Consider the following 143,249-nt stretch of genomic DNA (forward strand, 5'->3'; position numbering starts at 1 on the left):
ACTGTGAATCAATTATACCTTTTTGCTTCATAAATTACCCAGTCTCAGGTAGTTCTTTACAGCAGTGTGAAAATGGACTAATATAGGAGTAAACCACAAAAGGGATAAACACAGGATCCATGAAATAGTCAGTCCAATTCAGGACTACAGTGAAGAAAAATCTCTGGATGGGAACTATTGCCGAGGGCAGTGGTTTGCAGCCAGTTGTGATTTTGCCTCCCCACTGGCCTGGCAGAAACAATTGGTAATGTCTGGAGACATTTTTGGTTGTCACAAGTTGGAGTGTGTGTGCGTGTGTGTGTGTGTGCACAAATGTGTGCTACTATATTTAGTGGGTATATGAGGCCAAGTATACTGAATTCTACAATGCACAACACAGCCTTCCACAACAAATAATTCTCTGGTCCAAAACATCAGTAGGGCTGCGATTGAGAAATCCTGGTCTAGAGAGTAACAAATCCAGATCAGAATAGGAGAACAGACAGATCATGGAGATGAAAGTAGGAGAATTGTCAGGCGCGGTGGCTCACGCCTGTAATCCCAACACTTTGGGAGGCCGAGGTTGGCGGATCACTGTTCGAGACCAGCCTGGCCGATATGGTGAAACCCTGTCTCTACTAAAAAAATACAAAAATTAGCCGTGTGTGGTGGCACGCACCTGTAGTCCCAGCTACTTGGGAGGCTGAGGCAGAAGAATTGCTTGAACCCAGGAAGGAGAGGTTGCAGTGAGCTGAGATCGTGCCACTGAACTCCAACCTGGGCAACACAGTGAGACTTTGAAAAAAAAAAAAAAGTAGAATATCCACGGAAAGCTTAATTTTTTACAGAGTTTGAAGGAAATTAAGGGGTGCAATAATGGCAAATAAAAGAAATAGAGAATGGTAAATAAAAATTCCAGAAGAAAAGATACAGTTGTTGGACTCTCCCTGGCTTTGCAGGGAACTTTATTTATTTATTTATTTATTTACTTATTTTTGAGATAGGGTCTCACTCTGCCAGCCAGGCTGGAGTGCAGTGGAACAACTTCAGTTCACGGTGACCTCCGTCTCCTGGGCTCAGGAGGAATCACTATCCTACTACCTCAGCCTGCTGAGTAGCTGGGACCACTGGCACATACCACCATGCCCAGTAATTTTTGTATTTTTGGTAAAGACAGGGCTTCGCCATGTTGCCCAGGCTGGTCCTGAACTCCTGACCTCAAGTGATCTGCCTACCTCAGTCTCCCAAAATGCTGGGATTAGAAGCATGAGCCACTGCACCTGGCCAGGGAACAATATTTATATAGTCACAGTAATAAAATACTCTTTACTAATTGTAAACTTCTGGAATTAACTGAAAGACAGAGCACAGACAACTTTATCATCAACTTTGACAATGTAAAAACACAAATGTAGATGAAAAAAGCCAGAAAGTAGAAGGGGGAGGAGGAAAGATGAAGAAAAGGCAAAAGGACATTAACATCTTCATCTTACAAAGTGGGGAGTACTATATGGTGGAACAAAACAAAAATGGAGTTATATTTGTATATATTAAAGTTTTAGGAGGACCTGTAGTAAACTGTATAACTCATCACTAATATTCAGGGTCTCTTCCTACAGATCCTTCTCCACTCCCTCAGAATCAGTTTTGACAACATGTTTTGAGAATGGAAATGTGAGCAAAAGTGACGGATATCATTTCTGGGTGGAAACTTGAGGAGCCAGGACATGATTTGTCACTCTGTTATTCCCTCTGTCACCATCCTTCCAGATAGTGATTATACTATTAGCCTGGGCCCCAAAAGGTGGACAATCATGGCATGGAGCAGACCCCTGCACCATGTAATCAGCAATGGGAATGTAGTGGGAGGAACAGAGCTTAGTAATTTTAAGCACTAAAATTTTTTGATTGTTTATTACTGCAGCATAACCTAAGTTATGCTATGTAACAATAAAGAAAGTACAGACGCTCATTGACTTATGATGGGGTTACATCCTGATAGGCTCATTGTAAATTGAATATATTGTTAAGTTGAAAATGCATTTAATGCATCTAACCTCTCAAATATAGCATAGCATAACCTACCTTAAACGTGCTCAGAACACTTTACATTAGCCTACACTTGGGCAAAATCACCTAACCCAAAGCCTATTTTATAACAAAGTGTTAAGTATCTCAAGCAATTTGTTGAATACTATACTGAAAGTGAAAAACGAAATAGTTGTATGGGTACCTGAAGTATGGTTTCTACTGAATGCATATCACTTTCATACCATTGTAAAGTCAAAACATTGTAAGCCAAGCCATTGTAACTCAGGAACCGTCTGTAAAGTGTTGTGAACTACATTGAGAGGATGGAGAGTAGAGAAGTGCAAATGGGGGTGTAAGTGAGCTAAATCCTCATCTCTGAAAGCAGGAAGTCAGTAGATAGCACTTAAAAAGAAAGTAAGCAGTCATGTTATTTGGAGATATGGAGGAAACTACCAAGAAACAAACAAACCAAAAACTAATAAAAAATAATTAAGCGTTATCGTCCAGGGAATAGGCGTAGGATAGGAAGAGGTGGGGCAGGAGGATTTTTGTTTTTATTACAAATTCTTCCAGATTTTTCTATGTTTTCAAATAACAGTGTTTGTGTTTCTCTTGATAATTTTTTAAAATTTCCACTTATTTAACTGTGTTTTATGCAAGCTCTAAAAAAAATTATAATTTCGGGATGCAGGAACATGGCCATAGAATCCAATGGAAATCTTCTTAAAAGGGAAGTTGTGCTTTGGTTGACTCTGATCTTACATACCTAATTTGTTCCCGAAAAACACTTCACTTTAGACCACCTAACAGTCAAACTGGTAATCTGAAAAGCACCTTCAAAATTCAGACAAAAGCAAATGGATTTTTTTTTTGTTTCTGCCATTTAATAAATTTTCAGAGAAAAAAATACATCAACAATAAGGTAATTTAAACTTGAAATTGGCTATTTGCAGACTTGAGATTGGTCTATAACACACTTTTCAAGGGGTTAGAGTTAAAACTTTTTCTCTATGGATTGTTTTAGATCTGACTCTGTCTTCCAAAGCCTCCTCTACCAGAATGAAAGTCTTCACGAAACTCATCCCTTACCTGACCACCAGATTTACCGCGACCATACTGTTGACCTTCTCTAAAACCTATATCCCAATCAGTGCGGATAATCCATTCATCTAGGCAGGTCCCATTTAGAAACCGCATGGCATTTTCAGCATCAGCTCTGTTATGGCATTCTACAAAGCAGAAGCCACATGCTGTTTTCTTTATTTTATCCAGGCCCATAAAGATATTCCTGATATCAGATCTACTAAAGAGCTCATGTATTTTCTCTTCGGTTGTATAAAATGAAAGATTCCTCATATTCATTGTGGAGCTTTCCTTCAGTAATTTTTCCTGCTGAAATTTACTGCCACTGAACTGATGGTCCCGGCAGCAGCTCAGCTCCAAAACAGGGTCTTTACATAGAATTTTCAGGCCTTTGGACATGGTGCTGGTTGGGCAGCATGCAGATGGCCATTTTCGGTTTAGCTTGGCAGCAGTGACACCACCACTGAAAACCTAAGTTGAGTTGAAAAAAAGAGGGATGTCAAAAGGAGGGAAATAGAAGTATAAATCTGTGAATATTTAACATATTTGTGTTCAGATACAAGAACACTTCAGCTCCTGACCATAAGGATCATGTCAAGGCACACTAAAAATAGACAGCTCCAGTCTCCAAAACATGGTCATAAAATTCAACTTGTCAAGTCTTCCTGAAAGGGAAGTTGTGCTGTCCTTGGTTGACTTAGATCTTATATACCTAATCTATTACCAAAGAGCACTTTTAATAACAGCATGCTCTTAGAAAATATGGCATAAAACAGTTAAATGGATCAAATTTGCACAGAGAATGAGCACTGACAATTCTGATTAAGAACTAAACATCAGATAAATCACATATAATCAATGTTAAAGCACAAGTATAGTTTGGACATACTCTTTCTTAATTTGCAATTCAAGTCTATAACATGGAATCAATATATTGTATTGTTGGGTTACACAAAGGGTCCCTATATACCATCAAATATACAAGTAACGCTATAAAAATGAAAACTCTCTGGTATCATAAATTTCACCTAAATTAAGATTAGATTTTATTAGCAATAATTCCACTTGTTCAACAGGTAAAAATTCTTTTTTCTCTTTTACTAAAATTTGCTATAGCATTCAGAGGCATTAAACATGATTTAGTTGGTTTTAGCTACACTTTTCAATAATAGGCATTAGGTCTCCCTATTTCTTTTCTGTTTTGCAGTGGTTCCCAAATTTTAGCATGAAAGAAATACCGCAAAACGAGATTAAAATACAGATTCTTACAGCCCACTCTTAAGATATTCTGATTCAGTAGACTTGGAGAGGGACCCAAGAATTAACATTTTAACCTACACCCCTCAGTGATCCAGATGCAAATAGTCCAAGGATCACACTTTGAGAAACTCTGCTGAGGAAGTGCATTCCTTTAACAAACATTTACTAAGCACTCTACTTGCCAGACACTGTGACAGGTGCTATAAATACAACAGTGAAAAGACACAGTGAAAATACAATTTTCAGAAATCACTGTGTCCCCAGCACCTACATGAACAATGCCTTGTACACCATAGACACACAATAAATATGTGTTAATGAGTGGATGAACGAATGAGCTCGTAATTGAGTGATGAAGGCAGACAAGTAAACAAGAAAGTACCATATGGTGTAATGAATACTATTTTAGAGATATTCATGGAGGAAGGGGAGAAGGGAGTTAACATTTACGGGGGATCTACTTTGTGACAGGCACTGTGCTCGCTTGCCACTACAACACCCAGGAGAAGAAGCAGTTACCTCAGTCTGGGGACAACAGAGAAGGCTTCTGGAGAAGGGACTGCATGCACTGATTCTCAAAGGACAAGTAAGGTATGTGTATGTGTGTGTTGTGGGGCCAGGGTTGTAGGAGTTTAGGGAATGAACCAGGCAGAGGGAACATATGCAAGGGCAGAACACAAAGAAAAAATAAAAGCCCAGAAAACTGAAATAGAAGATTAAATAAAACTAGATGTAAACAACAGTGCTGTGCAATTCAAAGCAATGAAAATGGAAGTCCCTATTTGATGTCATTTGAAGAAAAGTAGAAAGCCCACTGGCCAAAAATCATCATCTTCCTGACAGCCTGTCAAGGATGTCTGAAAGTATACCACTGGAAACTCATTACTTTAAGTCATTGACAAATTGCCCCGTTAAAAAACAAATATCCCTCCTAGACTTCATTTCCTTTTTTTTTTTTTTTTTGATCTGGTTACTAGATAAGCTATCAGAGAATGTGATAGCTATAGTGGATTTCATTTCATCCAGGCATTGGACAAAGTTTCCCATAATTCCCTTGTAGATGAGATGGCAAAATATAAGCTGGATGCTTCAGGCATTTGTTGAGATGAGCCTATAACTAGTTGAACAACTATAGCCAAAGAAGCGAACAAATGGTTTGGTGTCAGACTGGAAGGAAAGTTCTAGTAGAGAGCCAAAAGACCCTATTATTGGCCATGTCTTATGTCTTATTTGGCTCATTTATAACCTGGCTCACTACAAACAAGAGCTTTTAAAATGGTCAGAGCAGTCCGAAGACAGTGGGCTGCCTTGAGCTAGGCACCCAGTAGTCAAGCAGTGGAGATGCCCCTTTGAATCAATGTAGTGTTATGAATCAAGCATGAATTTTGAAGTCAAAAGACCTTGGTTCAAATCTCAACTTCACCATTTACTAGCAATATCACCCAATCACTCAGCTACTTGGAAGGCTGAGGTGGGAGGATCTAGAGCCCAGGAGATCGAGGCTGAAATGAGCCATAATTGTGCCAGTGTACTCCAACCTGGGTGACAGAGTGAGACTCTGTCTCAGAAAATTTTTAAAAAAGTATAAATGTAAAATATTATTTTTAACCTCAACACATGGCAAAAGGACAGATTGATGGATATTGGGAAAGAAAACTGACTTGGGAGCTTTGTTTTATAATTTGAGGCATCCCCTACTTTATTCCTCTCTTCACTTGTTTCTCCATTCATTCAACAAACATTTATAGAGCACTATGTTAAATTCTGGGGAAACAATAAAAACTAAGATGCAGCCCCTTCCCTCAGGTAGCTCACAATCTGAGGAGATGGACAACTTCCATATAAATTGCAATGCAATGTAATTATTCTAATCACAGGAGCACACAGTAGGCCCGGAGGTAGCACAAAGAAGGTAGTACAAAACTACAGAAGAGAATGAGGAGGGGAAAACAACTTTCTAAAGGACCTGATTCCTGAGCTTTTTAAACAAAAAATTTACATAGTATTTACTTTTTTGAATAGTGAATTCAGATTTGTGTTACAAAATACAGAATGTACAAATAGGTGGAAAAAGTAAGTCTTATTCCCACTCCTGTGCCCCAGCCACCCAATCATTGTCACTAGTTTCTTGTGTATCTACCAAGACATACTGAGTCCAATTTTGAAAGCTGAATGAAGATTTGACTGGAAGACCAAGGGGTCATTCTAGGCAGAGAGAACAGTGTGTATGAAGGCATGAAGGCATAGTGGGGGGTATTCAGTCTGACATTATTTGGGCAAAGAAAATAAGGAAAAGATGATAGGAGATAAGATTGGAAGGGTAGACAAGGCCAGATTGTGAGGGGCCTTGTAAGCTTTGTGGAGCAGCATGGACTGTACCAGTAAGCAGTGAGAATCATGATAGGGCTGCAAGCAGAGGAGTGATGTGATCTGGTTTGCATTAGAGAAAATGCATTCTTTCACAATGTGAAGGATAGGCTAAGGGGGAGCAGGCCAAGAGGCAGGAAGACCAGTTAAGGAGCTATTTGAATAGCTAAAAAATGAAAAGATGATGGAAAGCCTGGTCTAATAATATGTTGTAGTAACATAAAGGAAAGACATATCAGATAGATACTTAGAAGATAGACTGAACAGGTCTTGGTGACTGGTTGAATGAGAAATTTAGGATGACTACCAAGTTTCGGCACTGTGTAGATAGAGGTCAACTGTGTAGATGGAGGTCTGAGTCACCATGGTGTCAGTGGGCAGATAGAGGAGGAAGGGCAGATTAGAGTAAAAAAGAGGCATTTGGAACATACTGAGTTTGGTCTTGAGGTACCTGTAGGATGTGCCATATTATACCTGTAAAGTATCAACTAGTATACAGGTTTGGAGCTCTCAACAGAGGTCTGGGACTACAGACACATATTTGGGGCTCAATAGTATGGTAGATAAAACAATGGGTATTGATGAGATGATCTAGGGGAAAGGTGAGGAATGAAAAAACCTGGGAAAGACTGGTATTTAAGGGGTGGCAGACGAAGAGTCCACAAAAGAGCATAAGGAGTAATCAGAGAGGAATGAGGACAGCCAGAAGATGTGCAACATCACCAAAGCCAAGGAGTAGACACTTTCAAGAGATTCATGAGGACAGAAGTAGGGTGAGAGCAATCAATTATGTTAAATACATCAGAGAGAGGTCCAGTAAAATAAAGACTTAACATTGTTCATTAGATTTGGCAATTAGGATGCCATTGGTTTACTTAACAAGAGAAATAACAGTGGTGTTCTGGGAACAGAAAAGCCATAGTGGGGGCTGAGTTTTTAACAGGAGGTGAGGAAATGGAGAGTGTCTATACTTTAGAAAAGATTCCATAACAATAAAAGAAGAGAAATAGGGCAAATGCCAGTTGGGGATAGAGGTGAAGGAAAATTTGTTTGTTTCCTTTTTTAGGAGTCAAAGTTGATCATGTCTGAAGGTTGATGGGAAGCAGTCAGTAAGCAGAGAAGGAGTTGTTGAAGATACAGATGAGAGGAGGGATAACTGATGAAGTAAGTCCTCAAGGAGGTGAGAAAGAATGGGCTCCAAAGCACACGTAGAGAAATTAGCTGTGAACTGGAGAAGCTATGTCTATTTCTGCAAGATCAAAAAAAAAAAAAAAAAAAGAGAGAGAGAGGTTAGGACATGTAACGACACAACTATGTGGCAGGGTGGGGTGAGGGCAGGAAAATGGGTGTTAGCATCCAATGACCTAGATTTTCATAATGAAATGAGAGGTGAGATCATCTGCTGAGAATAAAGTGGATCATTGAAAATGGTTGGTGAAGCAGAGTGGAGGTAAAATGATTGAAAGGATGAAGCTTATGGGTCACTTAAAGGAAGATTATCAGTGAGGAGGTGAAGTCCTCAATAAGTGAGAGTTCTAAAGTATAGCAGATGACAGTAGGAAGGATTGGAAGAGGGTGGCTGTACCATCTCCAGGCCCCATGCAGTAAGAAAGAACAGAGAACCTCTACCACTGAAAACGGAGGTTTCTAGTAGATGTTAGGTACCTGACCCAAAGTAGGTACTCAACAGATGTGAAGAAGTGAGTTACTCTTTCTTAAGCTAGCATGATCATAAAATTGCATCAGACCATCACAAGAAGTGGCAGTCCCAATATACTCCATGCTGGTCAAACTACACAGTGAGCAGTATGTTCCATTTCGAGGTACCGTATTTTAGAGTGAACATTTATAAATCATAGTGCATCTAATGTTTATTGAATGAAAGAAGGGTCAAGAAGTAACTGAGGACTGATTAGAAATTGGGGATGTTTAGTCTAGCAAAGAGATGGTTAAATGAGGATATGACAAATGTCATGAAACATTGAAAGCACTATTTCTGCTTCATATGATGAAAGTAAGATTAATGGATAGAAGTTAAAAACAGATTACAATTCTTTTTTTCGCAGAGTTTTAAATTCATCCAGTGATAGAATGTGAACTTACCTAATCTATTCATGTGGAGGCTGCATGAACACCTACCTGCTGAAGGTGTTAGAAGGGTCACCCCCAAGGTTAACCTCCCCAAAGGTTAAAGAGAAGATAGAAAAGCAATCCAGTTGTCAGGGACCACAGATCATCAAGTTGATCTGCAAACACTGTGAGAGAATATTTCCTACCTAAAAAGTAGAGCTTGGTTGGAGTGGAAAGCTTTCCTTGACTCTTGCTATTGGGGAGAATTAGTCAGAGAGTCTAAAAATAGAAGAAAAACATGAAGAATGGCTCAAAATGATCAGTCAAAATCCTAAGAGATGGAGGAGAGGAGGTGGCAAAATAAAGTAAATAATCTTCCAGGAAACAAATTTCACTGGGCTTTTGGAGTTGGCAGGACTCTGCAAAGAATCTTTTCAATGATTGCCTTAAACTAATGCTGGGATTGTTTCAACTATGTGAAAGAAACAAGGATCTGGACTCTTTAAAAAGCCAGGCTGCTTCCTGCTCCAGATGAAGGCAATAGCTCTGAGAAAGGAAATTAGAAAGCGCTGGGACAGTAGTGTTACTACATGCCTTACCTTTATAAGACTGTTCCTAATGGGAGAGAGAGCTGAGAGCCGTTGTTAAGAAGTGGAACCCTGTGGCCAAATATCTACTTTGTGCCAAGAGAAACTCATGTTTGATTGAGACTGCTTAGTGCTCAGAGTGACGGAAGATGTTCATATGTATTTAACACCTGTATTTAAATGAGTAGTTAAACACAAACATGTCATGGGGGTGAGAGATGAGAAATTACTTAATGGGTACAATCTATACTGTTTGGGTGACGGTTACATTAAAAGCCCAGACTTCACCACTCTGCAATATATCCATGTACCAAAACTGCACTTGAACCCCTTAAATTTGTACAAATAAATAAATAAATAAACAAACATAAGCTGAAACAGACTGGCAGAACTAAAGTGGAGACAATGCCCTGAGACAGCCTACAGGAGAAAAGAGGATAATAAGTGACTGTTTAGTGTAGAAGCTGATCTGGATTAAATTAGGAAGCAGGTGTTAATGGGTGCTTGAATGTTTTTGTTCATCATTTGCACTATATGGCCTTACTGTTTAAAGTGTTGTCTATGGACCAGCAGGAGCAGCACACCTGGGAGCTTTTCAGAAATGCAGGATCTCAGGCCCCTCCCTAGACCTGCTAAATAATGATCTGTATTTTAATGAGTTTTGGGTGCTTTGAGTGCACCGTACAGTTTGAGAAACATTGACATATGTGGCTTCTTAGTTGAACTTTTGCCTAACAAAATTCTCTGTTCCTTCCTCCTTCCTCCCCTCCCTCGTACCACCTCTCCTAGTTTCCCAATCTTTGTTTCCTTGTGATCTGGCAAATAACTCTAATCATGGCTGATAGCCCCAAAAGTGATGTTCCCGATATACCCAGATAAAGAAAAGAAAAGAAAAGAAAAGAAACGAGTCATCAGATATATATTGTAAAGCACAGGTTTGGGCAGTAGGAAACCATTGACTTGACCTCTAATTGTGCTGTCTGTATAACTTTTGTCAACTTAATTGACCTTTCTGAGCCTCAGTCTGTAAAATAAGGGTCTTTATAGTATTTACCTCATAGTGTTGTTGTAAGAATGAAATGAAATGAGGGGAAGGTATGTAAACTGCCTAGCACAGCACCTGACACACAGTAAGTGCTCAGTATATGGTAGTCATTATTATTGAAAGCCATAAGTTTTGAAGTAAACTTAGAACTATGTTATGATTCCACAGACTTTCAAAGTCCCCATGAGTCTTTCTGGAGAGCCTCCGGAAAGCCCTGTGTACCTCATCCAATTCAGCTTTCTTGACTCCGGTGCCAGTAGCCAAGCAAAAGTATTTCTTATTCCCTTGGATTGTCTTCTTGTTTTTGCTGAATTACCAAGATTTCTTACTTTTTCATTGCAAATGGCCCACATTTTTAGTACATTAGAGCTAAAGAAGTCTTTTGTGGGCTGGCCTGGAAATGTAGTTCAATTTATAACAATTTTTTTCTCCTATGGAAAAATGCACGTCACCTTCCAAACAATTGACTTGAGAGTGAACTTTGAGAGCTCAGCCTGTCTGTAAGTTGGAGGCTCCCTGTATGTCAATATATGGAGTGGTCACAAAGGCTAGGTAAACCAAGTCCAGAATTCCAGAGGTGGCTGAAAGACAAATGAGAATGCTACCAGGAGTGGAAAGTAGGGCAAAAGGATCAATCTGCGTACACAGTATCAAGATTTAGAAAGCTAATACAGGAAGGGAGATATACCTCTGGAAGGATATTAAAAAATAGCCACAATGACAACACAAACCATTTTTTTTTTTAACTGTATTAGGTCAGGAGCCCCTAATCGGTAGCTTGGGATCTGCAAACAATATCAAGGCCTTGCAAGCTAACTCTCCAACATGATCGCCCTTCTCCTGCCCTGCTCTCTGCAGTTTGCCTGGATTCTCAGCTCAGAGAGGAAGACAGTAAGCAGTATCTCCCCAATCCTCTTCACTCCCACACCCTGACAGCCAGCCCCCAGATTCAGTCAACTTCCTTCTACCCTTAATTTCCCTCTTCCCAGGGAGATCAAGGCATCAGGAATATACAACACAGTTTTTCCTTACAAAAAGGATGAGGACTCCTGTATTGGGTAAAATGAGATGACTGGTGAAAACAGGGCCCCCAGGATGGAGAGGGCTGGAAAGACAGTAACATAGGACCATGAAAAAGCAAAGGACTTTTGTGCCTTCTCCCTGAAGTCGTTAGCAAGAAAACCAATTGTGTATCTGGGGGAACTCCAGGTTAACATGGCAGCAAGATAACACAGTCTGATACCCACCATCTAGGAATGCCCATTAAAATATCCATGAAGCTCTGCAACAAAAAACTAAAACTTGCACTAGCTACAGAAACTAGGGGAAAAGGGACTGTTGATTGCTAATGGAGAAGGAATTTCTGCTAGCTGTTGTGGGGAGATGGGGTTGGACTGAGGAACATATTTACAACCTACATACACTCTACCCTCCTATCTAGAACAGCAAAAGTGCAAAACAAAGTTGGGGAAAGCTTTTGATTCACTTCTACCAACTGTCCTTAGATTGGAAATACAAAGGCTGATCAGAAAACCAATGTCATCCCTTTACTATATAGAAAATATTTTCAGAGGCAACAGCAGCTCTGTTCCACTTCTTCTACCATCAGTTCCTCTATTTTATTTTATTTCTTTTCTTTATTTCCTCTTTTTTGTTTTGTTTTTGTTTGTTTGTTTGTTTGTTTTTGAGACAAGGTCTCGCTCTGTGGCCCAGGCTGGAGTGCAGTGGCACAGTCACAGCTCACTGCAGCCTCAACCTCCCGGGCTCAAACAATCTTCCCACCTCAGCCTCCTGAGTAGCTGAAACCACAGGTGCATGCCACCACACCTGGCAATTTTTTTTTTTTTTTTTTTTTTTTTTAAGAGAGGGGGTTTTGCCATGTTGCCCAGGCTGGTCTTGAACTCCTGAGCTTAAGTGATCCACCGGCCTCAGCTTCCCGAAGTGTTGGAATTACAGGCGTGAGCCACCACATCCGCCCAGCTCCTCTATTTTCTATATGCTTTGTGGAGACTACAACTTGAGAACACCACGTGGCTGGTGATGGTGGTAGCGGTGGTTGGGGCCAGAGATTGTTATCGGGAAAAGTTCTGAACATAAGCACGCTTGCAGACATTATATCTGAAAAAATGTTATGTGTAACATGAAATTTCATATTATATATATAAACATGTAATATGTAATTTTGTGTAATATGAGATAATGTAACAGGTATAAATTGCAGAATTGAATGACCCAAAAGATCAGAGATGGAAGATTCCATCTATCTTAGTCCAGTCAAACCTAAAAATAATGATAGCAGCAACAATAACACTATCAACTGCCACCATTTGCTGGGCAATTATTATATGCCAGACACTATATTAAGTACTTTCCATGCCATGCATTATCTTATGTATTCCTCATAGTAAACGTAACTTACCATTCATGTTTGTTTGAAAAGGTCAGGTAACAATAATGACGTCTACCACATATTGAGCTGTGACTATGTGGTAGGTACTAAGTGTTATACATCCACCATCTCATTAGATGAATGCCTACTAGGCACTAAAAATGGGCTTGGATAATCACTTTGTTCTTCTCAATTCATCCTTCAAGCCATCATCTCCTCTAGGAAGCCTTCCTTTACACTTCCAATCTGTGTTTGGTATGCCCACTCTTTGTTCCTTCTATCACCATTCTGTGCTTCATTCCATGACAATCCTTTTCATATATACTGTGATTGTCTCTTTACTTGCCTGTGCTCCCACCCTGGACAAACACACACACACACACACACACACACACACGCACCAGACTGTGAGCTCCAGAAGAAAACACTGTAGATATTAGGATATAATAATATATGGCCTCCGTGAAACAGTTCTACAAAGACAGGTTGATGTATATATTAATTAGCTTGATTGTGGTAATCATTTCACAATGTATATCAAAACATCATGGAGTACACCTTAAATATATACAATTCTTGGCCAGGTGCAGTGGTTCACGTCTGTAATCCCAGCACTTTGGGAGGCAGATGGATCACTTGAAGTCAGGAGTTCAAGACCAGCCTGGCCAACATGGTGAAACCCTGTCTCTACTAAAAATACAAAAACTAGCTGGGCATGGTGGCACATGTCTGTAATTCCAGCTACTCGGGAGGCTGAGGCAGGAGAATCACCTGAACCTGGGAGGCAGAAGTTGCAGTGAGCCAAGATCACGCCACTGCATTCCAGCCTTGGCGACAGAGTGAGACTCCCTCTAAATTAAAAAAAAAAAAAAAAAGGCACGTGCCACCATGCCAGACTAATTTTTATATTTGTAGTGGAGACAGGGTTTCACCCTGTTGGCCAGGCTTGTCTTGATCTCACCGCCTCGGCCTCCCAAAGTGCTAGAATTACAGGTGTGAGCCACTGTGTCTGGCCCCCAAGGACAGCTTTTCAGTTTCCCTCAGTTCCCCATCTTCATATTTTATTTCCCCTTGGTTAATCAGATATTTATTAGGTATCTACCATGCCCAAGCACTGTGCTAAGAAAGCTTGTGGAAACAACCTAAGTGTCCATTGATGGATAAAAATGAGTTTTTATCCATTCAATTTCCAAACTAATTTCTAATTTTTTTCTAAAAAATTCAATTTCTAAATATAGAAATTGTGGTGTGTATATATATACACACACACACACACGTATGTGTGTGCATATGTGTATATGAGTATATATGTATATGTGTATATATGTATATTATGTTTATATATGTGTGTATATTATGTGTATATATGTGTATGTGTGTATATATATAATAAAATATTATTTAGCCTTAGAAGGAAATTCTGCCATTTGTAATAACATAAATGATCCTGGAGGATATTTTGCTAAGTGAAATAAACCAAACACAGAAAGAAAAATGCTAAATGATCTCACTTATATGTGGAATCTAAAAAAACTGAATTCATCAAAGCAGAGAGTAGATGGTGGTTACCAGGGGTAGGGTGGGGAACACATGGGGAGATGTTGGTCAAAGGGTTCAAAGCTTCAGTTATATAGGATGAATAAGTTCTAGAGATATAATGTACAACATGGGGACTATAGTTAACAATACCTTATTGTTTACTTGAAATTTGCTAACAGCGTAGATCTCACTGCACACACACACACACACACACACACACAAAGTTAACTATGTGAAGAGATGGATATGTTAGCTTGACTGTAGTCTATGTGTGTATATATGTGTGGGGATATACCTATATCTATATCTATATCTATATCTATATCTATATCTATATCTATATCTATATCTATATCCAGTCATGATGTACACCTTAAATATATACAATTTCGATTAAAATGCAAAATAAAAACAAAAAATCTGTGGTTGAGAACATTAAAGCTCCCAAACCTGGCTACCTTTAAGAATCATCTGGGGACCTTTTAAAAATACAGATCCCTGCTGGGCGCAGTGGCTCACACCTGTAATCGCAGCACTTTGGGAAGCCGAGGTGGGCAGATCACCTCAGGTCAGGAGTTTGAGACCAGCCTGGCTAACATGGTAAAACCCCGTCTCTACTAAAAATACCAAAATTAGACAGAGCGAGACTCTGCTTCAAAGAAAAAAAATACATATATGTATATATGTATGTATATATATGTATGTGTATGTGTGTGTGTGTGTGTGTGTGTGTATATATGGGGGGAGAGAGAGAGAGAGAGAGAACGATAGATGGATCCCAGGCTGGGCGTGGTGGCTCACGCCTGTAATCCCAGCACCTTAGAGGCGGAGGCAGGCGGATTGCTTGAGCTCGGGAGTTCAAAACCTGCCTGAGCAACATGGCAAAGCCCCATCTCTACAAAAATAAAAAATAAAAAATAAATTAGCCAGGCGTGGTGGTACTCACCTGTAGTCCCAGCTACTCGGGACACTGAGATGAGAGGATCGCTTGAACCCGGGAGGCAGAGGTAGCAGTGAGGAGAGATCCTACGCCCGTAGTCCCAGCTACTCAGAAGGCTGAGGAGGGAGGACCCCTTGAGGCAGGGAGGCCGACGCTGCAGTGAGCCGAGATCATGCCACTGCACCCCAGACTGGGCTGCAGAGCCAAACCCTGTCAAAAAAAAAAAAAAAAAAAAGGCTGGCCTTTGTGGCTCATGCCTGTAATCCCAGCACTATGGGAAGCCCAAGGCAGGCAGATTACTTGAGCCAGGAGTTTGAGACCAGCCTGGGCAAAATGGCGAGACCCTGTCTCTACAAAAATTAGCTGGGCGTGGTAGCACACGCTTGTAGTCCCAGCTACTCAGAAGGCTGAGGTGGGAGGACCCCTGGAGCCCAGGAGGCCGAGACTGCAGTGAGCTGAGATTGCACCACTGCACTCCAGCTCTGGACTACAGAGCAAGATACTGTTTCAGTAATTATAATAATAATAAGGCGGGGCTTGGTGGCTCCTGTAATCCCAGAACTTCGGGAGGCCAAGGCGGGTGGATCTGAAGCTCAGGAGTTCAAGACCAGCCTGGGCAACATGGAGCAACCCCGTCTCTGCTAAAAATACATAAATAAGTCCTACGTGGTGGCGTGTGCCTGTAATCCCAGCTACTCGGGACGCTAAAGCACAAGAATCGCTCGAACCCGGGAGGCAGAGGTTGCAGTGAGCCGAGATTGTGCCACTGCACTCCAACCTTGGTGACCAAGCGAGATTCTGTCTTTTTTTTAAAAAAAAAAAAAGTGAACTTCCCAGGTGATTCTAATTCTAATGTAGCCATCCAGGTGCAGATCCAAGGCCTGAAGTTTGGGTGGGGCTTAAGTGACACTGACTCAGGGTCAAGTCCCATCTCTGCCCCTTGCCAGCTGTGTAACCTTAGAAAACAATTCCATGTCTCTGAGAGCCATGAAAACAACGTTGCCTCACAGGCCTGTGATGATGAATCAGTAGAAAATGGCTGTAAAGCTTTTAGCACAGGGCTTGGCACATAGTAAAGGCTCATTCATCTAATATTGTTATTAATATTATAAGGAGGTTGGTCTAGAACTCTTCTCCCAGGCTGGAGTGCAGTGGAGCAATAACGGCTCACTGCAGCGTCGACCTACCCAGGCTCAGGTGATCCTCCCTGCGTAGCTGGGACTACAGATGCATGCCAGCATGCCCAGGGAATTTTCACATTTTTTGTAGAGATAGTATTTTGCCGTGTGGCCCAGGCTGGTCTTGAAATCCTGGCCTCAAGGGATCTGCCCACCCCGGCCTCTCAAAGTGCTGGGATTACAGGCATGGGCCACTGCACCCGGCCTTAGAACACGGACCCTTAAAAATTCAGGGGAGGCTGGGCGTGGTGGCTCACACCTGTAATCCCAGCACTTTGGGAGGCCGAGACGGGTGGATCACGAGGTCAGGAGATCGAGACCATCCTGGCTAACACGGTGAAACCCCGTCTCTACTAAAAATACAAAAAAATTAGCCAGTCGTGGTGGCGGGCACCTGTAGTCCCAACTACTTGGGAGGCTGAGGCAGGAGAATGGCATGAACCTGGGAGGCGGAGCTTGCAGTAAGCTGAGATCATGCCACTGCACTCCAGCCTGGGCGACAGAGCGAGACTTGGTCTCAAAAAAAAAAAAAAAAAAAAAATTCAGGGGATAGGCTGGGCACCGTGCCTCACACCTGTAATCCCAGCACTTTAGGAGGCCGAGGCTGTTGGATCATCTAGGTCAGGGGTTCAAAACCAGCCTGGCCAATGTGGCAAAACCTCGTCTCTACTAAAAATACAAAATTAGCCCGGTGTGGTGGTGGCGTATGCCTGTAATTCAAGCTACTTGGGAGGCTGAGGCAGGAGAATTGCTTGAACCTGGGAGGCGGAGGTGGCAGTGAGTCAAAATCGCACCATTGCCTGGCCTGGGCAACAAAAGCAAGACTCCTTCTAAAAAAATAAATAAATAAATATTCAGGGGATAAATTAACTCAGATGGGAAAATATTACATCTTTGTTTTCACCAATCTCTAACTGAAATTTAGATTTCCTTCAACTACAAATGCAGAGAACAGATCACGATAGTGTTAGCAGTACCTGTGACTTTGTCCCCAATAGAAATCACAATTTTATGTCACATTACTGTTACTTCAGGTATCTTTAAATATGTTTACAATGATCATTACTTTCAAGTTTCCATGGTTATGAGAGTTGCTTCTATATCTTGTTATTTATTACATTAATAACAAGCACTTCTATAACTATACCAGCTTCCATGTCTTACATTTTATTCTCCAGTAACACTGAACTGTTTTGTAATCCACACCCAGATATCAGCATACACACTGTTCTCAGCCCCAAGCCTCTGTTCACTAGTCTCTCTACCTAGATTGTCCTTCTCTTCTGCCAGAGCTAACCCTTCCTCCACACCCTCACAAGACATGCCACTCCCCATTCCCCTCACACACACCAGGCCTCCATCACCACTTAGTATTTGTACTGCTTTTGTCTGTCTACATCTCTTTCTCCAGCCAGACCATGAAGTTTTTGGGAGCTTGGGCTGTTTTGTTTACCTGTGAATCCCCACTTACACTATACCCAGCACAGGATAAGCGCACAGTGACTGTTGAATGAGTTCACCTGAGAAAGAGATGCCCCTTATACCCTCTTTCTGCTCCACCCAGAAAGCTACCAGCTCTATCTGGAAGTGGCCCCCCACCCCCTGCTTTCTGAGTTTATGCAAGAACGTTTTGCTGCTTGGAGTCTCTCCATCCAGCACAATATATGTCAGCAAAGCAAGGCTTCACAGAAGGGAGCCAAGGTGGCCCTGCCCAGTCAGCCTTCCCCCGAGGAGGTATGCAATATGTCAGTACAAGCTGGACTTGTATGCAAATACATACCAGCTCCTGAATGCTATCTCTGAACTATCTAGTTTTTTTATATCTCAATTATATTTACTCTTGATCAGCCTGGATATAGTATGGAAAGCTATACTGAATTATTAACAATACTGCTTGAGAGCAAGGACTACAACAAGGGAAATGTCAAGGGGACAGACTCTTGAGTTTAATGGTGCCAAATGCCAAGAAGGAAATACTTCTACCAGGGCCTCATCCCAAGGTTATGCACAAAGATAAGAGGACTCAGGCAAATATAGAAATAAAAGTCCCAGCAGTTCACGAAACACAACTTAAATAAACATTTATGGATCTAATATATTTTGTTATAACGTTTAACATGAAATAATTATAAACAAGAGGAAAAACATAAACACTGTAATTAAAAAACAATTTAGTAGACTATAAGTATACACAATGCAGATGAAATTTCATATTCTACTACCTCTTCTGGCTTTTACCCAAGAACATAAAAAAAAAGCGAAGAAGAAGAAAAAGGGAAATTAATATATCTAAAGGGTTTGCTTCTGAGAGGAGAAATAGAGACTCCTCAGCAGTCTGTTAGAACAAAAGGACCATACTCTCAGTTTTGCAGGTATGGTCAGTGACCCCCAGCACCTCTTTCACCTCTGACCTTGGGATCCTGTCAAGAGCTAGAGGTACAGCTTTTTTCTGACTTTCTGGCTGCTACAGCATAGAGACCACAACCCCACCTCCATTTTCCCCAAATTGCAGGGCACATATAGGACCCACGGGGCCTTGGGAATAAGAATTATAGTAGTTGGCCGCTCTTTGCTCTTAATCACAGGGCTGATGTTTGTGGTACCTGGAGGAAGTTTCAAATCTATGAAAGTCCAATCTCCATAGATTTGGAGGGACTCAGGCCAAGTGACGCTCCACTAGAAAAAAGGACGGCTCTGGCCCTGATTGGTGTTCCTGCCTATTAGCTGGGCCACGGAGCTCTCATTGTAGGAGCTCCGCCTCCTACGCTTCTTCCCTGCTGCTCTTAGAACCAACGCACTGTGGGTTCCACCAGGAGGCGCCTCTGGTGCCTCTCCGAGCTTCTGTGACGCAGGCAGAGAACGTTCAATGTCTTGGGCACTAGATGGCAGTATATACTGCTCTATTTCAAAGGCCGGACTTGTGAATGAAGGAGCCGATGCGGGGTGGGGAGTACTGACTGAAATGTAAGTCAGTTTTACGTGAAAACTGAACATCATGAAAAGTTTAATTTTTTCAGGCACTAATAATTATTTAATCCTATACATTTAAAGTATTCCAAGTCTCTGAGTCCTGAAACACCCTGGAAACCCACTTGCCCAGCCCGAACATCCCTCCATCTTACAGAGCTGGGGTACGCCCCTCAGGCCTGTGAACATGCAATCGCTACATCTATTGAAAGGGTAACGACAGACAGAGATCAACTAAGGTGGCAGGTGAGGTTCAGAAAAGGAGAAGGACAGCAAATTTGGAGAAATAGGAGAAGGTAAGTGAAGTGAGGAAAAAGAGGGGTGCTGAAGTAAGAAATGAGGGGAAAATAAAATAAGGGAAATGGCGGGGGGGGGAGATAAAAAGAGGAAAGGGGAGAAAGGGGAAATGGGGAAATAGAGAAAAGGAGAAAAGAAACAAGGAAAGAAAGGTAAAGGAATGGAAATGGGGGAGAAAGTAGAGGAAATGGGTAAAGAAAAAAAAAGAAAAGAGAAAAAATAAGGGAAATAGTGAAATGAGCGGGAGCAGAAGAGCAGAGAGAAGGAAGGGGAGGATTGAGGAGAGACGGCGAAGGGGCAGAGGGAAGCCGGGAAAGGGACTGCCTCTGAGGGGTTCAGGGAAGAGAGGACACAGCGAGCCGGGGAAAGGAGGTGACGATATCGTTAAGTAAGCAGAAAGAGACAGAAACTGAGGAGAGTTTGAGCGTGCTTCTGTGAGTTTTGTTTACGGCATTTATTGGGTACTCCTGATGTGTGCCTGGCACTCTCTCTCTACTGAGGCAACCACTCTCCTTACACGCCGCCTCCCCCTCAAAAAAGCGGGGGGGGGGGTTGGTTGGAGGGCGGCGGTTTAAGGCTACAACACTTGGGGCTCTCGAGGGCGTCGTCTCTTCTCTAGGGGGACCCATTCGAGGTGAGACTAGAGACATTTGCTCTCACACTGAGCTCGAGCCCCGCGAGACCAGGCCACTAGGGGGGCACGGCAGCCCGAGTGGGCTGCGTGCGTATTTCTGGCGGAGGATGCGCCATGAGCGCTGAAAGAGCCTGAACCGAAGCGTCCGGCTAGCCGAGAGAGTGAGAGCCGGGCCGGCTCCCAGGAGCGCGGGCGAGGGTGCGAGCGGCAGCGTGGGTGCCAGGGCACGAGGGTGCGGCGGGGCGGGGCGAGGGGTGGAGAGGCAGGATCCAGCCCGCTCGGGGCCCCCGCCAGCCCGCCGGAGAAGCGGCGGAGGAGCGTCCTCCGCCGGCCCCTCTAGGGTAATTTACATGCTGTCATATCCCAGTGCTGACTCTCGGGTGTGCAGATCGCTCACTAGCTCACTCGCTCTCAGCTCCTGCCACCGCTCAGCCGTCACAGCCCAGGGGAACCCGAGAACCGGAGAGCCTGCAAACCGAGGAGGGAGGGAGCAAAGGAGGGAGGGAGCAAGGGCGCGCCCCGGCTCCCCCTCTGCCCTGCTGCCCGCCCTTCCTGCCTCCACAGGTCCGCCCCAATCCCCGCTCACACTTGGGCAACTTGGGACTGCGCTGGGGCCGCGTGTGGCACCTCAGGGGGGCGGCCCCGGCCTCAAGAAGAGGGGGAGGAGAAGGAGGAAGAGGAGGAAGTGAGCCCGAAGGATCTGCTCAGAGCTGTTTGTCCAGCTGTTTCTATTCGCACCCGGAGCAGTACAGCCAGAAGGGGGCCGAGCCGAGGGTGGCTGGCTTTAGGCGCTAATTTCCAACTCTTTTCCTCACAGCTTGTCTTTTCTAGGCACCCTGGAGTCCCCTCAGGCCAGCCCGGCGGGCGCGCACCTGCCAGCCGCCCCTGACCTCGCAGGCCAGGCGACCTCCGAGCCTGAGAAGATGGCCCAGTCCAAGCTCGACTGTCGCTCACCTGTCGGCCTCGACTGCTGCAACTGCTGCCTGGACCTGGCCCACCGGAGCGGACTCCAGCGAGGCAACAGCGGGGAGAACAACAACCCGGGCAGCCCTACAGTGAGCAACTTTCGGCAGCTGCAGGAAAAGCTGGTCTTTGAGAACCTCAATACCGACAAGCTCAACAGCATAATGCGGCAGGATTCGCTAGAGCCGGTGCTGCGCGACCCCTGCTACCTGATCAACGAGGGCATATGCAACCGCAACATCGACCAGACCATGCTCTCCATCCTGCTCTTCTTCCACAGGTGGGTGGCTCGGCACACGGCGGGAACTCAGTCCTTGCTCGCACCAGCCTCTGCTGCACCCTCACCTCTGACAAAAGGGGCACCTAGGAAGTTCACGAGGGTTACTGGGGAGGTCTGACTCACAGGCTGCAGTGACTGGACCTTGAGGTTGCCTGGAGTACCGCGGAGCTGAGGGGAGGCCTGGCAGGTGCAAGCCCTATTCTGAAAGGTGCCTGCAAAGGCTTTCTGATGGGGACGCTGGGGCCTAGAAGGTGGGCAGACACCAGATAGTTTGGAGGTAGCTGAAAGTACCCCCTCCTCAAATGCACACATTTCCATAGCCCCTTTGGAGATTCTGCCATGGGGTCTCCTTGAGTTCCAAGTTCTACCCTTCTCCAAAGCCCATTTCTAAATGTGCAAACGCAGACTGAAACTGCAAGGGCTTTAAAATTACTGAGTTGCCCTGACTGACAGTGAGGGCAAGCAAAATGTCAAGACAAATTAAACTGCTGGTAGTGGGAGAGGGGGAGGGGAAAATTTTTAAAAATCAGAGACTTGTGAGAATTTCTTGAGCCTCTGGATGGGAGGGATTCGCCTCCTCCATGGATCACAGCCTTCAATTTCAAATGTAAGCTAAGCGCAACTCCAGAGAGCACCCTAGGACACCTTGAGTGCCTCAAGAACTATGTGTGGCAGGAGGGCGGATGAATCCATGTCGTTGCAAGCGTGTGTTGGAGTACCGGTCAAGCTTTCTAGAAATCCTGCTGGGGAGGCAAGGGGAGGACAAGGGAGGGAAAAACACAATGGGAAGACCCAAGGCGGCTGCTGTCCTTCAGTTTGAGACACCCTGGCAAGAACCAGTCTCTGGGAACAACTGAGGCAATTTAGAGGCAGGGCAGACAACATCAGGAAACCCAGCCATGGATTTAGTGTCCTTAGCGCCATCAGGATAGGGCACCAGCATGTGTGTGTGAGTGTATAAGGGAGGATTTATTCTTGTTCAACAACACAGGTTATGTAAAAGAAAGACATCGCCGCTATGGGAGACCTGGGTTGTAGTACAAGTTATGACTTCACCTGTTTGTATGAGCCTGAGCAAGTTGCCTGACCGCTCTAGTCTCTCTAAGTTTCCTTTTAGCTCTGAGATTCTAGGTTGCAGGCAGGTGATGTGCCCAAAGTGATAAGAAATTCTGAGCACCTACAAAATATTTGGAATGCAAGCAGGCTCAAATAGGAAATTTTAAAAGCAATCGAGAAAGGCAGGCGCTATCCTCACTTAATGCTAAGAGCAGGTTTGCCTCCCTTGCCCCGAGACAAATCCACCATCGCCTGCGCCTCAGCCCAGCCCCAGTGGTTCTGGGCAAGACAAGCAGGGCTGCTAACCTCGTTAGTGTTATTATAACAAGTCGTATTCCTCGGGAATTTTCGACACCATTGAAGCCCTTTCTCATCTATTATTTCACTTTAGGCATCAAATTATCTCATTGTCTAAAATAAACCAGGCTGATTTTTAAAAAAATAATAAAATAAAATAAACCAGGCTGCGGACAGAAAGGTTTTGAGGGAATCTTCATTTCTGGTGAAAGATTACCACAAGTGTATTCAGCCCACAGATGCTGAAATCCTGCGGAGCGAAAACCCTAACAGGCTCCTAAGGATCCCGCCTGTCTCTGTTGGAGAGTGGCAGCAGGGGAGGGATAGTAGAAAAACCTGGAAAAAGCACTTGTAGCATTTGCATTTGTTCAACTGGGAGAGAAAGTGCCACTCCAGGCTTTAGGAAAGTGTGAGAGGGGACGCTTCCTCTGGTTCTGGGCCTAGGAGGATCAAACCTGGGTGAGGGAAGTGTGAGGCTAAAAGCCTGAGATCATAGTGTTTACTTGTGCCACACGTCGGGAGCATCCTGGTTGTTTGGGTTTCTGGAAAGGGAATACCTCCTTTGTCATCTACTCCACTAATACGAGTTTAGTGACCCTTGGTTTCTGGCAAAGCCTGGAAATGCTACAGGGTGGAGATGTAGGGGGGTGGCGTTATAGGTATTGGTTGAGGGAGAAGCACAAATTGTAGGAAAGATGTGTGTGAGCACCCTGTCTCCTTCGATCAGAGCAACTCACTCAGCGTTCAAAACCACTGAGGAGCTAACCAGCAAGCTCTCAGGCTTTGCTAAGGCTGGGGAGTAACAGGGTCCTGTGGTAATAGTCTTATAGTTCTAAGAGGACAAAGCAATCTCTTGCCTTTTTTTTTTTCTTTTTTTTCCTGAGATAGGGTCTCACTCTGTCACCCAGGCTGGAGTGCAGTTGCGTGATCACAGTTCACCGCAGCCTCAAACTCCTGGGCTCCATCAATCCTCCCACTTCAGCCTCCCAGGTAGCTGGGACTACAGGCATATACCACCATACCCAGCTAATTTTTGTATTATTTATTTATTTATTTATTTTTTTACAGAGGCGGGATCTTGCCATGTTGCGCAGGCTTGTCTCGAACTCCTGGGCTCAAGCGATCCGCCCACCTCAGCCTCCCAAAGTGCCGGGATCACAGGCGTGAGCCACTGATTCCCTCTTGTTTTCCTTGACAACTGGGACCTTAGAGACTGGGGATTCTGAATTCGGTTTAGGTTTTGCCCAGTATGACATGCTCCATTAGCAAACTAGAAGACCATTATTGCTAGTCATGGGGCTTCTCTAATATGTGGGGTGGACAGCCTTCTCCTAAGTGGACATTTCCCTTGTTATTTCATTAAATTCCCTGGGTTTCTATCATCATACTTCAGTCATCGTTTTTACTTCTATTCAATTTAATGATTTGACATTTCAGGTTCCTGTTGGGTGCTTTTTTCCTTTGTCAACTTTCAAGGCCTCTCCTGCTGGAGAAGCTAGTCTCCCCACCCCTCCTCCTGCAGTCCATTCCTCTGCCGAGAGGCCTCCTATATTCTTAGGAAGAAGGGGGCAGGGCACATTCTTGATTTATATCTGGTTTGTCTGCTTTGACCTGTCCCTGGCTCCCAGCTTCGTTCTTGGTTTCCTTGGAATACAAGAGTATAAGTAATTTGAGGGCAGGCCTGTGTTTTACTTGCTTGGTTTTCCCTTGGCTTTTAGTTATACAGCCAATATTCAATAAAGGTTTCTTTAGTTGGATGACTACTTAAATATTGACGTGGTCCCTTGTAAAGATTTTACAACTTTATATTGTGCTAGAAAATTCTTATTAATGTTTAAAAGTTGTTTTCCTTCCTTTTAACCGCATGCAGTAACTCTCCTAGCCTGATGGAAGTCCTGATAGTATTGTGTATATACATATGAATCAGTGAGAATGGGCATGCAGCCTATTGTTATGTAAATGGTACCTGTACACCATTGGGTTGGGGAAGAAGTGTATTTTAAACACCATCCCTTTAATCTTGTATTATGTAACTAATAACCATAATAGATTAATAACTAACACTTCTTGAACATTCACAATGTATCTGCATAATCTTATTTAATATTTACATCAACTCTATGGAACGGGTACATTTATTTATTTATTTATTTATTTATTTATTTATTTATTTAATTTATTTATTTTGAGACGGAGTCTTGCTCTGTTGCCCGGGCTGGAGTGCAGTGGCATGATCTCAGCTCATTGCAATCTCCACCTCCTGGGTTCAAGCAATTCTCCTGTCTCAGCCTCCTCAGTAGCTGGGACTACAGGCACATGCCACCACACTCAGCTAACTTTTGTATTTTTAGTAGAGATGGAGTTTCAACATATTAGTCAGGCTGGTCTCAAACTCCTGATCTCAAATGATCCACCAGCCTCGGCCTCCCAAAGTGCTGGGATTACAGGTGTGAGCCACTGCGCCGGACCAAATGGGTACTATTATCATGCATTTTCATTTTATAAAGAAGGAAATTGAGGCTTGGAAAAAATTAAGTATCTTGCCCAATGCCTCACAATGAAGAGCAGAGCATGAATTGTCTATGAAGAAAGAATTGTTAAGAACACTCAGTAACTAAACTAATGCTAAAGAAATTCTTGGAACACTTCAGAATTGTCTATGAAGCAGAGGTAAATGTGAGCTCAGAACCTTTCCAAATGGTCAAAATGTCCTTATTAGATAGGGAAACCAACCATCCCAGTCCTGGGATACAGACTGCCTATGCTCAAACTGGAACAGCCCTAGGGAAACTGGGATGGTTGGTCACCCTATTGTTAGGGGACTCCCCCTTGTCATTTGAATATGTTTCTAATACTGGAAAACTTAGGAGGGAGATAGAATATTCTGGGCAAACAGCAGAAGTTTCCAATTTAAACGTAGCATATGAAAAATCTTCCCAAGTTGACATTTGAAGAGCCTTCCTTAATTTTTCTGACCTGTAAGGTATAAAAACCTGGAACGGGAGCTTTGGCAGTATTTGTTGTGATTGTTGTTGCTATAACCTCAAATTTTTTTCTAAGATTTTACCCAAAACCTCTTAATCAGCTCTATTCTACCTTTGACCCCAGAGCATACCTGGCAAGTGTGATCTGAAATACTCTGAATCCGATTTCCCTTCCAGCTCTAAAAACCCTAGGATTCTACCTTTAAGCTTCTGACCTGGCCCCAAATGGTTCCCACACATAAATGCTCAGAAAATGATAAAAATAGCAAACATTTCTTTTTTTTTTTTTTTTTTTTTTTTTTTTTTTTTTTTTGAGACGGAGTCTTGCTCTGTCGCCCAGGCTGGAGTGCAGTGGCCGGATCTCTGCTCACTGCAAGCTCCGCCTCCCGGGTTCATGCCATTCTCCTGCCTCAGCCTCCCGAGTAGCTGGGACTACAGGCGCCCGCCACCTCGCCCGGCTATTTTTTTTGTAGTTTTATTAGAGACGGGGTTTCACTGTGTTAGCCAGGATGGTCTCGATCTTCTGACCTCGTGATCCGCCCGTCTCGGCCTCCCAAAGTGCTGGGATTACAGGCTTGAGCCACCACGCCCGGCCGCAAACATTTCTAATTGCTTTATGTGTGCTAATTCATGTAATACTCCTATTAATATAGTAACAAAGGGGAAGGATAAAGATTCGGAAATCAGGTTTTCAAGAAAAAATTGTGCAGAAATTATTTGTGCTTCTCTAAGTGAGTCTCAGAACAAGTAATTTCATAATGTATATTCCTGGACCTGGCTTCTGAGGTTGTGGCCACTCACACGGCATGATTTGAGTGGCTGCCTGCTGCAGTAAAGTGCCTAAGTTCATACTATTTAAGATTCAGTTCTCTGTCCATGTACCATCTAAAATTCCTCTCCCAGAGCACCGCTGGTATGTAGACCACACTGTGAGAAACCCTGTATTAGAGATTGCAACCCATTGTCAACTAATTTACCATTTGATTTTGAGGATGGAGTTACTTGCTGTAGAGCGGTTTTGGGTTTCTGTGTGGTTAAGCCTGTCATTCTTTGCCTTTGTGATTTTTGCTTTTGGTATCAAGCTTCAAAAGTCCTTTCATAGCCCAAAGTAATTTAAAATAACTATTTCCTGAGTGCCTAGTGGTCTGACAAAGAATAGGCATTCTTGGATTAAGGGACATTCTCCATTAAAAGCACAAATGCATTTGCAAACTTGACATTCATGGTTTGGATACTTCATGAGAACTCAGACTTGTAAGAAACTGTCTTTTTGCTGAGGCACAGATGTGAATCACATGTGTTAGGAGGCTAGTATGTGGGGACCAGTCCTTTCACCAATGAGTGAGCCTGGTGCCCTACCCCACATCTACTTGTGTGTGTGTGTGTGTGTGTGTGTGTGAAAGAGAAAGAGAGAGATGTATTATATGTATATATTGTACATAGTACATATATATATAGTGGTAAAATAGATATAACATAAAATTTGCCATTTTAACCATTTCTAAGTGTACGATTCAGTGGCATTAGGTACATTAACAATGTTCTGCAACCATTATCATTCCCAAAATGCTGTCATCATCCCAAACAAAAACTCTGTACCCATTAAACAATAACTCCCCATTTCCCCATTTCCCCCTCCCACTACCCTCTGGTAACCTCCATTCTACTTTCTGTCTCTATGGATTTGCCTATTTAGATATTTCAGATAAATGGAATCATACAATATTTTATGTCTGGCTTCTTTCACTCAGTATGTTTTAAACTTCATCCATGTTGTAGCACGTATCAGTACTTCATTCTTTTTATGGCTGAATAAAATTCCATTGTATGGATATACCTCTTTGGCTTATCCATTCATCTGTCAGTAGACACTTAGGTTGCTTCCCTCTTTTGGCTATTATGAAGAATGCTGCTATGAACACTGGTGTACAAGTATCTGTTCAAGTCCCTGCTTTTAATTCTTTGGGGTATGTACCTAGAAGTGGCATTGCCCAGCACCTACTTTTCTTTTCTTTTCTTTTTTTTTTTTTTTTTTTTGAGACAGAGTCTCGCTCTGTCGCCCAGGCTGGAGTGCAGTGGCCGGATCTCTGCTCACTGCAAGCTCCGCCTCCCGGGTTTACGCCATTCTCCTGCCTCAGCCTCCCGAGTAGCTGGGACTACAGGCGCCCGCCACCTCGCCTGGCTAGTTTTTTGTATTTTTTAGTAGAGACGGGGTTTCACCTTGTTAGCCAGGATGGTCTCCATCTCCTGACCTCGTGATCCGCCCACCTCGGCCTCCCAAAGTGCTGGGATTACAGGCTTGAGCCACCGTGCCCGGCCTAGCACCTACTTTTCAACACAATTTTGTGGTCTGCTTCTCGTAGTCCACACATACGTAGGAACCTGTCATAAAATGAGCAAATGTCTCAGGGCATTCCTTGAGGAGAATGCTCCCTCTCTAAGCCAGCTGCTGGTGCTACTGATTACAATGAAAAGAAAGCTACAAAGTTTAGCAAAGTGATGGTGCTACTTGGAAATAGACATTTCATGGGAGAAATGACATGCTTTAGAGATTGCATCCATCAGTTGGAGACTGGCAAAAGTTTTAGTGTGTATCTCTCATGAATGGCCAAGGTCTAGTGTACCTTTTAAAAGAGTAACATGTGACACCATTACTTGCCATTAACTACTTTGTATGGATTTGTTTATCAGACCTCCAGTCATGGTGACAGCTCACTGGGAATAGGGTCCTGAGGGACTGGAATGTGGCAAAGCGAAGTTTGGAGGAGAGAGGTAGAGAGATGGAGCTGGAGTCCATGGAAGGCCTAGCTTGGGCTGTTACAGCATGGGGCCTGGACAGCATGAGAGTTCAAAAGATCTGGAAAGTTCATGCTCTTAAAGAAAGGTGGGAAGCACAGAGCTTGAATTTCATCTACTCCTCAGTTTTTGCCAGAAGTGGACTATTATTTACTGAGTCCACACCTCAGTAAATAATGCTTTCCAGGGTGACCTTAGTTTTCTTCCCTGCCTGAAGAGAAGGTTAACACTCCTGCTTATATTTGCACTTGCAGATAAACCAACAAACTCTCCATTCCAGGTAGAGGGTTGGCTCCTTTCCAGATCAGGTCCTGAAGACCAGGGAGTCTGAGTAAAATGGAGATGGATGTATCTGGCCAAGACTGCCAAGACCTCTAGGTATCCTGGGTGATGGAACTCTGCAGAATTCTTGCCCCCAACTGGTGGGTTGGTTGGGAGGAATGAGGTTGGCCATGTTTGTACCTGGTGGTGGTGGTGCGCTGTTGGCTCATCGTGATTCTGCTCCTACCTGAACTTTCTCTTCTTCTTATGTGAGCCATCCCTAAAGATAACTGTAAAGTCATAATCTGCCATGGCTGGCTGGGTTTACATAACCAATTGGTTGGTGTCGTGCAATAGCCTCTTGAGCCCTGGAAAAACCAATGTGCTAAGTTGAGACTAAAACATGGGTTCATTTGATGGGGTATTTTGTGTGCTCAGTGAACTCAAGGGAGAGCATTCCATGACCACAGGGGTCAGAAAGATGAAATTTCCTTTTAAATAAAGAGAGCAATAATGGCCCAGAACATACTGTGTTGTCCCAAAGTCTGCAATAATGGAACAAGGGTTAGGGCATTGCTGTACTACCACAGCTTTGGCAGAGAAGGCCCTCCATAGAACCCCACGGGCTAGAAGGAGCCCCATGAAGGCCAGAAGGCTAGATCCCAGTTTCAGGGCAACCTAGGTTTGATGAAGAGTCAGGTCAGGGAAAAAATATCTTTTGGAGGCCACTGTCTACCATGCTGAAATCCAGCTTAACTAGAGTTGGAGTGGGGCTAAGATGCGATCTGTGAGAGCAGAAAACAAGCTTTTCTCAATGCTATTCCAGGCAGGAGGGAATTTTATCAGTAGGCAAGGTAAGTTCACTTGTACCTTCTAGCTGAAAATTCCTGCCCCAAAGTAGCTGTGGCCCTTCTGGAAACTGTAAGAGGCAGTAAGATCCCAGCCAGCACAGAAGACTGAATGGGAAGCTTCCCATTGTACAGGCACTAGCCCAAGGGAAAACAAGAGCTGGAAGCAGGTTGGATCACTGATGACCCAGGCTCACCATTGGCCTTCCTCTCCTGGAAGCCACTGTCCTCAAATAGGTCCAGCCAGAAATCGGGCCCCTGCCTATGGACAGTGCACCACAGGGACCTTCCCCATCCTTCCTCGAAGGAAGACTTTACTCACAGAATAGCCTTGAGTATTCAACCCACTTCCTCTAATCTTCTCTTCAGGGGAGATGGAGAGCAGCTGTTCACAGCTTAGGGGTCTGGCCAGGATTCCCACTCCATGCTATCTAGGCTGTTGATTGGCTAGAGCTATCCCTAAGGAAGAAGGGGGTGAGAAGTGAGAGGAAAGGAAGCAACTCCAGCAGCTCCTTCCTGGCTTACCCCACTCCCAAGACACCCCTCCTTCAGTGCTGCCGTTTAGCCTCACTCCCAGACTAGGCTGGGCCTAGGCCAGCCTGAGGGCCCTGACTCATAACTAGCATGTCTTATGTAACAGAGCCAGGTTACTGAGGCATCACACTTCTGCTTACTCAGTGGTAGGCTTCCCTGGGGGCAGGCATTTGGAAGCCTGCTGGGGGTCCAAGTCAAGCTCATCATACTTCCCAAGGAAAAGCCTACTCTCCCCAGTGTCAGGCAAGCAGTCTGCTCAGAGACAAATGCCAGGCCGCAAAGCCTGACCCGGCCCCACACTCAGCCTCCACATTCAGCAGTAAATGTAAGCAGACAGGCAAGCTGGAGTGGACTTAGTTTGGCTTGAGGCATTTTGGAGGTGGCAGGGAGGAACCTACTATCACCTGATAATGCACTGCTAAAGAAACTGCGTGGTGCATGGAGAGGCCCCAGAACAGGTCGCAGAAGTCCCTCTTCCTTTTGTATCTGCTTGTTGGTTCAGAAACTATTGGGTGGGCTGGGGTGGGGGGAGTTGTGGGGGGGTGGGGAGTGGAAACTCCAGGCTGACTGACACCAGGTGAAAGGGTTTACCAGAAGCTGGAGGGGGTTTACCAGAAGATGGAGGAGCTGTTTAAAGGAAGGCCTTTCAAGAGCCAATTTCCAGTCCATGCTCCATGAAGTCTCAAAATCCCCAGGTTGACCTGAATTCACAATAATTCTTAGCTCTCTGCCTGGCCTATTCAGAAAATTACATTACCGGCTTAGTGGAACTGAGCCCCCAGTGAAGTCAGTATTGCCAGATTCTATGACAGATTTCTCTAATAACGAATGTGACTATCTACAGCACAGAATATCCCCATCAATCTAATATTCCACTAGCTCAAGGTTTGTGACTAAACCAATAGCTCCTCTTCTTCTCTTCCTTTGTCTTTGCCCCAGTCTGTCTCACATGTGTTGCCATCAGGTAAATGGCTCACAGGTCGTGAGTAGGTGGGGACACTGCTCTCCACTCCAAGAAAGAGAGGAGAAACAGGGAAACAAAGTCAAAAAGGTGGTGTGAGAATTACCAGCAGGCATGATTTGCATCCAAAGCTGAATCATAAGTTCTTGAACAAGCTCAAGACTACCATCTCAGGGCTCAGAAGAGCTTGGCACCCCTAGCCCCCCAGATCACAGAATCCAGTGAAAATTAGGGGACCTGAGATGCAGATGCAGAATTTTCCTTTGTGGGACTCCTCCCAGGCTTCCAGCCCCTTTCTTCTCCCTATCCCGTCTGCCCTTTTGGTTCATAGGCTATAGCAGTAAAAAAGAAAAAGAAACAAAGAAATAAATAATAAGAAAAGAACTGCTCAGTTTTAAGGCAACATAATCTGCCTGCCCAGGTGCACAGATAAATGAATGATGGCAGCACCTCATTCGACCTTCTACCAAAGCGACCAAGTACTTCAATTAATCAATCTATCATTTATTAACTAAGGGCCTGCTATGTATTGAGTACCGACTGGGGATTTATTGAATGCCTATCCTGCTAATCACTGTAGAGGACACAGGAGACGTCAGAGGCTAGGACTAGGGCCCTGAGGAACTGAGGGTATAGCAAGTAGGAGTGGAGCAGCTACACCCAAGTTCAATGGAGAACAAAGCACTGGCGTGACTGCAGGCCTCTGCAAACCTGGTCCAGCCTCCTGCTCCTTAAGGGAAAGGCCTTAAGCTTACTGCTCCCGGGGTCCGCAGGTCTGGAGCTTGGATGGTGCCAAAGCAAACTAGGAAGGGAGAGTCTCTTTATGGCGGCAGCTTCCAGCAGGGCCTCAAAGAATGGGTTGGCTTTGGCACGATGGAAAGCAGCAGGGCTTTCAGATTAGGAGAAGGGAGGAGAACCTCGCTAGTCCAGCAGGGCTCTTGAGTAGGAAGGGGCTGACCTGGGGTGGGGACACTTTTGATTCCTTCCAGGCTGGAAGCCAGAGTCACCACTGATTCAGGAATAAGAGAGAAAGGCCCACTCTGGCCCTCCCCTCAATGCGCCTTTCTGACACAGGGCAAGCCGGACCCTAGCACCCTCTCCTTGGCAACCTGGGCTAGCCCTGGGGAGGCAGAGGCCTTCGGGGTCTATGAGTAGGGAGGCACCTTCCCTTTATCCTGGAGAAAGCCCAGCAGAACAAGGAGAGTTGAGTTGGGTAGAACCAAGGGGTGCAGTCGAGGGTGGGCACCAGAGGAGCCTGGAGGCTGTGACTTCCTATCTGTGCATCTCTGGCCTCGGTCTCCATGAGGCCCCTTCTGAGGTGGGTAACAGAAGCAGGGGTGTGTCAAGGTGCTACCACGAGAATATATAGACAATCCACCCAAGTATCTCTGGAAAAAAAAGTTGCTGATGGCCCTGCAGGGTGGCATTTTAACCTTGTTTGCACCTTGGTCAAACCCGCTTCCCAGATACCCTATAAATGAAAGCCTCAGGGTAGGGTTGAGAAAGGTAAGAAGCCTCAAGTTGACAGGAAGGGAGACAGAACCAGGGTGGCAAAAGGAAGCAGTCTCAGGTAAACTGGGGAAAAAAGGTGTTGTTCATGGTCAACGTTCCATCCTCACTCTCTGGGACCCTCTCCCCAGGTTAGTGTCTTGCACACACCTGTGCCCACATCCTTTCCCACCAGTACTCTGGAGAATTCATGTTTAAGTTCATGAATAGCTTCAGTCAATAACAAATATTCATTGCACACTTTCATGTGCCGGACTCAGTGGCAGGTACTGGGGATATAATGGAAAACCCACGAAAGCTGTCATAGAGTAGTCCACGGAGTGGGGGAGATAGGCATTAACCAGATAGTCACGCTAATAAAGTATAGTTACAAACTAGATGCCAAGAGAGAAAAGGAATAGACTTCTGTCAAAGAGTATAACACAGGTTCAGAAAAGCCTTCCTGGAGAAGTTACATTTGAGCTAAAGAAATGAGTCTCTAGCACTGAAATTCTAATAATCAGACCCAGGCCAAAGGTGATATTTTCAGATAGAAGACTTTCTGAGGAACCCCTGAAGCCATACCACGTAGGTAGTTCTCACACCCCTGGAAATATCTCTAGGCCATGAGTAGCCAGCAGGTCCCAAAGGGGAGGACTGACAATTTTCTGACAAGAGGAAGAGATGAGTTTGAAGCTCATGGGGTAACTAGTATTTAATGTCATCCTTTGCTAAAAATAGTCCATGACAGTATGGAAATGTGTAAAGGCTAGCCCTGGGGACCAGTGATAAAGTGGGTATAGCCTGTGGGAAGGAAAATTTGTTTTTGTAAATTATTTACTGTAAAGGAAAAAGAAACGGGGGGTTGTCTGGGTTTTCTTTTCCCTTTGCGGGCTTCCTTCTGAGTTATGAATGCTTCTCATTGTACAGAGGCAGTGGGGCACAGAGCTTCAGGCTGCACTTTTCTGGGGCCCAAGGTGTAAATTTTCTGGGCTGCAAATATCAGATATTTATCCAGGCTGAAAAACAGCCTGAATGAAGAAGAGGAGGAAGGCTAGACTTTCTTCTGGGAAGGACAAATAAATTGATCAAGGGGCCCCAAGGAGTGTTCATTTGAGAGAGGTAGCCCCTCTCTCAAATGGTGGGTATGCCCTCCACAATGGCAAAGCAGGTGATAGCTAACAGCCCAGTGTGATCCAAGGGAATCTGATTGTGAAGTGTCAGGAAAAGGCCAACAGGACTTATTTAGCCAACAGGAGACAAACATGGGACTCTAGGGACCTGTGGGGCAAAGCGAAAGGAACTAAGATATTGATCTACGAGAAGTTTAAGGGTGGGGTGGAAGGTGGTAGAGAGCAAGAAGAGAGGTCAATCTTCAAACATAAGAAAAGTACGGGCCGGGCATGGTGGCTCATGCCTGTAATCCTAGCACTTTGGGAGGCCAAGGTGGGTGGATCATGAGGTCAGGAGTTTGAGACCAGCCTGGCCAACATGGAGAAACCCCGTCTCTACTAAAACTACAAAAATTAGCTGGGTGTGGTGGTGGGCACCTGTAATCCCAGACACTTGGGAGGCTGAGGCAGGAGATTCGCTTGAACCAGGGAGGCAGAGGTTGCAGTGATCCAAGATCATGCCATTGCACTCCAGCCTGGGAAACAAGAGCAAGACTCCATCTCAGAAAAAAAGAAAGAAAGAAAGAAAGAAAGAAAGAAAGAAAGAAAGAAAAGTACATGTGCAGGTTTGTTTTTTTTTTTTTAAAAGCAAATACAAGAAAAGTCACAACTCAGAGATGGTGACTAGCTGTTTCCCATCCACACTGGGAAGAGAAGAAGAGGAAACAGGCCTACATTGTAGCATAAAGAATTGAAATTAGATAGCAGAAAGAACTTCCTGACTACAAGCATTCAGAGGAGCTGGACAAAATTACCAAGGGGTGTTGTATGTAATTTATACATATGGGGAAGGTTATGACAGTAGTGATAAAGAATTGGATAAAAGTGTGAGAGTCCTGATTTTATAAGGACCATGGCCAAAAGTGGACGGACAGGTGGGGAAAGCAAAGAGGTTAGGAGCAGGTGCTTATAAGAAAAAAGAAAGTGTATGTGTGAAAGATGAAGGTGTTTTCATGAAAATACTTTTATAATAAAAATGTCAATGACGTTTCCACTGGAGATAAGTCAGTAAAACTAGCATACATTCTCCTGTAACTGGAAAAGTGTGGGAGAGTGGACTGAGGAGCTGGTAGGGCCCCTTGTAGCATCCTTCAGCTGTGTTGTCTCCTGGATAAATTAGTCTCAAGGGGGTCCCCTATCTTTTACATTTTAACAATTTTAGAGCACACTTCTCTGCTGGGGGCATTGGAGTAAGGCCGCCCACTCCAAGTACTTGTTGCAGAGGCGAATGTTTTCCTCTTCAAGCACACAAACAAGATTAGACATAGGCGATACAAATTAAATTAAATTAAATTAAATGCAAGGAGTACAGTGGCAAACAAACCAGGCAGGATCCCTGCCACAGGAAACTTACAATTTGGTGGCGGAGACAGACATCAAATAGTAATTACACAAATAACAACATCATCACAATTGATGGTAATGAAGGAAAAGTGCAGGAAGTCGGGAGAACACAGGCTAAGGGGACTTCACCCAGAATTAGAAAATCCACAAAAGAAAATTCATCATGTAAAGACATGGGGCACTGCAAGTACCCTGCTGTGAGTGGTTCTTGCCCAAAAATCAGTAGTGGAAAGGCAAAATGAACCCAGTCACTGCTAATGCCCTAAGATGTGGATTTTGAAGCTTCTCTGGCTCACTGAAGCCCTGTCAGATAGGAGCAGGGAAATTTTCTCACTGCTAAGATCAGACAGCCTTGATTTAGGCAAGTGACTCTCTAAGGGTCATAATGGCTCATCAGCTGAAAATCAGGATCAGGAAGACTGTGAAGAGCTCATCACTTGCCAGGTGTACAAGATGGAGGTCAGTGAAGAGAAGAAAGAACTAATGAGTGAAAATTGCACTTGAAATTGACCCCCAGCAGTGGCCATGTCTCCAAAATTCTATGTCCTCCGTCTCCTCTTTAAATGTGGTAGGCTTTCCTGGTATATTCTAGTATTAGCTGCAAAGTGTGCCCCAGGGCCTTTGAGCAGGAGCCCAGTCCTGGGGAGCCAGGATCCTAGAGAGGTGGGGCCCCACTCTGTTTTTCCCTGTCCCTCTTTCAGAGGGGCAAGAAGTTCTAGCCCTTGTGGGGAGCTAGGATGGGCTTCTCTGCTCTCACAAGGCCCTGGAGAGGCCACCAAGGAGCAGAGGACATTAGCCAGTATACGATCATGAAGCACAAGTGCTTTGCGTCTAATAGACAACATCTGACAGACTGTGACCTTGGCAAGTGACAATCTCTTTAGACCTCAGTTTCCTCCACTAGAAATTGGTGGTGATGTGGTTGGGAAAGTGAAGTGAGACGATGCTCCTAGAAAGCACTGAGTGTCTCTTTATTAGTATTAGCCAAGTCAAATGTGGTACCAGAACAAAACCTTATCTGACTGGCCTTGCCTCCCTCTCTCACGAAATCCTTCTCTCACCCGTCCTCTTCTTGCTCTGTCACTCACATACCCTCTTCTGCACAGAGCCAGATGACACCTGAAACCCAGCCTGGCAAGCTTTCTCCCTGTCAAGGCTTGCTCTCTCAACTTTCTTCATTCACACTCAGGTATAAATGACTGAGAACACTTCTGGTTTCCTTTCTTCAGGGAGGGGAGGGTGGGGAGCTGTGGAGAACTTTGAAATTTTTACCAGAGATCAAAACCTACAGAAAGCACGAAGGTGCCCTACTGGCATTGCTAGTAACTGAGGAAGATCTCAGAGGACAGTGGGCCCGAGGACGTTCTCTTCAAGCTCCTGAGCCTCTCCCTTTTCAGGGTTGGTGACCACACCTTGTACCTCCACATGCACCTTAGATGGAGACGCAGAGGCTCAGTACTGGTAGGAGTTTTCTCAGCCATCTGCCTGACCCTCTCCCATTACAGATAAGGAAACTGAGGCCCAGCGTGGGGTGGGTACCTGCCCCAAACCAAACAACCAATTAGTGACTAGCTGCAAAGGGAAACCATGTCTCCTGATGCTCTGATCCAATGATCTTCTGACTTCTCGTCTCTAGACGGCTATGCAGCATCCCATCCCAGTAGGTACACAACATCTCCATGCCAGGAGACCAGCTTTGGGTACACCTGATGCCAAAAATGGTGATTTTTTTTAAATTTGATTTTGTTTAATGGAATTGACCAATGGTTTGGGTGTTATGAAGCCCCAGCCCTGGAATCTTGCTTCTGCTCAGGCTGGGGCTGCATGCCACAGCCACAGTCATGCAAGGGGGACAGAAAGGCCTGCTGTTCGGGTTGGAAAAGAAATCAGTTGCTGAAACATTGGTCTTTTTGAAAGTTCCAACCACAGGGGCTGGCTGGCAGAGCCGCCGTCTGGGCTGTCCCGGAGGATCCGGCCCTCCCTTTCAGTCTGAGAGTTAGTTTAGGAAACTGGCCCGGTCTCGGCAGAAGATCCCGAGGGCAGCGCTTGCCCCAGGAGCTCCAGTCTTCCCTCAGGGCCTGGGAGCTCCTGAAGACACTCAGGACTGTGAATTTCCTCCCGCCCCAACAGCCGAGCCAGCCCAGGCTGGCCCTGAGGCTCCCTGAGCACTTTTTCTTCTGAGCCTAGAGTTTCCAGTTGTCCTGCCCTAACCCGGCAGCTACAGAGAAAGGGAGAGAAGGCAAGCAAGAGAGGAGAGAGCCAGAGCGTGAGAGCGCGCTCTACTAAAAGAAAGGAGGGAAGCAACCCCAGCCAGGTAATCAAGGCTTAGGCAGCTGTGAGATGAAGGTGGAAAGGCTGGAGGAGCCCCAGCTCGTGGAGGAACCCCAACTCGGGGAGGACCCAGAGCTTGGGGAGGAGGTACCGTTCCTGGAGGAGCTACAGCTCGAGGTGGTAGAAAGTGGGTCAGATTTGGATCCAGAAGATTTGGGTTCGAGTCCAGACTTTGCCACCAATCTGATGCTTGAGCTTGAGTAAGTAACTCTTGCCCTTCTGTGGGCTGCTTTGCCTACTTACAAAATGGGGGAGGGGAGAGACAGGATGGTCTGTAGGGTCTCTTTCAACGCAGATATTCTGGAAGACTATGTTTCTAAAGTCTTGATATGTGAGGATGGGATGCATGGAAACTTGAATGAGTAAGTCACTGAATCCCAGAATGTCAGAATGGTATTGTGCAGGGAGAGGGAGTTCACATAAACAAGACAAAAGAAAGAGAATGAGAAGGTAGTACATAGGTAAGAGTCATGACCCCAAGAGGGGGTCCCAGCTGAACAGAACATTAAGGTCTATTTTCAAAACTCAAGGATGGGCTGGGCACAGTGGCTCACGCCTGTAATTCCAGCACTTTAGGCGGCCAAGGCGGGCAGATCACCTGAGGTCAGGAGTTTGAGACCAGCCTGGCCAGCATGGTGAAACCCATCTCTACTAAAAAAGAAAATGCAACAACTAGCCAGGCGTGGTGGCCTGTACCTGTAATCCCAGCTACTCGGGAGGCTGAAGCCGGAGAATCACTTGAACCTGGGAGGTGGAGGTTGCAGTGAGCCGAGATTGCGCCACTGCATTCCAGCCTGTGCGACAGAGCGAGACTCCATCTCAAAAAGAAAGAAAAAAAAAATCAAGGATGATGGGCTTGGAACCGGTTAGTAACGAAAATCTGGGTGTTTGGAGGTGTCATTAATGTGCAGTTGTTAATAAGGTCCTTAACCACATGTCTCCCAGTGATCCCATGTGCCCCAAAATGCAAGCGCTGAATGCAGAATGAATTTCTTGAGTTCTTTACGTATGTCTTTGCAGAAATTCTCTATTGAATTGTGAGGGATTTTCAGATAGTGATGTCCAGATTTAAAAAGCAAATCTACAAAGAGAGACTGGTCTGGCCCTCTTTCTGAAAACCTCCTTTCTTTGTAAATCCCCACTCTCACCAGACCCACTGTTGCATGACTCAGTGCAGGTCCCTTTGAGAATCTGACTGCTGCTATATACAGCTACTCTCCCCCAAATAATGCACAGATGAGCTACCAAAAGCCAATCTGGTGGGTGTTGATATCTGGTACATTTCACTGCATTAAAATTACATCAAAATCAGTCATCTCTCTTTGGATTACATGGTGAGAGTCTCTTAAACCATAGCAGGTGACCTTCCACTAACCAGAGAGTGCCTTTCCAGGCTAGGCATGATATATCAGGGCTCCCTATATCACAGATCATCTACAATGTGCTCCTCCAACCACATAACCACCAGTATCTAACACTGCTGGGCAAAGTGTGATGGTGAGAGTGAGTAGATGAAGAACCTTCCTCCACCTGTCCAGACACCTGCCCACAGTCCTAGTGTGCTCATTACTGCACAGTCTCCTCCCTCCCTGCTAGCCCTCCTTCTTCTTGGCTCTGTTCATTCTTTCAACAATAATTTCTTGGGTGATTTCTGGCCACTCAGTTAATCTTTTGTTGTTGTTTTGTTTGTTTGAGACAGGGTCTTTGCTTTGTCGCCCAGGCTGGAGCGCAGTGGTGCAATCTCAGATCACTGCAACCTCCACCTCCGGGGCTCAAGCAGCCTCCCCAGTAGCTGGGACTGTGTACCACCACACCTGGCTAACTTTTTTTTTCTTTGTTTTTTTTTTTTGTAGAGACAGAGTTTCACCATGTTGCCCAGGCTGGAAGTTAATCAATTATAGATTCCTAAGGGAGAGGATCTTAGAATTCCCTCAGGACAATGGTTTTCAAAGAACCCTTAGGGTCCTCCTTGGCACCTTAGGGGCTGTGGGAAGGGGAGGGGAAAGGGGGAAAGGGAAGAGAGTTTGCGGTATGAGAGCAGAGGCAAGGGTGAATATGAGGGAGGGAAGGGGAAGGGGAGAGTATGTGGAGGACAAAAAGAGGAGAGGTAGATTGTGCCACAGCCCTCACCAAATATGGGCTACATATGGAAACAAGGTTGAAAATAAGATTCTATACGTTTCTTTTAAAGTTTGTAGGGTTTTGTTCATCACCTGGCTTGTATTCCTCACCAGAGAATTTTCAAGCTAAGCTCCTCCTAACTAGAAGGCATCTCCAAGTGGGTGATAGATGTTCGGGGGACACCTGTGGGCTGGGTGGGTGGAGCCCCTGGCCTCAGCCCTGCCTCCTTCAGAGCAGTTCCACTCCTGTAAGGACTTTGTATCCAGAGACCCTGAGACCTCCCACATTAGACCTGGGAGTGGGGTAGGGATTAGGGATGATTATCTGTTAAACAACAACAACAAACTAAGTTGTAAGCCACAGAAGGATGTTAACTTCCCAGCTGCTACAAGAATCTCTTCTAAAGCACTCCCAGAGGGTGGACACACTGCTTCAGCTCAAAGGCAATCTACATACTTCCCTTGTTTGTTGGCCCTGATTGTTAGACTGTCCGTCTGTTTAGTCAAAATCAGCACACATCTTGCCCACAGAATGCTTTGGTCCCTCCTCTCATGTTTCCACTGAAGGCCTTTTTTGTCTCCTGAACACCGGGGAGCAGACTCTAGAAGGAGGGGAGTGGCCCCTGGCTTCCTGGGGAAGACCAAGTTCCCAACTGGGGGCACCACGTGCTCCAAGGGGCCTATGTGAGCTTGGCGTGGACAGGCAGGTCACTGATGTGGGCATGGGGCACTCCAGCCAATGCAGCCCCTGGGGCTAAAGCAGAGGAAGTCCACTCCACAGAGGGCACTGGCCGAGTTGAGTGAAGTCTAATGTGGAATTCTCGGCAAGGGAAATAGCTCGAGGGAAGGAACACTTGACCAGGAATAAGGGCCCTGTGTTCTGTTGCAAACCCCAGCCTTGGCTGGGGCTGTCACCTGAAAGGAGAAAAATAATAACGGCCAGTGCCCTGGCCCTGAGAGGAAGGAGGGAGGGAGGCAGGCTCAGGACCATATCCTGGCCATTTGGAGCAGTCTAAAGCCCTGCCGGCTTTACATTGGAGAAGGAAATAAAGCCGTGCTTGTTGGTGGTGGGGACCATCTGTGTGCACTATACAGAGAGCACTGTTTCCCCAAGTGTGGTAAACATACGCTGGTGGTGTGCAAGATGATTTTAGATGGTACGTGGACTAACTTCGTTTTTCTATTTTTATAGCTATTTATTTATTTAACATGTATTGGGGGAATATATAGCTAACACATACACTCCATGATTTAAAAAAATATTATTTCTAAGGATGAGGCATTTTTAAAAAAGGGAATCTGCTTAAAGTTAATTTACAGTAAATATTAAGTAAATAACAATACTCAGATAAGGCAAAAATCTTAAAAGTGGTAGACAAGTAACTGGAGTCAAGGACATGCTATTACACTGTGTGTTAGCAGACGTGTGGCAAGAGGGGCCAGAGGATATGTAACAGGAGCCGTATAGTATGGTTTGAGATGGTCTTTTCCATATATACCTAGCTTGAAGTCCCCCTCTGACAGCCTTCTTCCAAGTGTAATAGCAACCTGCTATTTTTATATCCCCAGTGTCCTGCTGTGCCCCATGACACTCAACACTCCAGATTAGCAGCAGGCCTTTCCTTTGGTTGAAGGCACTGTCTCTACCATGTTCCTGGCAGACATGGGGAAATAGGCACTGGAGAATTGGTGGGTCTGTCCTCACCAGCCTCCATTGATTTCTTCTTGGCATTGTTCACAGGCTTTATTCAACCCAAATTAAGGGAGGTATTTCCAGGAAGCAAATCAAGAGGTTACAATATTTCTTTGAATGCACAAAGCCACAGTAGAAGGACAGGAAATATGTCACTGTGGCAATTTCACATGGACTTGCTCTGATTTCCTGACAGATTCGGATAAGATTTGGTGGGAAATATGTACAAAATCAGACTATACAAGAGGGTTCCCACTTCTACCAGGAGTTTATGATAGGTTGTGTGTAAACATGTTTGTTTCACTTCTTTCCATTCCCTGTGATACAAAACATGATTATTAGTCCTGCTACCTCCCAGGGCTCACCTTGTGGATTTCACAAAGGCGAGCCCTGGAGGGAAGCACAAAGGCGATGAAGGTTCTGGGTCTGGTCTCCTGCCTTCTGGCTGAGTTACACCTCGGGAGCCTTGTGTGTCTTTCCTGTGTTGGCCAGTCCCTTGAACAGTCTTCAGCAAAAGCCTCAAGCAGAGATAGTTGATCTTCAAACACCTCCAAGAAAGGAAATACCACAAAGTCCTTTGGTCATACATTCCAGTGTTTAACAACTTCTGCTCTCTGACATTATTCCTCCTAATTCTGTCCTCCAGCTTTCCTATGCGCAATAAATTTAATATGCTTAAATTGTAGTTATCCCGTCCCTTGTCGGTCTTATTTTCCAAATTAGCTAAATCCATTTTTTTTTTAAAAGAAAAAACTTTGAACTAGCTTTCATTTCTCCATCTTTTAGATAATGTCCAAGTTATCCACCAGAGGTTTCATTCTGTCCTCTGTAACAGCTGAGATTGTGACATGAAAACCTTTGCCCTTAGCCAGTCACCCCAATCCATCCTCTGATCAGTGACACACATTTGCAAGATAGCAGGTTAGGAAAGGAGCAAAATTAACCCATTTATGCCTGGTGTTCCATTATTGGAACACTAAACTTGTGGGAGTTATTTATGTCCTACTGCTCAAGGTTATCGCCAAGGTCTGATTTTTCACACACACACACAAAACATCACAACCTCTGTCATAAATGGGTTAACTGAACTGCAGAGGACCCAATGACCTGCCCTAACCCCCTGAGCTAGCTGTTTTACAGGAAACTGTAGCTGTGTAAGATTTCATTAGTGGCCAATGACCATGGAATAGAGAAGGAAGATGACCTCATAATTCCTACAAGCTTCTTTCATATTTAGAGCATCCAGGATCATGCTTGTTCCTTAATGATACTAAATTGTGTGCTAGCAACTCATTGCAGCCTCTGCTGCTAGCTGCCTACCCACATAGCCCCATTCTTGTATCTGGGTAGAGTTTTGACTATTCCTATATTCATTACTCATTTTGTGGATTATCTACAGCAATCACAAAATTCCAGGCTGCCCCCCACCGACCTTCTAGCTAGTTTCTGGGAACTCTGGGGTGCAGGATCACTTTAATACCAGCCCAAGTAGTGCATAAAGATAGTTTTTTTCAAAAATAAATTACCCATTCACACATGGATTCCAAATCCAAGTATGGCTGAGTTTCACATGGCTAGGGTGACATAGGTCACGTGGCATGGATAATCCAAAATAAGAGATAATGTAGGAGAAACGTCATGTCTAGCTAGCTTTGAAATTGCACCATAGTGAGCCAGGCGCAGTGGTTCACTCTTGTAATCCCAGCCGGTGAGAGGCCGAGGCGGGCAGATCATGAGGTCAAGAGTTCGAGACCAGCATGACCAACATAATGAAACCCCCATCTCTACTAAAAATACAAAAAAAAAAAAAAAATAGCTAGACATGGTGGCACACTTCTGTAATCCCAACTACTCGGGAGGCTGAGACAGGAGAATCACTTGAACCTGGGATGTGGAGGTTGCAGTGAGCCAAAATCATACTACTGCACTCCAGTCTGGGCAACAGAGTGAGGCTCTGTCTCAAAAAAAAAGAAAAAAGAAAAGAAAAGGAAGAAAAATTGCACCATGAGTTTAATATTTTTCAGTAGATCTCCTTCTTAATTATTTGGGCTGATATGAAAATAAGCTTGCACCCCTGGAGTATACAGAAACTAGAGGAAACTGGATGTAGGGAGAAGCTAAGCTGAAACCAAGTATTGCCACTGCTGTTTCACAAAGTGGAGAAGCCACCTGGAAATACTTGGGAGTTGATTTTCAAGCATACCGAAGTCATTTCTGTGTGTCTTTGGAAAATGTCATATAGTTGTGTATGCTGTGGATTTGTCCATGAAGACCTAAGGGGCCTGCATAATGGTACCTAGTTTGACTTGGGGAGACAGATCCAAGAAGTTCCCAGGAAAACGATAGTTCCCTTCTTCCTCACTATAACTTGATGGCTGTATCGCAATGCCTGGTCTGATCATCTGACCCGTGTGAGTCTGAAGGAGGTGGCGCAATTCATCTGAGGAAAATCACATCTGAGACAGGAAGGGGCACGGCAGCCTCTTCAGCCAAGGATTTATGTATCTGTCACAGGAGGGAAGTGTGAGCTGAGAAATGACTCCCAGAAGTGCTAGAATTGGAAGAGGCAGCACTGCTACCTATCATAGGCAGCAGTGTATTCATGGAGAATCTATGCTACCTCAGGAGGCCAGCATCCTGGCCCTTCCTCCCTTCCCTGAGTCCATCCTCCCTCCTCTCTCCTCTCTGGCTCAGCAAGCACTTAAGAAAACAGAGCTCAGCTAGCCAGGTGCACTCTGCCAGCGGCCAAGCAGTAGGTAAAGGGAAGGATAGGAGAGGCTTGTACTGCTCTTAGCCTGGCAGTCAGAGGCCGGAGGGACAAGTCCCAGACCCTTGAGCCAGCCACAGTAGGCTTGCAGCTGATGCCATGTCACCATGGCTGAAGCTAGTGGCAACCTGAGTGGATGGGGCTTCTCTGGTTCTTGCAGCCCACAGAGACCAGCAAGTTCACTCAGTTGGGTTCTGTCTAGACTTAATTCTTGCTGTCTTTGTGAATTGATTTTTACATTCTGGCCTGCTGTGCGTATCTTGGCTATGGGATCTCTTGCTGAGCCTGGGACGGAGTCTTTTCTTCATGCCCCTTCTCCTCTGCAAGGCTGCTGGACCAGCTCCCTTGGCAACCTCATTAGGCTCCAGTGGTGTCCATGGGGAATCTAAACTGGGCAGCAGTGCTCCATCTTTAGGGCTGTCATCCATCCAGGTGGCTCCTAACCTCTCCAGTGCAAAGGGACCCCAGCTGAAAAATCAAAACCAGCCTTCTTTAGGAGCACCCACTCATTGTTTGAGACAGGCTATGAGAAAGTCCACATCTCCAGGCATAGCTCTTTGCACTTCCCCTCCTTGTTCTTTGTCTCCAGGGCAGGAAGCTTGGCCAAGGAGGCAGATCATCCCCCAACTCAACACCCATAACAAAGAACTAATGACTGTTTTCACCATCCCCCTCCTCTGGAAGCAAGAGGTGGGTCATGCCAGGCCTTGAAGTTGAGTAGGGAAAGTGAATCCCACCCAGGCTGCAGACCTAGTTTCCTCCTCACCAGCACATGGTCCCTGTATTACGTGGGAAGAGGTTAGTATGAATTCTGAGTAAATGTCTCAGTCTGGAGAGGAGATTGTGTCTCCCTTGTTGTAAACCTAGCTGCCAAATCAGAACCACTTTCAGCTTGGATAGAGGAATCAAGCTCATCCCTCAGAAAACAGATGGTGAACAGTATAGGCTTTGTTTTTGATAATCCCTTGTCTCACTCCTTCTCCCTTCTAGCACAAGCTCTTCATGCTACCCCCCGCCGCTGCTTAGGACTCTCAACTATAGGATGACAGCTCATGTTCCAAAACTTTCCTGATCTCCTGCCTCTTAACCATGGCCTTGAGGTCTTACTTTCTGCTAATGCTAATGTGATATGATGAATCCAGCTGAGGTGTAAACAGCTTGTAATAGCTGAATGTGCTCCCCTTCCCAAGGTGCAATTTTATTTAAACCTGGGCCTTCAAAAGGAGTAAGCAAAGTGAGGATTTCAGGCTCAGTCCAGGGCAAGTAGAGTTGAACTTTTGGGGCATGGTGCCTTTGATCTTTATCCCCTCAAATCATACCATGCAGGCAGCCACCCTGTCCATCTATGTGTAAGGCCATCCCTGAAAATGTGGTTAACTTAAGTAGAGGGAACTGAGGAAATCCTGTCTAGGTGAAGTCCCCAGTTTAGCCTGCAGAGCAATAGCTGAATTCTACCTAGGCCTCTGGTCCCTCCCCTGACCAGTCAGGCACTTATGGAAGATGTAGGGAAGAAACTGGAAATCCTCCCTTGTGCGTACCTGACTCAGTTGACTTTTTAAATATCTGAGAACACAAGCATGAGGCAATTACTTGTAATAGCAAAACCATTCTCGGTTAAAGGGAGGAACTCTAACCACTTACAGAATAAGAGTTACAGTCCTTCCGAATGGTCTGTTGAAAAGCTATTTTTGGCTCATTTGCTCTTCTTTCCTCCTTGAGTTCTGTTCCCCTCTAGGCCCCTCAGGAGCCTCTCTCCCCACCTCCTTCCCGGTGTCTGTACTCACACAGCTTACGCAGGGGAAGTAACCCCTCGCCAAGTGATTCTCTCATCCAACACATTTTCCAAGATGGTCCCATTGCTCCTTTCCAGAAGAACAGGGACAAAGACTGTCTGGGTCAACATAACGACCTCTTCCCCTCCACCCAAGCACACCGGAATTCCAAATGCTCTTGTTTCCTTTGAGCATAAATGGCTTTTGCTGCTGATCCTCTACTCTGGGTTACCCATTTCCTGCTCAGCCTTGGCACAGCAAACATGTCTCTGGAGCAGCTACCTCAGGGTAATTTGAGAAGTAGCTCTAGGCCATCACATGTGGAAAAGGAATCAGGGGAAGACACATGTGGAATAAGAATCTCCTAGGGAAAGATGCTGGGCTTTTGTAAACGGCTTTAATAATATAGAAATACCAGCAGCAGATGTTTCTAGAATGCCAGCATAATTTACTCTAAGGTGACCTTAGAATTATGATTCTGTCCTCCCAGTTTCCATGACTTTAACAAAATCCCTGACACTGTGCCATCTGCCTCAGGGAGTCAGCTACCACCCATCTCCTGCCTATGTGAAAGTCTTGGGCACACATACCCCTATCCAGCTTGGAGCCTCCAATGAGTACCTACCTGCAGTATCTGATCAGTTTCTGCCTAGTCAGATGTGCCCTGTTGCTGAGCCTGCTTGGGTGGGGAGGATGGGAAAATGGGGCAAGTGCTTCATGAGGGAACTGTTCTCAGCCGCCCCCCCTCCCAACTCCCCAGCTCTCTCTCTTTGTTCTGTCTCCTGTTTCTGGGTTCTAATCCTGGTCAGGCCCAATGCCCCTTGCCCGTGATGCTGGGTCTGCAGTTTTGCTTGCAGTCCTCGCTTTGCCGTCTTGCCCGCCACTTCCAGCATTTCTCCTCTGCTCAGCTTCTGAGCTGGTGTCAGGTTTCTACCTGCCTGGCCACTGAGCCCACCTGAAGATGTCTGGCCAATTCCTTTTGGCCTCTGCCTTCTCACCATGCCAGGGATGCTTATTCTTGGTGGGACCACAGGTGGAAGATGCTGCTTCAGCAGACTCACCCTAGGGAGCAACTGCTCCCCATTCCGCCACACCACCAAAAAAAAAAAAAAAAAAAAAAAAAAAAACCTAAGCGAGAAAGCAAGAGTATTGCTCATGTCCACTTGGCCCACAGCTTTGTTTAACCCGTTTCTGAATCCACATTTTTGTTATTATGTTGCTATGTTGCCCAGGCTGGAGTACAGTGGCTATTCACAGGTGCAGTCATAGCATAAAATAGCATCGAACTCCTGGGCTCAAGCAGTCCTCCTGCCTAGCCTCCCAAGTAACTGGGACTACAGGCGCATGCCACCATATCCCTCTTGGATCCACATTTTTAATAGGCTTTCCAGTACTGATAGCTAAAGCTGCAACCCCATTCTAGGGTAACCGGAGAATGTAGGCCTGTTGTGGGGACACTCGATGAAGCTGCATAACTCTGTCTGCCTTTCTATAGCATTCTTCCCCTTCTTCACTGTGCCCTGCACCCCAAGTCCTCCAGTGTCGAGGCTGTGGCTGCCCCCTGGAGATGCCTGGGAGCACCAGGTGTTAAGCAAGGGCTCCTGCTCAACACTCCCAATTACACTGTGTGCCACTGGAGTGATCACAAGGACAAGTGGAGGATCCAGCCAGTGGGACCCCATGCCCATCACCCCAACTTCACCCTGAGTAGCTCTGCTTTTGTCTGTTTTATAAATTGGATTTTCTATGTGAGATTCTATTTTAAATCTGCCAAGCATGTGACTCATGCCTATAATCCCAGTGCTTTGGAAGGCCAAAGTTGGAGGGTCGCTTGAGGCCAGAAGTTCAAGATCAGCTTGAGCAACTTGGCAAGACCCTGTTTCTAAAAGAAAAAATAAGATCACTACTCTAGGCCTTTCTCTCTCCATATCAGAATGAACCGCCTCCTATCCTCCTGTCCTTTTCTTTTCTTTTTTTGAGACGAACTCTCGCTCTGTCGTCCAGGCTGGAGTGCAATGGTACGATCTCAGCTCACTGCAACATCTGCCTCCCAGGTTGAAGCAATCTCCTGCCTCAGCCTCCTGAGTAGCTGGGATTACAGGTGCCTACCACTACGCCTGGCTAGTGTGTGTGTGTGTGTGTGTGTGTGTGTGTTTAGTAGAGACAGGGTTTCACCATGTTGGCCAGGCTGGTCTTGAACTCCTGAGCTCAGGTGATTCACCCACCTCAGCCTCCCAAAGTGCTGGGATCACAGGCGTGAGCCACCGCACCTAACCTGTCCTGTCCTTTTTTCCTCTTCCCTCTGGCTTTGCCCTCTGCTAGCAGACAGAGTCCAGTGGGGGAGGATGCTAAGCAAATAACCGTCCCTACTACAGGCTAGCTATAGGCTGGCAATGCCAATGCCTTTACCCAGTTAAGATGGTAAGCAAAGCAGGCAGGTTGGCACTCTACTTCTCACATCATGTGGCTGCCTCCTCACCCATCATTAATAATAATCCCTCGCATTTGCATAGCACTTGACAATTTCTAAAGCACTTTCACAGACTTTATCTTATTTGATCCTCTGGAAAGCCTGTGAAGGCCGCCAGGGCAGGGGCTATTATTTACATTTTACAGACTCGGGAGACTCTTGAGACCATTTAATTGCTGGCCTTTCTGAAGAGTTTGCTAAAAAGAACTAGTTGGTGTGAGCTGATGGGCTAGTTAAAGGGAACAAGAGTTGGAACAAGGGTTGTAAAAGGAATGAAAGGGGAGGGAGATGAGGCAGAAGGGAGGAAGATCCCACTGTGCCCCAGATCCACCAGCCTTATTTGTGAATCATTTCAGAAGCAGTATGGAACTTTGGGAAGGGCTGACCCAAGGAGGCAGCGATTTTTCCTTCTCCATGACGGTGGCTTCCAGGGCTTCCGAGCTGACCACTGGCCTTACCTTATCTCATCCCCACTCCACAAATCTGATCTTGTCACAGCTCCCTTGAGTCTCATTTCATTCTGAGGAGCAGAATTTCAAGTACTAGAATTGGAAAGGCTCATAGAGATTATCTAGTCCAGCCCCTCATTTTCCAGAAGTGGAAATAGAAGCCCAGAGATAGAAAAAGTCTTGCCCAAGGTCACACAGAGAAGGAGAAGCAGAGTTGGATTGAAACCCCTGTCTCCTAACTTGCAGTCCATTGAGTTTTCCACTATTTACATACTGATCCCTCCATGTGTGTGCATGTGTGTGAAGGGGTGTGTGCAGGGGTGTGTGTGCAGGGGTGTGAAGAAGGCTGTGGGCAGTGCCTGGAATGCCTGTCTGGTGAACTGCTGTGGCTTGGACCTTGGACCCATATGCAGTGGCTGGGAGTTAAAGCCACTTATAGGGCCTGGGGTATGATAGGGTGTGAGAAAGACAGGGTTCAGGGTTTCTCTCCCAAGGGGATTCACCCACATAAACTGCTCCAGGTAATTAAGATCCCAGAAGAATTGGCAGCTGCTTGCTGAACAAATTAGAATCTGCTGTTATGGGCATGTTCTGTGCTGGAGATCAGAGGGCCCTCCCTGATGTTTGGTTCATTAGTCATTGTTCCCTGTCAGAGCAAGCACTCAGAAAATTGGATGTCTGGCAACAGCCTGTATTTAGAAATTCAATAGCAGAGCAGCAATGGCAACAGTCGAGTGTCTGGGACAGTGCTCCATGCACAGTAGGTGCTTGAAAAATGCTTGTTAGCTAACTAATGAACTAAGTAAAGAAAGCCTTTAGTCCTCTGTGCTATTCAGAATGAAACAGTGTCAATAACAGATCTGATTGCTTTTCAGCCGAGCCACATTTGAACTTTTTAATGGGCAGGCTGGTGGGACTGGGTAAAAACTCACTGGTCGCTAGGTTTTCTGTGCAGACTGCACTGCGTAGATCACAGTGCCCACCACTTAGATGTCACACTACATTCTACTTAAATCTGACAGGCCCACTTCTCTTTCTGAGCTTCCCCATGACTTCCTTCTAGTCAAATCCAAAAGTCCTTTTCCCAGCTCTAGGCCTCTATGGCCAGAACAGAGTAAGCCTGGCAGGGGACAAGATGCGGTCCCAGGGCGTGTGTGATAAGGGGGAGTGAGCAAGCTGCAAGAGGACACACAGCAGAGTGGGCTTTCACATCAACTTTTCTTTCTTTACCGTCTTGCCGCAGGCCAGGCCTGCTAATTTGGACAGATATTTTCATATTGTTCTTAACTATCAGGGAAAGATTTTGTTTTGGTTTTGTTTCTTATACTAAATGTTCTTAGTTTGGAATACCCAAGATTCCTTGCAAAGGTCAGCTAGCATAGCAGGACTAAGAGAATCTTAGAAGCTTTTGGCAGTCACTAAAGGTTACCACTGGTGTCTTGTCTATAGGCCAAGGGAGTGAACTCTGTGAGGGATTTCAAATGTCCTTGATGGACTTTTCCATCATGCTAAGAACCATTAGAAAAAGTATTTATCCAGTTCACCTAGCTGTCCAGTCACTCCTCCAAATGTAATCCACCAAAGAAGAAAGAACAAAGAACGTATTGAGCGCAGACTCCTTTTGCCTTTGTTGGGAAGGAGGACACACATGAATGTGTGTATGTGTAACTCTGTACATATGTCAGGACTTGAGTGGGTGGAAGGGACTTGAGGAGTGATGAGGGTGTACGTAAAAAAACATCTGTTATGCTGTATGCAAAAAGGTATGGAAAAATGTATGGTAAATATACTTATGGGGGCCTACCAGTATTTGTGAAGGGACAGCTGGAAGTATAGCATCTGGGAGGGTTGGTGTTCTTGTGTATGTGACTCCATCTGAGTCAAATCCTGTGTATGGAAGTAGTACTCCTTGAGAGTCAGGATGACCAAGGAAGCGAAGGAGGTATGTGTGCCTGCCTGTGTATGCATGCATGAGTGTGTGTGTATGTCTGTGTGTGTGTGTCTGTCTTGTCTGTCTGTCTAGAGAGAGTGTATATGTCTGGACTGTCCTCAAGTCTTGGACCTGCCTGGGAGAACCGTCCTGGCCCCTCTTCCCTTTTCTGCACTCCCAGACCTCCTTAGTTCTTTGCCTCTGCTTCCTCCTTCTTAGGGAGATATTTTGTACCATGTGTCCCTCCTTTCTCTTTTTCATAAGATACAGAGAGAGGTGCCCCCTCTCCCAGGCCACCTGCAGTCTCTTCCAACAAAGTGGGGGTGACTCCGCCAGTGAGAATTGCAGGGCTCAATGATTGGGAAACAATCTCCAAGCCAATGAAATGTCTGCCTAAAGATTGTTCTTGGATCAATGGGAATCCTGTGGGTCACCCTTGGACAGATTAACATTGTCAAGAAATGTAATATAGATATTCAATCCTAGAATTTTGGTGAATTAATTAAAGCCTTGTTTTTAGTTCTATTGAGAAGGAAAATCATTTATTATCTTTAGTCTAACCCTGTGCCTTCAAGAGAACTCTTATTCTGTGAAAATAAGGGCTGAGGTAGGCAATTCACACATACTTGTGAAATCTAAGCAGATTATCTCACCAGTGGCTATAACTGTAATAAACTAAAGTGACCTTGGTTTAAGCAAACAGATGTTTGGAGCTGACAATTGAAGTGCAAACATGACCCTAATTAATGACTTGGTTAATAGTAAGTGGTTCTCTCTTTCAAGATATTAGCTAAATTCTCAGTCTTTAGCTATAATATAGGTTGCAGGCTACTTTTGTATTCTTCATGTTAGAAATTTAAAATTTCAAGCTACTCAGTCTGTAAAGCTACTTGCAAAGCAGAAGAGAAGTACAAACTAGAGACAGTTCTGATTTGAGGGGTATTTTAGGTAAAATATTCCTAATTATTCATGGCTCCCATCCATAAATGTGTGTCCACCATCAAAACCAGCCTCCTTGTATTTTCTCATAGGTAAACCCATAAACAAGGTATATGTTAATACACATTAATGAACAAACATGATATCTAGTATCAAATGATTTCCTATCAGTAACTCTCTTAGGATCTGATGTAGTCACGTGGCCAGATTCAGGGAGACTGCCACTTCTGGAAAGGAACCTAGAAATCAGCCTAAAATCCTGTTGCCAAAGAGATGGATGAAACAGAAGAGAGGATGCTGGGATGGAATGGAATGTCTAGCTCATAGGCTTAATGGCTGCTTAGTGTGAGGCACCCCACCTTTGTCCCAACTACTTATTTGTTATTTCATCAAGATGGGACAGGGAGGGGGTGGTTAAGTCAACTGACATGCTGGCTTTGGGTGTCCCTCCCTTCAAGAATAGCTCTTTCTTTGCTGCAACAGATACATCCAGCTGCAGATTTCTGTCATCACTGGATGCACTTTGCAGATGAATTCAGAAATTATACTGGTCTCCCCAATTGTTGTTACTGAGTTGAAAAAGCACCATTGAGACCATATTCTTGCCCACACAACTGTACTTGGTGCCACAGGAGAAGGGAGGAGGGGAGTAAAAACAAAACACCAAAAGCCTGCTTCCTACCCTTCGGAAGCTTTGGGTCAAGTTAGAGAGATGGGATACACATGGAAAAAATCACTCAAGAACAATTATAAAGGAATATATCCACAGGAGCAAAATAGCACAAACCAAAATATCCTATAAAATGATGGGCATTAGGAGGAATTAGGTGGCAGTTGCAACTGTCTGGAATCTTGGTGCAGAATTTCATGTGTGGAAGGCCAAAGAAGACCTTGTTCTAAATGTTGCATGTATATCACAGTCATCAGCAAGAACAAGAATACAGGTGGTTAGAATAGGTTTCATAACATGTGTGTAAGTATGGAAAGTAGTAGGCACGGTTTTCTTTGATGCTGGGCTTTTTAAAAAATTTTCTTTTTTTTTTTTTTTTTGAAACGGAGTCTCACTCTATCACCCAGGCTGGAGTGCAGTGGCATGGTCTCAGCTCACTGCAACCTCTGCCTCCTGGGCTCAAGCGATCCGCCCGCCTAAACCTCCCAAAATTCTGGTATTACAGGTGTGAGTCACCACGCCCAGCCTGAGCTCTTCATTTTAATGGATTTTCTCCCAGATATCCAGGTCACCCTATCTCAGAACATAGTGTGCTATTTCCACACTGGCTATAGTGAAGGGTTAGTGGCTGGCAGTATTGGAAGGTTGGCCATGTCAGAGAGGGCAGGGCAGCAGTATCAGTGGCTTCAGCTTCAGCCCTGGCCCATGGCTTGAGCATATATTAAATCAATTGACCCGATTGATTTAATTTTGGCCTGGGCATACCTGGGTCAGCCTAGTGAACCTTGCCATCTACCTACAGTCTGGCCATGGAGCAGGCTTAAATGTTAAGAAAGTTTCCCATGGCTTATCACCTTCTCAAAGCTGGTGGGCACTCCCATCCACCCACTTCTCTTGTGCTCATTTCAGGCTACACACTTGGGCCTCAACTGGAGTATTATTACATCTAGACTGGGAAGGAGCAAGGTGGGATCTGAATCCCAAAGGAGTGGTAAAGGCTACAGACATGGGTTTGTTCCCCTGTTGATTCCCCCCTCACCCACAACCAGTGGAAAAACTAGGGCCATGCTTCCCCTCCCTTCCAGAGATTGAGCCCTGGGTAGGAAGAGCACTCTAGAAAGAATGAGGGCAGGAAAGAGCAAAGGTCTTCAATTCAGCTCAGGCTTGACATCGAGCCCCACATGTGATGCCCACCTGGTCCAGCAGTGTCAACAGGCATGTCTATTGACAAGTAAAGGGGTCTAGAGTGCTCCCTGCACCACACAAGCGTCCTGGCCATGCTCAGCTCACAAGTCCAACTCTGGAGCCAGGATTACTGCGTCTGGGGCCCGAAATACCTGCTTGGGCCTCAGGTTGGTATATCTTCTTTCAACCATGGCTAGGACCTGGAAGTGTTTGGGGAAGTGCCTTGACTTCTACTGCCAGTTTTTCTGCTAGCCAGCAAAAGTCTCTTCCTCACTGTGGGCCTCAGTTTCCCCATATGTAAGATGAAAGGGTCAGACTAGATGATCGCCCTTCTGGCTCTGCTGTCTGTTCTGTGAGTCTAGCGCCCTCCCTTTCTTCATGAGGTAAATACTTTTATTGGGGGGTATGGGGGGTTGTTTGGAACAAGGGACATTTGAGGCCTTCCAGTGTGGAAGCTGGTGCAAAGTTCCCAGGCTGTGTTTGTCGCTGTGCCGTGTTTGCTTCTTTTGAACTGGCTTCTCCCATCGCTCAGGGCCAAGGGCCGCTCTGGCTCCAGCCTTGGACGGGCATGGTGGGGCAGCGGGTCAGACGGGGCAGTGTCCAGGGTTATCCTGGCAGCCTGGGCTGGCAAGGGGAAGTTCTGTCGCTTCTGCTCATGTTTCCTGCCCGGCCACAGGGCCCTCTCCCTGGGCGGCCTCACCACTGACTCTGGGAGGTCACCTCCCAACCACAGGTGCTGTGGGGCTGGCTGCCTGTGGGAACAGGCGCTGCTCTCAGGGCTCCTGAGGAGCAGAGATCTCTGGGGGATGATGTGAAGAGCCTATGCTGATCCCAGGGCGGGATCAGGTTCCCCTCAGGAATCTGGGAAACTCGCAGGGAGGCCCTGCGGGGGCTGGTTAAACTGTCTGGAGTCTGGGGGCGTTGGGTCATTGGACTGTAAATGCAGGGAGCGGGCAGGCAGACTTGCCACATTGCAGGCTCTGGTCCCTCCTAGGGACCTTGGGTGCCTTCATGTCCCCTTGCTCCTTTTATGAAGGAGGGGGAAGGGGGAGAGACGGGCTTCCACAAAGCCAGAAGACCAGGGGGCAGAGATAAGTCTTGTTGTTCTGCATGATCATGTGACATGGGGACTCCCTCTATTTCCCGGGCCTTCCAGGGAAGCATTAGTGAGCTGAAAGGAGCCTCGGCAGGGAGAACAGTGGTGATGTGCCACACAGAAGGCAGCATAAGCCACAACAAACAAGCAGAGCCTCTCAGACACACACAACTCAGTCTCTCTCCCTCTCTCTCTCTCTTTCTCCCCCTCCCTCCCTCCCCCCCACTCCCTTCCCCTTTCCTACACACCACACACGCACGTGCGCATGCACACACATACACACACTCCCTTACATACATGTGCCTGAAAGTATATGCTGAGACTTAACTGTACACCCGTCCCAGGCCCTTTGACATGGTTCTGTGGCACTGACTTTCTGTGAAGGCACCCGGAAGCCCAGCCCACATCACCTGCTGGTGCAACTTCACTTTGCCCAGGTGCTGGGGGAGGGACAAGGTTCCTTGGGAGGGGAGGGGCCTTTTCTAAAGCTTAAAAAGAGGAAAGAAAGAAAACAAAGCAAGGCTGAAGTCCTCCCACAGGCAGGCTCGTGCTCCGGGTGTGCTTTCGCAGGCCAGAAACTACAGAACTGGGAGTACTGCCAAGTGCTTTATCAAAGGAAACAGCCCTCCCAACAGCTGGAGATGGGCTCTTGCCAGCTGTGTGTGCCTCTCAGTCTCTCCTTCTCCTTTTCTCTCCCCTTTTCCTATCTCCATCCATCCATCTCTTGCAGCCTTGCACTTTGCACTGGGCTAGCCCTACAGACAGACTTCCTTGGACCACAGAGAATACCCTTGATGCTGAGCAACTGAGCAGATTGCTGCCCCAGCTGGATTGGAGGAGGCCGTTCTTGCAAGGGGATGTGTTACCCATGAGCTGGTCTCCAGGCACTGAGCAAGGGTCTGCTGGGTCGTGGGCACTTCTGCTGCAGCTAGACCCTTAAGGAGATACAGTCCAGTAGTTTCTCCTTAGCCTCCTTTCGTCCATTGTGGGAGGCGGGTGTCTGGCTGGGCTGTGTGTGTTGGCGGCAACAGGGTGTTTTCCAGCAACCTCAGCAACTTTGTCATCCATATTCATTAATTAGTTAATTACTTGGATTCATTTCTCTAAGCATTGGGCTTCCCAGAGTGGGAGGAGACAATGTGGGAGTGGGGGAGAGCTCTGAGGAAAGTTGTTCTCTGCTTGCTGGGGCGTGGTTGAGGGGGCTTCACTGCCAGACACTAAGAAAGAATGGGAAAGGGGGATCTACAGTGGGTTCACCCCTTCTCCCAGTCCTCACTCATTTCAAGCTCCCAATTTGCCAGCTAAAGTGGCCAGCATAGCCCCAAAAGGCAGCTCCAAGCTGCGTTTGTAGAAGCAATCCCATGGAGAAAGATGCCACTGGGGCTGCCCAGTTCTGTGAGTGGCAGTGCTGAGTTCTGGGAGCTGAAGGCAACAGCCCCATCCCTGAGGAGGTCTAGGGGCTTCATTCTCTTCCCTAACTATAGCCCATACCTCAGTAGACCCCTGGAAGTGACTTAGGCAAACCTAACATCTCCCCTGCCAACCTGGCCACACCTCAAGGGCAGGATCCTTGTGATGTTCATCTCTCTACTCCCAATGCCTGTCATGTGCTTGGGGCTTAAGTAATGTCTGGTGACCCGGACTCTGGGGAAACTCACTTTAAAGCTTGGGTCTTACCAAGTGGGAGGCAGTAACTTGCTCTGTGTGTATTTCCCAAGGTTGCCATGTTGAGCTTATTCATTCTTTAGCAGAGTTTGACTGAATGAGTACCAGTGAAATGGCAGACACCAGTTTTGGTTGCTATGGGGGTTACCAAGAGGGGCAAGGCCACAAACTTACAAAATGCTTAGCTTCTGGCATCTGCTGGGCACTCTGCTTCCCATCCTTCCTCTGTGGTACACCCACCCACTGTTTCCCCATCATGGTTCTTCAACCTCAGCCAAGCTCTCGGATCTTCTCTCTCTCTCTCTCGGTTTTTTTTTTTTTTTTTTTTTTTTGACTGTGTCTTGCTCTGTTGCCAAGCTGGAGTGCAGTGGCACAATCTCGGCTCACTTCAACCTCCACCTCCTGGGTTCAAGCGATTCTCCTGCCTCAGCCTCCCAAGCAGCTGGGACTACAGACGTGCGCCACCAGGCCTAGCTAATTTTTGTATTGTTAGTAGAGCTGGGTTTCACCATGTTGGCCAGGATGGTCTCGACCTCTTGACCTCGCGATCTGCCCGCCTCGGCCTCCCAAAGTGCTGGGATTACAGGCGTGAGCCACCACGCCCGGCTGGATCTCTCTTACTGTTCTTTCCTTCCCCGAGGTTTCTTCTACAAATGGGAATGCTCATATGCTTAGTCATAAGTGGCCCTGAAGTGTAATGAGCTCAGGCTTTGGAGGCAGCCAGACATCAATTTGAATCCCTAGTCAGCCACTTTCTCTATCCGGTATGACTTTGGGTAAGTTACTTTGCCTCTCTGAGCCTCAGATTTCCCCTCGGCAAACTGGAAGTGATACAAACAATATTGACCTCCTGAGTTGAGAAAGTTGATTGAGATAACATATACACTGTATATGAAGTGCTTTGAGCCACATTTGGCAAAAAGCAGGTGCTTAATGACTGTTAGCTGCTAGTGTTCATTCCCATTGCCCAGTGTATATGTGATGATCAAGCATGTCGATCACACACTAATGGGCTGATAGGACTGACTATGTGATCAACCATAGACAGATCAAAGACCCCTAGCAGGACACTAAGAAGACACTTCAGTAATTATGTATGTCCAGCCCTGGCAATTACAAACCTGGGTGGAATGAGGTGCAGAAGTCAAGAGCCTGAGGCAGAGCTCAACCCATTATCCCTGATTCCGTCCCCCCCAGGTAGAGCTTCCCCTCAGGCCATGGGACAGACTAGACTGGCCCTTGGGCATGGGACTAAATAAGTGTCTTCTGGGAAGCTCCACCTTCCCCACAACTTCTCCAGACTCTGGCTTCCTTGCTTCCCTCATGTGGGGTCTTCTTTTTCTCACCTGTGCACCTCACCTATGCTCCAACACACACGCCCTTGCCACATTTTCCCCAGCGTGTGTGAGGTCAACCTTGAGTATATCTGGAAGGACCAGGCCAGGACTGGAAAGGACTATTTTTATCACAGCCCATTTATGACCATTTCCCTGAAAGGGTGCATGTGTGTGTGTGTACACGGCTGTGTGTGCGTGTGTGTGTGTGTGTGTGTGGAGCCTGCAGCATTGAAGTATCAGTTAACCTCGTGACATCAAGATTCCTCATTCTTAGTCCATATACCCATTGCTCCACCTTCCCTCAGCAGCAGCTTCTGAGCGCTGAGCAGTCAGGAGAATGCTGACGTGGGCATTCCCGCAATTTGTGATGTAGGTCTTCACGAATGGAGGTTTGTGGGGCTTGCCCCTCCAGTTCCCTCGCAAGGGCACTTCCGATGGTTGGCACCAGCAGCATGTCAGCTGCAGGGAGCAAATGGTGTAAGGGAAGAGAGTCCAGGTCTTCTTTGGCTACGACTGATTCCTTATTTCCTCTCCTTTCCCAGTTTGGGAGCATTTGTTGCTGTCTGAAGGGCCGGGCAGTGCCAAGACCACAATAAACAGCTTGTCCAGTACACACAAGCTCTTTGGACCCTGAAATGTCAGCTGGCCAACTGGCTCACAGCTAGCCCCTGCTGCGTGCTGTTTGCATCCGGCTCTGACAATGCCACTCAGCACTTGTAGGACCATGTGTCATGGCAACAAGGCTGGGGGTGGGGGGACCCCACAGTGACCTGGCCCTAGCTCTGGGAAGCCAAGCTCATGGGCCACACTTACAGCCCCTGGTAGAAATTACTGCCTTAAGGACCCAGCTCTGCTGGGTAGCCTACTCTCCCCCTCCCTTCACCCAGGCCTGGCCCCATGGGTAGCAGAAGGCCAGACTCCCTGTGCCCCATATGGCTGAACTGCCAACTGGTGTTGAATAGAAACATCTCGCCCATGAAAACTAGTGGGATGTGGGGCATGCGCCTCCAGAGGGTGCAGACTGGGCACAAAGGGCAAGAGAGGAGAGGGAGCGGCAACAGGGTCTGGTGGCAAGAGTGCCAGGCCAGGATCCAGGAAACCTGGGCTGTGCTCCCAGCCTCTGCCACCAACTCCCTTGGCGTCCTTGAGCAAGATCACCCAGAGGGCAGGGTTGGGGGAGCAGGCACAGGGCCAAGACCTTGCCTAGGAGAGGATGAGCTGCAAAATCTTGTTCATGCATTCAAGAGGTAGGGATGGGGTGTTTAACCAGGAAACCTTTCTGCTGAAGAGCTACCTAATTGCCTTTAAATGCCTTAGATGCGTCTTGACCAGCAACGGAACCAAACTCACGTGCCCAGGGGACATATCAAAAAAGAGGGGGCTGCGTCTCCCAAAATGCCTGTCCCTTGACTTGCTTGGGAGGCCAACAGGCAGTGATCCCTGCTGCTAGGACCAAGACCAGAGGACACAGTTGTTTCTTAGCTATGGAAAGCCCTGGAATTGTCCTCACTTCTGCCCCTTGCAGCCAGCCAGGACAACTTCTCTGGGGTGTAGTGTTTGTCCCTGGTCTTAGGAGTTCATATGGAAAGGGCATCTCCCAGCTCACCACCCCAGGCATCCATACATCAATATCCCAGTGTCCAGGGGCCCACACCATGGCACACACTTACTCCCAGGACCTAAATTCACATCTCTGCTGAGCTTTCTCTGCCTGGTAGCAACAAATCTGCCATTGATCTGGCCCTGTTTTCCCAATGGGAACTCATGGGATGCAATGGTCTTTGATAGCACAAAACACTGTTGAGAGAAGCTACCAGTGTCTGACACAAAGTAGGGGCTCAATAAATTTTTGTCAAATGAATCCTGGTTGGAATCAACTCACAATACTCTCATATGAAGGACTTCATTTAATGGGAGAAAGTACAGGCTCTGCAGTAGGATCAGTTTGGGAGCAGGAAGAAGCCTGTTTGGAAAAAAAAAAAAAAAAAAAAACAGCATGGAGGCAGCCACCCTCTTTGTGCGTGGAGGGAAGGTAGAATACACCCATGGTGTGTAGTGGGGAGGATGTCTGGGAAAAGAGCCAACATCCACTCCAGTCTGAGAACCTCAGACACTTCCCAATGCAGGAAGGCCCCATGGTGGTGTCTAATTGGCTTTCTGGTTGTTCTCTTACTTAGTGAAACCCCTGTGTGGCAAAGCTGGGGCAGGGATGAGCTTCCAGAATCTCTACTGGAGTTTTGAGTAGCTCCTGGTTATTTCCAACCAGGTGCCAGTTGCTAGGGAGGGCCTTGAATCTGAATAACATTGCCTGGGGGAATAAGGAGGGATTTGGCCAGGGTCTTCACAAGTCATTTATACCTCAGCATGCCCCTTGTCCCCCATTGGTCCAGGGGCCCTGGGAGCCGTGGTCTGGCCTTTGCAACTTCCCTTGCTGGATTCCTGTGTTGTCTGTGCCTTCACAGCAGGGTGGGTGAGAAAGACCGGCCCAGGAGGAAAAAACAAACAAAGGAAAGGTCTCTGGGTCTGTTGACGTTTTAAGTGCTATTGATTTAACAAGATTTTTCCATTGAGAGGACAGTTAACTGACCTCGTTTTGCAGCCCATTTGGGCTTTGACGCCACTGTCTAGGCCATGAACTGAGAATTGGAGAGGCTATGACTTTATCTCAACACATACTTGATAGTCACCTCCCTCAGCAAGGCCAAATTGGGCTTCCCGGGGTGGGATGTGAGAGGATGTGGGTGGTTCCGGGCCTCTCAGCTCCTTCTACTTTTCCCCAGGGACATTGTGTGACCCTGGGCCCAAGCACTCTCAGATCTTGCTGGATCTGGTCACGCCTGGAAGGGGGCTTTTCAAGCAAGAACGGCCATACAAATCAAGCACAGTGTGCCACTATTGAGCTGTGTGATTTCAGGCACTCTGTTTTCCCTCTCCTGGTCTCAGTTTTCTCGTCTGTTAAGTGACAGGTAGAGGTCCCTTCCAGTTCTAAAATCCAGCAGGCTTGTTATGAAAAATGCAGAATTTAGGAATGAGAAGAAGAATATAAAGAAGAAAGGGACAAGATTGTAAAATTCCACGACAGCACAGAAGGGGGAAATGGGGAGAGAAAGAGAGGTGCGCTGCATTGTGGTGTAGTGGGAGTGGCCCCAAGTTGAGGCTTGGGGACCAAGATCCTGTTCCCAATTCTATCACTAATGAGCTGTGTGACCTTAGGCAGGTCGCTTCCCTCCTCTGTACCTCATTCAAGTGAGAGGAATGAGTTAGCCCCTTACCACTCATACTGCTTTGTTGTTGGGAAAACTAGATATACACATAGCAAACAATTAGAGAATAGAATCAGTGCTCAGTGGTGTGTCATGAAAAAGAGGTACACTTGGAGAAGGGGATGGTGATGGTGGCTGGCGAGCCAAGGCCTAAAGGCCAAGGGAGCAGAGTAAAAAAGCAGAGGCTCTGGAATTACACGGGCCTGGTTGGAGTACTGACTCTGTCCCTACCTGTCTGTGTGACCTTGGGCAAGTCATTGGCTCTACCCACATTTCAGTTTCCTCACCCCAAAAAGGGAGAGAATTGAACCAGTTCATCTTCAGAGTTCCTTTCATCTCTTTGAATATGTGAAAAAACAAAACACAACAAAAAGAAGCCAGAAGATGCCAAGTAAGCCAAAGGGGAGAACTGTGCATTCAGGGAAGAAGCCAGTTGGTTGGTATGGGTCAGCTACATATGTCAAGAGTGAAGGAGAATGGCATTCTGAGAGCAACAGTCAGCTGGGGAGGTGGGTGCTGAGGGGAAAAAGGAGAAGAGGAAGGAAAAAGCAAGGCAAGGACATCTCAGAGGGGTGATTGGAAAGGACATTAACGCATGTTCAGTGAGAGAGGGCTTGGTTGGAGGGCATGCTGGTGAGGAGCCGTTGCCTGGCATGGAGGTCTTATTTGGTCCTGGAATCAAATGCTGAGGGTGGTGGTGAATGCTACAGCAGACTCATGATCTCCAAGTGGAAGGTGGGGAGCTGAAATGCTTTCAAATTGCCAGGCCTTCTTCCACTGGGGAGAGTGAGGTCAAGGGCCCATCACTAAGTCTTTGATACTCTTGAATTTTATACATCACTGATCCCTGCCCAGGACCAAGAATAGTGCTGAACAGGTGTGGAAACCAAGGCCCTGAGGGGATTCAACCTGCCTTGGGTCACATGACAATTTCATGGCAGGACCAGGGGCAAAGTTGGTCTTTCTCCTGATTCAGAGTCCAGTACTCTTGCGTGATTCCTGCCCCATCTGTTGGATGCTATTAAGCAAATCCCTCATTGGTATGTTGGCCTCTTAGGGAGAAAAAAAAGGAGTGAAACAAAACAAAACAAAACAATTTCAAGTAACTGAGGCTCCAAGGGCCTTGAGAGGCCAAACTGTGGTGGATGGTGCCTGGTGAACCCTTCAGTGACGACCCATGCTTGGAGCAAGGACAGTGAGGGTTGGGTAAGGGGGAAAACTGTGGGTTCTAGAGTCAACTGGATCGTCAAATCCCAGCTCTAACTGTGACCTTGGGCTGGTTACAACCTCTATAAGGTTCTGCTTCCTCATCTGTCATCTGCAATTTTTTTTTTTTTTTACATAGAGTTGTTGTGAACAATAGACAAAATAATGCGTGAAAAGTGCTTGGACAGTGCCTGGTATATAATAAACTCTCAATAAGTAGTAGCTATTATTATTGTTATTACTCTTACCATTACTGGTAAAAAAAAAAAAAAAGTGACAATTTATGATCTTTCTTGCCAACCTCCCACTTCCCTCTTCCCTCACTTGCTTCAGAGTCTTCACGTTCACCTGCCTGAGCCTTGGTCCCCTAAGACCACCTTTTTCGCCTCCATTACAGGACCAGCTTCCCCAGATGGCCTCTCCAGAGAGTCCCACCTCCTCCCAACTTGCTTGCCAACATGAGGCCCCAGCAGCAGACAGAGGGAGGGAGACAGACAGGTGGCAGGGGCCAAAAAATGAGGCCATGCGTTGCCACCCTGTGACCAGTTCCCTGGCAAGGTCTAGCAAGGTCACCTTTTGCTTATGATTTCCTTCTTTGCAAAGAGGAAGGTTGAAATGCAGCCTGGAGGGAGTATTTGGATGAAAGCAAGGGCTTTGCCTGCACAATTTGGGAGACACACTCTCCCCAGTGTTTTTCAGAGCGAGAGACATTCCAGCCAAGGAGAATATCATCACCGTGTATAGGAGTAGAGCTGTTAGATACACACTGTACTATGGTGGGCCCCATTTTCCAGCCCCTAGGTCAAAGCCCAAAACCCTCAATTCTGGGAAGGGAAGCCCAGATTTCTTCAGGTGAGAAGACTCTTGGGTGTGGCCCTACAGAGGGAGCTGATTGTTTGTGCTGGGAAATTTAGAGGGTGCCCCAGACTGCTCCTTAGCTTGTCATCCCTGGGGGAAAGGTGGGGAGACCAGAGAAACTCAGTGGCACTAGGCCAGGGAGGATTGAAATCACATTCTAGTGTGCAGGTCCTAGAGATGAAACAGCCCAGCCCATTCTCTGGGTTGAGAGGTGAAGGGGAAAATGGGTGGGAAGATCAGATGGGCAGTGCCTGCCGAACCTAGAGGTGAGGCAGGCAGTTGTCTATCTGGCAAGATTTCATGAGCCCCAAAGCAGACTCCACCCCAAACATCTTCCCCAGCGCAAGTAACCAAACAATGGTGTGTTTTTGGAGCACATGCTGGGTGTTCCGCATTGTGCTCAGTCTCTGTAGAAAATTGTTAGGTTCAGTCATTACCCCCCAGAGTCCCTTCCTCTTTAAAGCTTTGATGGAGAGGGCCCAAGGTCAGGGCTGTAAAAGCGGGGTCATTCGGCACAGTAGCAAGAGAAGGAGACAGCATGGCAAGAAGCCCTCAGCTGGTGGAGGAAGGCTTGAGGGGACAGGATGGGTGGTGAGGGGGATAAGGGTGGGGTGGGAGATGTTCTTAAAGCAGGGTGGAGGTGTGCAGGAGACCAAATGTGGCTAAGGGCCAAGCCTTGGGGGAGGGACAGAAATTGGGGGAGAAGAAAGGGGCAGGCCTAAGGTACACTGGCATTTTTTTGTGAAGAGAGCTCTACCAAGTAACCTGAATGAGTACTTCAAGCACATTGCAGTGGAGGTGGGAGCAGGGATAATAATCCCTAATATTTGTCCAGGGTCTTGCCATGTAGAAAGCGCGCATGCTTTCTCTCTGTGTTATGCATGCCTGTGCACTTGTGCATGCACGCATGCACACATTGTCTCTAATTTTTGTAACAGCCCTGCCAAGGTGGGTACGGCAGGGGTAATTACCCCCACTTGACAGATGAAATTCAGACGCAGAGAGATGAAGTGATTTGCTAGAGGTTACACAGAGATTTTTTGTTTTTGAGACAGGGTCTCACTCTATCACCCAGGCTGGAGTGTAGTGGTGCAATCACAGCTCACTGCAGCCTCGACTTCCTGGGCTCAAGGAATCCTCCCTCCTCGGCCGGGAGTAGCTGGGACTAAAGGTGTGCACCACGACGCCTGGCTAATTTTTAAAAATTCTTTTGTACAGACGGGGTTTCATAATGTTGCCCAGGCTGGTCTCGAACTCCTGACCTCAGATCCTCCCGCCTCGGCTTCCCAAAGATCTGAGATTACAGGTGTCAGCCACCACACTTAGCCTACATAGACTATTTTAATGGCAGAGGTGGGACCAGAATTTCAGCCTTCCAACTCCCAGGGCAGCAAAGTCCAGAACTGGCCTAATGAGTATCTAGAGTGGGTAACTATCTCCATAGTGTTATGTCAAGAATACTGGGAAGGAATTCTGCCCCATAAATCTCTCTGTCTCCCAACTCACTAATACTTAAAATTTCACCCCTGAAGATTCACTCTTTTGGATTGGAACTGCAGCCCCTGTTATAATGTGAAAGGGTGCTGCTGAAGGAAAGAGTAGGGAGGGAAAGGAAGAACATCTTGGCACCTGAGAACAATGTCTGGGAGTGTCCCTAGAGGCTTGGGTGATGGAGTAGGCTGGAGTAGGGCACGGGTGGGTTGAGAGGGGGAGGTGTTTGAAGGGGAGGAAGGTAGCGCTGGCAAAGCCTCCTTTTGCATAAGGAAGGGAGGAGTTATGTCAGAGTGTGAATGTGGGCAACACTGGGAAGGCGGGCCAGTCTGCCCAGAAGCTGGCCTGGCCTTGGAGAGCTCTAATGGGTGACTGCACTGGGCCCCAGTGCTGAGTCCTTGGAGGGAGTTTGGAGAAGGACTTCCATGTAGCCTTGGCAGAGGGAGGGGAAGGGAGGGCAGTGGAGGCAGTGGCTGGACAAGGAAGCAGACTGGCCTAAGAAGCTGAAATCCTGGAGGGGCAGGGTGGGGGTTGGGGGAACTATTCAGGGAGCTGGCCTAGAGCCAAGGGCCAGTCCCAAGGGAGTGAGCAGAGGCTTGAGAGCTCTGGGCCCCATTCCAGCTCCTGACCTTGAGTCACCATGCGACTCGGCACTTTTCCCTACCTCAGCCCAGACACCCGTCAGGTCTCTGTTATCTAGGTTTCCCGTTTTACAGAAAATGTTGTAAAACTTACTCCCCTGGCTCCTCCTCCTGACCTACCCTGCCCTTCCTACAGCCCTCTCCCTCCCCCGACCCCCATCCAGCATCCTGCAAGCCTTCCGCACCTCTTGGAAGCTCTTGCTTGCTGCCTTTGTCTCAGATCTGTTTATCCCCAGCTCAGGCTGCCCCTGCACCCCATGGGGGCAGACATGATCTGGTCCTGAGGGCAAGGGCCTGAAGACCTCACCCAGCTCTTGGCCAAGGCCTCTTAACTCAAGAAGCATGGTTGCAAATAGCTGCATCTGAGGAGATTGAGGCTGAGACTATCAGAACTGAGCAGTCACCTTAGAAGTCACTCTCGCCATTCATTCATTCATTTCACTCAACACAATCCATTTATTGAGCACATGCTATATGCCAGACACTGTTGTAGGAAACTTTGGATATAGCTCCCAGTCTAAATAGAGGTATCATTCATCAAAAAAGCACCCAAATAAATATAATTTTACAGCCTCAACCCTCTCGTTTTATAGTTAGGGGAAATGGGCCCAGAATGGTTCTGGAACTTTTCAAGGTTGTTCTGTTCTGGTAGTCAGGGGCAAACTCAGACCAGAACCCAGGTTTCCTGACTACTATTCCAGTGCTCTTTCCACTGTGCTCTGGAAAGAATACGGCACAAGCATAAGAGCATAGTATTCACCCCTGTACATTCATACAGCCAGCCTTACCTAGAGTCACAGTCAATTGTGGCCAACTTGGCAAGATTTGAACATCACTGATAAGCAATCTTTCCCCCACTGTTGTATCTCTCCAGCTTGTTCTTTCCCCACCACCCCCTACGTATGACTAAAATTATAGCATTGACCGAAATCTTTGGATTAAAGCCCCTGTGATCTGACTGAGAAAAATGTGTTAAGCCATTACCTACAATTTACACCAACAAATTTCTTCGATTTGTCCTTTTAAATGCCAAAGGCCATTTACGTTTGATTTTTGTGAAGGAGACTGGGAGTCTCTCTTAAAGAGGGCATTGCTAAGGAAGGCAGGTCCCCTGCTGCACCCCTGAAGCTATGGGACCCATCAAACTCCAGGCAGCAGGAGGGCACAGGTGGCATAAAGGAACAGATAGGAGGAAGGTACCCGAAAAGGAAGCAGGAAGGCTCTGAAGACAGACTCGTACTTTCACAGTTTACCCTGGGGGCCAGCCCTGCACAGACCATGATTGGTGACATTTTGTTTCAAAATATGTGTTTACATTCGGTTTTTGCTTATACTGAATTATACTGGTCTTTTGTCCCCTCCCCAGCCTGCTGTCTGGTAGTTTGTACTTATTTGCAGTTACTGAGTGGCCTGCCCTGAGACTGGTCAAGCAGCTGCCCATAAACAATCTGCCAGTCCCTGAACTGAAATGGAGAAGATCCATCCCATCCTGGCATTCCAGGGGGGCTTACTCTTCCAGGGAATTAATTGCCTTGGGAGTCCTTTAGTCAATTGAAAGAAACAGCCCCCACCCAAGGCCTTCCCCACCCTGACCCTGATAAGGACCCTTTTCAAATTCCTCTGCAGCTGTATGGAGAAAGTTCAGTGGGAAGGAACACTAGTGCAGGTTCCAGTTACTGCCTGGAGTGCAGCTGGGCCTGGAACCCTCCTCAGAACAAAGCACAATTCCAGCTAGAGACAGCCCAGTGCTTTAAAATCACACACCAGGGAGTTTCATCTGATCTCTGCCACTTGCTTGCTGTGTAGCCCCAGGCAAGTTATTTAACCTCTCTGAGCCTCAGTTTCCTCATCCACAAAACAGGTATAATGATAAGATAATACCCAACTCCTAACAGTGTTGACAAGATTCAAAAGGTTAATGTATCTAATGTCTTTAGCGCAGTGCTCACTAAGCAATCAGTACATGGGAGCTGCTGATATTATTTGGACCCGATGACGCTTTGAGATCTCCCAGAGGTAGGTCAAGTCCTAACAGCTGTCCATCCTTGCCCTCTTGTTAAGTTAAAATTTTCATAATGTCAGATTTGCTTAAAGCAAGGCCCACCTGCAGGGCATTCCCTGCACTGGTGATTCATGAGTGGGAGGCATTCCACCCATTTATTTTAAGCTGTTCTACATTTTCTTCCCCCTGACATGGATGTGTTTACACAGGGGAGGACGGTCCCAGTCAAAACAAGATGAAAATACACTGCTGGCTGGGAGCCCCAGGCTAACTGGTTTCAGGTCCTCTCCCAGCTGTCAACACCTCACAACGGGGCCCCGGGGGTGGAGGGGGGGATGCCCAGCCCCACTCCCCTGCCTCCCTCTATCGGCCCAGCTCTACCTAGTGTCAGGCAATTGGCTATCACCTGGTCAAACTAGAGGGAGCTCCAGGGCTGAGGTTTTTCCAGAGTTTTACAACGGCAAGAAGGAGTGGTGATGAGGGGCAAGGGCTTCCCTCGCCAGCTCTAGTGTCAGTATTGTGTCTGCTGCCAGGGCTGACTGGTGCACAGGCTGAGAAGGCCACTGCCAGCAGAAAGTGGCAGAAAATGGTCAAAGAAAGCTCCTTCAGCGTCCTGCCCTTCTGCCTGGAATTTCTCCCACTAGACTCATTCCTTTGGGTTCACAGCAGGCTCTTGGTAAAAAGAAATTACCCCAGGGATTAAGAATCCATCAACCCCCAGCAGCCACAGACTCTTCTGGGGGTTTATTTCTCAGCTATGCCACCATATAAATGAGGCAGTAGAGCTGGAGGAGGATGCGCCCGGGGAGGATGTTTTGATGAGCAAGCAAACGGGGTCTCCCAGGCAGGGAGCGCTGAAGATTAACATCCCTAATATGCTCAAGGCAGCCTTGCTGCTCCTCACGACATCTTCATAACAACTTGCTTTCATTTACCAAGAACAGAAGGAGAAAACAATCTCCTTTGCCCTAAACTCTACTACTCTTAAAGCTGCCCACTCAGAGGCAGTTTGGTTTCTTGCCAGTGAGTCTTCAATATTTGGCCACATTTGCCTGTCCCCTGAAATCCCAAGGCCACCAGATAACCAGGACCCATTGTGATGCCCCACCCTAGGCAGCACCCCACCAGTCTATACTTAGCCAGCCTGGGTTACTTCTCCCAGAAGCCCCTCCCACTATTCTGATCAAGCTGAGGCAGGTCATCACATCCCTTCCCTGAGAAAAACTAAACAATTCCCCTTCTGAGAAAGACTTTCCATTTTAACAGGGCACCTCAAGACTTCAAACCCAAGGGTGACATTAATGGTGAGAATTTCCTTTATCTTAGTGAGTATCAGGGTATTTTTAGTCCAGATGGTTTCTGTCCTCCCCCCACTCCCGTCATTCCAGCTATATGGCTGCCACTCACTCAGAGCGTCAGGCCTGCTAGCCCTAAATCCCTCTTTGATATTGGTGCCAGCTGAGACTTGGCCACCCTGCTCCTGGGCTTTATCACCCTCTACTGCTCACTGTGGGTGACCTGTTCCCAACCGACCCAGCCCCTTTAGCTAAAGATGGAAACTGACCAAAGTCCTAGCATTAGTGGAGAACCAGGAGCACACACATGGGTGAATTATCCCTTTTACTTAAGTGGTTGAGCCGTGCTTCCAGGTCATTAGCGGCCAGTTACTAAATTAAACTATGTTTGGGTTTCCCAAGTATGTTTGATTTTCACAGGTCTTTTGTGTTTGTAACTGCACAGTTTCTCTCAAACAATGATTGTCCCCAAATTAAAGTGTTAACAGAAGACTAATTCATGAATGTGCCCATAGTTCTCCACGAGGCCATTAGCAAAGTCCTAACACATAGACAATCTTTTTTTTTTTTTTTTTTTTTCTTACTAAGCATGTATTTACTGCATTTGTACTGCGTGCCAGGCACCGGTCCAAGCCTTGGGTGTACAGTAGTAAATAAGATAAGCCCCTGCCCTCACAAGGTTTATATTCTAGTGTAGAAAGCCAATCAGTGCTCACCTGAGACCTTGCATGACCCATTTTCAGTCGTAGTCTTGTCTGACTGTGCCTTCAGTACTGCTAGAAAGAATAGAGGTCTTACTGATTACTGATTGTTTGTACTACCAAAGTGGTTCTTGGGGTCAAAACGTTGTGCAAGTTAGAAGTTCTACATACAGGGAAACATTGCTAGGACCTTCAGGAGAATAATTTAAATATGGACTCCATTTTAACAACAACTTCTTGAACTACCCCCTCCCCATAGCAGTATATGTGAAACCATGAGAACAAACATTGAAACCAGACAGAAGGTTAGAAAGATGAATTTGAAACAGTGTTAAAAGGGCTGCTCACTTGGGGAGCCATTTTGCCAGCGGTGTTTGGGAACCAGAGTTTTTACTTTTCATAGAGTTTGTCACGTTCTTGTAGCCCTTTTTTTTCACTCTCCAAAGAGCTCAGTTATGCTTCCTACAGGGTGTCCATAAAGTCCATAGGTAAATATTTATAAAGTCATCAAAGACATCTTTGATCTGTAAAAAAGTAAAATAAAATTATATATTTATGTTTCCAGACATTAGGGTATCCGTAAAACACGCATACCTTGTGTGGCATTACTCCCATTTCAGGGATGCGGGTCTAGCAGCATAGAGAGTTTAGAGGTCTTCCATGAAGGCTCCAGCTGGCTAGTGGCCAAGGTGGAAAAAAAACTCCGACCTTCGGACATATTTTCTTCCCACTTGAACAAGTTCATTTAAAATGGGAGCTAAAGTGATGTTTCCTGGGGCATAACTCCCTTCACAAATGCATCAGGGGAGTCCCTCTCAATTTTTCATCTCATTACTGTCTGTCTGAGAGCTCAGTACCAGCTCTGTAGGCCAAACCCATCATTGCAGCAGCCTATCGTTGGAGAGAAATCACCCAGTGACCTGACAGATGCCTTCTGGGTCATCTCCCAATCATGCTCAGTGCCCGGTGCCCCAAGATGTCCAAGGAGTATCTGTGAAACTCTTGTCCTCTCAACTGCTGAGCTAGTAACTGTCTATACTTGGCTGTTCCTCGGTTTCCATATTTACTTTAGCTCTTCTGCAACTCTGTCAACAAACTCCATGGTATTATTAGTTTTAGCAAATAACAGGATGTCAGAACTGTTGACCAGGATTCGTTAGTTTGCTGTTAGAGCTCTATCCCTAGGACATAGGGGCTAGTGTTCCCCTTATTTTTTAAGTTGTATGAGCTTTGGCAAGAAGTCTTCTTGGTCAGGCCCACCGTACTCTGGTATCTATAGGTCTTTAAGGTTGCTCGTGCCACAAAGGCCCCACCCACAGAGACCCGGGCACTTCTGTCTTTGCTTGGTGGTACAAAGACATCTGTAGAGTAGATTTAAAAAAAGAAGAAAGAAAGAAAGAAAAGAAATCAATGCTAATACTTTGAACTTTCCATTTTTGTGCTTTATTTTTACGATCTTGTTGTGGGCTTAAAAGCTGCCTGTCCTTGGTAAGGTGGCTTCAATGCTTAACATTCATACTGTCGGCAAGTGCCAGGGATTGGTATTTTAGGTTGGCACTAAGAATTTCCAGGTTTTTGACCCTAAATATCTTTTTCTTTCAACTCCACCCCCAACACAGAATGTCTCAAGGAGGAAGAGAAGAGGTTAAAAGGGTCACTCTGTTGCTGGCAGGCAACCAGGAAGTCTAGGCCTTGGGGAGAAGCATAGCTTTTGTTTATTTAAGCCCAAAACCTAGCAAACAATGTAAATTAAACATAAAAATAAAATAAAATAAAATAAAATAAGGCCAAAAGACAGGCCGGATGCATACCACAGAGAACAGTAAATTCCTCTCCTGCTACCCCTTGGAGAGGGGAGTCAGTGAGCGGGGGAGATGGCCTTGTTGCCAGGGAGGGGCTCACAAGCAATGGGATTGGGTAAGGATGGTAGGCAGGGGTGAGTTCCAGGCTTGGATCAGGGTGGGGACAGGCATGTTTGCAGAGATCCTGGCAAGACTTTATAGTCAGCCCCAGCAGGTTCTTGAGGGGGGAATGAGTCACACCCCTTTCACCTGGGAATTGACCCAGGTTTGACCGGGCAGTGACAGCCACAGGGCTGGAGAAGAACTGCTTCCTGTAGAAGGGAGGTTGGGCCAGTTCATTGACCAAACTATGCTGTTAGAGAAAAATCAGCCCCTTCCCCTTCTCTATGCTGGGTTCTCTCTTTCCCACAACGATGCCCATCCCTCCCCTGCCGCATGTCCCTGACCTGCCAGGCTGAGAGTTTTCACTGACCACTGTGAAGTGTCTTAAAAGGCATCTGTTCCTCTTAACAGGCAGGCAAAAATTGCCAAAGATTTGGATATAAATCAGAGCATGTTCAGGATCATCTCTCTAATAGTAGCTCTCACTCACATTCTGGTCAAACTTTCAGGAGTGAGAGAAAGAAAGGGCAGAACAGACAGCAGGTCTAGAATATGCCAAGCCTCGTCTGAATGTGTCACATGAAGTGGGTCTCAGTGCCCCTGGCACCATAGGGGCTCTTCAGATAGATCCTTTCTTGACTCTTACCTTTATGCCAGCAGTTCCTAAAAGCAGTTCCATGGACTAGTGTCAAAAGAGCTGCATCCAAAACACCTGAGAAATACCCTTCTCCTGCCCCACACCTATTCCACTAGACATGCTAGGGCTGCAGCCCAGGATGCCTGCATTTTCCACAATCTCCCTTAGGCCCACTGCAGCCCACCATCAAGGTTTACCTGCTGTGTGTCCAATTGTCTGCTGACACTGATTGGTCACTGACTACTCTGTTGAAAGTAATACTATAATTTAGTTCATATTCAAGTATTTGAACTGATAGTGGCTGAACGTGGCACCTTCCCAGGGCTTTTTGCATTGGAAAAGAAGCTGTTCTCATTCCTCAAAGTATAAACGAAGAACTCCAGGAGAGATCATTGGAACCCAAAGGCATGATTCTCATGATGGCATTTGTAAGGACCACAGTAGCGGTCTGGAAAACAGCTGACTGAGAGGGATATTTTTTTTTTTCTCACCGCCCTTCAGATCACACTTCTCAGGTCACAGAGGGCCTGTATGCCAGGACTGGCTCTAGTTAGAACTGTCCTCAAGAGGAGCCTGTGGGAATCATTTCTTAGGCGTCCATATGATTGATTGTGCACAAATGGTACTTGTTTTTATTTCTCCTTCATTTAAAAGAGCCCATTATAATGCATGATTGACGTCTTTGAAAACTGTGCTTCTGGCAGTGCCAGGACTTCCTGTTCACAGTATGCAGTGTGAGGCTTCAAATTGGTTCCCCCTGTGTCCACCTGAATACCACCTCAAGCTTCCCCTAAGACCCTGTCACCTGTCACCCTTGCACAGCACACAGCTAGCTCTGGATGTCAGAGAGCGCAGAGGCCATGACTTTTGACATTCTGGCATGGTCTAGAGTGTCCTACCTTGCTATCTTGCTATGTCTTATGGCCTTACTACCCCTTTGGGGTCATGGGGAAGGTGAAAACTTCGGGGAAGGGGGGCAGATGCCCCTCTCTGCCTGGCTGTCTGTGAATTATTAGACTGTGTGAAAGGCTGGAGAGGGTGTTTGCACAAATGCGTGTGCTTCCGTGCTACTCTTTCTTCCTGAGAAGTTGTGTGTATTCCTTGTCAGTGATTCTCAAACCAGGCCAGGAGACCTTCCTTAAGTCCTTCCAACACTCCTTTGAGATTCCTGGTGCTGTTCCCATGGTTGGGGGGCCCTCCCCAGGGAGAAGTTGGCCCTGTTTCTCCTTTTCTTTCTGTTCTTGCAGTAGTGTGCCCCCTGCCTCCTGCCACTGCTCCCACCCCAGCTAGGCTGCCTTCTATCCATCCTGGAAGGTGGGAGGCAGTGGGTGGTGATGGCTGGAGAGCCAGAGGCCCTTTGCAATCTGCAGAACCCCTCTTCACATGTGATAGAGTCCCACAACTGAGAATCAAGGAGCTACCTCAAATGAGCTCATGGTGAATAGCTCTGCTGTGAGGTAAGCAAGGGCCCTAGGAGGCATCATAGCCAAGGAACTAAAGAGCCCAGCATTATTAACCATCCTTTTGTTCCCTAGAGAACCTGTGCCCTTCAAAGGTCACCCATTCTATAGTGGGGCCCACAATGGAGACAGGTGCTCCTGCCCTCTTCATAGGCCCCTCGTCTGCTGCACCCCCATCCCCAACAAGATCCTCCTGGTTGCTGTCTTCCAAGCATTGCCAATAGCCTCCAAGTCCTCCACATGCTACTCAAAGTAACCCTGGCAACTGCCAGAGAAAATGGCTTGGAATTTCGGCTCTTGGAACTGTTCCACAGAGCAGAGTGGATGGAGAGAGGCCTTGCCAGTGTCCCGCTGGCCTGGATAGACTGGTGAAGGGCTGGTGCAGACGCATAAAAGTGGAGAGTGGCCATAGTCTTGCTGCTTTCTTTCCCAGCCCCTGGGAAGGCTGCAGGACACTGGGATTTCCAGAGGATGGGCTGTGACGAGGGAGCCTGTTTGTCTACCTGAAGATGCTTGCCGGTCTGTAGGAGAGGGCAAGGAACCTTAGCACTTGCCTGTGAAAGAGGTGGGACAAGTGTAAGGCTGAGAGGAGCTGGTCAAAGGACAAAGATCAAGAAGTTGGCAGGGAGAGGTGAGCCCACGCTAAGCAAAGACCCCCGTCTTGGAAGAAAGGGACTGGCAACTCAGAAAGCAAATACTTGTGCCTTGTTCCCTTGCTTTACAAAGCCTTAGGGTTAAGGAAGGGAACAAGGGTGAGAGACCTTTCCTGGCACTGTCAGCCACAATGTTAAAGGAATGGTAGATCCCACAGAAACCCCAAGTTTCGTGCTGCTGCATTATCCTATCTAGGTGGGCACCAGTTGAGGGGCACGGTGGGGAGAAGAAAAGCACGCCTCATTCTGCCCCATGATGCCCCAGATGGTAGTGGCATGGTCCTTTCCAACCCCAGGCCACCCCCCAACCCAAGCACCCCCAAGCCTGAGGCTTTTTCCTGAAGCAAACATTTCACTAAGGTCTAACCAGTAGGAGACTTCTGAATTGGCCACAGACCTAGAATATTCTGGAAAGAAGCACAATTTTGGACTTGTACTGCCAATTTACTGTTTTAAATTTCCTTGAAATGTGCCTTGCGCTTTGAATAAGCATTCAACTTTGAATTGAACTGATTTGAATTGAATTAAATGATAATGGCAACTAGTGTGGGTAGGGGAAAGGAGGACAGTGACTCCATTTACCAAGGTTAGTTTTACCAACCGCCTTTTTCAGGGATATCTATTTCCTACTTGTAGATGGACAATGGGGAGGGTGGAAAATAAGAGGAGGGCTTGGAAAAATTATGGAGGTAAATTTTCCCAGCTGCAAGGCATAAGGGGAAGGGAGACAGGCATAAATATTGACACAAGGTTCATGAAATTTAAGATCCACTGAGCTAAACTGCATTCCTGGATAAGTCGCCAATACTTCCAGTCCTGCTGACATGGCAGAACAAACCACCCCCTACCATGGTGAGCCACCAAAGTTAGGGTGACGAAGGTGATTTGACAAGAGCAGTTTTTTACTTCTCTGAGTGAGGGCAGGAGGGGTAAAATGCCTTGTTAAAACAAGGTTTGGTTGCGCCTGTCGTCCCTAGTGTCACTCAGAGATTGTTTGTGATGCTCACATGGGACCTTGAACGGGAGGAAGCTGAAAGGCACAATTCATTGCCCCTGCCATCATTCAGTGCCAGAGTTTGCCCCAAATCAATTGCTAGAACTGCTTTTCCAAGACAGTGTCCATATCTCCGCCAAGATTCTCCTTGGGCTCCCTCCCACTCGTCATCGCCTTCTGCATCTGCATCTGCATCCTCCTCCCCATTTTCCTGCCCCCGAAATTCGGAGCTCTGGGTCCTGGCCATGCAGGGCAGTTCACATGATCCACAGAGAACAAGGCACTTTCTCTTTCTCCGTCTTTCCTTCTTGCTTCCCTCCTTCTGGACTTTGGGGATTTTCCATGAAACCAAAGTAACTATGTAAGTGGCAGTGGCCTTCCTGTCTATAGTCTCCCACACTGGAGTGGAACCAGAAGGAAGAGAGAAGATAAGTGAGAAGCAAGGACAAATTAAACCATGGCATTTCAGCCTCCTTATTCCCCCAGCCTCTTCAGAAAAAGGGACAAGTAAGTAATTAGAACTAGACAGAGCTTCAGATGGAAGGGGCCCCCGGTGGAGGAGTAAGTGGGGAGGGATGTTTTTCAACCATCCCATTAACACTGTGTTAATGCTCTAGTGCTCAATATCCTTTTTGTATTTCCTTTTCCAGCTCCTAACCCAATGTTTGCTTTGTGGCTTCTCCCGCACCTCTCGAATCATGTCTTTTTCCGCTTCTCCTGACACAGGACCCTGTGTTTTGCTGGCAACACTGCCGAATCTTTGGGTGGAACATTCCCTGTAGATAATAAGGAAGACTTGCCTATAAATAGTTTCCTTCTGGCTGTGTGGTACACAGTACTTCAAGTGTGACAAAAAGGGAAGTGAGATGTTCCCCCTCATCACCACCCCCAACCTACCGCACCCACCCTGAATCTGCTGTCCAACTGCCATCAGGGCTCTGAGATCCTGCCCAGGGTTATGCCGCCCAGACTTTGCTCGGTCTCTGTTCTACTGTCCCATGGGAACCTGGCGCAGGAAGGGCTCTTGTCCTAGAGAGTCCAGTCTGGCTTTTGAAGGGGAACAGATGAGTAGGAAATGCTGAGGCACTTCTTTCAGCTCAAAGGGAATATGCTGGCTTCTAAGGCCTCCTGAAATGAAGGGAATTGGCACTGTCCTCGTTATGCCACCCTCCATCTAGAAGGTCACCCCTGAGAAAGGTAGGGTCAGCTATGTTTGTTTTGTTGGTATGTCCTATTAAAACTACAACTGAGAGCCAGCAAAGGGCCTGGCTCCTCAGTGAGGCACTGTTGCCGTATTGGCTCTGGGTTCAGCCTACATTGTGAGTTATGGGATGTCAGAAAGAGAATTTGGCAACATTTGTGAATGTTGGGGTAGCTGGGCCATTGAATGCCTAGGCAACTGTTTCCTGTTTGGGGCCCACTTCCATGGGACACAAGGACCCTGAGAGTCTCAATATTGGATCAGATCATGGATAGGTACAGCACAAATTTCCACTCACTGCAAGGTGTGGAACAGCTATTCTGGATGGAGAAATTTTCTGGTGTGCTGAGGGTTAAGCAGAAAACTCTTTGGGTTCCTCCTCCTTCCCCCACCCCCACCCTTCCTACCCACCCTTATCTCCCCTGCCCTTGTTGTTGGAAAATCTTTTTTTGTTTTTGTTTTTGGTTTTGTTTTGTTTTGTTTTGTTTTTGACGGAGTTTCACTCTTGTTGCCCAAGCTGGAGTGCAATGCCACGATCTTGGCTCACTGCAACCTCCGCCTCCCAGGTTCAAGCGATTCTTCTGCCTCAGCCTCACGAGTAGCTGAGATTACAGGTGTGCGCCACCATGCTCGGCTAATTTTTTGTATTTTTAATAGAAACAGGGTTTCACCATGTTGGCCAGGCTGGTCTCGAATTCCTAACCTGAGGTGATCCACCTGCCTCGGCCTCCCAAAGTGCTGAGATTACAGGCGTGAGTCACTGTGCCTGGCCAGAAAATCTTTCTACAGAGACATTTAAGTCCATATTCTTCCTTTAGGGAGCCAGTGGACCCTGGGATCCATTCATTCTTTCCTATTGGAGGATCATAAGGTCTCAGGGTGATCACATCTCACTCAACAGAACCAGAGATGTAGAGAGGATGAGAGCTTGTCTGAGTCTGGGATGAACCTGGGACCTCCTTTCCAAGTCTTTTTTTTTTTTTTTAAACTAAATCTTTGATATGAACTTGTTTTCTTATTGACCTCATTTTCCTAAAAGCTGAGCACAGCTGGAATAGGAGGAAAAAGGAGTTAATTAAGGGTGCCGGTGAGTGGGGCTTCAGGAACTCAAAGTTTGACTGGATTGTGATTGTGCTGCCAAGACTCCATACTTGATTTGGAATATTGTACACCCCAGGCCTACATGTTCCATTCTGGAAGCCACCCTGTTAGATTAATGTCTCCTATTTCCCAAACAGATAGCTTTCTTTGAGGATTGCTTGGCTGCCTTTTGGAATGATGTGGGTGAGCATGGCCATCTCATAAAACTCATTTGGACAGTTGGATATTGTTCCAGTCACCCATTGCAGCTCTCCTCTGCCTCACGTGTTAGAAAAGCCAAGGCTCGCAGAACTCAAAGGCAGTCTCTGGACCTCTCTAACAGTTGGGCTGCTGCTTCTCACCCTTTCTTCCTCCTTACCACTCTCTGGCACCTCCAAACCCCCTACCAACTTCCTCAACTCACTCATTCAAGCCTCTACCCATTCAACAAACCTATTCCCTGCCTCACTGATCAGTGCAGTAGGAACAAATTTGATCGCTGGGTCAGGAAGACCCTGGGCTGCAGTTCCAGCTCTGTAATTTATTACCTTTGCCGCCTTGGGCAAGGTAGCCTCTCGGACCCTTGATTTCTTCATCTGTAAAATGATAGTGACAGTGCCTATACCTTAGGGTTGGTGGTGCAGCCAGCACAGTGTCTGCCCATAGCTGATGCTATATTAATAGTAACTACAATTGTCAGTGAGTCTCAGACTCAGTTTGCTTTCATAATTGAAGTACAACTAATGAACAACTCAGACGAGATCAAGTGTGTTCAGGGAGGTATGGCCCTAGACAAATTAATGATCAATTCAAATGCAGCTTTGCTGGGAACCTTAACCCTTTTGCCTTCCCTTCCCATGCCCCCTGGATTTCTCTGCCTCTGTCTCCACATAAGGGAGTCCCTGTTGAAGGAGCTGTTTTACTTCTGTCCTGTGCCCTGTTTTCCTGGTGGTGTTTTTCCCCTGCCAGCCCAGCTTATTTCTCTGTCCCCTTTTCTTCTCATCATCTTCCTTGGAATCTTAAGGAGAGGGGAAAGCAATAGTTGAGGAAAAATTAACAAGCCAATGAAAGGTCAGCTCGGAGACTTTCTGGACCAAGAAAACTCTTATGTGGTGCGGAGGGCAGATTAATACTAATATATCAGGGAATTCTGATGCTAGTTAAGCTCCTGATTTAAGAAGTTTTTTTTCAACGAATGCTCTTGATGATCCATAAGTATAGTCTGCACTTTGTTCTGTCTACTACACTTGTCTTAGTGCAAACGCCGTGTTCAGAGAGCTTGTGTCTTAAAGTTAACGGAATGTCCTGAGATCGGGATTGTCTCCTACCTAAAGTGAGATGAAGAAAAACACCATCCCGGGCTAGTGCAGCAGATTTACTTAGTTTATTGGTCAGCACTTTGCAATATAATGGCTCTTGTACACATATTATCACCACTGGAATCCACCAATAGAGCACCACACCATAGCCAAAAATGTTGGTTGTTCAGTGGCATAACTGCCCTGGAAGCTGGGAGGAAATCAAGGCCTTCAGACTGGGCTTGTCTGGGGCCTTGGCCAGGGTGTTGGTGCCAGGCACCTGGTTAAGATAAATGTCCTGAAGCAAATAATAATTACCTTCTTTGCTGATAAGAGGCCCCAGTACTTTTCCAATAGCATGATTGCATTAGGATCTTTCTTTGGACCACAGCCTGTGGAGCACTGATTCATGGGTACTGGCCTTAACTTCATCCAAACTATTGTATATGTGGTGGAACCCAGTGTTCTCCTTTGGTCCTGGGTTTGTGTAAATAATATTCCCGGTTGCATCACCTGTCCCTGCCCCTCTTGCTCCTTCTGGTGGCAATCCTGCTTCTGTCCACCAGGTGGCCTCACTTAGGAAGGAGCGGAAGAAAAGGACCTCAAGTCTCTGGTGCTTTTGTTTTTTTTTTTCCCCCTCAGCTTGAGGCTGAATATAAAGAAAATATGTTTTAATGGAAACGTGTAACTTTTATTACGGAACAATCACCTCATCTAGTTTATGGTTTGGAGTCTGTTTTTCCCGAAGTACCCTCTAATGCTGTGCATGGCTGGGCCCATCACAGGGCAGGTGTTTTTCTGGGATTGTTTATATATATTTATACCTTTGGTTTAGAGTGTTGTCATTCACTTTTTTAAAGAAAAGTAACAAAGTTTTGTTTTTAAAAAATAGAGACACGGGATCCTGGATAATGTTTAATGTATTTTATTTGAAGAGTAGAATGTGGTAGACCAAAGAGAAAAGGGCTGGCGTCTTGTGGTCACTCCAGTGCTCACTCCCATACCCTATCTCCTCCTCACCTCCTCTGTCACCCACCTAGCTGCTCTCCCATACATGTTCACCCAATCACCTCAGCTCCCGCACACCATACATATGCATCTGTAGATTAGAGTGGACCTGTGCATGCATTACATGCATGTCACAGACCTGTACATGTGCCAGTCCACAGACAAGTACTCCCACACCTGAACATTCAGAGGAAGGGGCAAGTGGATGAGTGCTGGGGTTCAGGGCAGGTCGGCATGCCAGCTGGCTGGTGAGGGGAAAGCTGGGTTGATTAGAATGTGAATGTGCAGGTCACAAAGTATGTGTGCAGGGGAGAGACTGAGAGGGCAGTGACTGGGAAGAAGGTGAGGCGGTGATGGTGAGGGCGGGTGTCAGGGAGTATGACATAGGAGAGCATGCAAAGCCATGGGGGCATGCTGGCTGCCACCTGAAGAAGAGCTTTTCAAACTAGCGTTGTTCTCTACTGAATGCCCTCTGCCTCTTGTTAGGGTATTTGTATTTCTTACTTCTCTAGAAATCAGCTCCAGTTTGGTTTTTATCAATCTCTAGAGCCCTCTTTGGAGATGCCAGTTGGTACAAGAAAGCGCTGAACTGTTTACAGTCTCAGCCTAAGGTTCAGGGAGGGGATGTGGTTTAACTGGGCCACAAAGCCCGGTACAGGACTCATTTGCATGGCCCCTGACGCCATGTGACGCAGCCGGCTCCTCCTATATAAAGAAGCAGGAGCCAAAATATCTCCGAGTCTGGGTGGGACTGGCGGCCGTGGAGTTTGTGACACACGAGGTGACACCCCTCGAGTCACTTCCCTTCCACTCTAGCTGGAGCGCCTGCCTGGCTTTGGGTTCGTTCTGCAGCCTTCGTCCCGCTCCTAGCCTCAGGGCCGGACTCCAGCGCAGAGCCCAGCCCAGCGCAGCCTGCCAGCAGCCGCCCAGCAGCCCAGCACGGCAGGAAACCCGGCCAGAGCTCCCCAGCAGCCCGAGTCATGAACACCGAAATGTATCAGACCCCCATGGAGGTGGCGGTCTATCAGCTGCACAATTTCTCCATCTCTTTCTTCTCTTCCCTGCTTGGAGGGGATGTGGTTTCCGTTAAGCTGGACAACAGGTAACCGCTGACCCTGGAGCCTACCGAGCCGGGACGCCGGCCGGAGCTGGGCTACCAGCCCGATCTCTGAGCGAGCTGTGTGCCGCTGGTCCCCGTTCCCCGCGGTGCAGCATCCTGGGAAGGGGCGGGGGTAGGGGACGCAGGAAGGGGGGGGTCACCGCCGCTCTGGGATCCGTCGTCGAAGCGTCCCTGCGGCCGCTGCGCCGTGAAAACGAGCTGCTGCAGCCGCAGAGGCAGCCGGAGGCAGAGGGGCGGCGGGCAGGGCCGGGCAGGGCTGGGCAGGGGGCTGGCCGAGTGCCGTGCGCCGCTTGGGAGAAGGCCGGAAGCTTACCAGCCGAGAAGGAATTCCTAGCTAGCTTTAGAGCCGGGTAGGTTTGCCCGGGACCTTGTAGGCCGACGGTGGGGGACTCCCCGGGTCGCACCCCCCATTGTTTGCATATCGTCTGAGCAGGCCACGGTGGCCTGTGCGCCCCAGGACTGGCTTGCAGCTCCGATCGGTTGGAACTCGGGGCGGAACTCGGGGCGGCGGCAACAGTGCTGAGCCGGCCTCGATGAGGAGATGCAGCTTCCTGCAGGGGCTAAGGAAGGATCTGGGGACAAACTGTGCGGAACTCTGGGCCAGGGAGGCGAGAAAGAGAGAGAGAGAGGAAGAGCCAAGGCAGGTGGAGGACTTTGGCCACAACTGCCATGTACTCAGAGTAGAACCGAGTGGGTAATGGGTCGCTTTGCTTTTTGTCTTGGCAGTGCCTCCGGAGCCAGCGTGGTGGCCATAGACAACAAGATCGAACAGGCCATGGTGAGTGGCAACACTGCGTCATTCTCATCCCCTGACTTAGCTGCTGCTTATGTAACTCTGGGCAGGATTGAGGGAATGGGTGAAAAAGCCGTTAGCCAAAACCCTGAGGAAGCCGACAGCCTGCCTCCTATCCCCACTGGAGGTGGAGTCTGATTACAGTGACACTTTTTAGGGCATTTCCAGTCTTCCCTTCCCGGGCTTCCTCCTTTCTTCCTCTCTCCTCCATCTCAGGTATTTGCAGCAGGTTCTGACTCTCTTCTGGGCCTGTTGCTGGGCAGGGAGCTCAGATTCTTGCATTTGTGTGCATCGTGCAGCTGGCAAGGGGCAGAGCTCATTGGATGCAACAGCACTGCAGTGCCTCTGCAGAGCCTGGACTGGGGTCAGGAGTTGGGTGGAAACAGGAAGCGAAGCACCTCACCCCTGTCCCTCTCCTTACCAGGTAGAGGTCATACTCCAAGGAGCAGCCACAATGGCTGCAGAGGGTTAGGACTTCAGCGGTTGGGAGCCACTTAATTGTGCCCTGGAGCTTAAGGACACTTTCCCTGCCCCCACTGCAGTCATCAAATTCAGAGAGGATGCAGGAGTTCTATACCTTTCCCCAAGGCCAATGTCCTGCGTGCTAACTGGCCGGCTGCAGGACAGCTGCAATTCAATGTGCTGGGTCACATGGAGGGGAGGAGACTCCAAAATAGCCAATTTTATTCTCTTGGTTAAGATTTGTACAGCAGACAAACAGTATGGGATGCATTGCAGGTCTCCCCTTCCCCCAGATCTGGATCAGCAGCAGCAGGGGCTCATGTAAAATGGGGGACATAGCAAACCACTGGCAACCAGCAGAAGTGTCATCCCAAAGGCCCCTCAGCAGCCAGCTTTGAAAGTCATTGGAAACTTGGAGGGGAGAACCTATCTAGTTCAAAGCTGGGCTCTCAACTCCAGCGTGAGCCTAATCATGTAGCTCTCCTGAATGAGGGTTTAAGTGCTTCAGAGAAAGGTGAACGAGGAATTGGACTTGCCAGACCAGTTCACTGAGGGAAGGCTGGAGGGCCCTGGCATTAAGGACAGCACAGGCACACCAATGGCAGAGCAAAGGTGCTGCAGAGGGGCCATGATGGCTAAGGAATGGCTTTGTTATGATTCCCTCATTGGCAGGATCTGGTGAAGAATCATCTGATGTATGCTGTGAGAGAGGAGGTGGAGATCCTGAAGGAGCAGATCCGAGAGCTGGTGGAGAAGAACTCCCAGCTAGAGCGTGAGAACACCCTGTTGAAGACCCTGGCAAGCCCAGAGCAGCTGGAGAAGTTCCAGTCCTGTCTGAGCCCTGAAGAGCCAGCTCCCGAATCCCCACAAGTGCCCGAGGCTCCTGGTGGTTCTGCGGTGTAAGTGGCTCTGTCCTCGGGTGGGCAGAGCCACTAAACTTGTTTTACCTAGTTCTTTCCAGTTTGTTTTTGGCTCCCCAAGCGTCATCTCACGAGGAGAACTTTACACCTAGCATAGCTGGTGCCAAGAGATGTCCTAAGGACATGGCCACCTGGGTCCACTCCAGTGACAGACCCCCTGACAAGAGCAGGTCTCTGGAGGCTGAGTTGCATGGGGCCTAGTAACACCAAGCCAGTGAGCCTCTAATGCTACTGCGCCCTGGGGGCTCCCAGGGCCTGGGCAACTTAGCTGCAACTGGCAAAGGAGAAGGGTAATTTGAGGTGTGACACCAGTTTGCTCCAGAAAGTTTAAGGGGTCTGTTTCTCATTTCCATGGACATCTTCAACAGCTTCACCTGACAATGACTGTTCCTATGAAGAAGCCACTTGTTTTAAGCAGAGACAACCTCTCTCTTCTCCCCTGCTTCATGAAGGCAGGGGATACAGATGGGAGAGATTGAGCCAAGTCAGCCTTCTGTTGGTTAATATGGTATAATGCATGGCTTTGTGCACAGCCCAGTGTGGGATTACAGCTTTGGGATGACCGCTTACAAAGTTCTGTTTGGTTAGTATTGGCATAGTTTTTCTATATAGCCATAAATGCATATATATACCCATAGGGCTAGATCTGTATCTTAGTGTAGCGATGTATACATATACACATCCACCTACATGTTGAAGGGCCTAACCAGCCTTGGGAATATTGACTGGTCCCTTACCTCTTATGGCTAAGTCTTTGACTGTGTTCATTTACCAAGTTGACCCAGTTTGTCCTTTAGGTTAAGTAAGACTCGAGAGTAAAGGCAAGGAGAGGGGCCAGGCTCTGAATGCGGCCACGGATGCCTTGCTGCTGCAACCCTTTCCCCAGCTGTCCACTGAAACGTGAAGTCCTCTTTTGAATGCCAAACCCACCATTCACTGGTGCTGACTACATAGAATGGGGTTGAGAGAAGATCAGTTTGGGCTTCACAGTGTCATTTGAAAACGTTTTTTGTTTTGTTTTGTTTTGTTTTGTTTTGTAATTATTGTGGAAAACTTTCAAGTGAACAGAAGGATGGTGTCCTACTGTGGATGAGGGATGAACAAGGGAATGGCTTTGATCCAATGGAGCCTGGGAGGTGTGCCCAGAAAGCTTGTTTGTAGCGGGTTTTGTGAGAGTGAACGCTTTCCACTTTTTGACACCTTATCCTGATGTATGGTTCCAGGATTTGGATTTTGATTTTTCAAATGTAGCTTGAAATTTCAATAAACTTTGCTCTGTTTTTCTAAAAATAAACTTGGTGTCAGACTGAGTATAAACGGACTGGGTGGGAGAGGCCCCTCACCCAGTAGGGGCTGTTTTGCTGACCCCCTGAATATCCCTTGAGCACCCTGTCAGTGCCAGGCCTATGCTGCAGCCATGAACTCGTGTCATCTGCACAATACCCATATGAAGGACATGCTCTTTGCCCTCACTGTCTGGATAAAGAAACTGAGACTCAGTGAGTTTAAGTGACTTGCCCGAAGTCACATGACTATTATGGGAATTAGGACTCAAGCCCAGATCCTTCCTCTCTCTCCTGCTCTGCTTTCATATGAGAGCTTCGGAGTGAGTGGCAAGGTGACTCATAACACACAACCGTAGCTTGAGGGGATGATTTTGGAGAAAAGATACCCCCAGGAAGGCCCAAAAGAAACAGGCAGGGTATACATAGGAGGGAGCGAGAAGAGAGGAACCAAATCAACAGGAGTGGGCCACCTCTCTTCTGAAAACATCACCGGGGTCACTTAATGCATTCTCCTTAATACCAATCCACATGTGACACTTGGTTTGGCAAAGGAGCTAAGAAGGCCCTAGTAAGAGAAGGAGGGAGAATATATGAGGAAGCAAAACCACTCCCCTTTCCTTTGCTCTTCCCCTTACTTCCAGCCAAGGAAAGATGTCCTCAGTCCCTGCTCAAAGTTCTCAGGGACACTACTGAAAGTTCTCTCACCAAACGTACCAACCACTTGGGCAGGGCCAAGTCTAAGGCTCCTGACTCCAGATTCCTTCCTCCACCTCTCTTTGGGGTTCATTATCACCCATCACCCTTTCCCAGCTCCATGTCCCCAGCATCCAGAGTCCTAGCAGTTCTCTGATTGGTTGTTGATGAGTGCTTAGTGTCTCCTCTACCATGCCCTAACCTGAACTTCCTCTGGACTCTGAGCTGTGTTCTAAGCCCACTATGTTCCCAAGGGAAACTATCACCTCTCTTTAAGTGACTCCATTCCATCTCAGCTTCTGGTAGCATATATACCTATCCTTTTCCCACTTGAAACTGGGGAAACAGAACTCCTTGATTTTCCTGAGCCACAAACCTCAAGGTGACCAAGATGTCTTGCCCTCTGCCCCTTACATCAATCACTGCCTAAATGTAATCAAAATGACCTGCTTCTTCTTCTGTAAAGGTCATACACATTGACATTTTGTTTTTGTTTTTGTTTTTTTTTTCGTTTTTTATTTTTTATTGAGATAGGGTCTCACTCTTGTTGCCCAGGCTGGAGTGCAGTGGGGCCATCACAGCTCACTGCAGCCTCAACTCCCTGGGCTCAGATGATCCTCACCTCAGCCTCCTGAGTAGCTGGGGCTGCAGGTGTGCACCACCACTCCTGAATTTTTTTTTTTTCATTTTTAGTAGAGATGGAGGCTTCACCATGTTGCCTAGGCTGGTCTCGAGCTCCTGGAATCAAGGAACCTGCCTGCCTTGGCCCTCCAGAGTGCAGGGATTATAGGCATGAGCCACTGCACCCAGCTGACCTGTTCTTTTCTAATCACCAAAACCCTTCAGAACATTGCAAACTCCTCCTTGCTGGCCTCTCAAATCCCAGTTTCCCCACCTGCTCCCAACCTTGATATTCATAATGCCAGGTTCATTGTCTATACCTGCCAACTGGTTCATGGCATGCAGATTGTACAGCTGCTGGTACAGATACAAACTTCGAACGAGTGCATTCAAAGCCCCCTGGCAGCCATTTCTCACCCTGACCAGTTCTCCCAATCCCCACTTACTCCCAAATCCCTCCCCCTTTCAAAACTAGCTTAGAGACTTTGTGGTTATTTGGTTAATCTTCTGTAGACTTCCCACGCCAGACTTCCAGCTGAACAAGAAAAAGCAGATGAAAAAAGGAAACCTAGAAAATAGCCCAGCAACGCCCCAAACCTCTCTGGTCATCAAGCCTTTCTCTACAAGAAAGGGGAAAAAACTGGCCCCACAGTCACGTAGTGGTAAAGAGAGAACAACTTTGTTTCCTAGGCAACGCTGACTAAACAGAGACAAACACTGCAACTTCTGAGGCCACAGCAGTTACTAGGCTAGATAAGAGGAAGTTTGTAGATGTTTCTTAGTCACATACAGGAGCAGCTCTCTGTTGTTGTTTCTCCACAGAAAAGCAACTAAGGGTGGAGAAAGGCAAAAGAACACGTTGCTCCTGGCAAGGCTTCCATGGGTTTTAGGCTTCTGGGCTCAGCTGGTCCAGCTGGACCCAGAACGAGGAAAATAACAATGAGGCTTGAAGCAGTACGCATCCCCTGCCCGCATTTGCCACCTCTGCATGTGCCCTCCCATCTATTCTCTCATCTCATCCTCATGGACGCTTCCCAGCATAGCAGTAAGGATCACAAGATCACTGCTCCCTGGCCCCACTCCTGAGTACAGAACACTCTGTTTCCTGCCCTTGGAAAAACAGGCAGTTATGATTTACCTCCATTTGACAGACGAGAAAACTGAGAGCCAGAGAACTTAGTGCTACTCCCATGGCTCCCACATGTCCCATGGGGCAGTGGTTCCCAACCTTAGTGACAATAAGGGCCCTTTTTTTATGTCGAAAATACTCCCAAACCTCCCCCAACTCTATAGTACTTGAACTTTTGGTATTCACTGAGAGAGAGAAAGAGAGATACGGGTGGGCTGGGGGGAACACATAATTACAAACACTGACTGTGAGTTCAGTGGGCCTTAAAGGAATTAATTATATTCACTACAAAATCAAGGACATGGATTTGAAAACTAAAATAACAACGCATATATTAATTAGCTAAATTGAGCCATTCCACAATGCATATATATTTCAAAACATCACAAATGCATATAATTTTAGTTGTGTCTGTCAATTTAAAGAAAAAGTAGACTAGAACAGAAAGGTGGGTGATGGGTTATTTCCAGACAAGGACTGCTTAAGACACAAAGTGAGAGGCTTTCAAGCTGGGGATGGCCACAGGGGAGGGTGTTCTAGGAGGGCTCAGACAAGAAAGCTAGGGGCAGGGCCTCCGGGACCTGGAGTATCAGCAGAAGGACTCCAGAAAGACCCTAGGAAACAAGATGCATGATCCACTGTCCCTTCAGGTATTGTGAAGTTGGCTGGGTGCAGTGGCTCACGCCTGCAATCCCAGCACTTTGGGAGGCCAAGGCGGGTAGATCACCTGAGGCCAGGAGTTTGAGACAAGCCTGGCCAACATGGTGAAACCCCGTCTCTACTAAAAATACAAAATTAGCTGAGCATGGTGGCGCATGCCTTTAATCCCAGCTACTCAGGAGGCCGAGGCAGAAGAATTGCTTGAACCCAGGAGGCGGATGTTGCAGTGAGTCAAGATCATGCCATTGCATTCCAACCTGGGCAACAAGAGTGAAACTCCATCTCAAAAAAAAAAAAAAAAAAAAGGTATTGCGAAGTTGCCCTCACAACGTCAATCCTATTTATTCTGGAAAATCTTGCTTTCAAATCTCAGCCCCTCTCCTCCTACTTGGTTAGAAATTAATGGACATAATTACAGCTTTGTAGACAGCCCAGTTCCTCAGGTTATCTCATGTACAGGAGCTTGTTGAAACCCAAACACTTAATACTTAACCGCCTCCACAAGATCAAGCAAGGTTTAACAGAGAACTCCATCGGTTAGCTATTCCAAGAAGACATGGGTTCCAGAAAGGAGCTGGCTGGAAGAGGAGGTGATCATACTAATTACTAATAGTAGGTAACACTTTACATGGCACTTACTTTATGCTAGAAACTGTCATAAGACTTTTTACGTCTGTTGACTCTTAATCCTGTCCACAGACATAAGAGGTATGCCCTATTGAGATCACCATTCTACACATGAGAACATGAAAACACTACGGCACAGAGAGGTTCAGCAACTTGCCTAAAGTCATACAGCTGGTGAATGGCAAAGCCCACAATGGGGGAAGGCAAGATTAATGAGAAGCAGGATAGAGAATCTGAACAGTTTTCATAATTCCTCCAACGTAATCAGAAGTGTTACAGGGCTCATTGTGGGAAGGGTGAGGTAGAAGAAAGACCACCCCAAACTAGCAGAGGGACTAACATAAGGAAAATAAATGACTAATGAGCACGGGAGGGGTGGCAGTGAACAGAGAAGAAGGTAAGCGGGAGGGTGGGAGGCTCACTTGGCTGGCTTCCAGCCAAGTGACTTTAGATAGAATCTAAGAGGTCTCAGGGAGCCATGGTAGGCTTCCGAGCAGAGAAGTGATGTGATGCAAAAGATATTTGTAGAAGATGGGTCCTGGCAGCTGGAGAGGCTAGAATAGGGAAAGGCTAGTGACGGGCCAGCTGTTGCTGTAATCCAGGTGTGAGGTGATGAGGGCCAGCCGGGGCAAGGATAGGGGTAGTAGAAGGAAGAGGAAGGGACAAAACCGAGAGACACTGAGAGGCACTATTTCTCCAAGTGCAGTCTGCAGTCCACTCACATCAGGTTTGTTAGGAAGTTTAAAATGTAGATTCCATGCCCCACCCCTACACCAAAGAGGTGGGTAGGACTTGGGAATTGATAACTCTAACAAGTCCCTAGTGGTTCTGGAGTATGGAAAAGTTTGAGGAATCTCCACTAGGTGAAAAATCAGAATGACCTGGTAGCAAAGTAAGCTGGGGAGAAGAGCAAGGTAGCCACAAGTCAAGGATGACATGAGTTTTGGGTTTGGGTTTTTTTTTTTTTTTTTTTTTAATTGTGGTGAAATAGACATAACACAGAATTTACCATTTTCACCCGTTTCAAATGTACAGTCCAATGCCATTAATTATGGTCACATTGTTGTGTAACCATCACCACCATCCTTCTCAAGAACTTTGTCATCATCCCAAACTGGCACTGGGTACCCATTAAACACTAACCGCCCCCCAACCCCATTTCCCCCTCCCCCAGCCTCTGGTGACACGGAAGTTTTGAGTCGGGAGGATTGGTGTACCATGGAAGCCCTGAAAGAAACAGAGGGGTAGGAAAAGGCTGTGCTTTGCATAGGGAAGATGAATTCCAATTTTGATCTCTGGCTGAGTGAGGCATATTTACATATGGAAATATCCTATAGAAAGACAAATGTGAAGGTGAAGTCGAGGGCTAGAGCTCGAGATGCGGGCATGTCTGTGTGTCGTAGGAGCTGAAGACGTGTGCGGACAGATGCCCCAGAGAAGTGGCTGCAGAGGAGGATGTGCAGGAGCTCCAGAGCCGACCCTGGGAGGCTGTCCCCAGGGCAGTCTTATGTTCCAGGGAGTAGGAAGACAGGCAGGCTGTGGAGGTGGCAGGTAAAGGGCTAGGGAAAGCCGGAGAGAACGCTGAGGCTTGGCAATCTCCTGTTTCCATCATTTGGTCTATTCTTTTGACATTTTCTTTTCAGAGTCCTTACCACAAGCCCTGCCATCTTATAAAATTAAACTGACAGGCACTTTGAGGAAAGCTGAGGGAGCAGAAGTATTTCAGGAAAAGGCAGTCAGGAGTTCTGGGCTGTAGTCCTAGTCTTTGGCTAGCAAACTACATGATCTTGGACAAGTCATTGGCATCTCTAGACCTCGGTTTTCCAATCTGCAAAACAAGGTGGCTACACAGGATCGTTTATAAGTCAAGTGCTTTGTGAGTACTGGGGCCAGGAGGAGTCCTCTGGCTGTGAGACTCATATACATTACCTCTTTGCTCTAGGCCTCAGCTCTGCTTCTAGCCCCGAAATTCTATCCATCCTCATATTTAGCTCTTGTCCAGTAACCCTGGTTGAAGAATGCTGAGGAAATAGCCACTTTTAAAGATGGATACATGGCACAGCACCCACAAGACTCCATGCAATTTTGGAGAGGAAGAGAATCACCTACAGCCTTATTTCTTCCCTTTTTATTTCCCCTTCTTTTCCTTCCTTCCTTTCTTCCTTCCTTCCTTCTTTCCTTCCTTCCTTCCTTCTTCCTTTCTTTTTTTTTTTTTTTTTAATTATACTTTAAGTTCTAGGCCTTCTTCCTTTCTTTGAAACACAGTCTCATTCTGTCGCCCAGACTGGAGTGCAGTGGCACAATCTCAGCTCACTGCAACTTCTGCCTCCAAGGTTCAAGCCCGTTCTCTTCCCTCAGCCTCCCCAGTAGCTGGGATTACAGGCCTGCACCAACACGCCCAGCTAATTTTTATATTTTTAGTAGAGACGGGGCTTCACCGTGTTGGCCAGGCTGGTCTTGAACTCCTTACCTCAGGTGATCCGCCTGCCTTGGTCTCCCAAAGTGCTGGGATTACAGGCATGAGCCACTGTACCTGGCCTCCCTACTTTTTCATTTCATGAGCCACTTCTGATTGCCCGCATTGTGACAACACACTTACAAGCTCTGGGGTACCAAACTAGAATGGGAGGGAGGTGGGTGGATTGCACGGGTAGACAGAAATAATAGGCTTGCCTTTGAAAGACTTGTGATTGATGCAGATACATGGAGAGGACAGGAAAGGAATAAGAAAGAGATGACTGGGAGGGGGATGGGCAGGGGAAGACAAGAGCTAGAAGAGGAGGAGCAGGAGCAAAGAGGGCAGCCCTAGCTCATTGCAGCTTCCTTAGCTGGGCTCCTCTGTTGTTTCTTTGCTGTTCCACTGGTCAACTTGCTGCCACCACCCAAGGAAAAAACAGGACGAATTAACCACCAAAGACTGAGTCTGTAGGTCCTGAACTCTTCCAAACATCTCTACTTTGCTGTCCACTGCAATCCAGAGCTCTGTCATCTCAAGCACAAAACTAACCTAACCACCGTGCAAAGGCATCTTGAGGCACAATTGATGTCCCAGTGAGTTGAGTTCATATCTGGGATCAGAATAGAGAGTAATACACCATTAGAGCTGGACAGGGCTCTAGAGATCATCTGTCCCCGCCCCCTCACTTCCCACATGAGAGCAATGAGGGCCAGACAGAGAAATAGGCAAGTCCCAGTCCCACACACAGTCAGCAGTAGGGCCAGGACAAGCCCTCTGATGTAACACCCTCTACAAATAACTTTGCTGTAAAATGAGGGGTTGGACCAGGGTGATAATAGTTCTTCACCTTAGCTGCACATTGAAATCACCTGGGGAGAGCTTAGAGAAATCCTGAATGCTGAACCTCATCCTCAGAAATGTTGATAAAAATTGGTCTGGGATTGAGGCCTGGGTATAGGTGATTCCTGTATGATATGTGAGGATTATTCTAGTCTTGACATCCACATCTGTTTATTAATTCATTCAACAAACATTGGCACCTATTGTGTGCCAGGTACCCTGTGAGGCACAGGGGTGAAACAATGACCAGGTCATACGAGGCCTCTGTGCTCCTGGAGCTTATTTCATGTTTTCCAATGGTGAGAGCAGATGAAAGTCAGAATGGGGAGTTGGCAAGGCAAAACAGAGCACACTGAGAGTTGCCCCCTCCTCTCGCCCAACCTTCTAGGTTCTCTCAACCTGCAGAGCACACATATTCTGTATTCTGGTCTGCTCTTACAGCCCTGCAGTAACTTCAGTGATGCAGGCTCATCCTCTGCTGGGGAGGCCTGTGCTTGTCCACCTATGACAGGGACAGGATGCCTGAGTCTGTCTAACTGGGCAAAAGTGCATATTAGCAAGTCTGTTCGGCTGCACCCTTATTCGTTTTTCTCCAAATAGCTTTATGATTGCTAAAGGTAATATTTTTGTTTCCTGGCTGGCGTGTGTGTGTGTGTGTGTGTGTGTGTGTCTTGATGGATTCTGACTTCAGGTAGAAGAAAAGAGGTGCTATTTATCAGTGTCCTCAAACTCCAGAACATTCTACAGAGATGGGCAATATATAAATAATCTTAAGGTCCTTTCTTAGTCACCTTTGCAGGCTTCTCTTCCCCTATTTGGAGTGTCTCTGAGCTCAGCTCTGTCCTCTCTGTACTCTCTCCCTGGTCAGTTCCATTTACTCCCAAGGTCTTAAGTAACATTTGCCATGCTAATGACTCCCAAATTTGTATCTCCAGTCCTAAGCATTCACCTGAGCTCCAGACTCCAATATTCAACTGTCTCCTTGACAGGTCCTTTTGTTTGTGTCACAAGTATGTCAATATCTGCATGACCAAAATCAAAGTCCTGACTCCCACCTCCCGCAGCGTATCCCACCTTGGTATTTGGCACCACCACCTACATAGCTGCTTAAACCAGAAACCTGGATTCCTCCCCCAACCTTTAGCTCCTACATCCAATCCATTGCCCAGTCTGGTCCACTCAACTTCCAGAACACACCTTGAATCCCTCCACTTCTCTCTAGCCCCCTTCCCACTCCCTGATATAAGCCACCCTCTTCTTTCACACAAAGGTAAAAGCCTCGTTGGTTTCCCTACCTCCACATTGGACCCTGTCCAATTCCACATAGCAGCCAGAGTGACCTCCTTCTTAACGCAAAATCAGATCATGGCATTCCCTTGCTTGAGGCTTATCAGTGGCTTATCATTGTACTTAGTAAAGTCCAAACTCCTTCCCATGGCCTACAAGTGCCTGCGTGATCTGGCCTCCACTGACCTCTCCAGCCTTTTCCCGTGTCACTCCCCTGCTCTTACCAAGTTCCAGCCCACTGAACTGCTTTCATTCCTCAAATACTCCTCAGAGCCTTTGTGTGTCTGATTCCCTCAGCCCAGAACCTTCCACCAGCACCCTCCCCCGACTCTTTGCTTGGATGCTTGTTCTAATCCTTGGGCTCTCCTTTCCTCTGAGACATCTTCGCCTGTCACTCTGTCTAAAGAAGTTTTCTCCATTACCTTTGTTTTGTTGCATTTATCCCAGATTGTAATGATTTGTTCACAAATTTTTGTCTGTTTCTGCTTCACCGCTCTGGAATATCCCTGTGGGCAGGACCCATACGGATTTTGCTCACCACTATATCCTCAGAGCTGAACACAGTGCCTGATACTTGCTGATCAAAAAATAAATTTCTGGGTCCAGGCACGGTGACTCACACCTATAACACTAGCACATTGGGAGGCTGAGGTGGGTGGATTACCTGAGGTCAGGAGTTTGAGACCAGCCTGGCCAACATGGTGAAACCGCATCTCTACTAAATATACAAAAATTAGCCGGGCGTGGTGGCGCACACCTGCATTCTCACCTACTCGGGAGGCTGAGAAGGAGAATCATTTGAACCCGGGAAGAGGAGGTTGCAGTGAGCTGAGATCACACCACCGCACTCCAGCCTGGGTGAGAGTGAGTCTCTGTCTCCAAATAAAGAAATAAATAAGGCCGGGCGCAGTGGCTCATGCTTGTAAACCCAGCACTTTTGGAGGCCAAGGCGGGTGGATCACGAGATCAAGAGTTCAAGACCAGCCTGGCCAAGATGGTGAAATCCCGTCTCTACTAAAAATACAAAAATTAGCCAGGCATGGTGGCAGGTGTCTGTAATCTCAGCTACTCAGGAGGCTGAAGCAGAAGAATCACTTGAACCCGGGAGGCAGAGCTTGCACTGAGCTGAGATCGCACCACTGCACTCCAGCCTGGGCAATAGACTAAGACTCCATCTCAAAAAAAAAAAAAAAAAAAGAAAGAAAGAAAGAAAAGAAAGAAGCTGGGCATGGTGGCACATGCATGTGATCCCAGCACTTTAGGAGCCCGAGGCAGGCGAATCACAGGGTCAGGAGATCTAGACCATCCTGACTAACATGGTGAAACCCCGTCTCTATTAAAAATACAAAAAATTAGCCTGGCGTGGTGGCACGTGCCTATAATCCCAGCTAATCGGGAGGCCAAAGCAGGAGAATCGCTTGATCCTGGAAGGTGGAGGTTGCAGTGAGCCAAGATCATGCCACTGCACTCCAGTCTGGGTGATAGAGTGAGCGTGACTCTGTCTCAAAAAACATAAAAAATAAAACACACAAAAAACAAAAACAAACAAAAGGAAAGAAGGAAGGAAGGAAGGAGAGAAAGAAAGAGAGAAAGAAAGAAAGAAAGAAAGAAAGAAAGAAAGAAAGAAAGAAAGAGAAAGAAAGAAAGAAAGAAAGAGAAAGAAAGAAAGAGAAAGAAAGAAAGAAGAAAAGAAAGAAACTTCTGGGAGGTTCACATGCTGTAGTAGTCATGGATTGGGGAAGATATTTTCGGGTAGGGACAGTGGGGTGGGAAAGCTTTCCCAGATTCTTTCATATCATGTAAGTAAACTGGTGGCCTGTTGATTATTTCCATTATGAAAACATTGAGTTGTTTATTCTGTCAATTAGAGTCTTGCTCTGTCACCCAGGCTGGAGTGCAGTGGTGGTCTTGGCTCACTGCAACCTTTGTCTCCTGGGTTCAAGTGATTCTCGTGTCTCAGCCTCCCGAGTAGCTGGGATTACAGGTGTGTGCCACCATGCTGGGCTAATTTTTGTATTTTTAGTAGAGACCGAGTTTCACCATGTTGGCCAGACTGGTCTCAAACTCCTGACCTCAAGTGATCTGCCCGCCTCGGCCTTCCAAAGTGCTGGGATTACAGGTGTGAGCCACCACACTCAGCCTCTGTTAATAATTTTTAGTATAGCCTGTCCTATGTGCCAGGCACAAGGCTAAGCACTGGGGATACTGTAGTAAATCTGAGAGACATGTGCTGGTCTTCATGGGGCTTACTATGAAGGGAAATTATACTATGAAGGGAAATTGCCTACAGTCTACTAGTATTCCTGTGCCTCTTGACTAGGGATCCCACCCCCTCCATACCTAAGACATTCCAAATGCTTACTTTTCCCTATATCCATATTGTAACCCATAAAACCCTAGACCATTATCTGGATCTGTTTGTCAAGCCATAGTCTCATTCTCAGGGTGGGGGTGACACAGCATGAGTTTGGATTAGCCCTAACTATAATAACAGAAAAAATAATAACAGTTGCTTTAAAAAGATAGTTTATTCGTCTTTCCCATCAGAGAAGTCTGAAAGTACACAGTCCAGAGTTGATAGGGCAGCTCTATAAAGTTACCACAGACCCAAACTTCTTCCTAGTTGCTGCCCACCATATTTAGCATATTGCCTCATTGTCTGAGATGGCTGCTCAAGCTCCAGTCATTGTATCCACAATCCAGGCCGCAGAAAGAAGAAAGGGGAAGAAAGATGGCTCCTCCCTTTTAAGAAAGCTTCCCAGACATACTGCATAACACTTCTGCTTATAGCTCATTAGCCAGACTCTAGTCTGCCCACTCCTAACTAAAAGAAGGGCTTTCTTGAACGGAGTACATTGCTAGCCCCAAACAGATTCAAGTTTCTGTTATTAAGGAAGGGAAGAACAGACATTGGAGTAGGCAACCAGCAGTTTCTTCTTCAGGTGTTTGGATATATTGAGAGATGAAAAGGAGGGAGAAGAAGAAATGAGGAAGAGAGCACAGGAAAGAGCTTCTCAGGCTCTGTGACCAATGACTTCTACACAGAGGGCTGTGCCTACTCAAGCAGGTCAGAGCTGGCTGGCAGGTGTGGCCATATGCTTTGGGAAGGCAGTGAAAAGAGCAAATCCCTGAGGGTTGGGGGAATGTCCCTGCTGCTGCAGAGCTGTTTTGCCAGAATGGCCCAGGCAAGGGAGATCTCAGGAAATGACCCCAGAGGCCTCTTACTAAAGAAATTGCAGAAACTGGGAGCCCAGACTATCCTCTTAAATGTCTTTATGGAGGCAAAGGGGATAGTGATCCTTAAAATAGGCAGCCTCAGGTCAAAATCTGGGACCCTGATATCCAAAGTCAAAATTCTAGAAAAGATCCTCTTAGTTTTTAATGGCTATAAAAGGAACAACAGCACAGAATCTTCAAATCTTGGAACTGGGAGAGGCCTTGAGAGTCATCAAGTAAACCACTTCCCACTGATCACACTGTCTTCCACCCTGTAGTCTCACATTTAGGACAGATAGGCTGTGTTGAGAAGATGTTAATTTGAGGGAATTATTTTCTATGGGAATGTAGCTTTCTGCAGAGCTAAAAGATTTTTTTGTGGGTAAAAATTATTCAGTAACACCTATTTCCCCAAATGTAGGATTACAGAATCCATTTCAACAGTCTTCAACCTTGCTGAAGAGCAGTTGCTAACCTTATAGAGAATGACATAGACACCTGAGTATCACTGAGGGCCAGATCATTCCCCATAAGTTCTTTCTCCTTCTCCCTCCAAAGGCATCAATATCATCTTGTCAGTGTCTGCCCTGCAGAAGGTCAAAGCATATGTTTTGTTGTTGTTGTTGTTGTTGTTGCTGTTGTTGTTGTTTGCCTTTAGCAAAGGCAAGGGGCCCTTTGGAACTTCTTTGGTCTTGGGAGCTCCCAATTGAACTCTTCTGCCTCGAGTTTTTTTGTTTGAAGGTCCTATAGTTTGATTACCTTCGGTCTCCCTCATTGAGCCTGTGAAATGGGACACCAGGGCATTGTTACAAGCCGCTGGGGAAACTAGGACTTAAAACATTTTTTTCCTGCCTCTGGGCAGGGCTCATGCTGGTGCCAGGCAGAGATATGGAAGTTTGTCACCTGACCTTGCCCATCCAGTGAGCAAGAATTACTCAGGCAGAACACAACTCTTGCCCCTCCCACAAATGCTGAACATTCTGTTTTTTGCTCTTAGGAAGAAACTGGTAAATAACTGCATTCTCTTCTCCCAGTTGCACACCCCCCTTCTTTGCAAAACCAAGGAATTGGGTCACATTACATAAGTCTATGTGGTTTCAAAGGGCTGAACATTGAGATTCAAACTGTTGTCACACACACATGTTGGAGCACAGCCTGTGTTCTCCTGGATAACACGAAGAAAAGCTGCTGAGTTCCAAAGTTAGGCGAGTTGTTTTTCCATATACTTCTGATCATTCTAATCCATGTGACCTATTTGAGTTCCTCTCCTAGAAGGGCATTAATCTCTCTTAGGAGTACTTAAAACTAGCCCAGACAGGTAACCCATTTGAGTAGGGAAGGGGAAAGTTACCAAAAATCCCTGCTATCAAATTATCAAGGTCAATCCCTTCCTTTTGTAGATTAAGTCATTCAGTCATTCATTTGTTCATTCAACAAATATTTATAGAGAACCTATTATATGGCAGGGTCTTTGACAGATGAGGTTCCCAGTCTCATGGAGGTTACACTCTAGTGGAGGGAGGCAGACAGACAATAGAGAAACAAACAAGAATAACATCATATAGTAAGGAAGCTGAGACTGGGAGAGAGGAAGGAACTCGCGTGAGATCACAGTCCAGGTCTTCTGACTCTCAGTACCTTCCTTTTTTCTCTGAACATATATTAAGCACCTACCATGTTCCAGGCACAGCACTAGACATTGAGTTTATAGGATGAATATGACAAACAAGGTTCCTGTTCCTGCAGAGTTTATAGTATAGTTAGGGAGAGAAAGTGAATAAACAAAACAAAGCAAAAAAACAGAGAGACTTCTGGTTTCAGGTCCAGCATGTAAGGAGGTTAGCAGTTGCCACTCCATCCCAACAACAAGTAAAAAGCTGAACAAACTGAAAGTTTAACAACTCTTCTTAGATCTGTCAGGGGAGTGGAATCACAGGGAAAACTGCTACCTCAAAAATTAGAGAGAAAGGCTGATATAGAGAATCACAACTTTCAAGAACAGAAATCTCTGTGGGAACCAGTGCCAGGGAGAAAATCTGAATTATAATTGACAAATTTCTGGAGGCTCAGTGTGGACAAGCCTGAGAGTTAAAAACTCCAGGGGGAACCAGTCATGGTGGGGAGAAGGGAGGTGCCACACTTTTGTGAGTTTTACTTCCATAAGTTCTACATGTCCTTACAGTGAATATCAGGTAGAAATATCATGCTACCTGAAGAGGGAGGGGAAAGGGAACCATTTTGAAACATGCCAGAGCATTCTGTTCTTAAACAGATCTGCCCAGGCTGGGCACAGTGGCTCACGCCTGTAGCCCCAGCACTTTGGAGGGCCAAGGCAGGTAGATAGCTTGAGCTCAGGAGTTCGAGACCAGCCTGGGTAATATGGCAAAACCTCATCTCTGCAAAAAATACAAATAAATAAATAAATAAAAATTAGCCAGATGTGGTGATGTGCACCTTTAGTCCCAGCTACCCAGGAGGCTGAGAAATGGGAGGATCACTTGAGCACAGGAGGCCAAAGCTGCAGTGAACCATGATGGTGCCACTGCACTCCATGCTGGGCAACAGAGTAAGACCCTGCCTCAAAAAAAAAAAAAAAAAAAAAAAAAAAAAAAAAAAAAAAAAAGCCTGCTCTTAGCAAAAACTAAGCCTAACTTGATGGGGTTTTCTCAGAGCCTAACCAACCCAGGGGATGGAAATCTCCAACTGCAGCTTCCTCTAGCCTTCCATGTTAGGAAAGGGAATACACAAATTCAGTCCTCTCTAGCCATCTTGTCCCACCTAAGGAGGATAGAGATTGAGAAGCATTGGTGAAGTTCACTGCCTAGGGGCACAGGCTAACTAAAAGACTAAAAACTAATCATAGGACTAGAGAGCACTTCCTTTCCCCACACAACTTACCAACACATCACTAGAGAACTATTAAACTGGTGCAAAAGTAATTGTGGTTTTTTTCCATTAAAAGTAATGGCCAAAACTGCAATTACTTTTGCACCAACCTAAGTATTTATAGCAGTTCCTTTTACCCAGTACATCATTTCCACTCATCAACAAAAAATTATGGCCAGGCGCAGTGGCTCACGCCTGTAATCCCAACATTTTGGGAAGCCGAGGTGGGTGGATCACTTGAGGTCAGGAGTTTGAGACCAGCCTGGCCAACATGGCAAAACTCTGTCTCTACTAAAAATACAAAAATTTTCTGAGCATGCTGGTGTGTACCTATAATCCCAGCTACTCGGGAGGCTGAGGCAGGAGAATCGTTTGAACCTGGGAGGCAGAGGTTACAATGAGCTGAGATTGTGGCCACTGCACTCCAACCTGGGCAACAGAGCGAGACTCCATCTCAAAAAAAAAAAAAATTACAAGCTATACTTAAAGACAAAAAATATATAGTTTGAAGAGAGTGAACAAGTGTAAGAACTAGGGTCTGGGAGTCTGGGTCGGTCGCAGTGACTCACGCCTGTAATCCCAACACTTTTGGAGGCCAAGGTTGGTGGATCATTTGAGGTCAGGAGTTTGAGACCAGCCTGGTCAACATGGTGAATCCCGTCTCTACTAAAAAATACAAAAATTAGACAAGTGTGGTGGCACGGGCCTATAATCCCAGCTACTCAGGAGGCTGAGGCAGGGGAATCACTTGAACCCGGGAGGTGAAAGTTGCAGTGAGCTGAGATCGCACCACTGCACTCATATGCTAAAAGATTTAATGGAAAAAAGGAGACAACATGCAAAGATAGATGGATATTGGTTTAACTGCTGGTAAGGAAAAAAAAAGAAAAAAGAAAAATTTTTTAAATTTTTAAAATCTAAAAAAAAATTTTAAAAAGATGGGTAGCATAAGCAGAGAGATGAAAATTCTAAGAAAGAATAAAAAAATGCTAAAAGTCAAAAACACAGTAACAGAAATAAAGAATGCCTTTGATGGGCTCATTAGTAGACTAGACATGGCTGAGGAAAAATCTCTTTATTTTTAGACAGAGTCTCACTCTGTTGCCCAGGATGGAGTGCAGTGGTTTGATTATGGTTCACTGCAGCCTGGACCTCCCCGGAGTACCTGGGACCACAGGCACACACCAGCATGCTCAGCTATTTTTTATATATATATTTTTGTAGAGATGGGGTCTTGCTATGTTGCCCAGGCTGGTCTGAAACTCCTGGCCTCAAGTGATCCACTCATCTCAGCCTCCCAAAGTGCTGAGATTATAGGCATGAACCACTGCACTAGACCAACCAAGGAAGAATCCCTGAAGTTGAAGATTGTCATTAGAAATTTCCAAATCTGGGCCGGGCACGGTGGCTTATGGCTGTAATCCTAGCACTTTGGGAGGCTGAGGCAGGTGGATCACCTGAGGTCGGGAGTTCGAGACCAGCCTGACTGACATGGAGAAACCCCGTCTCTACTAAAAATACAAAGTCAGCTGGGCGTGGTGGCGCACCCCAGCTACTCAGGAGGCTGAGGCAGGAGAATCGCTTGAACTTGGGAGGCGGAGGTTGTGGTGAGCCGAGATTGCGCCATTGCACTCCAGTCTGGGCAACAAGAGTGAAACTCCATCTCATAAGAAAGAAAGAGAGAGAGAGAGAGAGAGAGAGAGAGAGAGAGAGAGAGAGAAGAAAGAAAGAAAGAAAGAAAGAAAGAAAGAAAGAAAGAAAGAAAGAAAGAAAAGAAAAGAAACTTGCAAATCTGAAAAGCAGAGAAAAAGACTGAAATCAAAAAAAGAGAACAGAATATGCAAGAACTGTGCAATAGCTACAAAAAATATAACATACATGTAATGTGACTACCTGAATGAGAAGAAAGAAAGGAATGACTAAGAATTTCCCCAAATTAATGTCAGACACCAAACCACAGATCCAGGAAGCTCAGAGAATACCAAGCAGGATAAATACCCCCAACTCCCACAAAAAAACTACACCTGAGCATATCTTATGCAAACTTCAGAAAATCAAAGTTAGAGAAAAAAAATCTGAAAGAAGCCAGATGCGGAAAAACACCTTACCTATAGAGAAGCAAAGATAAAAATTACATCTGGACCGGGCGTGGTCGCTCATGCCTGTAATCCCAGCACTTTGGGAGGCCGAGGTGGGTGGATCATGAGGTCAAGAGATCAAGACCATCCTGGCTAACATAGTGAAATCCCATCTCTACTAAAAATACAAAAAATTAGCCAGGCGTGGTGGCGGGCACCTGTAGTCCCAGCTACTCGGGAGGCTGAGGCAGAAGAATGGCATGAACCTGGGAGGTGGAGCTTGCAGTGAGCCGAGATTGTGCGCCACTGCACTCCAGCCTGGGCAACAGAGTGAGACTCTGTCTTAAAAAAAAAAAAAAAAAAAGAATTACATCTGATTTCCCAAAAACCAAGCTAGCAAAAAGAGAGTGGAGTGAAATATTTAAAGTGTTGAGAGAGGACCAAAAAAAAAAAAAAAAAAAAAAAAAAAAAACTAACTAACCTGGAATTCTGTACCCTGTGAAATATTTTTTTCAAAAGTAAAGGAAAAATAAAGATTTAAACAAACATTGAGGGAATTTGTAGCCAGTAGACCTGCCTTGCAAGAAATGTTAAAATAAGTTCCTCAGAGACAAGAAAATAATATAGATCAGAAATGTAATAAATGAAGGTAAAATTTTAAAAAAATTATTTTTCTTATTATTTCTAATAAATTGTATTTTAGATTCAGGGAGTACAGATTCTGTTGAACCTATCACCACAGTAATGAACAAAGTACCCAATAGTTTGTTTTTCAATCCTTGTCCCTCTTCTTCCCAACCTGCTTTTGGAGTTTCTAGTGTCTATTATTTCCATCTTTATATGTGTGTGTACCCAATGTTTAGCTCCCACTTATAAGTGAGAACATGAGGTATTTGATTTTTTGCTTCTGTATTAATTAACTTAGGATAATGGCCTCCAGCTGCATCCATGTTGCTGCAAAGGACATCATTTCATACTCTTTTATGACTGTGTAGTATTCCATAGTGCCTGGCTAGCTCAGTCTGTAGAGCATGATACTCTTATTTTTCTTATTCTTCGGTGATCTAATAGTTTGTTAAAAATAATAATATTAACAATGTATTTTATTTTACATATAATAGAAGTTCTATTGTATAAAGAAGTTCATTAAGTTATATATATCAAGACATTAATAGAATATACATATTCTATTATTAACTTCTATTATACATATAAGAAGTTAAATGGATGACAGGAATAGTACGAGGAACAGGAGGGAAGAATTGGGATTATGTGGTTATTATAAGATATTTGCAGTACTTTGAAGTGGTATAGTGTTGTTTGAAAATGGACTTGATTAGTTGTTAACCCAATATTGCATAAAGGCAGCCACTAAAACTGTTTTTAAAAAGTATAACTGATGTGCCAAGAAAGGAGAGAAAATGGAATCATAAAAACGCTTAATCAAAACCACAAAAGTCAGAAAAAGCATGGAAGACAAAAATAGGAACAAAGATAAAGGGCAACAAATAGAAAACAGTAACAAATGTGGTAGATATTAATCCAACTATATCAATAATCACTTTAAACAGCATTGGTCTAAATACACCAATTAAAAGAGAGAGATTGTTAGAGTATGTCACAAACCAAGACCCAAATATATATTGTCTACAAGAAACTCGCTTTACCTTATAAAGACACATATACATTAAAAGTAAAGGGATGGAGAAAGATGTACCATGCTAACACTAGTCAAAAGAAAGTGGGAGTACCTATATTATTTTCAGACAGAGCAAACTTCATAGCAAGGAAAGGTATTAGGGATAAAGAGAGAGGAATTACATAATGATAAAGAGGTCAATTCTCCAAGAAGACACAATAATCCTTAATGTGTACATGTCTAACAAAAGAGGGTCAAAGTATGTGAGGTAAAAATTGAAAGAACTGCAAGGAGAAACAGATAAATTCACTATTATAGTTGCAGACTTCAACACCCCTCTATCAGAAATGGACAGATCCAGCAGGCAAATAATCAGTAAAGATATAGTTGAACTCAACAACACCATCAATCAACTCAATATAATAGAAATCTTCAGACTACCTCATCCCACAACAGCAGAAGGCACACTCCTGTCGAGAACATGTGGAGTATTCACCAAGATAGACCACATTCTGGAATATAAAACATACCTTTAACAAATATAAAAGAATATAAATTATTCAATGTCTATTCTCAGACCACAATGGAATTAAACTAGAAATAAATAACAGGAAGATAGTTGAAAATCCTGAAAATACTTGGAGATTAAACAACACACTTCCAAGTAATACATGGATCAAAGAAGTCTCAACAGAAATTTTAAAATATTTTGAACTAAATGAAAATGAAAATATAGGCCAGGTATGTTGGCTCATGTCTGTAATCCCAGCACTTTAGGAGGCTGGGGGGGAAGATTGCTTGAGGCCAGGAATACAAGACCACCCTGGGCAACATAGCAAGACCCCATCTCTACAAGAAAATAAAAATAAAAAATTAACTGGGTATGACGCCTATAGTCCTAGCCAATAGGACTAGCTATGTGCCTACAGTGCCTATAGTCCTAGCTTCTTGGGAGGCTGAGGGAGGATCACTTGAGCCCAGACATTCAAGGTTGCAGTGAGCTATGATTGCACCACTGCACTCCAGCCTGGGCAACAGAGAGAGAGATCCTATCACCCCCCCCAAAAAAAAATAAATAAAAGAAAATGAAAATACAACTTATTAAAATTTATTTAATGCAGCAAAAGCAGTGCACTTAGAAGGAAGTTTTATAGTATTGAGTGTGTATTTAGAAAAGAAGAAAGGTTGAAAAATCAATAATCTAAGCTTACACCTGAGGAAACTGGAAGAAGAACCAATTAAACCCAAAGTAAGCAGATGAAAATCAATAATAAAAAATAGTGCAGAAATCAATGAAATTGAAATCAGAAAATGAATAGAGAAAAGTCAACAAAACTAAAAGCTGGTTCTTTGAAAAGATCAATAAAATTGGTAAATCTCTAGCCAGGCAAACTAAGAAGAAAAGACACAAATTACTAACATCAGAAATGAAAGAGGGATATTACTACAATTCCCAAGGACATTAAAAGGATAATAAAATAATCTTATGAACAACTCTATGCCCACAAATTTGATAACCTAGTTGAAATTCACCAATTCTTTAAGAGATACAATCCGCCAAAAGTCACACAAAAAGAAATGGCATAGGCCTATTCATTCAACTAATGAATTCAAATTATTCAGGAGGGTTTTTATCATAAGACTCTCATAAAAATGAATCAAGGCACAGACTGTACACCCTTCCCAAAAATTAACTCTAAATGTATTACAAACCTAAATGTAGAATTCAAAACTATAAAACTCCTAGAAGATAACATAGGAGAAAACCTAGATGACCTTGAGTATGGTGATGACTTTTTAGATTCAACACCAAATGCACAATCCATGAAATAAATAACTTATAAACTAGACTTCATTAAAACTAAAAACTTCTGCTTTATGAAAGACACTGTCAAGAGCGAGAGACAAGCCATAGACTGGGAGAAAAGATTTGCAAATGACCCATCTTAGCTGGGCATGGTGGCTCACACCTGTAATCCCAGCACTTTGGGAGGCCAAGGCAGATGGATCACTTTAGCTCAGGAGTTCCAAACCAACCTGGGCAACAGGGTGAAACTCCATGTCTATGAAAAATACAAGAAAAACTAGCCAGGCGTGGTTGTGCACACTTGTACTCCCAGCTACTTGGGAGGCTGTGGTGGGAGGATCACTTGGGCCTGGGAAGTTGAGGCTGCGGTGAGCTGTGATCATGACACCGCACTTCGGCCTGGGTGACAGAACGAGGCCCTATATCAAAAAAAAAAAAAAAAAAAAAAAAAAGATACATCTGATAAAGAATTGTTAACCAAAATTATATAAAGAATTCTTTTTTTTTTTTTGAGACAGGATCTCTGTCACCCAGGCTGGAGTGTAGTGGTACGATTACGGCTCACTGCAGCTTTGACCGCCTGGGCTCAAGCAATCCTCCGGCCTCAGCCTCCTGAGCAGCTGGAACTACAGGCGTGTGCCACCATGCTCAGCTAATTTTGTTTTTTGTAGAGGCTGAGTCTTCCCATGTTGCCCAGGTTGGTCTCGAGCTCCTGGGCTCAAGTGATCCCCCTCCCTCGGCCTCCCAAAGTGCTGGGATTACAGGCGTAAGCCACAAGAACTCTTAAAACTTAACAATAAGAAAACAAACAACTTGATTTTACAATAGGCAAAATATATGAAAAGAAAGCTCAACAAAGAAAATATACAGCTGAAAAATAAGCATAAGAAAAAATGCTCAACATCATGTCATTAGATAATTGCAAATTTAAGCAACAATCAGACCCCTATTAGAATGGCCAACATTTGGAACACTGACAACACCAAATATGAAGCAATAGGAACTCTCATTCACTTCTGTTGAGAATGCAAAATGGTACAGTCACTTTGGAAAACAGTTTGACGGTTTTCTTCCAAGACTAAACATCCTCTTACCATATGATCCATTGATCACACTCCTGGGTGTTTACCTAAATGATTTGAAAACCTGTGTCTGCACAAAAACCTGCACATGGATGTTTATAGCAGCTTTTTTCATAATTGCCCAAGCCTGGAAGCAACGAAGTTGTCCTTCAGTAGATGAATGGATAAATAAACTGTAATACATCTAGACAATGAAATATTGTTTAGTGCTAAAAAGAAATGAGTGTTCAAGCTATGAAAATACGTGGAGGAACTTTAAATGCATATTACTAAGTGAAAGGAGCCAATGTGAATACACTACATGCCATATGATTCTAACTAGATGAAATTTGGAAAAAGCAAAATCTTGGAGAGAGTAAAAAGATCAGGGCTTGCCAGGGGTTAATGGAGAGGGATGGATGAATAGGTGGAACATGGGATTTTTTAAAGCAGTGAAATTATCCTGTATGATACTGTACTGGTAGATGCATGTCACTATACACTTGTCAAAACCCATAGAAGTTATGATTGCAAGAATGAATCCTAATGTAAACTAAGGTCTTTCGGTGATAATGATGTATCAGTGTAGGGACATCAGTTATAACCAATATACCATAGGGAATATTGATAGTGGAGCAGCATGTGTGTGGGGGGGGAAAGCAGTTACATGGGAACTCTCTGTACTTTCTGTTAAGCCTTGCTGTGAACCTGAAACTTCTCTAAAACATAAAGCTTAAGCTGGGCATGGTGGCTCATGCCAGTAATCCCAGCACTTTGAGAGGCTGAGGCAGGTGGATCACTTTGAGCTCAGGAGTTCGAGACCAGCCTGAGCAAGATGGTGAAATCTGTCTCTACGAAAAAAATATTAAAAAATAGCTAGGTGATGGTGGCTTGCACCTGTAGTCCCAGCTACTCAGGAGGCTGAGGCTGGAGAATCGCTTGAGCCCGGGAAGCAGAGGCTCCAGTGAGCCAAAATCATGCCACTGCACTCCAGCCTTGGTGACCGAGTGAAATCCTGTCTCAAAACTAAATAAATAAATAAAGTGTATTTTTAAAAAAATACAGGCCAGACACGGTGGCTCGTGCCTGTAATCCCAGCACTTTGGGAGGCCAAGGTTGGTGGATCACGAGGTCAGGAGATCGAGACCATCCTGGCTGACACGGTGAAACTCCATCTCTACTAAAAATACAAAAAAACAATTAGGCGGGCATGGTGGTGGGGTGCCTATAGTCCCAGCTACTTGGGAGGCCGAGGCAGGAGAATGGCATGAACCTGGGAGGCGGAGCTTGCAGTGAGCAGAGATCCTGCCACTGCACTCCAGCCTGGGTGACAGAGAGAGATTTTGTCTCAAAAAAAAAAAAGAAAGAAAGAAAGAAAGAAAAGAAAAGAAAAAAGAAAGTTGGGGTCTCAGGTCCCCAAGGGATCAATCTGTCCACTCCATTTACTTGGTTGATGGAGCAGCTGAGGCCCAGCAAGTGGAAGGTACCTACGCAAAGTCACACAGCAGGCTTGTAGCACAGCCTGGGTCAAAACCAGATGTCTTGCGTCTCTGTCCAATATATGTCACCCTGCCATGTAGCAAGAGTCAGACCATTGTTTTTCAGTTAGACAATGACTAGCATGAGCTCTTCTGAAGTAGCTTATAGGTTCTATTGTCTGCAAAGGGACAGAACATCTTAGCCCTAAGCCGTTCTCCCTAGAAGGCAAACACTATGATTGGTGGGCTTCTGCTTCATAAGAGATCAATGCTGTTGCCAAGCCCAGGCCTCACTTCTGCCATGAGTTCTGCTGAATCTTCAGGGCTGGGGGAGGCCTCAGAGGGGAGAAACTTGAAAGGAGCCCAAGGCCTTTCTCCCTGTTCTGTTTTTAATGCTCCTGCTCCTGGCCCAAGTCCAGAGCAGGATAGAACCATTAGCACACCTATTCATTAGATCCTATTTATTCACTCTAAAGGCTCATAATTTGTTTTAAGGGAGACTTTTAAACCTTGATTAGTACCGTAGGCTCCCATGCATACATTAAAATGTGTTTGAATCTGTATAAGCACATTTGAAGCAGCATTGTTTGCACGTTCCAGCAGGGAACCAATGTCTCTGTCAGCACTGTCCTCTCCAGATGCCTATGACCAAGGCTCAGGGTTCTATCTGAATCAACACATGATTAGGCCACACTATCCAAGTTTGCAAAAGAAAAAAGAAAAGCCCCAATTCATGCATTGATAATTTAATCTTCGCTTCTTCCTTCACGTTGAAAATGATTTCATGAGACATAACCCTTCAAAGAGAGGTATCCCTTCTCCTACTCAACTCGAACCCCTCTTCTTGGGCTCTAAGCCCCCACCTTCCACTCCCTACATGGCTCCACTAGTTAATTCCTTTGTCTTCTAGGTTTTCAGCCTAGCCTGTCTACTGACTCTTTCTCCGTGGCTAAAACAGGATTACTTGTCTCTTATCCTTATAATAAGGACTCTCCTCCAACCTGTCACCCTCCACTCCTCCCCTGGCTACCATCCCACCTCACTCCTTCCCTTCATTCCTCAGTCTTGCAGTTTGGCTTTTGCCCGTGACACTCCCCTGGACCTGCTCAAAGATCCAATGTAAACACCAGACCCAATGGATGTTTTTCCACTCCTATATTAGAGGGCTTCTCAGCCCTGGGCCCTGAGCATACTGAACATGCTTCCCTGGAAACTCTCTTCTCTTCAGCCTTCTCCGACTCTCTTCTCTCCTAGACTTCCTACTGTGCTATTACCACTCTTTTGTAGCCACCTTTACTAAGTCATCCTCCTCTGCCCCTTGTACATGTCAGTAGTCCCCAGGACTCTGTCCTCAGACCTCTTCCCACTCCAGTACATACACTCTCCCATTCTGGCCCCATCCAATCTCATCTTTCCCCCCTCCATCTATATGCTACCACATCCGTGGCCTGAGCCAGGCCTCCTCCCCTGAGCCCCAGATCCATATGTCCAACTGCTAGGTATCCCACTGACATCTCACATGTAACAGATCCAAGACTGAACTCATCACCTTATGCCACGAATTTTGCTCCTTGTTCCCTGTTACCCATCTTGCCAAATGGCTCCATCAGACACCCATCACTTAATCCAGAAATCTGGGAATTATCCAAGACTTCTTTTTCTCCTTTACCCTCCCCTATATCCAAGCCATCAATTTGTCCTGCTGACTCTACCTTCAAAATATACCCAGGACATGGCCACCTCTTTCCACTTCTACTACAGGTAGAGTATCCCTTATCTGAAATGCTTGGGACCAGAAATGTTTCAGACTTTGAATTTAGGAATATTTGCATTATACTTTCCGGTTGAGCATCCCAAATCCAAAAATCTTAAATCCGAAATGCTCCAATGAGAACTTCCTTTGAGTGCCATGTCAACAAGTTTTAGATTTGGAAGCATTTCAGATTTCAGATTTCAGATTTCAGATTTTTGGATTTAGGATGCTCAACCTGTACTACCTCTCTGGTCCAAGCCACAATCTTCTCTTACCTGGATGGCTATAATAGCTTCCTAACTGGCCTCCCTGCTTCCACTCTCATCCCCTTCAGTCCATACCTACTCTAGAGCAGAGGGATTGATGGAGCATAAACTGGCCCATATCAATCCTGCTGAAAATATCCCAATGGGTTCTCATCTTACTGAGATGAAAATGCAAACTCTTTACCATTGCATAGAAGGAAGTCCACCTTCTGGTTCCTGCCTGCTCTGTCCAGCCTTCTCTCACAATAGTCCCCATCCCACCCAATGCTCCAGCCACTTTACATACCAGGCTACTTCCCCTGTGTGGATCTTTGCTCATAACTGTTCCCTCTGCCTGAAACAATCTCCCCATTATGGTCAGCAAACCTGATGACCAAACACTCATCTTTCAAGACAGCAATAGAAACCTTTTCCGATACTCTCAGGCTGAGTAAATCATTACCTTTGTTGTGTCCTGTAATTCACCATCAGGAAATGCATATTAAGCACCTATTATGAGTTGTTCCTATCCACTCCTGTAGGTAACCAATTCCATCAGTTTCTGGTTTATTCTTCTTGTGTCTCTTTTTGTACAAATGAGCAGATGCTGCTCTAAATTTTTTTTACTTCCCCTTCCTTCTTACACAAAAGGAAGCATACTACAGACATATTTGTTTTGTTGTTGTTGTTTTTTGTTTGTTTGTTTGTTTTCGCACGTGACTTTTTTACTTAACAATATATCCTGGAAATCACTCCATATCAGTGCATAGACAGCATCTGCATTATTTTTCACAGCTGCGTAATACTTCACTCTGTGGCTATGTCATAATCCAACCACTTTTCTATGTATGGACATTTGGGTAGTTTCTAATATTTTGTAATCATAAATGACACTGCAATGAAAATTCTTGCACATATGCATTTCCATATTGTTGGAGGTGTATCTTCAGGTTAAATTCCTAAAAATGGGATTGGTAAGTCAAAAGATAAATGCATGTATAATTTTGTGAGATACTGTACAAATTTTATTTCCCTCCAGCCACATATGAGAGCCACTTCAGGAGTTTCTGAAAGAGGGTGTTTTCAGAACATTAACTAGCTCGCTTTCCTAGCTGACCTGTCTTTGTCTGTGACTGATTCATCCCAGTGCACACGAAGGCCCCTCAGGCACTCAGAACACAACCTGCCCCTTAAGCACTCACATCCCAGGGTTGGGGTATGGGGAGCAATGGACAAAACCAAGCCTTATGTTGCTGGAAATGCTCCTGCATCGTCTGCCTTTCACATTCTTTGTTGAGGAGAAACAATAAGCAAATTACTCTTAATCCAAGTACACAAGGCTACAGGCCCATCAGAAGCTACCTAAACAGGTGTCAAGTAGCTTGAAGAACACAGGAGGCAAGTACAAGGAAAATTTAGTACTTCCAGGCTCAACAAGTACCAATTTGATTTGTTTGAAGGCCTCCAATGAGAACAGGTATCTATCCTGTAGATAAGCAAGCCATCCTATTGAGAAAAATAATCATAAAAGTAATTTACTGTGCTTCAAAGATCACACAGTGCTTTTACACTCATACATTATCTCATTTTACACTCATACATTATCTCATTTGATCCTTACAATAGGAGCTTCCATGCTGGAACAATTGCTTCACTGGTCAATCTTTGATGTACATTAAGTGGTTTGTGGACTTGAGCTGTGATTTATCCACCCAGACTTCAAAGAGTTAACTAGAGCTGAACTCTAAACAACCTGAACTTATTAAAGACACAGGGTTGGAGGAAGCCTGGGAGCAGGAAGTGGTCAGGAAGCTGAGTGGGCCCCAGGCTCAAATTTCCCTGACGGAGAGCCTCAGATGAATTATGGTGGAAAACCCCCAACTGCACTGTGTCCTCTCCCTTTAATTTAGGCATTTAATAAACAGATTGCATCGTCCTCCAGAAATGAGGAAGGTTAATAATTTCCTTGGATGGAGAGTTCCAAGCAGCTCTGTGGCTTTGTGTGGACCTTCAAAAGAACTGCAGACAGAGTCTGTGCAACTTTTTATCCTGGTCTATTAAATTTTCACTAGGCTCCCCTGACCTCATTAATATCATTAGAGTATAGCACTGAGAACCTGTATAGGATTTGTCAGACATTTCAGAACATAAGTTAGGGGATTGTGAGGCATTCTTCCTGCCAACGTTCCCAGCTGGCAGTGCCCTCCTGCTTCTCCCCGGATGCCCAGGGCACCCCAGCATGGCAGTAGATTATTGCCAGGCAATCGCTCTTGGCAATTCAGCTCACAGGATCCAAGTGCCCACCTGCTTCAACCAACATGTCAGTCCCACCTTCAAAGTGTGAAACAGGGAGGAAGGGTCATTTTCGTTCCTCGGCCATCCCAGCTTATCAGGGCTTTAAGGGCAATTTGGATGGCATAGAACCTGTAAAGTCGCGCTTAGGGAAGCAGTTATGAGTGTGGAGTGTGGAATCAGGATCAGACAGACCTGAATCCACATCCTGGCTGTGCCCTTTGCTAGCTGTGTGTTTTGGGGTTAGTCACTTAACCTCCCTGAGCCGTGATTTCCTCATCTGCGACGTCTATGTGTGAGGTGAGGGGCATAATAGTATCTGCCTCACAGGAGCTGTTGTGGGAATGAAATTAAATAAGAAATGTAAAATGCTTAGCCTGGTATCTAATGCATAGCAGCTATTTGACCCCTAGCATGTCACAGCTGGAAGTGACCTGGGAGAGTATTTACTCCAACTCCCTCAGTTTCTAGATGGAGAAATGGGTCTAGAGGGGAGGTTATCCAACTCACCGACAAAAGAACAAGGATTAGAAACGGTTTCCTGACCCTTTTCACTCCACTATGGTATTTCTCTTGTCCAAAGCAGATGGGTAGGTAGTGAACTGAGGCCCAACCTGCTAGAGGTCAGGTTGGGGAGATGGCAAATGCCCCTTTGACTGGTGCAGTGTAACAGGGTACCAGTGCCGCCTACAAGGTAAGGCCTTGGCCGGGCACGGTGGCTCATGCCTGTAATCCCAGCAATTTGGGAGGCTGGCAGGTGGATCACCTGAGGTCAGGAGTTCGAGACCAGCCTAGACAACATAGTGAAACCCCGTCTCTACTAAAAATACAAAAATTATCCAGGCGTGGTGGTGTATGCCTGTAATCCCATCTACCTGGAGGTTGAGGCAGAAGAATCACTTGAACCCAGGAGAAGGAGGTTGCAGTGAACTGAGATCGCACCACTGCACTCCAGCCCGGGCAACAGAGAAAAAGAAGAAGGAGAAGGAGAAGGAGAAGGAGAAGGAGAAGGAGATAAGGCCTTGTGAGAAGAGGGATTTTCCTGTCTAGGATTATTTTCACGATTATCTACAGTCTAGACTATTTCGGCAAAGCCTTGGTTGAAAATCCATTTGGTGTCATTTCTCCCTAATTGGTGCTCAACCTGGTCTGCCACAAAGAGCAAATACTTCTCTCCAAGCTTTGGGAAGCAGGGCATTCGTCCTTTGGCTGTAAGCAAGGCGCCTCTCCCCAAGGCCTTTTGGACCGGTTATGGAGTGGAGGAGGGAAGGAACTTCCCTCGACTGCTCACTTTGTGGCGGGAAGTTCTGTGGCTTTTGCAAGGACAAGTGAAGCAGGGGAAGAAGTGAGCAAGGATACTGTGGCTCTTGTGATTGGCCATCCACAGAAGTGGTGTGTCAAAGAGCAGCCAATCTCAACCAAGCTCAGGTATTCGGACCCCTCCCTCCTGACCTCACATGGCCCCACATGAGGTTTCTGCTTGCTTGCTCTAAGACCAAGAGAGCACTGGGAGTCCTGCCTAGCTCACACTTCCTTATACTATGGAGGCAGGAAGGAATTGGCCTGCAAGCACTTAGCTCCTGTCTGAGCAATGGCCAGACTAAACAGGGTAGGGATATGTAACTGGGGGCTGATGCCAGCCCACTGCAGCCCCAGGAACTGGAACAACAGAGAACCCCAAATACCAGAATTCTTCATTTCCTTCCCACTCTGAGCATCTGCATCAGCTTCCAGAACCCCAGATTTGCCACAGTGCACCAACAAATTCATCCTACCGAATTCACTTAGAATTATCTTCTTGATTCTCTGTTAAATTCCCTCTTATGGGAGAATAGGACCAGGAAGCAGGGTGACCTTGGGAAAGTCACTCCCCTTCTCTGGGCCTCAGTTTCCTCATTTGTAAAATGTGTGGGCTCAACTTTCACAGGAGGCCTCCACAGCCACCACCCACTGCCAGGTCACCATCATAACCTCCCAACTTGTCTCTCTGCTTCCACTCTTGTCCCCACCTCAATCCATGACCAACAACACAGCAGCCAAGGGACTCTCTTTAAAACATAAATGAGGTCGGGTGTAGTGGGTCACGCTGCCTGTAATTCCAACACTTTGGGAGGCTGAGGTGGGAGGATCGATTGAGCCCAGGGATTCAAGACCAACCTGGGCAAGATGGTGAGACTCCCCTCTCTATTCACGCGCACACACACACACACACACAAACACAGTTAAATTGTACCTCTCCCCAGCTTAAAACCTTCCCATTCCACTTTTAGTAAAATGCAAGCTCCTTACCATGGCCCACAAAAGCCCTAGTGACCTGGCCCCCAGCTAACTATGTAGTCTCAACTCCTGCCTCTCACCCCTTCAGTCCCTCTGTTCTAGCCACATCAGCCTCTTTCATGTTCCTCACACATGCCAAACTTGCAACTGACTTGGGTCTTCACATAGCTGCACCCTCTGCCTGGATGCTCTCCTTCAAGGTTTTTGTGTTTAACTCCTGAGCATGCTTATGATATCAGTTTATGGCCACTTCCTTGGGTAAACCCTCCTTGAACAGCTCCACTGCCCTCGTGTCAGGCTAAATCGAGTCCTCCTATTATATGCACATTCAGTTCACATTGTTCTTTTCCTTTACAGCACTTATAACTATAATTCTTTATGAAATTAATTAACATCTATCTCCCCTTCTAAACTGTAAACACTGTAAGGGCAGGAACCTTGTCTGTTTTATTCACGGCTTTATCTTTGGTACTTTGTGCAGTGCCTAGCACATAGGGGGAACTCACTAAAAATTGGTTGAAAGAATGAATGCAAAAAGCTCCCTGCCAGCTTGGCCTGTCCACAGTGCCAGCCCCACAGCTCCTGACCCTGCTATGGCCTTGGCAGGTCACTCTGTTTCCACCTCTCTGGGGCTTATAAAGCAGTGGTGATGACCTATTAACCTCACTGTCAGGCAAATCTGTTCTCGGAAAAGACCTGGAATGCAGTCATCCTAAAGCCAAATGCACAAGACTTTGATTTATATTATTCAGGCCTCTTACTGCTCTCATGAGGGATTCAATTCCCTAAGTATCTATCAGGCACCTACTGTATGCCTGGCCCTGTCCTAGATGCTGCTAGTCTAAAAGCATTAGTCTTACCAGACTTGGCCCGGGCTCTTCACGAGCTCACATGTAAACAACCAATTCTCACACAAGTCAGACTGTGATAAGTGCCTGGGAGGAAAGAGGAAAAAGCAATTGAGTACTGATTGTCCTGTGGAAATTTAGTGGGGGAAGGAGGAGGGGCAGAAGACTGCAAGATCTGATTAGTGGCAGAGCAGGAGTGTGTTTCCTGGTGGAAAGATGAGCATTGGGGCAGCATGCCCATGTTGGGAGAGCATTCTAAGGAAGGATCCATTGAGTGGCCCCCAAGGGCTTTGTGCAGGGTGGCAGGAGCACATGCACCCTTAATCCACACTCACACTCTCCACCACAGCAGCTCCCACATTACTGGGTATCAGGACCACCCAGGGAACCTCTGAAACATGCAGGACTGATGCATTCCTTCTACCCAGCCCCGTAGAATCTGATTTAGTGGAGCAGACATGGAGTGTGGCCATCTGCGTGTTTAATAAATCTCTCTATCCACGTGGTTCTGAGGCAGGTGGTCCAAAGAGAATGCTGAGAGGCCCACCGCCGGCCTGGTAGATTGGCAAGTGGCTTATTCCAGTGGGAACTTCAAAGGAAACATAGGCCCACAGTGGGAAACCTAGGAATGAGGACTCCAGTCGCATCACTAATTGATGGGAGGCATAGCTGGGTAGGAGGAGGCGGGTTTGTAGACGAGTGGCAGAGCCTGGGTGAGGATGCAGGTTAATGATGATAGGGTCCTGAGCTCATGACAAGGGTCCTCAGAACCTTGGTGGCTATCCAATCCCAAGTTCCACCCCCCCCCCCATCCCTCCACCTTGGCCAAGAATCTCTTGGGTGACCAGGCGGTTTCTGGACCAGAAGGAAAGAAATAAGATAATGGTATCCTGGAGCTGAACCCAGGAACAGCAGAATCTCCAGGTTGCTCCATGCCTCTAAATGGGCAGTGGTGGAATCAAGTATGCTGAGGTTCAAAGGTCTACCCTGTGGGTGATAAGGAGCCACAGAGAGGGAGGGGAGGACATGAATACACTTCATTCAATCATTCAATTGTGTGTTCATTCCACAGACTTGTGCTGAGGGCTAGACACTGTACTGAGCCCTGTGGGGTTTGGTAGTACCACCATCTGCCCACCTGTCAAAGCCAGAAACCAGAGTGGCATCCTAGACTCTTCCATCTGTCTAACTTATCCCCTCCCCTCAATCCTTTTATCTACTCTCACTGATTCAACCTCCTAAATGTCCTCTGACTCTCAACCCTCCTCTTTAGCCCCTCTGCCACTACCTTAGTGCCAGAGCTCACTAACTCTTGCCTGGGCCATTGCAGAAGTTCTTTCACTGCTCTCCCCACACTGAGGTTAGCCTCACTGCAATCCATTCCCCATACTGCAGCCAGACTGATTTGATGGTCTCTTATTTTTATTTTATTTTTTTAAGATGGGGTCTTGCTATGTTGTTCAGGCTGGTCTCCAACTCATGGCCTCAAGCAATCCTCCCACCTCGGCCTCCCAAAGTGCTAGGATTACAAGTGTGAGCCACAACACCTGGCAGACTCTTAATTTTAAATAGATTTACTGAGGTATAGTTTACATATCATCCAATTCAAATTCATACCTCTTAGCCAGGCATGGTGTAGGGAGTGTAATTCCTACACTTTGGGAGGCTGAGGCAGGTGGATCACTTGAGGTCAGGAGCTCGAGACCAGCCTGGCCAACATGGTGAAACCCCATCTCTACTAAAAATACAAAAATTAGCTAGGCGTGGTGGTGCATGCTTGTAGTCCCAGCTACTCGGGAGGCTGAGGCAGGAGAATAGCTTGAACCCAGAAGGCAGAGGTTGCAGTTAGCTGAGATCGCGCCACTGAACTCCAGCCTGAGTGACAGAGCGAGACTCTGTCTCAAAACAAAGCAAAACAAAATTCATACCTCTTAAGTGTACAACTCAATTACTTTAAGTGTATTCACAGAGCTGTGTAACCATCGCCACACTCCAACGCTAAAACATTTCCATCACCCCAGAAAGGTCCCTCGTGCCCATTAGAAGTCACTCCCTTGTTCCCAACCCTAGCCTCAGACAACTACTAATTTACTTTATGTATCCATGGAGTTGTATTTTCTGGGTATTTCATATAAATGGAATCATATGATATGGGGTCTTTTGTGTTTGTCTTTGAGTGCCTCTCAGTACAGAAGTCTGCTCAGTTACTCTTGAACAGTTTCCCATCATTCTCCATCTGAACACTTCCCATTACTGTTCAAGGTCCTTCATACCTGACCCTGCTCTCGAACTTCCATTGTTCCCTAACACACACCACGTACTCTTTCCTGCCTGCAAGCATTTATGCCTACGGCTCCCCTGACTGGAATGTCCTTACCTTCCCCCTAAGCAGGCACTGCCTCTGCTATGTCTTAAACATCCCATTTCCCAAATTTTGCTTACCACTTTCACCTCTTTAGGCATTTTTCACCTTCTATATGCTTTATTCATTGTACATCTCATGCTGCATTGTAAATATTCACACACATTGGTTTCCCAGCTACATGGTAAGTTCCTTGTGGGGGGCGGGGGGGGGCTATGCTTTTCATCTCTGTAACCCCACACCTGGAGCAGATCCTGGTCAAAAAATGTTTGTTAACATTTTTTGTTAACAAACAGAACAGCATAAGACTCTGTCCAGAAACTGCCCTTGAGGAGTTCACAGTCTTGTGAGGGAGAAAATAGCCCATTCATCAGCCAATCTACATTTATTGAGGTTCCCACTGTGGGACGGTGGGAGGAGAGAGAGAGTAAAAAGGATGAGTGAGGCATAGTGCCTTCCCTCTTGGAGCTTACAATTGAGTCAAGAAGATACACTCCATAGATCGACGGATTGCAGTGTAAAACATTACGCAGTCAAATGCTAGGTGCAACAGTGCGGTGTGTCAAGAGTCCAGGGAAAAGAGGGTAGTGACTGTTGTTGGGACACTTTGAGAAAGCCTCATGGAGGAGGAACCTGAGGGTGGGGAAGGACAGGAGGATTTGGGCAGGAGTGGGCAATGTACAGAGCATCCTTAGATGGCAGTGAGAGAGTGACTTGAGCTACATCTTGGGGCACAGGGCAGGGTGGTTTGGAAGACAGAGAGCCAGGAAATCAGCTTGGAAGTGAGTGACTTCATCAAAAAGAGTGCCGATAAGACCTGAATTAAAGCTCTACCAGTGGAAATGGATATGCAGCTAGAGTAGGGTTTCCAGATGTAATAAATAAAAATACAGGACACAATGTAAGGGACACACTTGAATTAAAACATTGTTGTGTTTCTAAAATGCAAATTTAAGTGGGCATCCCTGCGTTTTCTGGCATCTATCTTGCGTTTTCTGACAGCAAGTTTGGGCCAAACTGTGAAAATCTTGAATGCCATGCTACAGTGTTTGCTTTGTGCCCTGGGGGAAAGGAAGGCCCTGAAGGGTTTTAACTTGAGGACTGACCGGATCAGATATGCCTTTTAGAAAGATGGCTTGGATAGCAGCAAGGAGAATGGGTTGCTGGGTGGAGCAAGTTTGGAGGCTGTCACAGCAATTCAAGGGACAGAGGATTAAGGCCTGAGCCATGGCAGAGGAGCGGGCATAAAGAGGAAGGTGGGATACAGGAGCAACTCAGCCCAAATCAGAGGGTGCTACCTTAATGACAAGTGCTCATTGGGGGAGTGAGGCATATGGATGTTGCTTGCAGAAGGAGCAGCCTCCAAGTAGGGGATAGGCGAGCATCGAGCATCCTGTGATTTTCCTCACTACCTCCTGCTGCCCAAGGGAAGGAGGTGAGGCTTAGGTAGAAGAGCCTGAGCAGCTGCCATAGCTGAAACCTCTCCCAGGCTTTCCCCCAGTCAGTCCTGCACACTTCCCTTTCCCTCTCGGGCCCGGCACCCGTCCAGAGCAAACAGTGCTGTCCCATGCAGATGTGAGCATTCTGGGCTGGATGAATCACTGTCCCTGGACAGAAGGTCCTGCCTGCCGGGGGAGGGGCCAGGCAACCCCAAAGAACACTCCAAACAGCCTCCTGTGCAAACTCTTTCAGAAAGCTTCACACAGGGGGACACAACAGGTGCCAAAACAATGCTGGTCTTTTTTTGGGGGTGACTTTCAGCACAACTGATGAAAAAGATGCCCCACCTCAGCCCTGCTGCTGGCCAGGAGTATCTAGAACACTCTCCTAAGCTCAAGCCTGGTACTCCTTGGGGATGCAAGAGTCAGGAAGGCAGAGCCTGCTTCTATGTGTTGATTTGCTCCACCCTGGCCCAGATGCTTGAGCTGACCTCAAGTCCCGCCCCCATCCTGTGACCTCATGGCTGCACATGGATCTGCACATGGCTTCATCAGGGACAGGAAGAGGCTGATAGCAGGGAAGGGCTCTTCCCCATGGGATGCAAAGGTAGGGTGAGAATTTGCCCAAGACCCTTGCTGTCTTTCTCTAGGATCTGGGAAGCAGTGGTCCCTCGGGGCTTGGGATGGAGTTGCCAGCACCTTCCTTGGTAACCTCTGAGGCCATTATGTAGTTAATGTGGAGGCTGCCTAGTATAGTGGTTAAGGGGAGTGGCTCTAAACTCAGATGCATCTGAGTTCTAGGCTTCACTCTCTCCTCACTAGCTGTAGACCTTGGACAAATTACTCAACCTCTCTGAGCCAGAATATCCGCTACCAAAGTGCAAAATGGTGATAATAAGGGTACATGCTAGGATTAAATGAGATTATTCAGGTAAGCATTTAGCCTTGCATCTGGCACATAGTAAGCATTTAATAAGCGTTAGTTATTATAATTATCCCCCTTTGATTTTATGCCCATCATCCCCTCTTGGTTCCCTCATCCCTCATCAGACTTTTTTCCCCAAGGCCACAGATCAGGACCATCCCCTTTGGGCCACCATTGGCTGGCCACAGAGCTTCCTCATGGATCCTTCTCAGACAATCTCAGTTCTTGCTCCACAGAGGGCAGTTCTCCCTGGGACTTTCACCCTAATTCGGAGCCACTTGCCTTCTATACCTCAGCACTTTGCCTTTTCTGTCTTGTGCCATTGTAGGAGAAGGAGCCAGCGACAGGGAACAAAGGACAGGGACAGAGAGCAAGCTGGCTAGGCCAGGCTGGGCAGAAGAGATGCTGAGAGTCTGTCCCGTCAATGCTTTTTCCATGTGGGGAAGCAGCCACTGATGGACTGAGCTTTCTGAGAATGTCCAGCTGCCATCCTGTCCAAAGCTGGGCTTCCCCGGGGCCACAGCCTCCCTCCCAGCTGAGTTTCTGGTCTCTTGGGCAGAAGGAAGGAAAAAGAAGCTTAAAAAGCTCAAAAGATCACCTCCTACATAGCCCTCCTGGCAGCCCCCTCAGTCCAGCCCAGCGCTGCCACCTTCTATTGCTCTCTTGAAGGCACCCATGTGCCCCAATTCACACCACACACTGAAAACCCAAAGGGGGAAGCGAATCTTTCCTTTTCCTTTTTTTTTTTTTTTTTTTTTTTTTTGAGACGGAGTCTGGCTCTGTTGCTCAGGCTGGAGTACAGTGGCAGGTCATTGCAACCTCTGCCTCCCGGGCTCAAGCGATTCTCCTGCCTCAGCCTTCTGAGTAGCTGGGATTACAGGCATGCACCGCTACGCCCCACTAATTTTTTGTGTTTTTAGTAGAGACGGAGTTTCAAGCATGTTGGCCAGGCTGGTCTCGAACTCCTGACCTCAAGTGATCCACCCACCTCGGCCTCCCAAAGTGTAGGGATTACAGGCGTGAGCCAGCATGCTCAGCCGGGAAAGCTATTCTTGAAAAGAGAGGGGGTTCCTGAGGTTTACCCACCACTGGAGGCAGCGTTTTTTGCTCTCCAAAGTGCCCACCAGGTCTCTCCAAAGGCACTCCCCCTCCACCTCAGATGAGTTATGGAGAGCAAGTGTGAAAATGCCCCTGGTGCTAAATCAATTAGGATCGCCTTGGCAATCAAGCCCTTGATTTGTCAGCTTTATTTCCCAGCTTCTTCTGTACCTTCTAGGTAGAATCTCATTAACTCCTTCCCAATCTCTGGGAAAAAAGCAAGCACCTGAGAAAAAGAGGACACACACAGCTGCATTCAAGCCGCCTTCACAGAAAAAACAGGTAGTCAGTGGGGGAAAAAAATTAGCGATGTTATGCTTAAAACATCTGGGAAATGGTAGCAGTCCTTTAAAAGCAAGCCTGGCTGGGGGGCCTTTCCACTGGCCTTGCCCAGCTGTCTCCCTCCCACTCAGAACGAAATGTTCTGTCTTTTTGTGGTTATAACCTCTTTTCACTTGGAATGACTTGCTATGTCTGGACGTTGATCAGGGCTGCTGCTCTAAGACGCTCTCACGCAATAATAAATTACCCAGTAAGCCTTGGTGTAGGATCTCCTCCCCCGCCCCCGCCCACTTTTCTCCCCTCCCCGTCCTCCTCATCCCACTGGAAAAGTCGCTGTGGTTGGTTCTTAGGCGGCTTCCAAGCCCATGCTGATCAGCATCACTTGCCTCTGGCCACCCTCCCCTGTGACTGGCAGCACATGTCTCCCCACGCGGCCCCGGCTTGGGGAGCATAAGGCATGTGGGCCTCCATGCGGCCGCCAGACGAGGGCGGGATCGGGACGCTTCGCCCTGCCTGGGGCTCCTGGTGAGTTCCGGGTGACTGGAGTGGAGACAAGAGGCACCAGGGAAGGACGTGAGTTCTTTAGATTTTCCAAACGCCTCTGACACATGTCCTCACTCAGTGCTGCCCAAGAAAACAAAACAAGCTCCACTAACTAGGGAGGTGGGAAAAAGTGGGGGAGGCAATGAATGTTTGGCCTCAGAATCCCAGAACTACAGTGGGATGAGGGGTAGTTAGGAGGTGGAGAGGCAGGCAGGGCTGGCTGCCCTGGCACAGCCTTGGAAGCCAAGCTTTGGGGTTTGGAGGAGAGCAGGGGTCAAATGCCTGAGAGCCTGCCTAAGCAGGTAAGGGGAAAGGGGAAAGTGGCCAGGGTGCAAGAAAGTGGTTCTCAAAATTGGCTGCAAATTATAATCACCTGGGGAGCTTTTACAACTCCGGACACCCCAGTCTCACACCAATGTTATCAGAATCCCAGGGGGTGAGACCTAGGCAGGAGTGTTTTTCTGAACTCCCCAGGTGGTTCCAATGTGCAGCTGACTCTGAAAACCAGCAGTGCAAGAGCTCGCTGCTCAGAGCTGGTCCCAAGCCCGGCAGCATGGACCACAACTGGGAGCTTGTCAGAAATGCAGAATCTTGAGCCCCAGCTGGGATCTACTGAATCAGCATTTGCATTTAAAAAATAACAGCCCTATTAAAGTATCATTCACATGCCATAAAATTCACCCTTTTAATGTGTACAATTCAGCAGTTGTTAGTATATTCAGAATGATGTGCAACCACCACCTCTATCTGGTTCCATTTTCATCACTCCAAAAAGAAACCCCGGAACCTTTAGCAGTCAGTCCCCATTTCCCTCCCCACAGCCATGGGCAACCGCTGCTGTACTTTCTGTCTCTAAGGATTTGCTCCGTCTGGATGTCGCAATTACACACATTACAGTTTGCAAAGCACTGGCATGAAAGACCCTCTAAAACAAACGGCCCTTACTCCCTTCCCACAATCATTGCCATGCAGCCATGAGGGTCCAGAGTTGCTAGATTCTCTGCTTTTTTGCAAAAGAAGCCAATATGTGGATTTTTATGGGAAATCTTCCACTTTTTAAAAGGTTGGCAACTAATTCAAATTTATGGAAAACACTGTTCAGGCCAAACAAAACCTGCCCGAGGGCTGGATTCAGTCTGTTAGCCACCAGTTTGCAACTTCTGACAGTCACCAGGTTCTTACCCACACCCACCCAAATCCTTTCTACTCCAGCCATAGTCTGTTTCTTTTTGTTCCAATTTCCATGAGTGTGGGAAAATTACTGCTTAGTAGCCTCCTTATAAAATCTTCTCATCTTATTTCTCCCTTCTCCAAATGGACAGCCAAGCATTTCTTGAGGACCTACTATGCTTAGTGCTTTCTACATTTTTTGAATCACTTAAATCTTCACAACAACCTTTATGGCACAGATTATTATCCAAGTTTTAAAGACGTGGAAACTGGAGCTCAGAGAGGTTAAGTAACTTTCCTGATGTTGCACAGTCACTAAGTGACAAAGCCTGAACTGTTTCCACCTCACTACACTGCCTCTACTTCACCAGTCTGCCCTGAGGCCCCATCTTTCATCTCTTTCTTCCTATTCTGCACCTTTTCCCTTTTCCCCAGATGATGGACATGGCTGTCTGATGAAGACTCTAGACTGTCACAGAGCATGGTCTCAACAAGCTTAGGACCCACGTTTGCTGGGGAGAGTCTCAGCTTCCAACACTCGGGCTTGTTTCCCCATAAGCACATTCATCCTTGTCAAATATGTGTCCTGATCTTTGGTTTGGAAAATGTGGTCCACAGAAGTGAGCTGTGCTCTATTTTGAGGCTGAATCATACTCAGCTTGTGGTCAACTCCCTCCTTCACTTGGTGTTTTCCTTGTTTATTTGTGTCAAGCCAAATTATGTTGTTAGGTTTTGTCACTAACAAACCCCTTGCACATATCCCCGCTGAATTTCACCCGCGTTTCACAGGACCTTCTTCCTCTAACCCGTCCAACTGAAAGTCCCTCCCCTCTCTGCTGTGGGTTTGGCCCCCCTCCCAACCTTCTGTCATTTTCAAGTCACTTCAGGCTTCGGAAAATTTTCTCCACCCTCCCAAAAGGTCCCATCTGGCTTCCTCCCTTCACTGCTCTGGAAACCCTGCATAGGCCTCCCTGAGTGGGGGAGGGAGGGCAACCTCCCTGGTGGGATGGGGGGCCTCCCTGGGAGGGAGTGGGGTGGGGAGGACAGGTAAAGGGAAGCAGATTCTGCCCCTCTAAATTGATTGGGGGTGGAGGAGGGTCTGGATGTGACTGGGAGTGTCCCCAGCTGGTAGCCTTTGGCTAGAACCTCTCCTAGGCCAGCTCCAGACTTAATCTGGTCCCAGGAGGGTGTTAGGGGTCCATGGACCTCTTTTTCCAATCAGAGGGATCCTTGGTCCTGGGGGACCATTTGGCAGGAGGTCCTTTAACTCAGTCCTGGTCCCTGAGTACACCTCGTTGTCTGAGCGCTGCAGGCTCCCAGGCCGGTTGCTAGGTGCAGGGCTCAAACAATGTAGTGTGACAGTTCCGCAGCCCACCTCAGGGGCCTCCCCAAGCCACAAGGGTGTGGTTTGCAGTCTGGGTACATTCTGTACCCTCATTCTGGGGGCGGGCTTGTGGTTCCAAGTGCTGTGCAGCCGAGCCCCGCCCATGCCTTTCCTCTCCAGCCACAAAAACAAGCTTGACACCAACCAAGAGGGGAGGAATCGGAAAAAAAAAAAAAAAAAAAAAAAAAAAAAAAAAAAAAAGGCTGTTACTGTACAGCTGGTCCCTGGAGACTCCAAGGTGGCCCCGCCCCTTCCCCTTCCCCTGAAGGTTTCCCATGGGTGGAAGGCCAAGAGTGTCACTGGATGTCTACTACTGGTTCTTTCCTTCCCTTCCCATGCCTTCCTGAATGGCTGCCTCAGCCACAAAGCAACAACCTAGAGGAGATGCCAGGCAGTGCTCTCTAGGGACGAGCTGCCACTGTCTTCCCTAGAGCCCCTGAAACAGGGCTTTCCTTTCTCTGCCAGCACTAGGTATCTCCACATTCCTCTGGCCATTACTCTGACTGCTAGGTTCTCGGGCCTCTGCACCTCGATCATTATTATTAGCATCATTATATCAGCTACCACCGATTGAGGGCCTGTACGGTACTGGGTGCTTCTACCCTTTCACCATTTAATAATCACTATGAGGTAATCTTAGCTGATGCTTATCTCACACTCATTGTTGTAAGTGCTTTGCACATCTCATTTAATCCTCAACAATTTTGAGATGGGTCCCTGTACTATTTTACAGTCAAGGAAACTGAGGCACGGAGAGGTTAAACACTATGCCCAAGGTCATACTCTACTAAGTGGGAGAATCAGGATTTGAACTCAAGTCCGCTACACTTGAATCGATGATCTTTCTGCTGGACTAGACTGCCTCCATTTCCCCCAGGACAATCCTGAAAACTGGACACCTTCTATCAGTCTTTTCACTGGAGAATAGGCTAGCTAACTTGGACCTCAGAGGAGAGGACAGCTCCCTGGAGAATCTGGGAGAGGCAGGAGCGACCTTTGCTCAGTTGCAGGGATTCCCCAGGACTCCTAGGGAGTCAGGCCACACCCAGTTGCTTCTGCTGGGTTGGCGGTCTGTCTGCTCTGGAGTGGGGTGGGGTGGTGCGGTGTGCACCACATACACACACACACACACACACACATGCACACACAGAGGGAGGGGGAAAGGGAGATGGGGTGGGTGAGGAAACTCACCGTCCCAGAGCTCTCTTGCACCCTCTTCAGGCAATAAGCTCTCACTGCTGTTCTTGTCCAGGTGACCAATTTTTGCCATAGGAGGCCCTATTTTTAGACCTCAAAACCTACCACCAATCTCTGGGCTGCAAGCTCAGTGGACTAGGCTGCTGCACGGGCTGTTTTGTTTTTTGTTTTCGTGGTGTTTTAAAAACTGTTACCATTTGAATCTTTTTTTTTTTTCTTTTTTGAGAGGGAGTCTCTGTTGCCAGTCTGGAGTGCAACCTCCACCTCCCGGGTTCAAGTGATTCTCCTACCTCAGCCTCCCAAGCAACTGGGACTACAGGCACGTGCCACCACGCCTAGCTAATTTTTTTTTTTTCTTTTGAGACAGAGTCTCGCTCTGTTGCCCAGGCTGGAGTACAGTGGCACGATTTTGGCTCACTGCAAACTCCCCCTCCCAGGTTCATGCCATTCTCCTGCCTCAGCCTCCCAGCTAGCTGGGACTACAGGTGCCCGCCACCATGCCTGGCTAATTTATTTATTTATTTATTTATTTTTAGTAGAGACGGGGTTTCACCATGTTAGCAAGGATGGTCTTGATCTCCTCACCTCATGATCTGCCCCCCTCAGTCTCCCAAAGTGCTGGGATTACAGGTGTGAGCCACCACGCCCGGCCTAAAACTTGTTGCCATTTGAATCATTTTTAAGTGCAGAATTCAGTGGCAATAAGTACATTTACATTATTCTGCAACAATTACCACTCTCCACCTCCAGAACTCTTTTCATGTTGCAAAACTCCGTACTCATTAAACAACAATCCCCCCCACAAACCCGCCCCCAGAGTGAGGGTAGAGAATATACCCATTCTCCCCTCCCTCTAGCCTCTAGTAATCATAGTTCTATGTTCTGTCTCTTATGAATTTGACTATTTTAGGTCCCTAATAGAAGTGGAATCATAAAATATTTGTCCTTTTGTGTCTGGCTTATTCAGTTAGCATAATCTTCATGTTGTAGCATGTGCCAGAGTTTCATTCCTATTAAGGCTGAGTAATTTTCTACTGTATGGATATACCACATTTTGTTTATCCATTCATCCATTGATAGACACTTGGGTTGTTTCCACCTTTGGACTATTGTGAAGAATGCTGCTGTAAACATTGGTGTACAAGTATCCGTCTGAGTCTCTGCTTTCAATTCTTTGGGGTATGTACCTAGGCGTGGATGTTGGGGCCATTTGCCCATTCCCTGAGGCAGCCTAGTGGTCTGGCCCCCCTCAGAAGAAAGTTGCCTTCCCAGCTTTCTGCCCCAGCTCTGCTTTGTCTCTGTGCATACAACAGCACCTCTAGGAAAAGCACCTTCTTTCACCCCACCCTAACCCCTGCCCCTGTCACCAGTGAGTCCCAGCATCCCAACTGACTGGTGACTAGTGTGCCTATCTGGGCTTCCTTTTCTGTTTTTCTACCCAGTGTACTTACGGTCACATTCTCTCCCCTTGAAGACCATGTCAGTCTCTGGTTGCCCTCTTGTCAGCTCCCCAAGAGCAATGGACTTTTAAAAGTGGGAGACAGGGCCGGGTGCTGTGGCTCACACCTGTAATCCTAGCACTTTGGGAGGCCAAGGCAACCTGATCACCTGAAGTCAGGAGTTTGAGACCAGCCTGGCCAGCATGGTGAAACTCCGTCTCTACTAAATATACAAAAATTAGCTGGGCGTGGTGGTGTGTGCCTGTAATCCCAGCTACCTGGGAGGCTGAGGCAGGAGAATCACTGGAAACTGGGAGGCAGAGGCTGCAGTGAGCCAAGATTGTGCCACTGCACTCCAGCCTGAGTGACAGAGCAAGACTCCATCTCAAAAAAGAAAAAAACTGGGAGACAGTGTGGTACAGCAGTTAAGGGCATGGGCTCTGGAGTCAGACGGCAAGGGTTTGAATACTGCCTTGTCTAACACCAGGCAAGCTACTTGACCTTACCATGCCTGTGTCTCCATCTGTAAAATGGGAATAATAATTTATCTCAAGTGGTTATTAGGAATTAACTGATATACACAAAGCCATCAGTGCAGTACCTGGCACATAGTAATGGCTAAATAGCCAGGTACAGGCACAGTGGCTCATGCCTGTAATCCCAGCACTTTGGGAGGCCGAGGCAGGTGGATCATTGAGGTCAGGAGTTCGAGACCAACCTGGCCAACATGGTGAAACCCCATCTCTACTAAAAATACAAAAATTAGCCGGGCATGGTGCTGCATGTAATCCCAGCTACTCGGGTGGCTGAGGCAGGAGAATCACTTGAACCCGGGAGGTGGAGGCTGCAGTGAGCCCAGATTGCACCACTGCACTCCAGCCTGGGTGATAGAGCAAGAACCTTGTCTCAAAAAATTAAAAAATAAATAGCCTAAATAAATGGCAGCTGTTATTTGTTAAGTCCTCTTTCCTTTGCTGCCTCTTGGACAAAAAAACATGAGGTAGATAGTGGGAGCCACCTCAGCATGTTTTTCAGGGAGGATTGCTGATGAATTTGCAGACTTCCCTCCCCACTACCCCCCTTCTCCCTGTTGATAGTCTTCTCGGGTCATTGCCCCTCCACCTGTGTGAAATGCTTTTATGAAGTTAGTGTAAAGAATATAATGTTTGTTTTCTTCACTCTGCCGCTCCACACATTGTAGCCATTGTGTGCTCATTACCTGGAGGTCCTGTTGTGCTCCCACTCAGGCCAAATATGGTTCAAGAAGGCTGCCAACACCAGCTGGCTTTGAGAAGCTTGTCTTCCCCTTCAGGAACTTGCTAAGTTCAGAAGGGATACATTGTTTATATCTTTCAGGGTGGGAAAGCAGCAGCCAGGCTCAGTGTATTTCATTCTTATCAGTAAAGATAGCCATATCTAGTTTGTCCTGTTGGTTAAAGTACCATATTAATAGGGTCTATTAATAGGGTCAAGTCCATCACTTCAGTCTACTGGGCCATTCTCCAAACGTTGATTGGGCACCTGTTACAAACCAAGCACTGTGGCATACAGAGAGAAACAAAATAAGATAGCTGTCCTCGAGGTACCCAGGCCAAAATAATGCAATACTCTGAGCACTCTGAGTTTGAAAAAACCTCCCACTGGCCAGACGCAGTGACTCACGCCTGTAATCCCAGCACTTTGGGAGGCCAAGGTGGGTGGATCACCTGAGGTCAGGAGTTCATGACCAGCCCGGGCAACATGGTGAAATCCCATCCCTACTAAAATACAAAAATTAGCTGGGTGTGCTGGCGGATACCTGTAATCCCAGCTACTCAGGAGGCTGAGGCAGGATAATTGCTTGAACCCAGGAGGCGGAGGTTGCGGTGAGCAGAGATCGCGCCATTGCACTCCAGCAGGGGTGATGAGAGTGGAACTCTATCTCAAAAAATAAATAAAAAAAGGAGGAGGAAGGAGGAAGGAGGAGGAGGAAGAAGAGGAGGAAGAAGGAGGAGGAGCAGCCACCTCCCACAATGCCACCAATTCTTCCAAGAGGAGTCAGGGAATACTACTTCCCAGAGACAGTGCTGAGCTTTTTGTCTTGACTCTTGAAAGAGTAGTTTGTCAGACCAACACCTGGCAGAGAGGATAGGGCACACCCCCAGGGAACAGGAAGCTTGTGTGCAGGGGGTCAAAACTTCTAGGGTGCTGAGGGAGATGCCAAGGATTGGCTGTAGCTAAAGCATAAGGAGCAAGGCAGGGGTAGCATGATGCAAGGCCAGGAAGGCAGGACCCAGAGCATGGTGAAGTCTTTTTCTTTTTCTTTTCTTTTCTTTTTTTGAGACAGAGTCTCTGTAGCCCAGGCTGGAGTGCAGTGGCACAATCTCAGCTCACTGCAACCTCTACCTCCCAGGTTCAAGCAATTCTCCTGCCTCAGCCTCCCGAGTAGCTGGGATTACAGGCATGTGCCACCACGCCCGGCTACTTTCTGTATTTTTAGTAGAGATGGGGTTTCGCCATGTTGGCCAGGCTTGTCTCGAACTTCTGACCTGAAGTGATTCACCTGCCTCGGCCTCCCTAAGTGCTGGGGTTACAGGCATGAGCCACCATGCCTGGCTCGGGAAGTCTTTTTCTATTGTTCTTATTGTTTTCTTTCTTTTGTGAGAGTTTGGACTTTATCCTGCAGATTTTCCAGCTGAGCTTCCCAGAGCACTAAAGTTCCACAGAGCTGCCTCTGTGGAACTACCCCAGTAGCTGCTGGTGGTGAGAGTGGAGGCAGGAGCGAGGAGGACAGTGGGCAGATGGGGCTATAGGATCAACACTTCACTCCAAAACACCCACAATTACTTTTGCACCAGCCTAACAGAATAACTCCACTTTTACTTGTGTCAAAAGGTTTTGATTTGTTTTGTTTTGTTTTTTTAAACTTTTTCTGAGACAAGATCTCTGTCTGTCACCCAAGCTAGAGTGCAGTGGCACCATCACGGCTCACTGCAGCCTTGACCTCCCGAACCCAAGCAATCCTCCCACCTCAGCCTCATGAGTAGCTGGGACTACAGGCATGTACCACCATGCTCGGCTAATTTTTTTTTAATTTGTTTTACAGGCGGAGTCTCCCTATGTTTCCCAGGCTGGTCTCAAAGCGACCCTCCTGCCTCAGCCTCCCAAAGTGCTGGGATTACAGGCATGAGCCACTGAACCCAGCCTTTTTTAACTTTTTAAAAAGTCCCACTGTTTCAAAAAATCACCACCCACACACGTTTTTAAATTTTTTTTTTTTTTTTTTTTTGAGACGGAGTCTCGCTCTGTCGCCCAGGCTGGAGTGCAGTGGCTGGATCTCAGATCACTGCAAGCTCCGCCTCCCGGGTTTACGCCATTCTCCTGCCTCAGCCTCCCGAGTAGCTGGGACTACAGGCACCCGCCACCTCGCCCGGCTAGTTTTTTGTATTTTTTAGTAGAGACGGGTTTCACCATGTTAGCCAGGATGGTCTCGATCTCCTGACCTCGTGATCCACCCGTCTCGGCCTCCCCATTTTTAAAATTTCTATTGTGGACAATGGGCATATGTTAAAGAATTTGGAGTAGGGGAGTTGATATATTTGACTTAAATATATAACTGACTGTTATATGGAGAATGAATTATAAGAGGGCATGATTGAAGGCAGAGAAACCAATGAGAAGTCCAGGAAAGAAAATGAGGTGGCTTAGACTGGGGCAAAAGCTATGGAAGTGGTGAGAAGTGATGGGAATAGGCCTATGTTGAAGTAGAATTGGCAGGATGCAATGATGGATTGGGGTGCAGGAGGTAAGGGAGAAGATGTCAAGGATAATTTCTAGGTTTACTGCTTAAGGCCACTTGTTGAGTGTCATTTCCTAAGGTGGGGAAGTCTGATTTGGGCAAAACTTGAGTTCAGTTTTGGCTAGATTCGTTTGGGATATCAGTGAGACATCCAAGTGGAAGTGTCATGTAAGTGGTTGGCTGTATGAGTCTGGAGTTGAGAGATGAGTTGTGGAGTGGTGCTGGGAATCAGGATTCATCAGCAATGAAACTGAATGAGGTTGTCTGAGGACTGAGTGCAGGTAGAGAAGAGGAGGGAATCTGAGGACTAAGTCCTGGGTCATTGCAACGTTTAGAGAGCCGAATCATTAGAAGGGCTTGGCAAAGGAGAGTGAGGAACAGCAGCCAGTGAGGTAGGAAATCCAGGAAAGTGTGAAGGAGTCCCAAAAGCCCAGTAAGAAAAGAGTTTCAAGAAGGACTGAGTGATCAGTGGAACAAATGGTGCTAAGAAGCACAGTAAGTTAAGGACAGACAGTTGACCACTGGGATTGGTAATCTGGAGTAAACCAGGGACCTTGACAAGAACAGCTTTTGTGAAGTGATGGGGATGGAAGCTAGATTGAAATGGGTTGAAAATGAACAGATTAAAAAGAGGAGTGGCCAGATGTGGTGGATCATGTCTATAATCCCGGTGCTTTGGGAGGCCAAGGTGAGAGGATCACTTGAGGCCAGGAATTCAAAACCAACCTGGGCAATATAGCGAGACCCCCAGTCTCTACAAAACATAAAATAAAATAACAATTAGCCAGGTGCGGTAGCTCATGCCTGGGTCCAGCTACACAAGAGGCTGAGGCAAAAAAAAAAAAAAAAAAGTAAATGGGAAGTGAAACATTGAAGCCATGCATGTAGACAATTATTTTAAGAGTTGTGTCTTGTTTTAGGAGGGTGAAAATAAGTTCAGCTTGAGGCAGGTTGAATCTGAGATACCTATAAGATGTCCAGACAGAGTGTCCAGTTAGGCAGATAGATATACAGCCCTGAAGCACAGGAGAAATAGGGGCTTTGTAGATACAGATTGGCAAGTCAGTCATTCAATAGGTAATCACTGAAGCTCTGGGATCTGATGAGTTGGAAGGAAGACAGTTATGGTGGTGAATAAAGATACACAGCCAAGTGCAGTGGCTCATTCCTGTAATCCCAGCACTTTTGAGGCCGAGGTTGGAGGACCGCTTGAGGCAAAGAGTTCCAGATCAGCCTGGGAAACACAGGGAAACTCCGCCTCTATAAAAAATAAAATATCTAGCCCAGTGTGGTGGTGCATGCCTGTAGTCCCAGCTACTTGGGAGGCTGAGGTGAGCGGATCACTTGAGCCTGGGAAGTCGAAGCTGCGAACATCACCGTTGCACTCCAGCTTGGGTGACAGACCCTGTATTTTAAAAAAAATGTACATTGGCTGGGCACGGTGGCTCAAGCCTGTAATCCCAGCACTTTGGGAGGCCGAGATGGGCGGATCACAAGGTCAAGAGATCGAGACCATCCTGGCTAACACGGTGAAACCCCGTCTCTACTAAAAAAATACAAAAAAAAAAAAAAAAGAAAGAAAAAAGAAACTAGCCGGGCAAGGTGGCGGGCACCTGTAGTCCCAGCTACTCAGGAGGCTGAGGCAGGAGAATGGCGTAAACCTGGGAGGCGGAGCTTGCAGTGAGCTGAGATCTGGCCACTGTGCTCCAGCCTGGGCGACAGAGCGAGACTCCGTCTCAAAAAAAAAAAAGAAAAAAAATGTACATTATAACACCATTTGTATAAAAATTTTAAAACCTCAGAAATTGGGCTAGGAGTGGTGGCTCACGCCTGTAATCCCAGCACTTTGGGAGGCCAAAGCAGGTGGATCGTTTGATGCCAGGGGTTTGAGACTAGCCTGGTCAACATGCCCAAACTATCTTTAGTAAAAATACAACAATTAGCTGGGTGTGGTGGTACACTCCTGTAGTCCCAGCTACCCTGGAGGCTGAGGCACAAGAATTGCTTGAACCCTGGAGGTGGAGGTTGCAGTGAGCTGAGATCGTATCACTGCATTCCAGCCTGAGTGACAGAGTGAGACCTTGTCTCAAAAAAAAAAAAATCAGAAATAATGGATGCCAAAAAAAACCTCAGAAATCAGTATTATATTTATGGATATACACTATGTAGTAAAGATAGGAAAACATACCACAGGCAGGACCCTCACCAACTACCAACTTGAGGATAATGGGGAGGGTAGAAGGGGAATGGATGGGGAGAAAGCTAATTGTGTGTGCAATGTTTTCTTCTTTTTTTAAAAAAGGATCTAGGTCAAGACTAGCCTGGCCAAGATGATGAAACCTCATCTCTACTAAAAATACAAAAAAACAACTAGCCACGCGTGGTGGTGGGCACCTGTAATCCCAGCTACCTGGGAGGCTGAGGCACAGAATTGCTTGAACCTGGGAGGCGGAGGTTGCAATGAACTGAGATCGCGCCACTACACTCCAGCCTTGGCGACAGAGTGAGACTCCGTCTCAAAAAAAAAAAAAAAAAAAAAAAAAAGGATCTAGGGTAAATATGACAAAAAGTGAACATCTTGAATCTGGGTTGTGACTTCATAAAGTGCATATTATGATGGTACCAACCTCACTGGGATGTTGTGAAGAATGAGATAATCCATCTAAAGTGCTTTGAACAGGCTGGGCATGGTTTCTCACGCCTGTAATCCCAGCACTGTAATGGTCTGAAAATAAATAAGTGCTTTGGACAGGACTGGTACATATAGACCCAGTAAGTATGAATCATTAGAATCAGCTGTTATTGTTTCTATACTTTGTTTCAAGGGTTTCTGAATCAAACATATTTATATTTAAAACCAAAAATAGCAACTCCATGTAAAAAGGCCACTATTAACTGCTGAGCACGTTCAGCTCAGATAGGACTATCAGGAAAACAGTAAAATGACATTTATTATGAGTCACTTCATCTAACTGCAGTGAGAAATGGACAATGCTGCAGAGGCATCAAAAGGAAATGCAGGCTGGGCACCATGGCTCCCACCTGTAGTCCCAGCTACTCTGGAGGCTGAGGTGGGAGAATTGCTAGAGCCCAGGAGGTTAAGGCTATAGTGTGCTATGACCACAACTGCGAACAGCCACCGTACTGCAGCTTAAACAACATAGAGACAACCCTCTTAGGTTTTTTTGTTTGTTTGTTTGTTCGTTTGTTTGTTTTTTTTAAAAAAAAGGAAAGGCATGATGGCTCACGCCTGTAATTTCAGCATTTTGGGAGGCCGAGGCTGGTGGATCACTTGAGGCCAGGAGTACGGGACCAGCCTAAGCAACATGGTGAAACTCGGTCTCTACTAAAAATACAAAAATTAGCCCGGCGTGGTGGCGCATGCCTATAATCCCAGCTACTCGGGAGACTGAGGGAGGAGAACTGGTTGAATCTGGGAGGTGGAGGTTGCAGTGAGCCGAAATTGTGCCATCGCACTCCAGCCTGGGTGACAGAGCTATACTCCGTCTCAAAAAAGAAAAACATGGTCCAGAGAACAGACAGGACTTATGTAATGTTGCCTAGCCACTCAGTGGCAGGTGGGGCAACAGACAGAACTTGCATGCCCTAATTTTTCTGTAGGGCCTTCATGCTTTTTTCAAGACCACTCTGCCTTCCTGGCCCTTCAGACTCTAAGCTCTTCACCTTGGAAACAAGGTTAGCTGTCCTGGGATGCAGCTCCCTTCAAAAAATTCACCTCCTCTATGCAATACATCATCATCTCATCAGCCTCACGGGAGCTTTTTTCTTTTTTTCTTTTTCTTTTCCTTTTTTTTTGAGACAGAGTCTCACTCTGTCACCCAGGCTGGAGTGCAGTGGCACTCAGCTCACTGCAACCTCTGCCTCCCAGGTTCAAGTAATTCTCCTGCCTCAACCTCCTGAGTAGTTAGGATTACAGGTGTGCACCACCATGCCCAGCTAATTTTTGTATTTTCAGTAGAGATGGGGTTTCACCATGTTGGCCAGGCTGGTCTCCAACTCTTGGCCTCAAGTTGATCCACCCACCTTGGCCTCCCAAACTGTAGGGATTATAGGCATGAGCCACCACACCCGGCCCCTGGAGTTTTGCCCAGGTTGGTCCAGAGAGGTAGCCTTCCTTTATGATGGCTCTGCTCTAGCAGCATGCATTACTGAACCTTGGAAGGACAGAAAACAGTCCTAACATGTAGCCAAGGACCTGAGTTTTCAGCCCAGAATGATCAAAGCAAGCATCTGAGGGCTGCACACTATGCATATGGAGGTGAGGATGCGGGCCGGGGGGTGAGGGGGCAGTGAAAAGCAGTAGAGGCCCTGCAAGGCCCAAGAGCAATGAGGGGCCAGATAGGACAAAAGGTTGAAGGGGAGAGTAATTGCCCGACAGGCCAGTGGGGAGCTCCAGGAAGCTGCTGAGAGGATATGATGGGGGTTAAGAGAGGGTGGGTGGAGACCGAAGGTAGTGAGCCGCTGAGCCAGGCAGTTATTTAATTACTCCAACTTTGCCTTTTTTCAGAAGTGATTTCAGGTGGCTTGCAAGGGCACACAAAGTATATCAAGGCAGGGTAAATTAAAGATAGAAAAGCAGGGGAGGGTGGACACAAAATACAGCCAAGCATCAGGCTACAGATACATACCACAAAGACCTCTGCTCCCACGAAGGATGGGCCAAAAAGTTGGCTCTAACTAAAGCTTTCTAGCAGCCAACAGGGAAGGGGAAACCTTGTTGTTACACAATTCACAATGTCCAGGAGATAAAAACAAACGAATCGCTCAGAAGGGCAAGTGTTTTCAGTACTAAGATCAGACAGGAATTCCTCCCAGGCGTCCTCAGAGAGGATGCTGTGGGATACAATGAACAACATCCTTGACAACATCCTTTCAATAGCAGTAGCAACAAGTTTCAAAGGGCTGCTTTTCATAAGGACCCTCAGGATCAACTGCCTGTATCCCACCACAGCCAGGTAATTAGGAGCTAAAAGTAGCATGTGAAGATGCAGAACAGTGTGTCTAGTATGTTCACATTGGTGGGAAATGAGAGGGTTATATATAGGTATGCATATGCATGGAACTCCTCTGGAAGAATACATTGGTAACTGGTTGCCTCTAGGGAGAGGAAGTGGAGGACTGTGCCCTGGGGTAGGAGAGAGACTTCCTTTTCATCGTATACTATTTTGTACTGCCTGGATTTTTGTTAACCATGGCTTATTTTTTCAATAAAAGCATTGGTTACTAAGATAATAATGGCATTCAGGGATCTGAAGGTCAGCTGGATATTCTCTCTGAGCCACAGCCAGGCTGAGGATGTCTGAAAGTTATCCTTGATGTTTCAGGAAAGAAGGAAAGTAACATTTATTGAGCAACTCCTGGATGCTAAGGGGCTTTCATTGACATGATCTTATTTAATCCACACAATAAGGTGCCTCATAGACAATTAGCTCAGTTTCCCTGGAGCACACACATGACTTACACTGCTTAGTTTTCTTCCTGCGATTGGCATTTAAAAGAAATGAGCAATTAGGAAGAAAACAAGCAGCTATGGGGAGTTTAAGAAAGCAGTTGTCAATGGGAGGGACTACTCATGAACTACCCACTCAGCTCAGCCTCTTCAACTTACTTTCCCCCATCTCCTTGTCTGGGATACTGGTGTTCAGACTGACAAATCTTATGGTGGCCAGACCTCAGTCATAAAATCAAGATTCACTCACAATTAGGGCAGCCAGATCAAAACTGGGATGCACAGGTGAATTTGAATCTCAGAAAAACAAAGATTGTTTTGGTATATGTCCCCAGTATTGCATAGCTTTGTTCACATCTGGTGGCAGTGAAAATCCCAGCTCTGTAGTGGGCCTTTTCTGAAACCTGGTGGGGGATTGGAAATACCTTCTTGCAACCTGGCTTCCCACTTGGCCCTTGCTGACATGGGTGGGGTGGGGCCAGTTGACTTTGTGGTGTTTGGTTATTGTCTAAAAGTTTTATGTCTTGATCGGCTGCCTCTTGCCTGGTCCTTTCCCTACAGAGAGGCAGATTTTGTTAGGGCTTTTTTTGTCTGTACCCACTGGAGTTTCTGGGTAGCCAGTCTCTCTAGCACCCAGTCTGGGATATGTGAGGCAAAAAGAAAACCCGGGGAACTCACTTCCTGAGGTCCTGAGGTCTCTACTGGATCTGCCTTCTCTCCATCTTTCAGAGTCTTATGGTTTTTCAATATATAATGTCCAGACCTGTTATCTGACATGCTATATTTTTATTTCTTTTTTTAATTTTTTTTTTTTTTTTGAGACTGAGTCTCACTCTGTCACCCAGGCTGGTGTGCAGTGGTGTGATCTGAGCTCACTGAAACCTCTGCCTCCCAGGTTCAAGTGATTCTCCTGCCTCAGCCTCCTGAGTAGCTGGGACTATAGGCATCTGCCACTATGCCCAGCTAATTTTTTTTTTTTTTTTGAGACTGAGTTTTGCTCTTGTTGCCCAGGCTGGAGTGCAATGACGCGATCTCGGCTCACTGCAACCTCTGTCTCCTGGGTTCAAGCGATTCTCCTGCCTCAGCCTCCCAAGTAACTGGGATTACAGGGATGTACCACCATGCCCGGCTAATTTTTTTTTTTTTTTTTTTTTTTGTATTTTTAGTAGAGACGGGGTTTCTCTATGTTGGTCAGGCTGGTCTTGAACTCCCGACCTTAGGTGATCTGCCCGCCTCAGCCTCCCAAAGTGCTGGGATTACAGGCGTCATCCACTGCACCTGGTCTTTTTTTTAATATTTTTTGAGATGGATTTTATTTTTGAGACTGCACCCAGGCTGGAGTGCAGTCGTGCGATCTCGGCTCACTTCAACTTCTGCCCCCCAAGTTCAAGTGATTCTCCCACCTCAGCCTCCTGAGTAACTGGGATTACAGGCATGTGCCACCATGCCTGGCTAATTTTTGTATTTTTAATATAGACGGGGTTTCATCATGTTGGCCAGGCTGGTCTCGAACTCCTGACCTCAATTGATCCGCCCACTTCAGCCTCCCAAAATGTTGGGATTACAGGTGTGAGCCACTGCGCCTGGCCTGTATTTTTATTTTCTAAATCTGGCAACTACCCAGGATCCCTATTACCAGCTGAGGGAGCAAAGAAGATTTGGGAATTTTGGATGAATTTTCGACCACAAAGCGTGGAACAATAAGAAGCTTCTGCTCAACCCCTGTTAACTCAGGAAATCCAGGGTTTTTTTTTTTAAGGGAATTAAGCTGACTGGCCAATTTTCTTGACCATTTCTGTTAATCAAAGTTTTGCTGTGCTTCTAGAACCTTGGCAAACTTTCCTTCCCGTGTATTTGCCAGTGACATTGAGTTTGTGCTAATGAGGCCCTCTGCTGTCTGCAGAGAGAAGGACAATTCCATAAATCTAGAGGCTGTAGCAAATTTCTCTGCAGAGGAACAAGGTGGATCAGGAGTTCATAAATTACATTCAATTATGAGAGTAGCTGATCCCAAAACTTTGGGGAACTGTAATGTCCTACATCTGTTTAATTTCAAGATACTGTATCCTCACAGAAATGTGACATAGTTTGAAAATGAAGGTTATCTCAAACTGTATTTGGGCATTTGGTGACAAGCTCTCCCAGCAACCCTCAAATTGGGGTACTGGGAGCCATCTGGGGACTTCACTGAGGCAGGCCTGGGCACAGCAGTCAGTGGCATTTGCCAAAGAGAAGAAAGGCCTCACAGAGGCCAAGCTAGGACGTGCACCTGTGCTAGCCCAGAACTCTCCAGGGCCCTTACTCCACCATACTGAGAGGGAAGTAGAATAGTGTTCACGCTATGGGGCCAAGTGAACCTCAATCCGTAGAGAGGGGCTAGCTTTACCATCAGCATTGCTTTCTGCTCCATCCAGGCCTTTGCTGATGGAGTCCTGAGTAGGGGCACAAAGGGAGGCAGAGAGAGGCAGTGGGAGCTGTCATGCCGCATACTCCCAGGAAGTACTGAGAAGGACACCACCTACAGTACAGCCACTCTCCTCCCTGGAGCTTTTCCTTCCCTCCCTTAAACCCAGGAGAACAAACATAAAAAGTACTTACTCCCTAGTCCTCCCCTGAAGGGAGGAAGGACGGGAACTAACAGTGCCAGGAACCTTATCAGGTAATTTACATAATTTATATTATTTAGTGTTCACAGTAGCCTTAATAATAAGGATAGTAACACTTACCCTTGATTGAGGGCTGGCTTATATGCCAAGCACCACTGTTCACTTCATCCTTCACCACATGAGTAATTCTTCCCTCCCTTCATCTCTCTCTCTCTCTCTCTGCTTTACTTTGTTCCTACTTCCTTCCTTCTTCCTTTCTTTCTCCTTCCTTCTTCTCCCTTCCTTCCTTCTTTTTTTTCTTCTCCTTCCTTCCTTCTTCTCCTTCCTTCCTTCTTCTCCTTCCTTCCTTCCTCCCTTCCTTCCTTCCCTTTCCTTCCTTCCTTTTTCTTTCTTTCTCAGGGTCTAACTCTGTTGCCCAAGCTAAAGTGCAGTGGCACGATCATGGCTCACTGCAGCCTTCAGCTCATAGGGTCAAGCGATCCTCCCACCGTAGCCTCCTGAGTAGCTGGGACTAAAGTGTGCACCACCTTGCCTGGATAATTAAAAATATATATTTTGTAGAGACAGGCTCTTACTATGTTGCCCAAGCTGGTCTCAAACTCCTGGCCTCAAGCAATTCTCCTGCCTCGGCCTCCCAAAGAGCTAGGATTACAAGCCTGAGCCACCATGCCCAGCCTGAGTTGTTTCTCTTAAATCTCACAACATCACGCTGAGGTCAGTGCTATTATTACCTTGCTATAGATTATACAGCCAAGAAGTTATAGAGCTGGGATTTGAAATCAGGTTCAACTCCAAATCCCATACTCCTAACCACTACATTGCACTTCTGGGAATTAATGTAATTCAAATTTGAATCAAGGTCTGTGAAGAACTTTCCAACCTAAGGTGCCTAGGTGAGGAAGTCAGACTGTCAGATGTGCAAGAACCCATATGCACACACAGAGTCTGGAAATAACTTTGAGCCAGAGTAGGTCTCAAGTTGTCAGTGCCCTCTGCTACGCAGGCCAGGTAAACGCTATAGAGGCAATTATTACTCTTGTGTGTAGTAAAGTAGTGGCTGAAAGGGGACAAGAGGGGACTTCTGGTTTTTTATCTGGATGACAGGTATATTCAGTGTCTGAAAATTCATTGAGCTATAATTTTTTTTTTTTTTTTGAGTTAGGGTCTTGCTCTGTCACCAAGGCTGTAGTGCAGTATCATGATCTCAGCTCACTGCAGCCTCAACTTCCCGGGCTCAAGCAATCCTCCCAGCTCAGCCTCCTAAGTAGCTGGGACCATAGGCACATGTCACCACACCTGGCTAATTTTTAAAAATTTTTTGTAGAGATGGGGTCTCACTATGTTGTCCAAGCTGGTCTTGAACTCCTGGGCTCAAGTGATCCTCCCGCCTCAGCTCCCAAAATGCTGGGATTATAGGCATGAGCCACCGCACCCAGCTTAACTATAAATGTATGAATTGTGCACTGTCTGCTTTTTTAAAGGTATATAGCATTCTAGGAAGATAGAGTAGTTCCTTGTGGTGAGTTCCTTGGGTTTTCACTTTTTTTCTTTTTTGGGTGTGCTTTTTGCCTCCTATATCCCTGACTTGGAGCTGAAGAAGCTGACAACATGGAAATGCCAATGGGTGTAGACCAAAACAAAGTCTTCTGTCTCTCGGCGAAGGACCAGAAAAAGGGCAGCCTAGAAAGACAGAATGTTTTAAATGCTGATCACTCCGTTGTAGCTACATGCCACAAGGAAAACTGTGGCCCCCCGCACCCCACCAGTGAAGCCTGAGTGGAGAGCAGGGACTTCAACCTTTGCCAGGTTGTAATGAGGCACCCACCTGTAGCCCCTGCTAGAGTGGGTGTCAGAGAAGTCCAAATAGTGAGCTGGGACTTTCATCCCCGCTGAGTGGTAACAATATCCTGCCTCCAGTGGTGTCCATGGTGACCACGTGGAGAGGCTGGACTTCCACCCCTCCTAGGGGTTTAAAGTCTTTTTAAGAAGGAGACAGGGTCTCATTGTGTTGCCCAGGTTGGATTTGAACTTCTGGGTTCAAGCATTCCTTCCAGCTCAGCCTCCTGAGTAGCTGGGATTACAGGCACTAGAGCCTTCTTTGTTGGCTTCTATTTATCTTTCTCCTTTAGATATCCCATAACCCAAATTTATATCTTCTGCATTTAATACACTTAATTTCTTCATTGTTCCCTAGCTTTCCTTCTATTCCATAACCTCTCCTACTGTGTCCTTGTCCTCTCAAGACAAACACCAGGATATTTAAGGCTGGCCTAGTTTATAGCCCCATTGCTTCAGCTTCTTGACCATCTGAAGATAGCATTTGGGCAAAAATGCATTGATGATCAAAACCTCTGCTACCTTCAATGGCTGCCTGTTCAGTCCTCCTGGTGAGGTCCCTCAGGCACCTTAAACTTAGCAGTTCCTGAACTTCAGCCTCATCTCCTGTGCTGCTCAGTACCAGCATCCACCAGTCACTCAGGCCAGAAAAATGGAAGTTGTCCTTGACTCCTCCCTCTCCCTCAATCCCTACATTGAAACATCACCAACTTCTCTTGAATTTTCCTCCAAAATATATTGTAAATTGTTCTTCCATCCCACCAGCACTTTTCTCACCTCAGCCGCCTTCCTCTCCCACTTGGGCAATGCACAGCTTCCTAACCAAACTCCTTCCTCTACACTTGCCCCTTCCCAACCCATTCTTCACATTACTGCCAGTCTATTTTAAAATCGAAATCTCATCCTGTTGATGCCCTGTTTAAAATGCTTAATGGCTCCTCTTCGCTCCTAGGATAAAATTCAAACTCCCTAGTGTGTCTTACAAGTAGGGTTCCTGCATAATTTACCACCAAAATCAGGACCCTTTTGAGAGTGAAGGGGGGTGCTGGTAATAAGTATGCAGGGACAACAGACATGTGTACACTCTCCTTATACAGTCCCTTATGATCTAGTCTCACCAGCCCACCCCTCATCACAGCTCTTCATCCTACCCGAAAATACACACACACACACACACACACACACACACACACGCCACTACCTTTGGGGTGTCCAGGTAAACGTGCTATCCTGCCTGGCTGAAACACCCTTCTCTTCACTCACTCTTTGGCCAACTTCTAGTCAACTACTTCAAAAGTCAAAGTATTTTTCTCCAGGAAGTGTTTCCTGACTCCCAAGGCTGGCTTAGGTGCCCCCCCCGCCAACCCCCATGCTCCCATAGCATTTTGTTCTTCCCTTATCATAATACTTATCATACCACATTGTAATTACCCGTTTCCCTATCTGTTTCTTCCTCTAGATCAAGTGCATCTCTGGGTCAAGGACCTTGTCAGGCCGCTTCTGCATTCCTAGCGTCTAGCACAGTTGCTTGGTGTGTGAAAATGACTGAGCTATGCCCTTAGGGCATGCACACATTCCTGTCTGCTGAAAGAATGTGGACTAGGCACTGTGTTGTCCCCTGGTTGCAGCGGCCATACAGGGGAAGAGGGAGCCAGGAGGACCGACAGGTGCTTCGGCTGCCGCTCCTCCCACTGCTGGAGCCCCCAGTCCTGTTGCCCTGGGTGCCCCTTCCCTCCATCCTCTCTGCTAGGCGCCCCCTAGTGGCAGATGGGCAGCAGCGACAGGCCCTGTGAGCCAGGTGGCTGCGGCAGGAAAGGAAGCAAGTGTGTGCGCGTGGAGGGGGTGTCCTCAGCCAGGAGGCAGCTCTGCAGCCAGTCCTAGGGAAGCCCTCCCGTCACCGTGCTCCTTCTCTGCCTCGCTGCAGCCCCTCCCACACCACAACGTCCCCGCCCATTGTTATCATTGGAGGCCCTACCCCAAGAACTTTGAGGGCGATGACTAAAATTGGGCTGTGTGGCTCCGGGCTGCTTACAAGCGGGAAAATCTCTGCTCAGCGTATTGCCCAGGAGGAATGGATGGGTCAGACCTGGCTGGCCTGTTTTGTTTTATATTCAAACCCTGAATCAGAGCCACAGCATACGAGTGAGCTCACGGCAACTCTATGGGTGAAGCAACAAGAACCCAGCCACAGCAGTTAGTGGACACGCCAAACGGGGGAGGGGTGGGGACTTGGCTAAGAAGATAAAATCTTGAGCCAGTCAGAAAACAACTACAACAAAAAAAACACAGTGGGGCTGAGGGAATAGGGCCTATTGTCACCCTGTACAGTTTCAGCTATTTTAGCTTCAAAATAACCTTCCCCTTATTTTTTATAGCTGGCAGCTGAGCTATTGGAGAAATGAATATATTGGGGAAGAAAAGCTCAGGAAAGGGGAAGGATGGGGAGAGAAGTATGACTGTCAGTGGAGAGTCTCTGGTTTTCCTAGGGCATGGGGTCGGGGGGGACAGTAGACCAAGGAGTGGGCATACAGTAGCCCATGAGCAGTGAGGACTAGGGAAGGAGGAGCCACACCCACATGGGCAGGTTTTTAAGTCTCAGGCTCATTCCTGCCTCAGCCTACCAAAGTGCTGGGATTACAGGTGTGAGCCACCGCACCCACGCACTATTTATTTATTTATTTATTTAATTTATTTATTTATTTATTTATTTCCTGGCTCCTAGAACTGAACATTTGTTTTAAAAAATAACTTTATATGCCGGGCATGGTGGCTCACGCCTGTAATCCCAGCACTTTGGGAGGCCGAGGCGGGCGGATCACAAGGTCAGGAGATCAAGACCACGGTGAAACCCCGTCTCTACTAAAAATACAAAAAATTAGCCGGGTGCGGTGGCGGGCGCCTGTAGTCCCAGCTACTCGGGAGGCTGAGGCAGGAGAATGGCGTAAACCCAGGAGGCGGAGCTTGCAGTGAGCCGAGATCGCGCCACTGCACTCCAGCCTGGGTGACAGAGTGAGACTCCGTCTCAAAAAGAAAAAAGATCTGCAAGAGAAAAACAAGCCTCCGAATACAGTGGAGGCAAAGCAGAGGGGGAATCTGGCTGTAGCACCCTTGCTTTTAAACCACCATTGCCAAGACAGAAGCCACTTGTTTCAAATAGCAGCATCCATTCTATGTCATACCCCCTCACCTCCTGCATCCTCAGGACCAGAGAAAATGCTCAGCAGCTCCCTAAGTTGGTGCCTCTATAAAAGATTTTTTTCATGTAAGTTGGGACTGCTAGTCCTGGTCTCCTTTCCAGATTTGGATACCAAGTGTTTTCTGCTATAAGTGTTAACTTGTATATTAATCACACGTTGCCCTTAACAACCTGAAGGCATTAAAATCATAAAAAGCCTGAAATCCCAGAAAAGTATCATTTTCCTATTGCCATGCCCTCCTGCCATCTCATCCTCACTAGTTCTCAGTTGTGGGGGAGGACGAAGAGGCCTCTAGAAGGGAATCTGGTTATTGGAGGTACCTCCCTTACAAAAACTTGAAGTGAGGCTGAGGGGAGGAAGCTTTGCATTACTGCCCTAGGGACCACCACTCATAGAGATGTTGAGTAAACACATTCTATGTGTGAAAAGCAGCCATTACATTAGGTCAGGAAATAAAGGCAGCCTGCTACCCTTGTGTTAGTCTGTACCTCCAGGCTTCAGACAGGTGTTCAAGGGCAATCATGTAGCTATCACAACTAGAGTTTCTTGTCAACTGTGCTCGCTGCAACTCCACTTAGCTT

The 143,249-nt window shown here is 46.5% G+C and overlaps 2 protein-coding genes and 1 long non-coding RNA gene across 6 annotated transcripts; 2 read left to right on the forward strand and 1 right to left on the reverse strand.

The window, feature by feature from the left end:
* Positions 1-1,864: 1,864 nt before the first annotated feature.
* Positions 1,865-19,005, reverse strand: NCBP2L (nuclear cap binding protein subunit 2 like). The gene is made up of 2 exons (XM_037988859.1): positions 18,880-19,005; positions 1,865-3,564 (listed from the first exon to the last, which is right to left on the reverse strand). The coding sequence occupies exon 2, from the start codon at positions 3,490-3,492 to the stop codon at positions 3,031-3,033; it is 462 nt and encodes a 153-aa protein (XP_037844787.1). The 5' UTR covers positions 3,493-3,564; positions 18,880-19,005; the 3' UTR covers positions 1,865-3,030.
* Positions 19,006-20,642: 1,637 nt separating this feature from the next.
* Positions 20,643-84,055, forward strand: TSC22D3 (TSC22 domain family member 3). Of its 4 annotated transcripts, none has more exons than XM_007992511.3 (4): positions 20,643-20,930; positions 21,184-21,609; positions 81,313-81,364; positions 82,514-84,055. In XM_007992511.3, the coding sequence occupies exons 2-4, from the start codon at positions 21,290-21,292 to the stop codon at positions 82,742-82,744; spliced, it is 603 nt and encodes a 200-aa protein (XP_007990702.1). In that variant the 5' UTR covers positions 20,643-20,930; positions 21,184-21,289; the 3' UTR covers positions 82,745-84,055. The 4 variants fall into 4 exon arrangements, with proteins under 4 accessions (XP_007990702.1, XP_007990698.3, XP_007990700.1 ...); XM_007992507.3 differs by having other exon boundaries at positions 20,649-20,930; positions 21,198-21,609; XM_007992509.3 differs by lacking the exons at positions 20,643-20,930; positions 21,184-21,609 and adding an exon at positions 80,194-80,568.
* Positions 84,056-120,347: 36,292 nt separating this feature from the next.
* Positions 120,348-132,316, forward strand: LOC140710753 (uncharacterized). The gene is made up of 2 exons (XR_012091839.1): positions 120,348-120,573; positions 131,862-132,316. It is a non-coding gene; the product is annotated as an uncharacterized lncRNA (long non-coding RNA).
* The last annotated feature ends 10,933 nt before the right edge of the window (positions 132,317-143,249 follow it).

The sequence above is a fragment of the Chlorocebus sabaeus genome, chromosome X (genome assembly GCF_047675955.1).
Source record: "Chlorocebus sabaeus isolate Y175 chromosome X, mChlSab1.0.hap1, whole genome shotgun sequence".
In the NCBI taxonomy this organism is placed as follows: Eukaryota; Metazoa; Chordata; class Mammalia; order Primates; family Cercopithecidae; genus Chlorocebus; species Chlorocebus sabaeus.

What these genes read in the sequence shown, in the direction of transcription:
- NCBP2L (XM_037988859.1), bottom strand. Translation starts at nt 3,492, where the DNA reads ATGTCCAAAGGCCTGAAAATTCTATGTAAAGACCCTGTTTTGGAGCTG.
- TSC22D3 (XM_007992507.3), top strand. Translation starts at nt 20,717, where the DNA reads ATGCTGTCATATCCCAGTGCTGACTCTCGGGTGTGCAGATCGCTCACT. An exon ending in CGCCCTTCCTGCCTCCACAG is followed by an intron (nt 20,931 to 21,197) that starts GTCCGCCCCAAT and finishes TGTCTTTTCTAG; the next exon opens with GCACCCTGGAGTCCCCTCAG. An exon ending in ATCCTGCTCTTCTTCCACAG is followed by an intron (nt 21,610 to 81,312) that starts GTGGGTGGCTCG and finishes TTGTCTTGGCAG; the next exon opens with TGCCTCCGGAGCCAGCGTGG.